The 144,179-nt window shown below is 36.5% G+C and overlaps 1 protein-coding gene across 2 annotated transcripts; it reads right to left on the bottom strand.

Annotated features, from left to right (window-relative positions):
* Positions 1 to 40,942: 40,942 nt before the first annotated feature.
* GABRG2 (gamma-aminobutyric acid type A receptor subunit gamma2) lies at positions 40,943 to 110,003 on the bottom strand. Of its 2 annotated transcripts, XM_030504404.2 has the most exons (10): positions 109,122 to 110,003; positions 85,208 to 85,356; positions 83,487 to 83,554; positions 82,287 to 82,507; positions 79,609 to 79,691; positions 78,957 to 79,094; positions 48,485 to 48,637; positions 46,242 to 46,447; positions 44,392 to 44,415; positions 40,943 to 42,942 (listed from the first exon to the last, which is right to left on the bottom strand). In XM_030504404.2, the coding sequence occupies exons 1-10, from the start codon at positions 109,226 to 109,228 to the stop codon at positions 42,667 to 42,669; spliced, it is 1,425 nt and encodes a 474-aa protein (XP_030360264.1). In that variant the 5' UTR covers positions 109,229 to 110,003; the 3' UTR covers positions 40,943 to 42,666. The 2 variants fall into 2 exon arrangements, with proteins under 2 accessions (XP_030360264.1, XP_030360266.1); XM_030504406.2 differs by lacking the exon at positions 44,392 to 44,415 and having other exon boundaries at positions 109,122 to 109,999.
* Positions 110,004 to 144,179: the final 34,176 nt, after the last annotated feature.

The following is a 144,179-nucleotide window of genomic DNA, read 5'->3' as shown; positions in this document are numbered from 1 at the left end:
AACTGTCCCCTCATCAGAACAGGCTAGTCTGCATTTTAAAAATACTGCTCAAAAAAGAAAAAAGATAAAGCAAATGCATTTATAACAGTTCATCTTTAATATGTCATCCATCTTTCAGTGGGATTTTGAGCATACTAGAAGTTTTTTCCCCATTAACAATGGACATGGATATCTGTCAGACTAAGTACATGAATAATTGTTTTAAAACCTGGTTTTCTGTTGTAATTCCCTCTTTGAGGACAAAGCAATGTACTTGAACATTTGTTGCTATTTGTGTATACAGCAGCCAGTGCTTTTTGTCAGTGGTGCATGTGTGTTTTCCTGTATTATCGTGGTCGTATGATCGAGGGTTAACAAGCCAGTCATAGAAACAGAGTACCATCTATTCTCACCTTATATCATCTCTCATCTGTTTCAGATCAGCTACACATTCTATACTATAAAAGGTAACACTCTTTGTCAAAGGCTAGAAAGGATTACGGATGGAACTTTTTCATGGGATGTCAGTAGGTGGAGCTAGAAAACAGGAACAAATGTTAAATTTTCCAAATCAAACAGGTGCTTTTCAGAGGTGGCTGCCTTTTGGAGTCCTAAGAAACATGCTTCATAAACAGTGTTCGAGAAGTTTCTTTCTAAAACTGGTGTGGTTGAAGTCACATTTAGCCCTGTAGTACTAGTGAATCTTAGTATGTGTTGAACAATTTGCAGATTCTGGGAGGATTTGTGTGTTAATCCTCAAACTCTGAAGATCAAACAGCCAGACTGCTCAGGATATCAATGTCAAAGTTTGAAGATCATTAATGATCATGAATCAACCTTAAAAGGGTTTTACAATGGGAGTTCGCATTGAACTGTGTCTTTAGTGGCTCTTTAGTTGGCAGGTATGGAAAGAACTGCAATTCTTTGGTACTTGCGATTTTGCTTGAACATGCTCTTCTGCTTGTGGGTATTATTGTTCATTCCTTACATCATCACTTCTTGTTTTAGCACAGTCAATTTGCCTTAGTTCGTAGACAGGTATTTCTCATCTTTTTTCTTCCTTTTCAACCTCCCTAATGTACTCTCTTTGCAGTTAGGCTCATGTAAACGTGATCTTTGGAAAAGAGCATGTTCATCTTCCTACAGTCTAAGCAGAACCTCCATTCAATTCTTAAGCCCTTTCTTAAGGTGACAGTTCTTTGTGTCACACTTCTTATCTGTCTATTCTGTTACTTAGCTGCCAAAGGATTTACATCATTTAAAGGAAAACAATATAAATCTCAAAGCTTCTTTGAGACTATTGTGACTGATTAATTACATTCAGTAATGGTATTCCAATTCTAAAGGCATTTCTCCTACTTGTCAGTAATTCACTGCATTTTATTAAGTAAGTTTTCCTTATCTTATTATTCCTCCGAAAACTGTTTAGTCATAAAATATTTGTAATTATAACCTTGATGCTGCAATTAAAGTCGTATTAATGCTTCTATTAATAAAACCTTAAATTGCAAATAGGTAAAGTTTATATTTAGCTGTAATTTTTCATCATGAGATAGAGATACAAAGGGGGAGGAGGGGAAAGGCCCAAGCACTAAACCATATCCCTTTTAAAAAGCTGTCTTGAAAGTTCATTGGACTTGAGTTTTCCCAGTGTTGTCCATACTCTTGCTTTCATCAGAGGAACCAGGTTAAGCTACTGCAGCTTTTCCCTTTGCAGGTATTTGTTAGCATGCACTTATTCTGATGTCTTCTTGTTATGTAACAAAGAACCTGCAATACTAAACCAACAGACCCAGATTTTTAATGCTGACATACTTAGTGCATTTCTCTCATAGAAAACAGCTTTCTGACCATACAGTGGCTACTGCAGTGAGTCTGTGAAATGCTCATTATTGTGAAACATTCTGGAGGGTACTCACATTTGATATGAGCAGTAGGAGCCCGGCTGATAGCTAGCAATTAATTAGTGAAACACCATATGTTAGCAGCCACGCAGCAGATGTGTGTGTGTACATGGCAGAACAGAGCAGAAAATTCTACAGTTGCAATTCAAGCAAGAAAAAAAGGCTAATCTAAGCCAGGATCCCAAATAACAACTTTGATTTCTTTTCAAGTAGCTTTCTGAATGCTTAAAATGTTTGTATTTTTAGTGTGGTTATTGTGGGTTAATTCTATTTGTGTGACTTCTAGTGTTATCTTGTTATATGATAACCAAGTTCTCTCTTCTGAATTTCCACTGACTGAAAGCTCACAAGCCAAAGCCTGTTGTGTCATACAGAAATTTTTCCAGGTGTGTCTGTTAAGAAAGCAAAATGGACTTTGTAACCTAGGCACTAAAATACTGCTTAGTTCTACATACTACTGTTAAAGTATTGCTAAGCTATTCCTTCAAATGAGGTTGTATTTTTCTTGGTGTAGTAAGTGGTTGTTAATAACATCCTTTAAACTTGGTGTACTTGATTCTCAAACTGCTGTTATTATTACTGTTTCATATTACCTCAAATACTGCCAAATCCAACTGGACAAGAGGCAGAGTCACTTAGTAGGAAGGCAGATCCAACACCAAGATTAAGTTTAAATAATAAAAGGCAGTATCACTATCTTCTATTTTAGAAACAGTCTTCATGAAGTGAGTTTCAAGAGATTCCATAGAAAATCTGTGGACAAAACAGCATTGTACATGGATAGATAATTACAGCCTGTGGATGGAGCTACCTGGTAGCTTTTCCACAGAACTTCCTTTTGGTTTTAAGAAAACCAGTATTCCAGTTCCCCCAAACTTTGCTCATGGAAAACTTTGTGTTTCAGGGTGAGGGACAGGTACATGGAAGATGCAGTTCTCCCAAATCTTGCAATTTTAGGTGAAAGTCAAGCAACTGGTAATCACAAGTGCAGGTTTGAAACACGGTAAAGAACAGCACCAAGAAAGGAAATGGCTCATCTAAAGCACATGAATAGTAGAACAAGGAAGACACTGTGTTCCTGAAATGTAATTCGATGCCTTTTGATAGACCAGGTGTTTTTGATACCAGTAGATGTTGTACATTTAAGTAAGCAAACAGAACAATCCCTTGAAATTCTGTAATTAGCGTTACATAGAAATGTGTTGCAAGAATTTCCTGTGCCTTTAACAAGAGAGAGGTGTCTCGATTTTGGGAAATATTATGCCTGTACATACATCCCTAGTGCCATTCTGTTATCTTCCTATTCTGCAGTGAATCACTTTTCCCTTGTCTCTAATCTAGCCATTCTACTTCTCTATCTGCCCTCTATCTCCCCGTACACCCTCAGGTTTTTTTCTTGTCAGTTAGGTTGAAAACATATCTTGCATAAAAAGCAGTTTTTAAGACTCAGTAAATAGATAGTTGATCTGGCATATAGACATTTTAAAGAAACATAATTCAGTTGTTGCCTTCTTAAAAACAGGAATCATACAGTCAATGTTGAGGTTTTTTTCTTATTTCAGATTACTTTCTAGCAAAGTCTCAGAACCTACATCTCCAATCTTTTGGCTTTTCCTCAAGGTCATGCAGGGTCTCTGTCTATTCTTTCTCTGTTGTATAAAGGAGCCTTTTTTTTTTTGTCTGTTTTATCACTGGTTTGCTTCACCACTGGTGGAAACGCCATCAAGGATTGCCTGCTCCCTAATATAGCAACGCTGTGGGTTTTCACTGGGTATGAAGCATTAGTGTTTACTCAGCCAGCGTGAGCAGAACAAGGTGAGAGATCAGGACGTAATCTGTAGTCCCTCAGAAAGCTGCTTGAAAGGCAAAATTGTAATTTTGCATTACACTGGTGTAAAAATAGTAAGGATAATGTGTATGGAAGGATTCATTTTTATGAATATGAAGTGCTTATACTAAAATTAATATACCTTAAGAGTTAGGTGAGGGACGGATAATGCAGAATTATGTTTTGCCACCTCATGAATGAAAATTTGAGTGAAATCGATGTGTGGTGTGGGGAGCCTTTAACACAAAGAATCTCAATAACAGAAGACTAATATGTTAGCATTTGCCATGTCCTGTTTCATGTCACTTGATTCAGTAAGCTAAATATGTAGTGCAGTACAAGGCTAATACCAGTAGAGGTCATGGAAGCAGGAATAAAAGCATGAAAAACACCAAGAGACTTATGAAAAAGTTATCTGTGAGGGTTAAAAAATAAGGGCTGAAAAGCAAATTGAACAGTCAGAGAAAGTGTAGAGTACCAAATGAAATTCAGTAGCTCACATGCCTGTATAATATCCTGGGCTAATTGCAAACTTACTGAAAGCATCACCATCTCAGAAAGAATCAAACTAATCGATACAAGTTAGTTTAAGATGCATCAATATGCAGTGTAAAATTATCTGCTAATAAGATGTAACTAAATCATATACTGGATTAAAGAACAATCAGGAAGATATTTCAAAAACCTAAAGCAAAGTGCCATTCATCCTGATAAAAAATGGCAGGCTTTTAATAAAGACCAAATCTGTATTCAAGGGGGAAAAACAAAATCAGTGCAGGTGAATTCTATTTCCTTATTCAATATTCAAGCTTCTCTTTCTAAAATATCAGCATTCATATATGTAAAATTTTCATGATAGTATGCAGTAAAATTATTTTCATTTGGTTATTAAATCATGACAAGTACTTCTATTGGAGTCTGGGAAAGTTAAGCTTCATGAAGAAGCTGTTAAAATGCATTTAATTGTCAGGAGGAACTTTCAGTAGTCTGATTTATGTAAAATATGTCAGTCTGTACACACAGTGCCAGGAGGGCAAATAAAGACATAGTTACAAGGAAAACCAATAAAGTCTGTATGTCGATGTAAATAGTTTGACAGCATTTTTACAAAAAGTGTTTTTGTTTGTTAAATGAATGAAGCTCTAAGTAGGAAATGGCAGTCAAAGAGGGAGAAGGTAAAGCAGTAGTACCTACATTTGTGGCCTTTTTTCCCTTACGTTAACAAAAGCTGTCAGTCACTTGGATGTAAAGGTGGGATAATTTTAAATACCAAAGGCAATACAGAGCAATTCCCTAAATGCCTTTTGTGTTTTAAATGGTACTACAGTGATTTCTTTAGAATGAAGTCTAGCACTATTAGAGACAAATCTTTAGTTTCTAATGAAACAGCTATCGATCAACCCGAAAGGATTGAGCCAAATGTTTAAAACTCATCTGTCTCTGTGTTTGCAGGTCCATGGGTTTGTATGCTTCTAGTTTGGGTCCCACTGTTTTTTGTCTTCTTTACAAATGTGCAACCATTATTATTGTAGATAACACTATCCTCCAAAATTTAGAAGTTTAAGGCTTTGGCATGTTTTAGCCAGTGTTTGTTTTGAGTTGCGGAGAAAAATAATCTCCCTTTTTTAAAGAAAGATTAATTTTAGTCAACTGAACAGTAAAAAAAAAAAAAAAAAAAAAAAAAATCTTTCCTCCCCTCCCCCCTCCCCATTTGTGGCACCAATGTTGTAAATAGGAAATCTGAGTCATTAGAAGATCTTTGATTCTTCTGTGGTGAATTAGATGTGCCTAATTGCTCTGACACCGGACAGGAAGAGAGGAGCTCGCAGTTCTCTTCCTTAGTCTTTTTTCTGTTCTACTGGACAGCCATAAATGAAAGTGTACTTGGACTGTAAAATATGATCTCTTGATAGGTATTAAAAATTCTGCCTCTGGTAAATCTGCTGTGTTGTGATAAACAGAATCATTTGTAAAAACTTTAGACAAATGACAGGTTTCACAGATCTATAAATTTTTAATTATTGCTTTTTTTGAAAGATAAAACCCAACCAACCCACCAGTACTTTTATAATGAGAGATTCAAGGTGACATATATCACAATTAGCACAACAGTAATTCTGAGAAAAAGCAACTGTATGACTAGAAAAATAATCTATAAGTTGAGCACTGATAAAATCCAAAATTAAACTCCAGCTATTACCCTGATTGAAATTGAAGCTTGTCAGCTATTTTACAGGCAAGGAGGTTGTCCATTAAAAGTGAGATAAATTTAGCAATGTTCATAGGGGTAAATCACTTACAGTGAGGGCAGCAAGTATTCAGGAGCCTGGTCAGCTGCTCATGTCTGGGATCCTTTTTACTCACTTCTCAAGTGATGCCTGTATACTTTATATCATGTATACCCATATTATCCATACTGGAGGCATTGTGAAACAACCAACTAATTCCATCTGAGTGTGAGAGAAGAGGTCTTGAAGAATGATTTTATTTGTAAATACTTTTGCTAGGTAAAACAATGAAGCATGAGAAATGCTGCCTGATAAACCTTGACATGAACAGTGGTCAAACCTGCCGTGACTGTGATTTTTCACTGTATGTGGACGCTTTGATGTGTAATCAAGAGCGTGCTCCCACTGCAGCATTAGCACAATTCAGCTTTTAAGACAGTTACTCATAAGATACAAATTATTGAAGAACAGAATTTTTCATGCCAGTGCTTATAGAACTACATACTTGCAAGTCTAAGCTGTTAATACTGTTTGATAGCAGTGACGCATTCCGACTGCCCTATTAGCATATGCCTTCTAGCTTTACCTATTTCAAGAACATGTAATAAGAAGTTCAGGCCACTGTACCTTTGTCTTTGACATTTATTTATGTTTTTGAACTGCATATTTCATTGTGTTTACAAGGAACTGTACATTCTCTTTCACTTTGTGTCCCTGTCCTCAAGCTATCTGCCCTTTTCACCATGCTCCAGCAATAGCCGATTACATTGCTATGGGTTCCACCTTTTAGGTTTTTACTGCCTGAATAATATTTAGGCAGTTGCCCCTCTGATGCCTCTGTGCCTCCACCGGAATAATGCTCGTGCTCCAACCAGAAGTGATCAATCCATGTATTAGCCAGAAGGAAAGTTTCCAGTTGTGAACAGGAGCAAATCCCACAGAGGCAGTCAGTCATACAGTGGGAGGGTAAACATCACCAGTGGGGATGTCACTATTTTTTGACACCTCTGAAGTAGGAAACTTGAGAACTTCAGAGGTCACAGAGAAATGCTAAGCTAACTAATCTGAATTAAGCTGGGAAGTAGAGGTTTGAGGAGATGCCTAGAAATATTCTATTCAACAAATCCCTTTAAAAAGTTTTGACCCAAAATACATTTCATGAACTAAATACTAAAAAACGTATTTTGACCCAAAATACATTTCATGAGAAAAGAAAAAAAATATTGCCAGAGGCATGCTGCAGAACCTAGTGAGACTTTCAAAGATGGATTTAAATCGTGTTTTGTAAAATCTTGTGGATGTAAAGTTGAGCTGACAAACAACTTATTAAAATCGGGAATGCCCCATGTCTCACTGGGAATAGCCAGAGTCAAATTAAGACTCTAAACAGAGCTCTAAATTTCTTTCCATGTGTCCATGTGAAAAAGAAAAATCATGGATTTGTACATAATAAGAGGTACACAATGATATTAGAATTGTAGTTACAATTTAAAAAATGGGTACAGAAGGCCTTCATTGGGCAGTTCTTTATGGTGCAACCGCTATTGTGTGAGGAGTTTTGCATTAAAGTTGACATAATTATTGCTCAAGTTTTTCTCCTCTGCAATGTTGAATAAACTATTCTCCATCTCTCCTGGTTAAAATCTTGCCCCCTAACTGCTCATATAGATTGTGTAATGCACTGGGTAAGCTTTTGTCACCTTTTTTGTTTGATTTTCCTTTTCATTTGGTTCATCAAAATGTTAAAAAACCCCAAACCCCAAACCCCTAACAAACAGAAAACTCAACCCCCCTTGTTTCTTAACAATTGGTTTCCAACCCCTCTTAGATAAATTCTAATCAGAGTTTTCTGATTAAAAGAAGACTGTACAGTGATACAGTGAAACAATACACTGTATCACTGAAATATGTGAAGTTTAGTATTGATATCAGTGTTCACAGAATCAGAAATTAAATGATGCTAACAGTATGTTTGCCTGAGATCCCTGAAGCTGAAGAAAATGAGAATGAATAACCTTGCGCTAGCTGTAAAAGTAATTCATACTGAAAGATACTGTAGCTGATTTGAAAAGATTTATATTACATAGATATCAACTGGGTAACAAATCAAATAAACCCAAGCTAGAAATGCTTTGTACTGAACTTAGTATTTGCATTGAAGTTTTAGTGCTCATACTGAGAAACCAATACTTATATTGCAAAGCACTTTAAAACATGAAACTTATTTCAGTAAGGGGGAACTAACTATGAATAATTTAGACCCTGAGGAGTGTATTTACACAGCAGAGGACAGGGTACTGCCAGTGATTGCAACAAATCTAAGGTAGCCAAGAAACACTGGGCCAAATTTTGTCTTACTCAGACAATGCCTTTATTGTGTTAGAGACCAGAGCAGTTGATAAGTTAGATGTTGCTGTAGGAATGAGCTGTTGGAAGGAAAAAACTTGGAGTACTTAGTGGCTTAAATTCATATCATGAAATCAGGTACAAGAAATTAAAGCAAATAAAAATGGGATGTGTAGGTTCGTGAGAATGTTTTTGGAGTTACAAACCTCCACCTAAACAATATTCACATTCAGTTAATGTTTTTAAGGAGAGTAAAAAATAGGAACCACAGAAGTACAGAATGAGTCAGTGCAAGCCAATGGGAAAAGTGGGTGATCCACCCCTAAGGGGCATGAAATTGGTCATGACTTGTGTCTGAAATGCTGAGCTTCTGTTTAAATTCTGATTTTAATAGGGAAAACAATGACGAGACGTTGAGCATTTAGGACGCAGTCGGACACCTACTGACCTTGAAGAAATCATGCTTATTAATTTGAATGCAAGCTGAATTAGCCTTATGGGAAATAAACATAAGGACCTAAAAAAAGCTACATGTACCAAATGTAGCCGATCAGCCTGGGGATATGCATATGAACAGGACAGGACCTAGTTTATCAACTCACCATACATCTTTCTCACCTCTTGACCGTTTAAATCCTTAGTTACCAGATATAATGAAGTAAATAGGACACTGTGCTTGACAAATGAATATTGTTGAGGAAATGACTCATGGATTTTAACATTTTATAAAAAGGAGGATAAAGGAGGGTGCCTGAATTCGTAAAGGTATTATGCAACTCCATGCCATGGAGCAACTTCCTGATGATAATGCTCTTAGACTTAGAGGAACACCACCACCTGCTCTTGAGAAAATTGCCCTGCTTCTAGTGGCTCCCTTACTGTGTTTTGACTACAGTTGAAACTCAAAAATTTACTCGGTTTCCAGTTTTTCAGCTTTGCACTGGAAAAATAAAAATAGAAGACTTAAAAATGATAGCTGAATTTAAAAACAAAGATGCTTTTCTCATTGCTTCAAATGTAAGTTGTGTAGGACTCCTTTCTCCAACCAGAAAATGAGAAGAAGCTCTTACACTCTTTACACAGAAGCACCTAACTCCCTTTCTGATGCAAATGTTGTAAGCAATTGAAGGCAGTTGATTTTCTTGTAGTGATTTATCACAGAGTATGTCTGTTAACCATCAGGAAATGAGGAACTGTGAGAAACTTGTTCTGAAGTAAGTGGCAGCTGTGTAGGATTTTGGATTTTTCCTTTTTCTTTTTTTCTTTAATTTTCTTTTTGTTTCCTTAATGATAATATACTGAGGGAAATGGGCTTGCTGCACTTGTGAAATCATTCCCTAGATTTTCTGACTTCAGATGTATGCTTTCAGGCTGATGTTGCTAATCAAGCTATAGTTTAACAGAAGTTAGTTCTTTAACTAAGGTTAACTGGCAAAGAGGAAGGGAAAATGCCACTATTTCTTCTCAAATCAGAATATTCCATGAAGTCTATTTACCTTAATCCATGATGATGAACTTATTCCTGTTATTGGCCAGTAACTCACACTTACAGGGAAAACCCCTGCAGGTAAGCAGTCATCCATGAAGCAGGCTATTCCTTACCTCACTCACAGTCAGACTTGACAAAAGGCTGTGCCAACTTGGCCACCTGACAAACCTCTTACTTTATCGACCATCATAAGATAAATCTCTAAAGCATATTTAGTTTGCAAATGAAACTGGTATTTCATCTCTCTTTGTGGGCATTTTAAACCCATTGTTTTTTTTTCTATGTAATAACATTTTCTATTGCTTATGACAATCATTAATGTTTTCTGAAGTGCTGCATTTATTTGTCTAAGTTATTCTAAATCTTTTCTAACCAGCCCTGAATCAGGCATGCCTGACTGCTGGGAATGCTGACAAATATCAGTGTTCATGGATGGTTAACTAAGCAATGAGCTGTTCATCATCCCAATGTAGAACATACTGTATTTTTGAAAGGCATAAAACCAAATGTATTTCTCTCTCATGTAATACAGAATGTAAATTAGGTTCGTAGCTGGCAATAGCAGAAACAGATTAATAGGTATGGCCAATACAAGCTAAACTTTGCTTAAGCTTTGGGTAGGAGCAGAGCACAATGGCTTGTTTTCTGACAGAGAACTCCTGTTCCACCTGGTAAATCAGTCAGTCAACTAAGGGTCACTCATAATGCACCAGGCTGCATAGGTGATATTGTTGTATGTATTGTACCTGCACTACAGCACCTGTGACTCAGCCTGCAAGTGGGGCAAAATGCTTTTTCAGCAGTTATATAGAATCCTACTTATGTGAAAGGATTTCTTTGCTGCTTCATTGGTCTGTTTGACTCCTTCTGCGGTACAGCTCTATTTTGCATCTTTCTGAGTAATGATGGTGACTAATAGATATTTCAATAATATCTTTATTTTCTGGATTGACAGAAATATCTAAGATTAAAAATGAGTAATGAAGTGCATAATTTAAACTGAGAATATGCTCTTTGAGATGAACACAGTTGGGAGAAGTTCATGTTTTTATATTGGTGAATTTACTGCTTAAAAGGTGGAAATCCACCTCAGAAAACTTATAGGTGAAGGTGTATTTAGAAAAAAAAAAAAAAAGAAAAAGATAAAAGAAACCAAACCAAACTCTGATGCATTGGTATGGTTGGCATATGTTTAAGCTTTGAGATCTTGGTTTCCAGCAACCACACAGTAGAGATTGGTACAGCTTATAGCAGTCTTGTCACTGTGAGTAGATCTGCCTGCAATGACCAGAGGATGTGGGAAATGGCAATGGCCTGGTCAGGTCTTAGGGCAGAAGCAGACTTACAGAAAGTAACGATGTAGTAAAGTTAAGGGGTTTGTCAGAGACATTGGCTGCTTGCTGAAGTCAGGGTTATTGACTCAGGCTCAGTATCTTGCTGAACAGAAGCATGGGACTGTGAGTACATAGCCTTTCACATACTAAATTGCCTGACCTATCCAAGTGCACACCTTTAAGCTAGCTTGCACCATGTAATTTTTAAAAAAGAAAGTTTTATTATTATTTTTGGAAGCACTGTATTGACTTTGCTGCAGGCAATAGGTGGAAGGATAATGGCACTGTGTCTCAGGAAAGGATTGTTAGCATTCAGTTAGAGTAAATGATTGCTGTTAGCATTCAGCTGGAATAAATGATTACTGCTAAGAGACAGCTACACTGCAAGCTCTTCAGCTGTTCTCTTTCAGTGGTGCTGCATATACTTGAAGAGCCTTCCAAAATCTTGCACTCAGTCTTCCAGAAGAGTTATCAGAATATCAGATGTCTGCTCTTCTGGAGGTGTGAAAGGTGAAAAATCCCTCCGTGTATTTGAATATTTGGAATAAAGAAAAAGCTATAGGAACTTCAGCAGCCTCAGAAACAATTAGTGCTCTAGGTGGTTGCTTTATAATGAAACAATCACTTATATGTTAATTAGGGGAGAAAAAGATGGTGAGAGGTTAAAGGAGAGATGTTTGCTTGTGACTTTTTAAACATGATACCAAATGCAATCGGCCACCTACAGGCAGAATTCATTAATACCAAATTTTATTTAATGTTGGAACAGCAGGAATTTACTGAAAATAATTGGGGGAAAAAAAAAGACAGACCATTTAACACCCTTCAGAGTAAATCCTTCTTCCAAAAGCAGCTATGAATTTAGGAAAAATATAGGTCTCCTAGTCATCCAAGGAAAAGGGGAGGAATGGTGGTGTAATTTTAACAAAAAATACAAGATAATGTAAAATTGTCCTGCTGTCATGAGACTAGAGAGTCACTTTGTGTTGTCTCATTTACTGGGAACAATAGCTTGTAAAGATTTCAGAGAACACAGAAAATATAATCACATGTCCCTTTCAGCTTTAATCCTGCAGGTAGAATACACGGTCCTTTGCAAACTGATTTCTTTCAAAATGTACCACTTTAGCTCAGTTTCCAGTATAAGATTTAAAAAAAGAGAGGGTTAGACCAAGGCAGTGGCTATTGGGTGGTGACCTGCCAGAGGGATGATGGCTTTTCACCTGACTTGGTCTGTGTAGAATGAACCTGACTTTTCCAGCAGTACAACCTGCCCAAAGAACCAGTGTCCAGCTCCTGCCCATGTCCTGGCGCTGCTGGAGGTGCAGGACAGGGCCAGACCCAGAGTGATGGCACAGAGCTGGAGCGTGGCTTCTCCCAGCAGCTGCCTGTGTGGCTTCAGGAGCAATGGGCACTGCTCACTGATCCTCCTGGCAGCAGCAGAAGGAGCAAGGCTCTGCTGAGAACTCTTGGTCTGGTGCTGCCAGCAGGATTTGAATAGTGAAGTCTACAGCATCACTTACGTGTATTTTCTATAGTTATGTTGCTATCTACCTGTAACCATTCTGAATCTAGGTCCTGTTTCTTCAGCTGTCTCTGTAGAAGCTGTGATCAAAACCCCCAGCTGTGTGGAGCCCTGGCATGTATGGAAAGTAGACTTTTTGGAACATAAGTATACCTGACAGAACACTTCAGGCTTGCAGGAGGAAGGATAGAAGAGAATAATTCAGGAATTCTTTAATAATGCAACATATAAAAAATTGAATATATGATTTGGTTTGACAGGAATCTGTCAAATGTAAGGATTTACCATTACCTTTAATTGGCATAATTACAAAAATGCATCTGTCAGAGCCACTTCAGTGTACATGCTCATTTCAATGTTCTTGCACAACAAAATCTTGCCTGTTCCAGCTGTTGGTTTTACTGGTACATTTCCCATATTAAGTTCCTTGGTTTTTGTCCTAAGACAAAAGTAGTTTTTTCTGTATTTTTGATTAAAATACTTTGTGTTTATAATAGAGCTGGAAAGGTTTCTGGCTAAGTTCACACAAGTATTCTTACTTCAACATCCAGCAAATTGCATTAGGAAGATAGGGAGAGCTGGCTCTTTTCTGAAGCTCTGCATGAGCTTCAGAAGGCAGAAATTTTGGCTATCATTTTGTCCTTGCTCAAACCCGGGTACAGTATCGACAAGCAAAGGTGGTGGTTCAAAAGCCTTTGTGAATGTGCACAATGTGTTACACACTGATTGACGTTTTCAAGAGAGATGGCTGCCAGTTATTCAGATTTAATTTTAGGCCATCAGAGGAAAAAAACAACACCCCCACCCCCCCACCCCCCCGCCCAAAAAAAAACCCACCAAAAAAACTCCACAAACAAACCCAAACCCTCCCTTATCTTCAGCTAATAGTTACAAAGAACCCAGGTGCAGTCTATGTGGGTGTGCTTTTCAGTAGATTTTGTGTCCAGCAATTAATACACTGAATATGTCCCAAGTTTATAGCAAGCTGTTGAGGAAATGGGGTATAGTGTAGAAATGAAGAAAGGGTTGTGGGTGAACAGTGCTTCACTGGAACACTGCCTTGCAGAGTCAACTATAGGTAGAAGTGGGTTTTTTTGCCTCCTGAAGGCAAAACATGGTGCTTCAGATCTGGGCAGTGAAACAATGTTGACACAGGCAAGGTCATACCTAGAGTGAAGACTGCGGATCCTGGTAGTTTTATTAAACTGTTCAAATCCGACAGCACCAGGCCAGATTTGTAACTGAACGGAGTTACTGTATCGGGCATGGTGCTTGCTTAAAGCTTGGATACTCGTGTGGCCTTTGAGGAGGGAGCCAGGCTTTCACATTGAACCCAGCAACTTTTTGGAGAGTTGTAACATAGTCCTTAAATTGCTCTAACAGAATGAGTGGCACTTCTTCCAATATTTATTTTGTTACCACTGCTATTCCTGTTGCTGTGTTTACCCCCTGCGGGTTCCTGCCTCCTAAGCTGGCAAATATAGCTCAGTGTCTATAAATAGCTGTTATTCATTGCAAAAATTGAGCTCCTGAAAGCAGTCACATTCTGATGAGTGTTTAAGTGCCAATCCGAGACCACATATCAGCACCTGCTGATCTGAGATTCATTCTACTTTGAAATTCACTGTCTTTAGTAATAGCATTTCAATCAACATATGTTTGAAAACATCTTACAGTCTTTCATAGAGACAAAACTTAGCACTATGAAAATTCCTTTAAATGGGTAAATGTAAATACTTGCTGGCTTTAGTAATGGTATATTCTTTTATTCAAGAATAAAAGCCTCATCATTTTCCAGAATTCTTTCCTTGCTGTAGCATTCCAGCATATTCTTTTAGCAAATGTCTATGCTCTGCGGTTTTTACTTTAGAAATACTGTAGCTTGGATTGCAAAGTTAAATCACAGGCAGCTGAGTTCATACTTCTGAGATGTGCTGAAGCAGCCATGAATCAGTATTGACTTCATTTCTCCACTGTGGCTTTGAAAAATGCGTAGTTTGATGTCTTGGGTGATTCTGGAGGGCCATAAGAATGGGCAACAGAGGAGGGATTGCTACTATGTCTAAGCCATAACTTCTTTCCTACCAGGCAAACCTTCATTCTGTATTTGTTGCTCTCCTTTTACTCTAACCTTGACCTTTTCAACTGGCTATTTAATTCAGGATATTAACAACCTCACTATGTTCACAGTTTAGGACCTTTTTGTACAGTTTGTTACACAACTGAGAGAACTGACTTAAGGCCTTCTGAATACCTTCTCTTCTGTGTAGGAGCCTACAGTTTGTTTTTCAAGGAAGCACTCTGATAGTCTGTGACAGTTCCTCTCAACTGAACAAATTTTAAACTAGACCTTTCCACTCCCTTGTCTGCTTGCTCCCGAACAAATCCAAATTTTCGGATGCAGATGGAGTGCTAGTGGCTTAACTCTACAGCTGCAGCTTGTTCTCACTGGAGGCTCTCTGAAGAGCCAACAATGCATTTTGAACTTTCATAGATTATGCAGGAAAATGGCTATAGAGTTAGGGGGTTTTACAATTATGATTTGTTTTCTGAAAACCAACTGTACTTTCTCTTTTGAAAGGTGTCCAAAAGTTACAATCTTGATTTGTTTCTGGTGCCTGTTTGCAAATATTTCTCAGCTGATTTATGATGCAGTGACTGCAAAATGGGCATTCACTGGTTCCAGTGTGCCTGAACCAAGGGTACTCATATCTGCCTGCCAATACTGACTATTTGAATAAGCTGGCAAAGGAGAATTAAGGGCATCAAAAGAAAAATAGGTGCCCAAAATTCCATCTTACAAGACAGACTGCTCTTCCCAGTTTTCAGTATATCCGCAGAATCAGTTTTCATTTCAGGAAACCTTTAGGGTGTCTTTAATTGCCTTTTTCTCCTGTCTCAGGTGATAACAATTGTTGCTTATATTGTTTTGTGTTCTTTAATTTGCTCTTTCCTGTCAGAAAAACCCCACAAAGCCACAGTTCAAGTGGGCATGAAAAACTCAGTTTAGTCTTAATTCTTGGAGAAATCATCTGCTGGAATCTGTGTGTGAGTACTAACCAAGGTGGTATTGGCACTACTGGCTGCTGTGATTAAGTAATCGATCTTGCTTCTGATACAAACCCAGAAGTATGCTAAGAGCATACTTATGATGATGAATAGCAGAGCATAACTGATGAACTAGCAGATTTATTTCACCACTGTGAAAGGCATTTTATAAAACTAGCTATTTCCTCAGGCCAGCAGTTTGCAGTGTTCTCTTCATAATGTTTTGGGGTTTGCTTTTTTTTTTTTCCCCCCAAGGAGTACTATGTATTATGATTCACTTGCCAATTTTTTGTTTTCTTTTCCTGGTCTGTATCCTGTATGGTGGCTTGTTATGTGTGGTAAACTAAGTTGCTTGACATAGAGCAGCCCAGAACTGAATGAAGTTGGCTTTGGAAGTTAATAGATAGTATATGGTTGCCAATGTTCTGTCTGTGTAAAATTAGATTTTCAATTAAGAGATTGACTGTATTTTTTAATTTTTTTTTTTTTAATTTTTTTTTTTAATATACATACTTTCTATAATTCAATGGTAAGTAAATGTTTTTCTCTGGAAGTTCTTGACAGAGAATGAGGTGAAATCTGCCTTGCAGATAAGTAGGGGTACAGGTTGAAGTGACTAATGACTCACCTAAGTAGTCAAATACATAGTTTACTTTGCAAATCTCAGTATAGATGAGAGAACACACCAGCAAGAATTGTCCTGTCCTGTTATGAATAGCATAGTCTGTGAGCAACAGTTATCTGCCTTCTGCACACATCATGAAATGACTTTAACTTGTATGAGGTCTCACAGGTGGAAGAATGCAGCCTGGTCTGTATGTGCTTTATAGATAATTGGGCTACGTATGGGCAGATAAGAAAAAAGAACGGATGCATCAAAATATTCTAAAGCATCTATCAGTTTTAAACAAATAGATTTTTTTTTTTTAATTCAAAAATTCAAAGGTGAAATGTGGCGGGCAGGAGGGCTTCAACATTTTTATAAAGCATTTCCTCTTTAGGAACCATCTTGGATGCAAGTTTACTGCAAGAATTACTCCTTTAAGCAGACAAACAACTGTAAGCACCAAAGAGATTTTTACAGTGACAAAGTGCAGTCCCATTAGTGAGAAAATGAGAACTTGGCTCTGCTATTGAATCAAAATGTGCTGACTGGAGCACTGGCCCCCAGAGTTAGTGAAATGCTTTTAAAGAAAATTAAAATAAGTTTTTAAGTAGTTTTCTTGTGTGCTAGTATGAAGTACTCCAAGCAGATTTGCCCACTTCAAGTTAGAAGATTCTGTTTTACTTCCCTTCTTAAATGAGAACGGGTTTTATTTTCTTTTATTTGATTGTGAAACTTTTGAATTTAACCTACTAATAACATGCTTGAGTCTTCCAAGTAAGACTTACAGTAAGGTTTCATAGTTTGTGATGGGCATGGACACTACATGAGGCATAGATTTAGACCGATTCCATTCCATCTGTACCATCACAGAACTAAGAATGATGGATGTATAAGGTAATATAACATAAATATAATGTTTTAAGTTGTGTTAGTATAAGGTGCTAGAAAAGTGACTGAAGCTTTTATTTGTTTACAGAGGAATTTTTTAACAAAAGCCTTTAAACTTGCAATGTCAAAAATAAAAGTGCACCACTCTGTAAGGCAGCTGAGGAAGAAAAGGTGGTAGTAGCATTTCTGCTCAGTAGTTAATTATAAGTGATATATATATACTTATGTAGACAATCTTTACTCTTTTACAAAAGAACTGTGCTTTCAACTGTATTTTATTTTGTAAGTAAGATTATCTTTTAGTTGTCTAGAGTAAAGTTCCAAAAATTATTTAAGGAAGTAATGGGCTGGGATATGTATGGCCTCAGACTGCACAGTAGAGTTTTCATGTGATAGATACATTAAAAAACAGGCACAGTCCTGACCAAACGGGATTTATGACTGTGAAGGTCAGCAAACTTTGTAATAGTTTCTCTCTAATGTGAAATTTATTGTGCTTATCTTGGTTGCTCTGGCTTCCAGATGGGTTATAAATGGCAGTGTACAGATGTTCTCACAGATTGTCATGTACGTTACCTCTTAGGTTATTCTAATGTGATTAATAGAGGTGTAAAACTATTACAAGATCAGTATCAGAGTCGATCGCAGAATTTCCTTCCTTATCAGTCCAAATACAGATTAAGAAGGTACACTTTTTACAGACAGTATGAGGAATAGGAAGGTAAAGTTGCATTGACTTGACATTTGGGTGTTTTAGAATGTGTTTGCAACTCGTAGCCTTGTTGGCAACCATATTTCTCCCAGGCAACCACAACCTCTAGTTCGGTTGCCCCAGTTTAGTTAGAGGAAAAACAACATGAACTTAATTATCTGTGACTGATGCATCTAAATGTGAATTTGCATATCATACACCTTCTAAAAGAACTTGCAAGTGGCTGTTTCTATAAGCAATGAGCACTCAGATATTCTGACTTGGGGCATCACTGATATCTGAGAGCTGCAACTAATTTGCATATTGTTAAGTCATGAGATATTTTGTATTAATGAATAAATTTCATCTAACATGTCCAGATGTTATCTGTTCATAAGCACAATGGCTTTGTCAGGGACACACAGAAGACAGCTACGGAAGTGCAGGATACTCTGCGTTGCTTCACTTCCTGAATTGCTTTCTTATGACCTGAAACTGTGTTCTTGCACCATTGTCTCTTATGGACCAGAAATCGTGTGGAAATCGTGTGGATAATTGTATCAGCTTTGGCTGGGGTAGAGTTAGTTTTCTCCCCAGTAGCTAGTATAGGGCTATGGTTTGGATTTATGCTGGAAGCAGTGTTGATCACGCAAGGATGTTTTAGTTACTGATGAGAAGTGCTTATAGAAAATCAAGGCCTTTTCTGCTCCCCACCCCAACAGTGAGGAGGCTGGGGGGGCGTGATAAAAGGAGGCACAGACAGGACCCAACTGACCCAAGGGGTATCCAAAGCCATATGATGTTTGTGCAGCTTTTGTTTTCCCTATTAAACTGTCTTTATTTCAACCCACAAGTTTTCTCACTTTTACCCTTCCTATTGTACCAGCCCATCTCACTGCGAGGGCAGAGAGGGAGTGACTGGGTGGTACTTGTTTACTGGCTGGGATTAAACCCCAACAATTATGCAGATAGCTAAATTATGCAGGTCTTTTTAGGGATCCTGAGTGGAAATAAGTGCTATTATGTTGATTTTTGCTGGCAATGAGAATCTGGTGATCACCTGGAATCTGTGGGGTTGCTGTTGCCTCAAGAGTCTTACCTCCTTTCTGGCTCCCTTTCTGTTTTTTCTACAGCCTACTTGAAGGACTTAGAATGATGTTTGTTTGTAAAAAGTGTCTTTTGGAGGGGTTGACTATTACCTCAAAAGTTGAGGAGGTTTTAGTATTAGTCAATAAATCTGTTTAGTAGCCTTATTCAGTAGATGTGTAAACTCAGAATGTTTTGACAGTATTTGAAATCAAGTAATTAGAAAATTTCTCAATCCGTCTTCACAGCAAATATCACTACTTGTAAAAATTTTATCCTATTACATATGTCTGCCTGACTTTTATTCACAAGAATATAAAGGTCTTAAAACTTTTTTAGTTTGCTGAGTGCAAACTGTATGGAAATTTACAGAGAATAGCAGAAACTGAAAAAATTGAGCTATGTGTCAGTTCTAGCAATCAGTTTTCATTAAAAACAAACATTGGCTCCTGCCCAACATAGGGTAGATGTCTCTTTACTCACACAGCTTTTTCTTGCATATTTTCTTCCTTATTTTATGAAAGAATGGCACCACAGGGATTCAACAAAGTGCTGTATTTAAGAGTTGTGATTCATAAAATGCAAGAGAATTCTGGCATCTGAATTTTACTGATCTATTTTCCAAACACACTATTTATTTGTGTGTGACAGAAGAGTTGTTTGTCTGTTCCTAGTTAATAATATGAAGAATTTGCTTCTCGCTATTACAATCTGGGATGCTGGTCTGGTTATGGAACAGACTGAACTACAGCTGTGAAGGAAACCATCATTTGTCATATGGGTAAAAACTGCAGCTCAGTAATGAAGTTGAGAAAAAAAGGGAAAAGTAGAAGAACACTTCTACTTGTAAAGTTCAACTTCTACTAGCTGTTAAAGCAGCAATAACTACATATATTTCTATGTACTTTGGAAGAACTCTTTCTTTTCCCAGTATTCACCAAATACTCTTCCTAATGTTCAGCAAAGCAGAGAAAGAGGAAGAAACTCAGATAGAAATGGTGAGCTAGCAGTGGTGGTACTGAGAAAGTATAAAGCTTGACAGACTAAGGTAATAAAAATAAAATGCAATAGCTACTTTCCTAATGTTATTTTTTAAAAAAACACAGGAAAAATACAGGATTTTGAGCAATGGGGTAGTGGCTTATTGGGTCACATGGGCTAGATCCTGGCAACACAGCTCAGAAGTAAACAGACACAAAGAATATCAAAGGAGTCTTGCTGTGGACTGAGTGTAGAATATTAAGTAGATTTGGACAAAATCTACTTACATAAAAGAAGCACTAATCCATGATAAGTATTCTACCCTTATTTCTCTTAAATAGGCGACAGTATGTGAAAACACTTAACTCTTGTGGTTTGAGCTGATCCAAGAGAAATGTCAAAACAAGTTACAGAAAAATATTTTTATATCTGAACTTCTTGCATTACATATCTTTTATCTAAAGGTTTATTGTGGTTTGGATCTTGCAGACATTATTTAGGGCACTTTTCCTAAAAGTCCTTTAATACCAGCATGAATCTATTTAACTGTAAAACAGTTCCAGAGAACATGTGTTGTATGAATACAGTAATACCTAGATATGCCAAAAAAGTTGAATGTTGTTATAAAATATTTCTTGACTGTTAATTTTATTATGTTCTTCTCCCAGGACCCTCCTGAGAGGGTAAAAGAGATTTAGAAACCTCCCGACATTGTGTTGGAGTAAATATTTGGTGCTCAATGAATAAGTTGGCTGTATTTTTTGTAATGGCTATCAGTATCAGTGGCAGACCAAGTCTAATAGTTTCCTAGCACAGCACTGAAGATTATTCTGAAGTACATAGAGACTAATCTCTTATTTTAAAGCTTAAACCTGATCCATAAACTACAAAGTATAAGGAAAAAGCAGAGTGAAGAGGATAAATAGACGGACCACAGTGATGTGCAGTAGAAATGCTGTGAGGCTGCTGGATTTTAAGTGGAAGTAGGTTTCTGACTGAGGAAAAAACACAGAAAAACCCAAACTGCATCCTGAAGAGAGTACCGTGATAGAGGGATTGGAGTCCCTTGGTAACGTACATTATATAGACAGGATAAATAAGTCATTTTGTGATTTAGAGGAAATGCCACGCTGCTTCTGCAAGCTGAGATAGAAATCAGATCCATGAACACCTATAGGCAAGAAAACAGACAAAAGTCTATCATTTCAGAGGAAGACTGTTGTGCCACTACAGTAAGAGCGTAAAAAACAGCAGCTATGAATAACAGTAGAAAGAAAGGGAATAAATAATATGATATGCTTTAATAATGCATTTCTATCTGGAATTAGGGATTATACTGATATTGCTATCTCAATTAAAAAAAAATAATTCCCAGCTGGAAAAACTACACTAGTACAATAGTTTATACCTTTCCAGGAACAGGAAGCTCTTCTTTTTGTTTTCCTTTATTAATGTTGGGTTTTTTATTTAGTCCCTTAGCTGAATACTACTACTATTTTTTTATTGTATCGAATTAAGCTTAGTTTGTAGAAAAGGCAGATGTTCTTATTAACATTTTCATATAGGTCCTTCCAAAGTAAAAGAAATTTTCTCAGATTTTCAAATACCTCGGGTAGGAAGTTTCTGAAGTCCATGATACCAGTCTCTAGAGGTATTCTTTCCCATTATAGAGTATTAACAAAAATTCAGAGATATGAAAGACTGAAAAACTCATCTTTGTCATTGGGCTGAAGGTAATGGAGCAGGGAGTGGGAAGAAAGACATGAAGACATGCAACAGCATTGCACTAAGTGAGAGTTAAAGGTGAAGAATGGGAAACAGTACATTGAAAAGACATTTATTCCAGTCGTGACTTGGCTTTTAATAAATACAAGCTATCTAATGGTGCTCTGCACTGCTAAACACAGCACCTTATTAGTACTGTTGGTACTGTTCACATTTAAACAGGAAATTCCTAGCAGGGAAGTCTCTTTAGGCAACCAATCTCTCATGTAATGGGAAAGGAGTTTACAGCGTGGCAGGCGACTGGGGGCTCAGTTTGGTTTGACTTCCCAAATATGTTGATATGCTTTCTTGTAACCAAAAACTAGTCTAGATGCGCCAGGTTTTAAACTAATATTAGCTGCTACTTCTCAGAAATATTTATGCTTTGTTGTCGAAAACTGATATCCTGACTCAAATTCTGTAATTTAGCAGCATTTTCCCCTGAAACTTGCCTGGCACATGGCATTTTCCAGAGGCAAAATAACTACTCTTTAGAATTACTTTTATCTACCTCACGAACATAAGTCAACAGTGGCAGAGATGAGTCAGTACTGCAGGCAGTGACTGAGCAGGTATTAGCAACTGGGAGTTTGCCACAATATTCCCTGTTTCTCTCTTACTTCATGTTGACAGAGGATGCCTGGAACTTTGCTCCAACATGTAACTGCAGTTCCTACAAGGAGATTCAGGGCATGGTCGTACCTGGGAGTGAGCCATCTGGCCCTCCCAGTAAGCGAACTAAACATTAAGAAACAAAACACTGGATTTGAATTTTGTGTTCCTGAATAAGGAAAACTGGGAACTTGCCTTGAAAGAAACAAAACCAGAAATGCATTCTCATATCTGTAAAGTTTGTCTATTGTTTCTTTTTTTCTGCTAACTTTTCTCTAATGTTCAAGGTAAAAAAACTAATATATGCTCATTAGATTTAAAGCCAAAAGTCCACAGAAATACATTTGCAATTGAAATGTAATTTGCAGCAAAGAGAACACTCTCACTTTAAGCAGTATTGGTTATTTATATGAATCACCTAATCAGAAATTTAAAAAATGACATTGCATTACTTAGTTTATTAACACCTCATACATATTTTGAACATGAAGCACTTGTGATAACTGCTTCAGCTGAGATTCATGAGCTTGGAATTGTTTCCTAAGGGATATGATTGAACATTTCAATTGATAGAGGAAATCACAGGCAGCTTGAGAATGAAAAGAGGAAAAAGTAACTGACCGTCTTTATAGTTCATAACAGCTCTTAAGAAAACCATTAAGAAATTACAAGCTAAATGTTGGCTATGTTCAGTAGGAAAACAGCAAACATACACGAGGCAGGGGGTTGGACCTAGGTGATCTTTAAGGTCCCTTCCAACTCTAACCATCCTATGGTTCTATGAACCATCAAATGAAAATTTGCAATAGGACTCCAAACCCCACATGAGGCTGGGGTGGCTGCTAGCAACTTCTTTCTGCCATCGTTAGGAGCTAGACACAATTATAGGAAATATTCTCCAGGAGGGAGGAGAGGGAGCCAGCCAAACCAGTGCCAGTGCTCGTGCCTTTTTCTTTGATCAGAAAGGAAACAAGCAGAAGCCACTCATTTGCTCCTGGTAGTTAGGAAAGTAGCCCTTTCTTTTTTCCTTATTTTTTTTCTTCATTCCTTTCTTCTACTAATCTTTCTCTCTTTCCTCATGCTTGAAGCTCTGCAACTGACTTGGAATTTGACCTGTGATTAGGGAATATAGAAAGAGTTGATCTTTTCTGTGTCCAGGCAGCATGTATTTTATTATATTATAATATTATAGCTAGCTGTCACTCTCTCAGTTGGATGACAAGATCCACATTTAGCTACTGTCCTTCAGGGAACACACAAAGCAGGTGCAGAGGTGTAGGAGAAGTCTTAGACCTCAGGAAAATCAAAACCTAAAACCATGACCCTTGCAACTGGGAGTGACTAAATGAAAAAGGAATTTTTTTTTAACCTAAAGGTTAACATGAAAAATTATCCAAATTCACAAGGTGTTATGAGCTTAAAATATGGAGGTGGAGTTTCAGATTTGACTAGATTTTTTTTTTTTTTTTTTTTTAAAGACCAAAAAAAAAAAAAAAAAGGCAACATAGAAATGCTTTGGATTCTCCATCACTGCCAATCTTTAAGAACAAGTTAGATAGAAATTTCTTGGAAGTATGTAGCTAGGTATAGCTGAGTCTGCTCTGGGACACTTCAAGGAATCCCTTCTTCTGTTACTTTTTTTACTATGTTATGACTCCAATGTTGATTTTATTGTCATTGTTCTGGTCAGCCCAGGTGAGGGGAAAAACATTGGGACATTTTCCTACTTTTGCTTTATTCTTTATCAAAACAATGCAATACTTTTTCTGTGTCTTAAAGGAGGCATGAGGAGGCATGTTTCTAATAAACTTTAACAGAGGTTTGGTATCTGTCAGTAGAAGTTATCTTATACCAAAGGATAACTTTATAGAAAGAGTTATGAAAACACGTATTTGTTCAAACACATAAAGTTTTCAAATGCATGCTGCTGAACAGGTTGTGTATTGTAGGAAGATGTAGGAGGTTTGAAAGGAGACAATTAGTATTCCCAAAGACCCTCTTTCTCTCAAGTGGATAGTGATATTTATGAGGCAATGGAACTAAAGATGCTTGGCTTTCTTCCTGATTTGTCTGTTTGCCCATCAGTGAGTTTTAGTGTGAACATAACTGCTCTGAAATTGGCAGCTACATCTGTCTATCCGTACCCTGTACCAGCCATGGTCATCTTGGTGCTCTGTGGGAAGATGTGTGAGTGGGCTAGCAAAATGTTATCTTTAACAATAATGAAGTGTAACAGCTTGGGAAAATGCCTTTCTGTGGAGTTGTCTAGACTGAAAACAAGCCAGGCACATCAAAGGAACTAAATCTTTGACGAGGGGTTTGAAAAATAGATCTGGGCACACTGAAGAACTAGAACCTAGCAAACATGGAAGAGAATGGAAGTCTAATGGATAATGTCAAAGATGAAAGTTTGAGAATGGACACCTCTTTCTAGAATTCAGTTACTGCTTTATAAATGCTTTCTCTTAAAGGGGTTTCAGAATCGGTATTTTCTGTCAACCTACAGAAAATTTGTTCTACACAGCTGCCAGTTTTTCTCTTTATGTCTGTTTTTAATGAATCTCTTCGAAAGCACCTTTTGAGAATTGCACTAGCCTGTAGAGTTTGTCACCTTCAAGAGAATAAGATCTTTTCATGTGTCAGGAAAGTAATAAAGGATGAAGGCTTGGAGTAGGGAAGCTGGTATCTTTTTCTTATTTGTTATTTTCACAGGAGACTAAAACCAGAGCAGGCATATGTGGGAAAGGAAACTGGTAGGAAGAGGTTGAGGGACAACAAACTACGCGTTTTGACAAGGTAGCTTTACTAAGATCATCAGAGTTTTGGTCAAGGAGTTCAATTTAATATCATTTTTGGGTCACGCCACAGTATTTTTGTCTGTGAAAGTAGAAGTAAAAAGTGGTGCTTGCATCAAAAATGCTCAAACAGTAGTGGTGCAATGAGGGAGACATCTAAATATGCCTTCCTCCTCAAAGTTAAATGTTAAAAATACGTGTACACCACAGGACTTGGTTTTAAATCTGTTTCATTTGCTTGTGTGGGAAAATAGATAAGAAGGAAACTTATTACAAAACTGACTCGCTGTGTTGCTGTAGTTCTGACTGCAGAGAAGCAAACAAGAGAACTCTGTCTTTATTAGTCCATTATATTTTGCTGAGCTTCCATTTAGACCTACAAGTCCTTCTCTTGTCAGGAATGCAAAGTCTTTAGTGTGTTTATGCTTATGTGTAAGGGCATTGTACTTGATCTGTTAAGGCAACATGGTTCAAACCCAATCTTCTGGGATTTAAAAACTTTAAATATTCCTATTGCTTCTCCTCCCCTCACCCCCATTCTTTTAATCCGTTAGTTTTCCATTCGTATCCACTCCATTATAAAAGTATTTTAGGCAACTTTCCAGAAATCTTTTAGATTTTTTTGGCAGTGCTCATCAGTGATAATTTCTCCAGCAGGTCCGTTATATCCTGCATCAGTAATAAGTTTTTAATACCTAACTGTTACTTGGCCCAAAACTACTTCTGATAGCTTTTAGTGATCTGAATTTCAAATCTGAAGGCAGTAGAAGCTGCGGGGCTCAGAAGCTATGAAAAATGAAGACAAAATTGGCTACTCAAGATAGTTGTCTTAGGCTTTCATCTGCAAGAAGAATTTCAATTTTGTGTCCAAAACACACTGCAGTGACTTGTCTTCCTGACTATGGTCCACTTTGTAGTGTGAGTTCCAGGCAAGGCACCAGCACTGTCAATACTCTCCTTCCCTTTCTAGGTCACGGGCAGCCCAGTAAGTTGTGATTTTCAGTCCCTCTCTAATGGATTTGTGCATAGTTAATTACAAAGGGCCATTCTCCTGGACTACAGCCAGAGTGTAAAGCTTTCTGAAACCCACTTTTCTATATATATCTGAACTTTTTGCTCCCAAAAGGTGAGGACTGTGAAATTTGTTGCTCATCCACAGAGCAGATGGTAGCAGTGCCAATTTCTATAGGATCAACTTACATGAACCCTGACATGGAGGATCAGTCCTTTGGAATGAAAGGTTAATTAAATGTCTTATGCTTGACTCCTACTTTTTCTAACAATAACACTGATTTACTCTCTGCAAATTAGAACAAAGCCAACTTGCCCGCAGCAACACTTACCAGGTATCTCCATTATCTTTCAGAAGTCCAAGAGTCAGCCTCTGCAGTTCAGCTAGACCTGGATTATTCTATTTTCTAGTGAAATGTAGCCTTCAAGTTTGAAATATTCATATTGCATGAGGCAACCTTGGTCTGGCAGAGGTACTATAAAGGCATGTCTTGCATCAGCAAAATGCTTTGTCTGTAGTAGGAATTAAGGAGAGAATATGATTAAATCTTTTTGAGTATATTTTTTGGCTTGAAAATGGAGAAGAAAAGCACAGTAGGTTTGTGTTCAGTTGTATTTACATAATATGATAATATAATCATCTTTTTATTTAAACATAGTGCTGGTTTACTGGGGCTTCTGCCACAAGTATAATTGATGATGAAGTTTTCAGCAATAAGCGTTTGAAAGCCCTGTAGTAGACTCTCAATGCACTTTGATGGGATTGGGAGCATGGGGACACAGCTGACCAACTGACCATTTTCCTTCTGGAAATTTTGGGAAGATTTTCCTCTGACACCAGCAGAAATGAAAACAAGTTTCTAACTCTTAAGTTTTGGTAAAACTCGTAAGCCATTATAGCCCACTTGTTTCTAGGAGGAGCTCAGTCTTATCAGAGGTGATGGTTCATCTTCTGTGGGCTGTAAGATGTTTTTGTTTTGTGCTGCATTTTCACTTACCTGTTGATTCCCATCTCCAGTGTGCTGAGGGGACTCTACTCTCTAAGAATTGTCACTGCTGGCCACCACATTTAGCGTAGCCTAAATCAGTACCTTTTCATGGTGTGATGATTCAGCAGTTACCTCATAATAGCTGAAAAGTGTCTGCAGTGGGAAAAAGACATTTTCAGACATAGGTAGAGACAGGGCCAGAGAGGAGAATTCCCCAGGATAAGCTTTTTCCCCACTGATGAGTGAAATCCTTGAATAACCTTATGATCTTGGTGTAAGTCAATACTGTGAAGCTTTGAATTACGAATTCTTAGTAATTCTTACACTTCTCTACTCTAAATCAATCCCTGATGTTTGTGTGGGGTTCTTTCCACTTAATTTGAGATTAACAGATTTTAAAAGCAAAATGGACTACAGTGGCCTCAGTGTTCAATGAGATCAGTTGCTTTTCCTAAATTGATGAATAAATTTGGGATAACAATTTCGTCAAGAAGGGGAAAAAAAATTTATGGTGTCCTGTTGTTCTGGCTGAAGGAAACTAAAAATATGTAGAAAATATGAAAAATCAAATATTTCAAAATGAAATATTGCAAACTTTTGTTCTGAAGACAATTGAAATGAACTTTTAACTTTATTTCCATATGTACTTTGAAACAGATAAAAATAGGTCTATAAAATATTAGATACTTGAACATACTGGAGGTCAAAGAACCTACTGTAAGTAATTACAGAGCATAGACAGAAACAACACTTGTCTACCTGTTACATTTGGCTGTGAATACAATTTGCATATTTTCAACCTGAATAATTGTAAGAAAAGAATTCATCTTTGGGATTTGGACACACTGCTTTGTTACAATAGTTGTGAAAGATGCCCCATTGGCTTTTAGGATTTATTATTATTATTCTTTAAAAAAAAAAAAACGTTAAAAATAAGCATGTTTTGTTTCAAGACTTTGAGTCCTACAGCCATGCCGCTTATTCTTTTCCAAATTGCCATTAAAATGGAAGGAGTAGGAAAGTTAATAACGGAGTTATCATTTGGGGATGGATAACTAATCTCTGAATTTAATAGGTATTGTATTTCTGTATTGGGAAGTGCTGTTCCTTAGATAATTTTTAGTATTTCAGAAGTTTCTAACAAAAGTATTCATTCCTTTGTAGGGTAGAGAAGGATGTAAAATACCACCTGTCTGTCTTCTGTTCTCTGGCATTATAGCTACTATCCTGAAAGAGACAGTGACCTCAGAGTAGTGAAATAATAGGGCTATATGGTGTACACTTCCCTTCTCAGAAAAAGGAAACAGAGCTTCTTGAGTACAGTTAATAGGTAGTGGGGAAAAATAATTCCTAAATATTTTGACTTTTAACTAGAATACTGTATCCACCATATTTGCTCCTCATGTCCTGCCTCTTCATAATCCTTTTTTTCATTTGTGATTTAGTTTGTGTGAATGCTGATTAAATGCAATTTCTTATACAGTACTAAGATTTGTATAATCAAAACAAAATTTTAACAAGTAGAAATAGTTTACAAAGGTCAGCTCACACAATCAGAACAGAATCAATCTGAGTTTGATGATCACAGTGCAAGGACTGAATACTTGAATAGTCCGATGCACATTTTGAGAGTTCTTCATAGGTTGAAATACACAACTTGTAATAAAATGATAAAATATAGATGGTTTGGAGAGAGAAAAGGGGTAAATCAATTAAATGAATGCTCACAATGTTTGTATATGGCTGTTCCGTTCATAATGTCAGCACAATTTGTTTAATGATGTGTATTTAAAGAAAGAGATCTTCTGGTTTTTTTTCCTTTCTTTAGTTGCCATTTTCTTATAATGTTGCCTACATCAAAATTGGAGAAACCAGAAAAGAATAAGCTGTCATGAGTTTATTGAATTAACCTACTTAAGAGTTCAAAGCAAGCAACTGATGTACGATACACACAGAATTTTAGGTCAATCAAGAAAGAGAAGGTAAATAGCAGAATATTTCCTCATAGCTGAATAAGCAACATGGGTATTTTAGTGTGAGTTTTCTGCTGGAACACCCAACAATTTCTTGTTGGTATTGAAGGTTGAAAATTAACACAAAAATTAATCAAATTATTTTATTAATTTACATTTCCAATGTCATCCGATGCTGTTTAGTTGTATCATTAATCCTGTGTAATAAAAGTATAACTCATTATAATCTGAAAAATCTGTTAATGATAGTTATAGTAATATTTTTCCTTGGGGACTTGTGTATTTCAATAACTCAGAAGTTTAGATTCTTAATGGCTACCACAGTTGGAAGCTCAAAAAGGAGAAGCAGAAAAAGAACAATCCAGTAATCCTCTAAACTGGGGAGCTAGAAAAAGGTGTGCAAAGTCTGTATTCCTAATAATAGATCAGATTGCTGTCTATGCTAAGAATTTTTCAGTTGTGTTTGATTCAACTTAGCCCATGATAAACTTAAGATGTTTTAGACTGTTAGAATGCTGTGTGCAGGATGATGATTTAGGATACTACTTCAGCCAGAGACCTTGGAGCAGAAAGACCACTCTAAATTTTAGCACTGTTAAATTATACTACAATGGAGCAATGGTTATGACCTGTTGACATTTTGTGCGAGAGGAGGCTGAAAACAAATGTGTCTGCGGTGTTAGAAACTGATGCCAAATCTCCAGGGAGTGGCCAAAGTATAAATAAAGATGTAAAACAGAAACCACAGTATGATCTTGGGGTCTTTCAAACTGTCACTGCCAAAATGATGCTTCATATTTCTGTAAAAGGAAACAGTACTTGAGACAGTGGTGGGTAGTATCAAGTTTCCTCCCAGCTGTAGAAGCTTATCACCAGAAACTACTGAATACCATAGTGTAAAAGCTTTTCCAAATCCCAGTGGAAGAAACAGAAGGAAATATTCCATTCAGTCTCAGCCAACAACTACGGTATGTTAAGAAAATAGAGCTAGGGGATCCAGAAGAATCAAAACAGATGGTTTTGCTATCTCTCAATCCCCCTAGGGTGTTTTAGCACCCATACTTTAAAGTGGAGAAGCAAGTAACAAGACCTACAGCTTGGAAACTCAATGATTAAAATAACCGTAAACAAAGGGAAAATGTTGGTTTTAGACAGCTCACCTTTTACATTGTGTGGCCACAGTAGGCAGCTGCTAATATTCTACTGCATCTTCCAAACTTCAAGGTGGTTTTTGAGTAGAAAAGAAATCAGGGATTTGCGCTGATGAACGTATGATATGACCTGATCCATTTTCTCCTATTAGCGAGACTTAATGTGTTTCCATTCTGACCTAGGGTACATATGGGGTTGAAGTATGCTATCAGTAGGTCTGGTAAGAGTGTAACTTGAAGTGGGAACTCTTGGGTTTTCAAGCATTGTGACTGACCACTCTTACGGTCTAACATACGCGGGAATACCTCATAGGTTTTCAGTGCATTAGTTAAGGTACAAGGCTCTGTATCACGTTGCCTTTAAGATACTTCCTCTTCAAATGTGCACATTGAGACATTGGATGTCCTAACACTCTTTTATCCACAATAAAGTTTTGTCTACCCCTCTTCCCCCTCCCACAGTCCTTATTAGAGCACTGTATGATTTTAAGATACTAAGAAAGGGAAATAAACTTACACTACCTAATTGATATCGATGTGAATAATTTTAGGAGTCAGACTGTGTCATTCTCTACTCTGTGAGTAGTCCCAGGGAAAACTACAAGAGCTGCAGAATTTGTTAAAAACCATTTCATTTATTGAGGAGCGTTTGCAGAAAATATTATCTGCTCCTCTGTGAGGGGTAATAGGATTTTTCACATATTTTTAATTAAACCGTAAACTTCCATGTTTGTATAATAGGCTGCTTTGCTTGCTTGCTTGGTTGCATACTCTTTTTGCTCTTTTTAATTATTTCTATTTCTTATGCAAGAATCCTCATCACACCTTCTCTTTGCTCTAAGCACTTTGTTGTTTTTCACAGCTGGATCTTCAGTGGCAGCTTTCTTTGCTGTGTTTTCGGTGCATAAAAAACAAAACATATATTTCAGTGACTTTCATTTTAGATTAGGAAACTGAAATACAAAGCGAGAACAAATCTAAAATCTTTGTAAGAGAGAAAGCAAAGAATCTGTAAGATCTGCAGTTTAAAAACCTCTGTAAAACCTTTCATGTTTAATCCTCTTATAATGCTGTCACTGGCTGACAGGCAGGTGGAAAGATTTTTCATTTTATGGCACAGAAAAGACAGATTTGTGATTAAGGCGTAGAATGGGTCTCAAAGGATTCTAGTGCAGTTTACATCTTTTGATATAAACTTTGTATGGGTGTTGGTTTAGGCTTCATGTTGCCTGTATCTTTCCTTTCCTTTTCTCTAATGATAGCATTCCTCTGCCTATTTACATGTCATAAGCTAAAAAACTGCTGTCTTTTGCACTAGAACTGTTAACTTTGCTATAATCTGAAATTTAGGCCTGATAAATTGTTATACAATAACTCCAGTTCAGGTATGCCATTGTGTGTGTGCCTAAGCCCTTTGGAATGTCATACTAAGAGCATACTCAGTGTACATCTCCATACTCTCACCTGAACTGATACCAAAGAAGGAAAACATACAGCAGTTTTCAGAGAAATGTATCAAGGGATGTGTCTATTAGCAACGTGAAATTTGTGTAATACAAGCATTAAGCAAACTTCAGTGATGTGAGAAGGATGGGGATATGTTTACATTTAAGTGTGTTGCTAACTCTAAACTATAAGCTCAAATGAATATTCATCTCTGATGCCGTGCAGACAGCAGTGGATATTTCAAGGGCAGCTTCAGTAGAATTGGAAATGCATATCAATGTTTTAAATGTTCTTACTGGAAACTATTATTTTTTATTCATGTTATTTGTCATAAAGGCAGTTTACTTTGATACTCATATTTTTTTGACTTTATATCTCATCTGACTTTTGTGCTGTTCAACTCATCATGAAAACAAGTTCTTTTTCAGCTGAAAGTAACATGCCTTATTTTATTTTAGCCTAATTTATGTGCATTGGGAAGATACATGAGCACTCACATGGTATTCTGTTTTGTAGACTTACAGGATCAGTTAAGTGAAAATTTTAGCAGCAGAAAAAGTGATCACCAATCTGTGATGGTTCAGCAAACAAAACACACTTTTTCCACCTTATGAAATTACAAGTTGGTTTCTAATTACACATTTATATTTAGGAAAGGAGAGCCATATCTCAAGCTGACTTTTCGCTTCATCCAGACTCTGTAAAACAGACCCAGGTGGAAAAGAATCAACTAAAAGAAGGGGGGGGCAGGGAGGAGAAAAGAAGGAAGAGTCTTGAACAAATGGCCATTGCATTTACTACTTCTTTCAAGAGTTGTACCATCAGTCAAGTTCTTGGTAGGAAGAATTGCTTGGCAGTATGATCCAATTTATCCACATTTTGCTTGCAGATCATGGAAAGCTGTGTGCAGGTATCCAGACATGCTGGAGGTGCTCTGTCTCCCTGATTCTTTTGTCATTTTGTTTTAGAAGGAACAGGAACTGGATTATCTTGACACTGTCCAGTGAGTTTACAATCATTTAATCTTTTAATTCTCCTTCAAAAAAGCTATTAGAAATAATTTTTCTGTTTATCGTTGCCTAAAAATATGAATTTAACTTTTAAAGTGAGCAAACTCAGGGTATGTGAATAACAATGTCCGGTTCAGCTGTAGAGTATGCATTCTTGCTTTCTATGGTAGCTAAAGGAATTTCTTAGAAAGTCGCCTGTAAAAATTAATTCAAGGTACAGTTTGTTATTAGCTGAGCGTGATTGCTTAGAGGAGGATTCTGGGTTTATCTATTGTTTCTTGAAACAGAAAAATGTTAATTTTATGTGACAGTATTAGTCAATGATTAGGGAATCATTATGGGGTCATACAGACTAAGCCCTGGGGTTTTCGTTGCCTGTGGGTGCATTGTTCTGATGTGTAAGAACATACTGGCCTGCTAGCAGCCCAAAATTAAGATCATTAATTTTATCAGAGTAATAGTAAGCTGAATGGATGTAGCTGGATGAAGGCTATAGGTTTTGTTAAGATGAGGTAACGGTGCTTTTTAGATTAAAAAGAGAAGGGATAATGCAGTGTATCATGTAAGTCATCCCTAACCTGCAAAAAAACCCCAAACCAAATCACTTGAGATGATTAGGGCTACTGCTGTCTGGAGGTGACATTCATGGTTTTTCCCTCTTTAATGGGGTTAAGCAGTTTGCTAGACAGTTGGAAAATGCAAAGCAACACTTCACGTACTCTCAGAACATATCCAGGTAGCATGATATTTCACAAGGAATATTTGAGTAATATTTATGAATCTCATAAAACAACACTTGTTTACTCCAAAATATGTATTATGGTAAAACCGCAGCTTACTGAAGAAGGTGGTATAACTAAATAGTATTTTTAATGTTAAGTGGTAGAACAAACACTTTAAAGGTACGAGTGAGGCACACAGTAATGAATATTGTTGCCTTTTTAAGTGCCTTAATATTTGGGTTTACATAAGGAAATGTGGCAAAGAGAGAATGTATCACTGAAGTGATAATTTTTATTCTGTTTATACCTGTCCAGCAATCTGAGAACTTGTAAAGAACCTTGTAACTGTCTCCTACACTTCTTCTGTTATGCTAATCTGTGTATCTTGGTTGCTATCTATATATCTCTGCCAGTTTGGGAGCAGTCAGCAAAATACCTGACAAAATGCAATAAGCCACAAGCAACAGATGGTTCTGCAGTTTTGGGGACCATTTTTGCTAACACAGGTTACAGTAGTTGTGTGCTGGTGTGGTAGATCTCAGCAGAGATTTCTTTGGTACCTCTAAGCTCATGTAAATGGGCATGTGGCATCTTAGGCTAATTGCAAAAATGGGCATGTAGGAGGAAAGTACTACATCCTTATCAGTTTAAAGGCCATTTGTTCCCCAGTTTTCCAACATATGACAATGAAATGTCAGTGTTTTCTCTATAAAAGCTCTGGAGAAAATGTGAAAATAGGAATTCTGAAGTTCACATAGATGAGTAAGTGGTAACTTACTCTAAGTTATATGGGGTTTTTTTAGTGTTCTAACTTTTCTCCTTAAGTTCTGGTTGTCTACGCATACTAAAGAACAGGAAAAAATTAGATTAATTTAAATATATATATGTCTAAGGAGAGTTTTAGAGAGAGGGTTGATGTCTCTTTATGAACAAGATAAAACCAGATTAAAATAGAGATCTACAGAGCTAAGCACAGATGCTAACTTAGCTTCTTGTGGGGATGTATACATTGATACCTGTGATATAACTCTCTAATGGTTCTGATTTTTGAACTGTAATATATTTCAAATTATGGAAAATATTTGAAAGGAAAAGAGGAATGTAAACAATTTCCAAGTGCGTCAACTCTTAAAAATGTAGCTAGTGAGTTTTCACATTTATGGGTTCTATGTTTCTGGGGATACAGTTCTTCTGCTGTATTTTTATTTTAATTTCCTATCTAATTCTTATTAAGTAAAGGACTCCTTTTGTATTTTAACTCTTTGTAAGGCATATTTTTTCTCATAACTGATGATAATTGCTGAGTATCCTTAGAAAACTGGCTGTTGCTGTACAGAATAAAATGCATTCTGTTCTACTATAGCATGAATGATTTTGATTAGCGTTTTGATTAGTATTTTGCCTGCTACCTGCAAATTAAACAGAGCTTTAAAAGTTAATCTGATTTTTGTTACTAAAATTGAAAAACTCCTACTTTCCCTTTCTGTTTCAAAATGTTCATTGAACACATTTTCTAAGCAACGTCAGAATGTCAATCTACTTACTGGAACTGTGGCAAATTATTCAGACAGGGTAGAATTATTTAATTGCACTAGTACTGAAAATGATGTAGGGATCTAGTGTATGTCTCATAGGACTGGTCATGAATGGTCTTAGTCTACTAAGATTAATTCTCTAAATTACTAGTTTCTTAAATTTCTGAGATTTTTAGTAAGACAAATAAAGAACAGGAGCTAAGCTGCCAATAATTTTCTTGCTTTACCTGCAAGAGTTGATTGCAGAGTTTAAATAAAGTTTTTCTTTTTTAAAAGTTCCCTAAATACCACTTCCCAGTTCTAGGCTTTTTTTTTTTTCCCCTTAGAAGACAGGGTAAAATAAGGACATTTTGATAGGGAGTGTCTTCTCACATTGTACTCTTCCTTTGCACTGCGTATGAATTCAAGTGTGCTGAGGGTAGCTCCTTCTGTGCCTGGGTGCCAGGGAGAGTGGGAGGAAAGGTAGGAGGAGCAATACAGAATACTTAGCATTTAGTTGGCAAAATCCTCAGGAGAATTTTTGCAATTATCTCAGATGTGCCTGAGATACGAACTTCAACCTATTTACATAATCAAAGCCCATGTGTCTGCATCTACCACTCAACATTATTGTTTGTTCCTCTTTGTAGGTAGGAAAAATAAACTCTGAAGATGAAATTATATGTTCACATGATGAGCTTATATACAACTCTTCCCCTAGGAAATTTTAGCATAGAATCTTACTTAAGGTTTGAGATGAAATTTAAGATGAATTTAAGATCAAGAGTTTATCCTTAAATTCCCTGTAAAAGACAAAATCACACAAAAAAAGTGGATCAAATGATTCTCAAATTTCGGAGATCTTGAGCAGAACTAACCACTTAAATTTTAATGGGCAGGCGTCCTGGGGTTTTGTTCACAATAGCTCTAAAATATGCTGATTCAGAGGAGATGTATGCTACCATTTATACTTTGGCAATTTTTGGCCCCAACAGGTACTGTGACTAAGAGGAGCAGCCAGAAGCAAAACATGAGTGGTGCAGAGTAATTAACAAAAACTTAAGGTTCTTAATTTTAAGTGTAGAAACCAATGTCAGTTTAGGAATAACTATTACTAGATACTAGCACTGAGTCATTAATAAGTTCTCCTGTTTATCATTAATGCTGTACCATTCTAATCATAGTACTTTTCCCACGTTATGCTTTTACATGCTGCCAGAACTTGTCACTGCATTGGTTGAGAAACACTGGACCAGCAGACATGGGTGAGAAGACACCAGTAGCACTTGAGTAGTAAATCAGTAAGGCAATTGGCAGAATATGCTAGTGGAACACACAGCTGCTCACACAAGTTGCAGCATTCTGAATGAGAATCAATTTTCCATGATCTAGATTCTTTTATGGGCAAGTGAGAAGGCTCTTGAGAGGATTTTGCAAGAAAGCTATGATCTTTGGTTAAAAGAATCTCACAATTTTTTTGAGTTTTCTGTTCAGTCCTTTTTTTAGATGTATTTGGGACTTGGGTTTGTTTCTTTGCACGCAAGTGATAGGGTATGAGGTCAACAACAGCTGGAAGGAGGAACTGCCCTACCTTTGTTTTAAAATGAATGCTCCAGAGGACAGAAAAGGCTTCCAATGCCTAAAAATGTTATTTTATTGAAATAAAGACTAATGTACTAGAACAAGATGACTCTTCAAATAGAGAAAGTTCTGATCAACTATGTCAGATCATGCAGAGCAGTTTGAAACTTATCTTTCTGCATGCATTAGGAGTTTGCAAGCTAGTTTCTTTGACAGTTTTGCTTTCTACTATACAGATTTTGGATAGATTTGTGATGTGAGCTAATGTTTCCCCATGTAGTATTCTCTCAGGGAAACCACCTGTTGTGGTGGCTTGGACCTGTCTGACCAAATGCTCCATGGGTCTTAGAGGGGAGTAGAATGCATAGGCAGTCACACTCCCTGTTGCTCACTCATGTTGGTAAGAAAAATGTAATTTAGGATGTTTCTACAGTAAATTTAAATAAATAAATTATTCTAACAAATGAGAGGTAGAGGTGTAGTTGATATTCTTTGTAGTTTAATGCAGAGCTGCTAGGTCAGCAGGAAAGCTATCAAATCTGGGTGAATGTTCAGTGAGAACAAAGGAACTGGCAAAAGGAAAATGCCTTTTTCTACCAGAAATCTCACTGTGGCAGTAAATTAAAGAGCATGGATATAAGTAGAACAAGAATGAGAAGCAGAAAAACCTGTGAAATCTAAATAGATCTGGGATACAGAGTTGCTGAAATTGTTGATCTAGTCTTTCACTTCTAGTCTTAAGGGAAACACCAAAAAGAATTGTGAGAATCTGTGAATATGAATTGCTTTGTCAATACAAACATGCAGACTTCAAGCAAAGATATGGTAAATTTACATGTCGTTTGTTTGGGTTTTTTTCTTTGATAACAAAGGCTCTTTAACAGAGTGTTTCTTTAACAACAAAGTCCCCAGTTGTGCTAAATCTTCTCGAGCAGGTCTGTCTGACTTCCAAGCACTTAATAGCCTCATCTACTATTTTTCTAAGCATCTTGTAAATGTATTAGCTGGGTAGATGTCTCTATGTGCTTGTGTCTCATTTTAGGAAAGAAATGAGAAGTCTTGGTTTGCAGGTTTTGGAGGTTTTTTCTTCCTGTGGGTAAGTTAATGTTAGGCTTCTCACAGCAAAGTGACTGAACCTGTAGTTAGGCTTATAGCATATACCTGAAAATTCTGAAGAGAATGATGTCTGTTTAAACCTCATCGGATATAGATTTCAATATGCCAGTATCAAGAAACATGTGTCTGGTGGAAAGATCGATATTTCTAATGTTTTTCATGCTGGTTGAATTAAATCTATATTAATCTTTTCTCATTTCTTATTTTCCCTTTTCTCATTCTGATAATCAGTATGAATTTTATGTGAATCCGAATGAGAAAACCTTATCATATTGTGCTTTTTTTCTTTTTCCCCCTGCGAGAAAGAGAACCTTGTTTAATATGTTTTTCTGAACTAATTCAACATTGTGGAATGAATTATTCAAATGGTTTGCTGACTTGTAAGCAAAGCCTTTAGTTTATCTGTTATTCAAGATCTTTTAAAGGTTATGAACCTTCTTTTACATATTCAAAAGATATGTTTTTCATTGTAAATCTTGACTTTAGAAAGAAAGGCATAGTAATGCATAAAAGTAATCTTTTCATCTGCGGGACCCTTCTAAATAAGGAGGTAAAGTGCATTGGCTTTTAATTTTTATAAATGGAACAATAGGTCTCTCACAGGTATAATAAACTGATTTATCTGTGAAGCTTTTCATAAGATTTAATTAAATTCTCTTTGCAGAGGAACTGAAATTTTGTTTGAAGGGCAACACTTGCTTTTTAAAACGTCACTTTTTCCCCTGGGCTGTAATTAAGTTTCATTTAGATGGCTCCTTTATATTTTTAGTTTTCTTCTTGTGGTCATACTTATTATTGGATTCTGCCTTGGATCCCTTAGCTTAAAATAACAGGCTTTATTCTTCCAGCTGCAGAAGCCCATGAACAGTCTTTACTTTCACTAAATCCTTATCTTGGACCTAGCTGTAATTTCTAAATAGCGGTAACTTTCTGCCACAGCACCACCAAAATCTGGTTCTTCATCCATGTACATGAAGCCTAAACCCTGAACGTGCTCTGTTCAGTTCAGAGAACTGCAACCTTTATGGCATTAGCAATCATTATATTTTCAATGGATCATATTGTTTCTGAATTCTTCTTAGCTTAGGCTAAGCAGCTTGGGCTGCCCTTTAGTTCATTAATGTACATAATTCTTACATAATTCAGCAAATTCTTTTTTTGCTTTTCTAATTCAGTTGCCAGCTACAGGCTGGGTAGAGCAGATCAGCTCAATATTGATTTCAACCTCTGTGTTATAGTCATGCCTTAGTTTCATTCTTCCAATACAAACCTCTCCCACGTACTCTTTCTAACTCCTGCCTTTCCTCAGGAGCATGGGAAACATCAGCAAATCTGAAAAAAATCCTCGTTTATCCTCTTTAAAATTCCAGTTTACAGCTTCTCTCTACCATAATCCTACAAAACCCAGATTTTGAGATAAGGCAGATAATCTAAAACTGTATTTTCCCAATTCTTTTTGGCTCCATGTAAAGTAATGCTATCTACTAAAATCTGTGCAGTTCAAAAAGTTTTCTTGTTCATTTTCACACGTTATTCATAGGTTCAAGTATTTTATAAGTATTCTTTTTCTACCTGTGTTTTTAGACTGAAGGGCTTTGAGAGCACAGGATGAAGGAAGTCCAATTATTTAGACCTCTAGTATTTGCCACTAATTGCTGCTATGCATATGTCATTGAAACTAATACACATAATATATTTGAGCAGTCCATTCATGTTAGATAGATTTATGCAGCGGTGGGGAAAATAAGGTAGAAATGAGTGGATTAAAAAAAACCACTTGTCTTTTTCTCCCCTGCTTTTTTTCCCTTTTTTTTTGTGTGTGTTTATATAATCTGTGCTGGGAACTGCACCCTTAGGAGCTTCAGCATTTTGTATTGTACAGAGGCTGAAATTATTCAATACTGGCTAGTTAAAATACAGCCTTTTTGTGGTTGCCTAGCATTGAAAATAGGAGAACCATTGTAAAGTCACATTATCTCTCTGGATGCCAGCTCTTTATTTACAAACTGAGGGTTGTAAATATTATAACTGTATAAAGATTTATGAATGCTTTTGAGGGCATTCTCTTTTGGTATGTATACATGAGGTGTGTTGCTGGACCTTGCTAACAAAAAAAATGACTGGTTGGAGATATGCAGGTTGGGGGCAGCCTTGGCTGAAGTGACCATGAGATGGTGGAGTTCTGGATCCTGCGTGGAGGAAGCAGGGCAATAAGTAAGATTACAACCAGGAGAGTTATAAGCTTCAAGAAAGCTAACTTTCGCCTCTTTAAGCACCTACTTGGACAAATTCCATGAGTTAGGACTCTAGAAGGTTGGCGGGGGTCCAAGGAAGTTGGTTAATATTCTAACATCACTTCCTCCAGAGGTTATGGAGTCTCTTTCTCTGGTCTTCATGACCTGCCTGGATGTGAACCTGTGCAACCTGCTTAGGCACGGGGTTGGACTAGGTGACTTGCAAAGATCCCTTCCAATGCCAACCCTTCTGTGATTATGTGAATCGTGCCACTAGTGTATATTTGACAAAACTCTTAACAACCATCTGAACATCCTCAGACATGTCCCAGAGCAGTAATAGTTATCTGCAGTGTGAGGAGCTTGAAAACATTTTAGCAAGTCTTTTGCATCAAGAGTGAGTTTCTTCCCTAGAATGCAACTGGGAGAGTTAATATGTATAATGTATACATTAATATAATATTTTATATGTGTGAGTATGTCAATATAGATAGGTTTCTGAGTAGTTTTCTGCTGAATAATATCTCATATCCAAATGCTATTTTGCTTGTTTTTTTTTTTTTACTGTGGTGGCAGTTTGGCTTTACAATATGAAGGTCATCTTTTGATTCTGTACTGAATAGCTGATATAATCTCTATTCAGAGGAACACTATGCTTTTTGGTCATTTAGCACTAGATTGTGCTAAGGTGCCACTGTCTTCCTAGGAATTATGTGTTTCTCCGTTAACTGTCCTTTTGAATCTCATCCATTTTTCCCAGGAGGAAATAACAGATCACCTAAAGAAGTGTGGCAGGAGTGGAGATGTTGGGTAATGACCGGCTAGGGTTCATTTCCACTACTTGGTGTAGTGATATATGGTGAGAAAAGTCTTGGGGTTTTTTTTTATTTTCAAGAATAAGGTAATCTTCAAAATGATTCTAAAGATTTAGTCTCCATTCTAGAAAGTTATGTGAGCCATTAAAATGAGACAATGCAGAGGGTTATGAGGATTATAATCACTTATATTTAGGCAGCTGATGAACCAAACTAGTCAAGCAGTTTAGTCCTTGACACATGCTTTTAACAAACTAACCACGAGAAAACTGGGATTGAGTGCAGCAGTTTTATTGAAAAAGTCCACAGGTGTGTGCAGTTCCTTTATTAAAATGTTTTCAAATGCATTGGACAAGGAGCAACTGATGATCAAGAGTTATTCCTTTTTTTATACATTTTTATTTCCAAAACTATACAAACAGAACATTGGAAAACTTTCCTTTTCCTCCATTTTAGCTATTAATAATTCTGTAATGATCAGTTATATATCTCCCTTTTCAACCTGCAAACCCACTTTACTGGAGGTGACATTTTACATCTTTGACAACTAAAAAAAAGGTCAGTCATATTTACATGTGCTTAAGGTTGCATAATTGAGCATCATACGGGTTCTGAAAACCAGTGGATAAATGGTTTTCAAGAGTCGCCCACATGGGTTCGAGGTTTTAAAAACACATAAACTGCATACATGTGATTTAGTAGCCAAGACACTCTCTGTTCCCTTTTATTTTCAAGGCTATCTCTAAATTGTGTGCTAGCCATGGTAAAGGTTTGTTTTAGTAAAGGTACTCACTGAGTGAAAAGCAGCACTGACAACAACTATTGCTGATCAAGGACATGAATGGGCAGAGAACTGTATGTGTATATATAATGCAAAATCTAATGTTTCAAAATTAACTTGAAGCTTTCATGTAAAAATAATATCTAGAATAAAAGCTATTTCCTGGACTGGATTAAAGAATTAAAAAAACCAAACCCACAAATAGTTGTGTAAGGAAAAAAAGTGGAGCTCAACATGGGAAAAGAGCAATAGAAGCACATGGATTAAATTCAGAAGCTGATCTTGCAATGTATAATTATTGGAAATTCAGTTGAAATATAGCAACATTATCAATGGAAAATGAAGGCTACAACTGCAGCAGACACATACAGTACACTTTATGAGCTATTATATTGGCCATACAGATTTGTCTACATGTTATTTATTTGAATCCTTAAGGCTTCTCTAATGTTTTACATGAAAGTGCTGTCTGCTTGGATCTTCCATGCATGAGGGAAAGGGGTAATTTTTCAAGGAAAAAAAAAAATTTTCCACATTTCAATTACAATAGCACATCCAGAGACACTAAATAAAAGACAAAACTTTATGGTACCTTTGTTTCATTTATTTTGGCCCCCAAAAGATGCATGCACTAGACTTTATGTACTACAAGGTATTGAAATATTTACAGCATTGTACATGTGCTCTTAAAGGGATGGCAAAGGGAAGGGTCTATTTTTATCTTGGTGGGAGTAGAAGTTAACTTTCCTAGTTTAATCATACCTATTCAGAGTGAGAGATGACTCTTCCAAAAAGAAAAGCCCACAGAGAATCAAGCTATAGCATAATTATAGCCAGTGTTAACAAACTGTACAGCACTTTACCTGGGAATTCTCCTCTCTCTCACTTCTGTCTGAAATAGGAGTACCAACTATTAAGTGATGTTGCCATGCTCTCCTTGCCCTGTCAGCTCTGTTTCTCTCTCTTCCAGCAGGTATAGCTGTGTATTACCTGTTTATATTATTTTTATTTTTAATTCTTTCAGCATATTGAATGGACATTTAATTCACAATAACCTGGTGGCAGTTTTTGGACAAATGATATGATATTTACTGGGTTATGGCACTAAAGAATTCAGACCACTATAAAGCGCATCGTAAATACTTCAAGTGGATTTAGGAAACCATCTCTCTAAGAAATTCAGTGAGTAAGGCTCATATCACTGATTTCCTTCTGCTTTTAAAGGTAAAGATATGATACCCAATACACAAGGTTAAACAAGCAGAAGGCAGTTGGGAAGAAGATGCGGGCATAGGAGTCCATTTTGGCAATGCGGATGTGTATTCTTCCATGCCTCCATGCTCCTGTTCGACAATCCTCAAAGCAGCAAAAAAAACTGGCACAGTCCTTGCCATCAAGACATTCATACCCGTATTCTTCATCCCTTTCTTGGAGGTGTGTAGCATTGTTCATTTGAATAGTAGCTGATCGAGGCCGGATGTCAATTGTAGGTGCCTAAGGTGGAGTAGCAAAAAAAGACAAAGATGGCAGGAGGGAGAGACTTTGTTATTATCACCAGACCAACAGGGAGATGGAGACTCTTAGTCAACATGTGAATGATGGCTCAGCATAGGGTACATGGGAAATTGCTGAGGAGTTCTAATGGTAGTATTACCTTAAACTCACTAAAATCGGTTGCATCATACACTTTACAGGAAAGCAGCACAAATCAATATAAAGTTAACAGCCGTGGACAACTAGCTTGAAAGCCAAACAAGGAAACATCAGAGGTTAAAGGAAACATTCAGGAATGTAATTGGTGGTATTTTTGAATTTCTTGTGGTTTATATTTTACATAGCTGCTTGATATCTGAAGGCAATTTGTGCATTGCACATAGAAAGAACTGAAATAATCAATGGAAATGCAGGATTTGAAATTAGAGCTGGTTCATGTTGAGACAGGAGAAAATATATATACGTGAAAAAAAAGCAAAAACTGGGTCTTTTAAATAAACAAGCTAGGACATTCTCTATAAGACTCTCCAATTGTTTGAATATATGCAGTTTAGCATCTACTAATGTTCACCAGCTAGAAGTTTCAACATTTTCCAGATTTTATATAGTAGCTGTACATAAATATCTATACACGCATATATATATTTGGAACAAATTGAGCAAATGAAGCATTTAAAACACATTTGAGCACTTGGCAAACACTAGGATGACAGGCACTGAAATTTCCTACTGATAGTTATTAGGGTAAAATAACAACAATTCCATTCCATAAGTATGCATATTTGGGGTTTTTTTTTTTTTGGTTGTCTTTTTTATGGAATCTCTGCATTTCTGAATGAAGATAAAGTTTGGATATGAACCATAGCTAGATAGGTTTGCTAGTGTGCTAAAAGTCTATTGATCCAGTGACGGCATTAAAAATATATATGCAACTTAAACCCTTTCAAAACTCTGACTTTTTTGCATAACAGCATTTGAGTAATTGATGATGACATTAAATTTTCTTCAGGTCAACATCAGAACACATTTAGTTTTATAATTCGGAATGAAATTACAAAGGGTAAAAAGACGGGGTCAGAGTTGAGTTCTAAAAGGATGTATTGCATGTTTCTGGTGTAGCTGCTGCTATTGGATCCCATGGCAACTTGAGAAAGATTGGAGCAGAAATGTTTTAACATTAAACTCTCAATTCATGGGATCCAATAATGCTGGTCACTCTTGAACTTAAGTTCAGAACCGTAATGAATCAGTATTTGGGCTGCTGAATCAACTCTACAAATTGTCTGGAAATATGTAACCATTCTACTGAATTAGGAAGTTACCTGGAGTAGAATGCTTAGATGTCTCATTAAAAAAAAAACAAACAACAAAACACCACTCTCATATAAGCTCTAATAGTTAAATTCAGCAGTCGCATGCAGTGAATTTCCATTCCAAAAAACATTATACCTTGAAGGAAAACATCCGAAGAAGCTTTCATTTTGTAGACAGAAAAGAGAATCAGAGGGGTTTGTTTTAAATTAAAGAAAGGAAAGAAAGAGACAAAAATAATGTAAATTAAAAATATGTTTCTAAAACATAGTAAGTCAAAAAGAACTAAATTTATAGAAAAGTTGGGATAATAGCAATGTAAGCAAGTATCTGTAATATAAAACCCCCACATTTTTGACTTGTCCCTGTCTTATAACTAAATCTGGGCCAAAGACATAAGATATCAAATTCAATTTAGATCTTTTAATATTCCCAGGGGATTCCAGTCTTTTATGTTGAACTGTTTTGAAGGAGACCATTCACAGTTTATAAAAACACTTTTATTAGAAAAAGTCCTTTTTACCTGCAGAGCGTGTCTTGAACACTCTATTTCTAAGTTTTTTAGGCTCTGTGATTAGGAACCAGGCAATCACCTATAGTTCTGTTTGTCCCCAAATGCTCGCAGATAAGTAATGTAAAGAACAAGTCATCTGCCCTTTTACGGACATCTTTAAGTGACACGACTAAGTTTGAGGTAGTTAATCTCTGCTCCTTTAATGGACTGTAAAAGACACACATGCACGCAGCCAGCCTTTTATTATGGCCTAAGACAGGACAGGACACATCACCTGCTGGCAGTGCCTCTTTCTTTTGACCAAAAGAGAGGCCTATGATGAAATTCAACCTTAACATACCTAAAGTTAGGTAAGAATTCTTCCTCTTATAGGTGTTTTTCTAGCTGTTTACCCACTATAGAAGTAGACTATTAGTCTACTTCTCAACATCTTTAAAGTGGAAATTATAGCAATAATGTGTAATAAATGTTCTTTAATCACTCTATTTACTATATTCTTTTTGTGCTGTATATTAAAACTAAAAGAGAATATCTTTAAAAGTCATTGAAGATTTTAGGAGAGAAATCCAAATGACTAGATGCCTGAAATGGATTTGAAAATGCTTTCTATTAATGTAAACCACTTGTTCTTCACATTTTTCAAAGGCATATTTGGGTTGTTTTGTAGATGATTAGGCTACTTTTCCCTCTAGGATTTTACACTAATTATTTTCACCTCAGGGATTCTGTACAACAGACCTTTCAGTTCAGGTGCAAAAGACAAGGAGAAATATGTCCTGGACAAAATAAGCAATGAACTTTTTCCCTACCTGGGCAAAAACTTAAACACCTACTGAAAGTACTTCCAGGATTTAGTTATTGTGGTTATTGAATACACTTATTTATTACTATGTAGCATACATCCATAAGTAACATTGTAAACTGCTAGCTAAATCACTCTCTAAGGGAGAGAAGTAGATAAAGGAGATAAGAAATACAAGAAAAGAAGATAAGGAAACAATGAAAAGTAAACAGATGCTTAAGGGGAAATTAGAAAAAGCACACTCTGTAGTTTGAATATAAATGTTTAACTGCAGTCTTGATAATAAGAAAAACAGTCATATCAATAATACGCACATTAGTTAATGCCAGAGAATATTGCTGAAGCTATAACAGAGAAAGTGACAGTTCTTCCATAAAGGTCACAGCAAGAGCTCTATCTATGACATAAATAATGGTTTTGGTGATAGTTGTGATTTGCAGAACACTTTGGTTAAAAGGATCCTTATTCTAAGAAATTAGTTTCTCTGGCATCCAGACAACCGTAATGTATGAGCTTTTCATTCTCAAGGTGAATGTTTGCATTCCTATTAATACAAAGGAAGAGTATATATTAGCAATGTCTGAAAAGAAAGTACAAGCATAAAGAGGGATTTAAATGCTTTCTTAGAAAACATAATTGAATGTTAGACCTTGCTGCTAAAAAGATACATACTGGGTTTTTCTTCTTTTTGTCTTTATCCTTGCTTGGCTTTCTGTTGCTGACAAAGTAGTGCAAAGTTCCATATTCCACCAGTGCAGAGAAAACAAAAATAAAGCAGACTGACACAAAAAGATCCATTGCTGTCACATAGGAGACTTTGGGAAGAGATTTACGAGCAATTGTACTTAGGGTGGTCATTGTCAGGACAGTTGTAATACCTGGTAGATAGACAGAAAACAACAGAAACATAACTTCAAGTGCAAACTGATTTTGTTGGCTCTCTCTCTCTGAGAGGTTTTGAAGTATGCCTGGAGTTCGAACATATAGCAAAGGTATTAAACAGCACATCCCAGCAGTGAATGTGGATTCAGTGAGAGCTTCAAGGATGAACACAGGGTATGAAACATTTTTGCATGGTCGCTGCAAGTGCTGCTGTGCAGAATAGTTTGGTTAGATGGATTCTGAGTCTAAGAAATTTAATTTAGTTGTTTAGTTTTGTAGTTTACTTTTAGGGGGCCTTTACTTTTGAGACATCTTATTTTTAGGCTTTGTGTGCTCAAACACGGAAACAGAGTGCAGAGAACAGAACTTGTGTCAGAGTGAGAAAATCATGGTGGAGAGTAAAAATCTCTTTACTCCATTCTTTAAAGTAAACTCAAGACCAATCTCAAACGTTTTGTGGTGTTAGGATAAGTTTTTAGTTGCAGGGTGATAGCAATGCCGCTAAGAGACACACTTGCAGCCATTTTATGAGGTAGAAATTAATTAAAATTCTTAAAGCATGTAATCCATCAGGAACTCCAGGACAAAATTTGTGTAGATTTGTATGTGTGCTCCATAAGGAAATAAAACTGTTTCCTCTCTCTTCCTTAAATGCATTCTAGTTGTGTGAACATGCTAGCCCCACACAAATCATCTGCTGCTTGTTATTTAAGTGATTTCTTGTATATAAAGCTGGAAGGGAGAGACTCTCAGGGCTTCTTATAAATGTAAAACTGTGAGATCAGGTTTCTCTCTGTACCAGAGCAGCATCATTTCTAGTCTTCATAAGTGGCTGTACTCTACAACTGTGAAGTACTGTGACATACTTCACCATGCCTTCTCCTTTCAGAACATTGCTCCCTGTACTACAATGTGAAGAACATTAAAAATGCATCAGAACAGTTTAAATCCATTACATTTTATATGGCAAATTTCATACCACTGGTTTTATGTCCTCAGTGGTACAAATAGACTAATTCTTAACAGAGGGAGAGAAACAGTTTTGTATATTGAAGTAAAATTTAAATAACAGCTGAATGCCTTTATTAATACTATACTTCTTTAAAGCAGGTGTTATAACCTCTTTTTAGAGAGGAAGTGAAAAAGGCAATAGAACACTTAAAAGTTTCAGTCATGGGAGCCAGTGGTCCTCTATTCTTGTGTTTCTTTCAAGGGAGTTATGGAATGAAAATGGTGTCCCTTATTTTGCACTCCAGTGCTCTGTGCTGTAGTTCTGTGAAGAAATGAAAATGTGGAAGGAAAAACTACAATGATTCTCACTTGTATGGATTTAATGCAGAAGTAGAAAATGTGTTTAGCTTTGTCTGGTTGAAAGTTTCTATTTTGCTAATTCTTGTAGCTCCAGCTGCTTTGCACAAGCAAGGTTAACTTAATCTCTTTTAGTTTACTTGTGGAACAGTTGTTAAATGTGTAGAAATTGCTAATTCTGATTAATTTTATGTCACATTTCTAAGGATAGGAATTTAGATACCACCAAATTCAGTTGATTTTGTGGCCTGGAGGCTAAATTTGATTGTTGGTTTCTAAAGCAGAAGTCAGGATACTACATTCTCCTCTTCTTACCACTACAGCACACAGCCAGAAAGATTGATTCCTTCTTGATGTTTACTTCATTTGTATTGCCAGTCACCATGATATAGAAGTAGAGCAAGTAAAACAAACACATCCCTGCCTCTAATCCAGCAATGCTCCCCATTCTCTTGATGTTTATAAAAAATATTACTGTCATCAGAAAAGATGCAAAGTTTTTATTGTAAGCAATCTACAATACTCCATTAGGATTTGACATAGTAAAAAGGAAGAGATGCAAATGCAGTTTAGAGTGTGTTATGCCTCGGAAATTATTACATCCCTTTAAACAAGGAGAGCTCATGAAATTGTCTCACCTCTTAAATTTATGAACTGGTGATCTGCAGGGGTGTCAGTTAAACATCAGAACACTTGAATAAGATCAGGAAGAAAAAACAACTCACCTAGTGATGTTCTGGCTGGAACTGCATCCTTATTAATCCAGAAAGAGACCCAGGATAACACAACAATAAGTGTGCAGGGAATGTAGGTCTGAATAGTGAAATAACCCATTCTCCTGCTCAGGTTGAAGTAAACAGACATGACTACATAGTCTCCTGTAAAATAAAAGGATACTGAAGTAGAATAATATGTTAAAAACCCAACATAGAATTTCTATATTAGGTAGGGTTTTTCTATTCTGTATTGGGGTATATATATTAAACTGATTCACCAGATATACTGACAGCAAATACATACAAACCTCTTCAACACTGGTATAGCTCAAGAACTGATGGATTTTCTACGCTATGAAAGAGAACAGTCTGGCAGTTTTACTTAAATAACTTGAAGATTTCAAGGGTAACCTCCCTGGCATAGCACAGCAGGCTTCCTTCTACCTACGTGATTCCTCATAACTTGCAAATGCCTCGTGCAGTCCTCTTATAACAACTGAGTGGTGGTGGTCCAGTAAACCTCCAGTCACCGTGTTGTCCCTCTCAGCGTGCCCTCAGCTCTGCTTTCAAATAATGCATGCTTTCAGATGTACTTTCTAAATTATTCATGTTTGCAACTATTATTCAGGGCTAGGCTGTGTCAATAATTAATTTTTTATTTGCCTCAGATCTTCTGTTGTATTATCTACTCTAAAAGGATTTGAACCCACATCTCCTAAGTGCCCCAAAAAAGCCATGCTGTATGTTACTCTGTGCATAACACATCATTCTCATTCAACAGTTTTGTGATTCTTTTTCCAGTTGTTTTTCCCTTTCAAACTATTAAGTAAATTCCATCTGGATTCAGGAATACAGCAAAGCTTCAGGTTTTGATATATTTTTTTCTAAACTAAAAGAACCTAGTTCTCATCCTGAGATTACAGCACTCCTGGGAAATCTTGATTGCAAAAGAACTACAGAAACCCAGACTACAAAAGACTTCATTGCAATTCAGTGAAAGGCAGTCCAGAGAAGTCTCAAACTAAAACAGAATAGGATTTACAAATTGAGAGTGAGATAGTTTTCCAGCATTATCAAAGAGACTCTGTGGTAAATGTGTATTCTGCTTAGATCAGTACCTTTAGTTAACATTAAGTTCTCTGTTTTCAGGCATAATTAAAATTTTAATTTCTCCCAGAATAATTCCTTTGATCCTGGTCACAGAAGAAACTTCAGAGATAATTTTCCAGCTGGTGCTTTGTTATATATATTTTTTTTCCTTTTTTTTTTTTTTTTTAAATTTTAATGTCCACATCCCAAGGATTAACTGGTTTTAATTTAATTACAATATGTTATAGTTAAACCAAAGACTTAACAACCAAATTATATACGTGTGGTTTACGAGGAGATATGGCTGAATACAAGCAACCAATTCAAGTAACTACAGTCTGATTATCCTCTCAATTCACAGATAAGTTTGCATTATATATGTGTGTCCTGAATGATACAACCACACACCCCCTCCAAAACCAAAAAACCCCACCACTGATCAGGAACACTGTAAAAGTGAAGCTATAAAATTACAGTATGACTCATTCTTCATCCCTCTAGATCATCTGTTAACTTCCTGAGAAGTTATTATTTTGTCAATTTTGGGAATTAACTTTTTATTTATTCACCTTCATATATGCTATTAATATCATATATGCTATCGGGGTTTTCTCCTGCTGTACAATGGTAGACATTACTTTAAGCTGCAGCTGTATTACTTCCATGCAAACAGTTTTAAGGGGAAGGCTGTTTTCATGTTCAGTGTTATTAAATTACTTGCTGAAGTAATGCTGAAGTAATATATCAGATTCTAGGCAACTATTTTATCCATATTTTTTGTCCTGTACTTGGACAGGTCTTTTTGTCCAACTTTTTGGTTAATTCTAGAACTCTTGATTTGTAGAATCTTTTATTCAAAAGAACAGAAAATATCAGAATCTAGTACACAAGCCAGCACTTTGTTACAGGTATTAGAGTAAAATTCAAAACTCAGCACCTGTGCTGAGAAAACAAGCAGATGGGTCCAGCTGACCCAGACCAAGGTATGCTGTAAAGAATTCATGCATCATCTTTGTTCAATAACAGTGTATGCACACCAAGCCAACTGGTGATGCAGATAACATAGGAATATCCCTATATATGTATATTTAGGGTGAGCAGCCTCAGTCCTTTCATTTTATAGACTGTTTCCACATACATTTTTTTTATTGTGTGTTTCTCTTGGTGGTGATCATCTGGTCTCTGTGGAGAATATTTTGATTTTTCCCTTAGTGCAAGGAGTGGTCTTTATACAGTAAGCTATTATAATAATTTTTACAATATTTTCTGCATAATTTTAAAATAAATGGTTTTTCTTCAAAATGTAATGCAGAAGAGCTTTTAAACTTTTAAGTGGCTTGTAAAGGCCTCGGTCCATTCAGCAGCAATGAGGCATTGCTTTGAATTCTCTGTCATCTCAAAGATGTACCTCAGAGGACAATCCATTTCCATAGAGCAACAGCAGTGTCCTGTCACAGAGCATTTGCTACACAAACTGGAGATGCCCCATGTAGAAGTGTTTTATATTCAGTTGAACGCAATTCTTTCTGTTTTGTATTTTTTTTTTTTTTTGTTTGTTTTAAATACCGGACTTCTTAACCAATTATGTTTCAAAATAGCATATCTCAGCTAACATGCTGCCAAAAGTAAAGTCATGCTATAATTGCTCTAGATTTTGTTCAACCCTCACAAATGTTATTGCACCTTCCTTTAAACAAATACTTTTTTTCCCTAATGAACATATGTGTAAAAAATCCAAAATACTCCAGAACTGATATCCATAGGAAGCACTGTATCAACTCCTGATATTTATAGACAAAGTCCACAGAATTATTCTGTCAGACCTTATTTCTCATGCCTTATAGAATTGAGAACATTTTACTGAAAGCTTTAAGAAATAAGAGGCCATATAAACTTTATACAGGCTTTAAGGTTTCTACTAATGGAGAAGTTAAATTAAAGGAAATAGAAACTTCAGTTTCCACTATAACTTGCCAGGCAGTGTAGAGTTGACCACTCTGAAGACTCATTGAAGGATGCATAAATTCTTTTAATACATGTTGCTTTCTAATCCGAAAGCCTGCTGGTGCTGCAGACACTGCTGCGTTTTGGAGTAAATCCCACTATTTCAGAGAATCTTACTAAGGAAAGGAATAATGTTCATAACACAGAGAGGTGTTTTGTCTATTTCTTACCTTTCTTAGTTGGAATTTTGGGAATGATGATTTATTTCAAGGTAAGAGTGAGAATAATAAATGTAATTTAGGAAATGTCAAGACAATCAAGCCACTAATTCTGTAATGTATTGAATGTCTCTTCTAGCTTGAAGTAATATGAACAGTTGTAAATAAAGCACTAAGGAAAACAGGACTAAGTGGTGGCATGCTCCAGAGAAGCATCTTGCTGTTATTACCTCGTTTATGTAAGTGATGTTGGAATGATATAACAGCAGGCCTCTGAGATTTTGAAGAAGAAAAGTACTCTGAGCATACAAATTAACATAAGACCAAAGATGTGCCATTTAGGACCTAGTATCAGTTGTCAGAACACGTACATCCTAAATGTAAAATGCATTAACTCCTCTGGGGAACATGGACTTGACAGTACTTCACTTTAATCACACCTTTCATGATGGAATCTTGCCCCAGCCCTGGTTTCAACTACATTTGTTTTTCTGACTCTATTCATGGAATTCTTTGCTCTTCAGCTGGGACCAGCTTAAATACTCTCTGTTGTTTTCAGATTATCTCTGTGCCTGAGGTGATTTTTCACTCCCAGTGTGATGCCTGCATGAAGCTGTCAAACTGAGGCATTATTTCAGTAAAAAATGGCCAGACTTGATCCTTAGCACAGTGTCATTCATTAACTCTCACTTGGCAAATTGATAATCTTTTCATTATTACTTCATCCTCTTTCTCTCAGCTCTGGCTCTTGTTTATATCCAATATTGTCTACTACAGCAAGAAAGCTTCTCAGACTGCCAGATTGCCGTTTGGAGGGCTAATATACTTTTGGATTTTTCTAGAAACGAATGATAATGCAACCTGGCAGTATCATTGTAAGACAACATACTTAAATACTTAACATTTGGCACCCTAATTAGAAGATTTTTGGATTACTTAGCCTTTCACCAGAGACATTACGGTCTTGCTGTCCTTTCTAAGGTATATACAGCTGTTACATATGTCTAGAAAATAATACCTAGATAATTTTCAATTTTTAAAGAAATACAAAATTTCCCTGGAAAAAATAATCTTATCACGTTGAGGAGCATAATAACTCATCCTAAATATATTTAGACCTCATCTCTCTCTGTTTGTGAATATACATAATTCCATTTCTCTGTGTCCATCCATGTTTCTATAGCTGAGACATAGCCATTTTCATCTGAAGGTGCAATAACCTGTTAATCAGCTTCAGTGACATCTATTTAAGCTGCAATGCAGACCCTCAGGAAAATGCTATCCAGGTCATGTTTATCCTTATGTAGAAGTACTCATGTCATGTTTTCTACCAAATTCATATTCCTGACACTTAGGTTTGGAGGATCATGAGATGCAGGGCAGGGTTCTAACTTGAACCACAGCATCTTCCTACTGCTACTCTGAATGGGAAGCTGAATATTGCTCTTGGTGTCAGTAATCCCTGTTGCACACAAAGAAAGTGCATGGGACTTACATCACTTCTAGAGTAGGAGATAGTTTTAACAGGAGATGCATACCATCAGTATCCAGTCATCATGACCTTAGTAAGCCCTTTCAGAAAGTTTTATTTTCAACAGCCCTGTGACATTCTAATTTACACAGACTCAAAGCAGTCTGTGCAAATTTTGGGAAGCTCCTCCTACCATACACTTGTGTGATACAGGAATTCGAATACCAGGATTCAGGCTCTGTTAGACAGTAAGGGAAGTGAATTCCTGATTTGAGGAACCATCTGTGAATACGCCCTGGCCTAAGTCCCAAAAGTTCAATAGAAGGAATTAGTTGTGCCAGGAAGCATAGCCAGAGGGAATGTACACTGTACTTAACTGATTTAATCAGCACAGTGGGTGTGATCCTTCATTGCTTCCTGGTTGTGGAATCATTTATACCTGTGCGAAGTGAATGGGAAATTATACCCATTAGTACTCTCTTTATGCATGTTTAAGTGACTGTGCAAAGTGTAAGGTACTGGGGAAACAAGCCTCTAATTCGTATTCCAAAGTGATTTGGAAGCTAGTACAAATGCTTGAGAAAAGAACAGCTTTGTAACATCACAGGAAATTGGTGTCTTAATTATAGTTCAGGTGGCAACTCTTACAGCTAAGATTGTCTCACATTTACTATTATAAGATACTGTTTTCAGTTGTTTAAAATTGCTAGATTTACTGCTAGATTTAAAGTATTAAAATAACTGCAGAAGAGCTTCAAAAATTATATATTGACCACCTGGTCAAGTTTATGTATGTGTCTGTGTCATTTCAATTCATTCTTATAGATAGTTTGGGAGTGGATAAAATGGTTTCATTTCTGTTAAATATGTGGAGTTTTGAAGGGCTGGCCTATTTACATGTAGGCATTTCTATGAAAATCTTTCATGGCTAAGTTAAAAGTCTTGGCAAACTACCAATGTGTGCATAGAGACGAGTCCATAGACATAAGAAATTTTTTGAGAGTTTATAAGAAGACTTTATTCTGACTAGCCATGTGTTATCTCTGTTCCGTACAAAGCCACACACCACTCTGAAGGAGACAGCAAGAACAGATGGGTGGCAGAGAGAGTGCTGTACAAAAGTTATTTGTTCCATTATACACTCTGCTACCTAAAATCTCTAGAATTTCTCTGTGTGCTGAAAGTTTACAGCACAAAAAGTCCTCACCTCCTGCTGACTCCATGGTGCCAGGGAGATGCATTGTGGAGCTCCTCCCCTAGGAACTGGATGTATTCTATCCCAGGGTCTGAAAAGGATTTTCCTTCAATATTTGGTTACCTTAAATACTTTTGTCAGTGTTTAGTAGTATGAAAATTAATATGTGTTTTATTAATTCTGATGTCTATAATCTAGTGCTTTTGATGCCTGAAATGTAAAAATCTGTGGAGAAAATAAGTTATATAGGAGAATATCGGTGATGAATCAATAACTGGCAGAAAAATGCTGCCAAATATCTCTATTATATCTTTTTTAAACCGGACATTTTCCTCTACTAGATGGATTTGTGAAACTGCTGAGAAAATTAAAGACAAATGTATGAGCCAAACTCTCCCAAATTTAAGGATCATCATTGGTTCTTTAAGGACTGATCAAATGACGAACAACTAGGATTAGAGCAGGCCACTGTTTATGTGGTACCTAATAGTCATAATTTTGTTAGTGTGCCCAATAGCAGCCGCGTGGTTCGCACAGACCCAGACACACACCAGCCCTCCAGATTTCCAATAGGTTTTTCTTTCCTAATTTTACACAGAAACCATACAGAAAAGGGCAAGAACATTTAAAAGATAGGTTTAGAGAACCACATGAAATAGATAGAAATGGAACCTAGGCTCAAAATTAACTCTCTTAAACAAGTACCTAAATAAATTACTTGTTTATCTATGGGAAACCCTATGCAGTTCATCCTTCTGGATGGAGTATATATAGGAAAACAGTAAATTTAAGAAAATCGTGCCACAGGAGGGCACTGTCATCTCAGAATAGACATCAGAAATGATTGCAAGTCTGCCAGGGGAAAACCCAATCTTAAAATTCTAATTATTCTCCCCATTGAGTGTTTATACAAACACTGAAATGGCATCAGTGACTTCTATGGCTCTGTTAATAGAGGAGCACTTGTAAGAACCAACCCAATTCTTGTATGATACAAATATTACCAAAGTATCACCTTTTGTGCTACAAGTAATGAGTATAAACTGCATAAATTGTTAATGAAGAACAACTGTGGCAGCAGAATTTATCTTCTTTTCCTCATAAATAACTAATGTAGATACATCCTTGTTCTCTCTCTTGTACTGTTAACATAGCCAGCAGTCTCATTTAGGCAGAGATCACAACTATCACTGTTGTCCAGTGTTTTGTTTTTTAGGTTGTTTGGTTTTTTTTGAAGAATAAACAGGTAAATAGTAGTTTAATGAAAATTGACCTGGTTTCAGTCATGATACATGTAACTATTATTAAAACATGTGATTTCTATAAATACCTCCTTTAAGGTAGGAGCTGTGTTGTAAATTCATTGTTCTCAGCACTTTAAGAAAACTCTCAATCTGAATTAATTGTATTAATAATAATTAAAAAACCCTACTCAGGATGAATTTGGGGGAAAAGTAGTTTAGTTGGTTTGGTTTTGGTTTTTTTTTTTAAATGTCTAAAATATTTTAACTGAACCGAAAGGCTTTAATCATTGACCAGTTTGTTTCATGATGTACCCACACATAAGCCAAGATGACAGCGGACACAAAGGATTTATTGTCAAAGTGAGCAATATTCAGATTTCTAGTTTTCTCTGTTATTTTTCTAGAGCTGGCATTATCACATCTCGCTGTGTATTAGTTCAGTGCCTTACAGTTCTGAGCTGCAGCTAAGCACACAAATGTTACTGAATCCAGAACTCCACATTCTCTCTAGCTCTTAAAATGCCAAGCTGCTGGACTAGTATTGACTATAAAAATAGTAGGAAATGGGACCAAAAGGATCCTAAATGCATCCTTCTTCTTAAAAAAGTCAGGCTTGATGCCATTTGTATACGTATTTTCTGTAATAATGAATAAGGAGTTGGTAAACCTGTGGGACATTCCCTGCAAAACAACCAGTTTCCTTCAGATTGTGTGCCCTTTTTCCACTTCTGATACACTGGAGGGCAGCAGGGTGACCCAAAACCTGCTACAAGTGGAGAAATAAAATAAAAAGCGAGTATGGACAAAGCCTTTTCTCATTCATGTCAAAACAGGTGATAGTACCAGAGCTGCTCAGCAGCAGCTGGATTACTGCCCCCAGGAAAGGCAGGAAAAGGGAGAGAATGAGACAGCAGAGTTAGATCTTCCTCTCCCAGATCAGGCCAGGGTCAGCCTATGGACTATATTGTATACTGCAGCTCTAATCTAGGATGAAAAATCATGGAAACGGTTTAAGATTGATATCTTTGTCCTGATGCATCTTTATTTGACTTTTGTACCCATATCTCTTCTTGCCTTGACAAAGTCTATATTTGGAATTTACTGCCTTGGTGAGGGTACTGAGTCAGCCTCAGAATGCAGTTCAGTGTGGTGTCTTGCACTCTTACAGTGGTATGAGGAAAACACAACATTTGCTGTAAACACACAGTTTTCTGTGAGGATTCAGATTCAACCTATTCAAATTATTGTCTTGTATAAAACCCAAAGTGACCTATTTTTAATTATTTTTTTTCTTCTTACAACAGATCAGCAAGTCCTTAAGTCTTGCCTAGGTTAGTACTAATTAAACAGTACTTCTAAAACTGGTCATTTATTGCATGAAGAGATGATATGAGCTCTTCCAGTTCAATGTGTTTTTTACGTATATCACAGGAAAATAATTTTGGCAGAAGCATTTGGTCGCTGAGCACCTGAATGAATTTTCATAAAGATAGGGCAGAAACTTGATCACAGTGCAGATCTTAAGCTGATATTTATGAGATTTATTGGTGTCCACAGCAAGAAATGAGAAGTCTGGTGAAACAGCAAAATCAGAAAGAGCTCTGTCCCCTAGATTGCTGACCATGAGAACTTCTCATTATCTCATTCTTTGCCAAATGCCTCTTTCTTTGTTTCAGTCCTTCACAGTTTTCTCTTCTTCCATTGGCTCATTTTTAGACTGCATAAGGGACAGACAGCTTCAAGAAATAATTGTCTCTTCCTTTTCAAAAATGCTCAACAATCTCTTTCCCTCTGAGGTTCAGCAGCAAAATACCACTATTGTGTCACAGGGAAGTCATGATGTGAATAAAATACAGTGAATGTTTGGCCTTTAGGGCAAAGAAAGAAAGAAAATCTGCCATGGCATTGTAGATGTTTGCTTGTAACAGACTTGAAGACTTGAAGCGGTGCCATTCTCTACCTGACGGCTGCACTTGCGCTGCCTGGGCATTACATAAAGAATGGGCCGATTCATGGTCATGGATGGTACAGTACAGCAACTGCACTGTGATTTCACCCCAGTGCTAAATACCAATTCTTAAGCAGTGATTAGAGCTTGATTATGTAATGAGGCAAAACAATATTAAGACTTTGACAGAGCTTGCACTGTAGTCCATTTATACAAGATTATCTCTGGGATTCAGATAGCTGCAAGCCTGGATTTCAATTTACATTCCAAAGGATAAATCCTGACTACATTGCACAGCAGGGTGAGGGCAGAGGATGGGAGATTTTCTCTTTTTGTTTTCTTTTCCTGTTTTTAAAGAGTAATGTGTATGTCTGTGTGAATGTGCTTGATATCAAACACCTTGATTTCCTGCAGGAACAGGGAGGAGAGAACTGGAATTAGTTTATGTTTGTGTGAAATGACAACCCCAGCTGATTAAACTCCTGCAAAATGAGATGAATCATTACTGCCATCCAAGCAAATGAAATTTCTTTATATATGACATGACTTCCTGCCCGACAGTTCTGAATTTTGTTTGGTCCTTGGCCACTCATTCCACTTGAAATGCTGTTTTCTCAGTTCATTTGACAGAATGTGTTCCATTTCTCATTAGTTTCTAATTATAGAGGAAAGAATGTAATGTCACTAGACAGTAATTAAAATCTTCTGCTGTTATTCCCACCTTCCCTTTGAATTCACAGAGACAAGATTCACCCTAAGAATTTTTCATTGCTGAAAAATGTCAGTATGTGGAAATGTAGTGAGGGATTGAAGGTAAAGTTAGGTGTGTTTGTTTCTAAGGCTCCATCAATGAATACTAGAAATTCAAAGGGAAGATGGACGTTACTGACCCTGTATATTTACATGTGATGCCTTTTTTTTCATAGTTTGGGACATAATTACAAGCAATTGATCTTTTTAGTTTGTTTTTGATGACAGCTAATCTACTATACTGGCATTAGCAAAGACAGGTTTTTTACTGTGCAGGATTAGTGTTCAAATGTGGCAGCAGCATGATGTAATAGGTTGCAACTGCTGTGAGTGAACCATTATGCTCCACTGTGTAAATAATCTGCAAATTATACAACCTTCTGCTCCCTTTCCCGCTACCCTCCCCTCTTGCTTAGGAAGCATCAGCCCAGCATGAAAGCTCAACATCTCATCTCTGAATCGTTAGGAATGGTTAGGTTTCTGAATAACCTGTTTGACTTAACTGTGATAGAAAATTGGAACAAAGATGAGAAAATGTGAGAATGACCAAAATCCCAAATAACATGAGGGAGTAGAGGCCCACAGTTTTGAGGCAACACAACCAGTTGGGATGCTGCTCTGTTAGAAATCTTGCTGTGCCTGCCACAGTCAGGTATCCTGTGTCCTTGGCCCTTTTGGATGGCTGGTTGTTATCTGAATACCTAAGAAAAAGCTGTCTGCTTCAAAATAATTATGCACCTCTAGCTAAGAGCTCCATGCATGTTTAAAGCAGTGACTTGATTACTGAATATTTGACCTATTATCACTATAATAATGAAGGCTTTCAGATATGGTGAAATCATCAATGTGAGCAAATAAGAAGCATGTTTTATGATATTTAATTCATTTCAAGGTATCCAGATGGTACAACCGCTTCCTAGCAACGCCCAACCTTGTCTGCTTTTACATATAGGGAGAATTGAAAAGAAGTGGTTTCCATACGTCAAAGCATGAAGTACTGATACTTTAGATCAAACACACTATAAGGATTATGAAATGGCATGAAATAAGAATTGTCAAAGCTATGTAAATTTCAGTGTGTTGAAATTTTCAGCAGTTTGCATCATTAAAAAGCAAATGGTGGCTGGTTTTACTTTACAGGGTTGATAAAGCACAACATGTGTACTGTATCATGGGCCTACATATTGGGACTTCCTAGATAACTGTGCAAAAGATTTGTGTGAAAAAGGAGTGTGGGCATCTCCAGGGGTAACGACATAAATGTAAGATGCAAAAATGGGAATGAAGCTAAAGGTGGCACTTTGAGGCCTAGGTTAAAAACTGCTGGCATGAAGTAGCTGAAATAAAAAAGTAGAAAGCAAATGGTCAATCAAAAGGGACAGACAACTCACAAAGGGAGTCAGATCTTAGGTGGGCCAATTCCCTTGGTGGTGTCATCTCAGCTAATCTGATAGAAAATGTCAGGCTCTGTGGTCAGTGGATGAGTCTGTGGACAGAACTGTTCCCATACTGGCTGAACAAGAAAGAGAACTGCATGCCTTCTATGTACTCTACTGCAGGCTTCATAAAATTTCAGAAGTGGCTGAGAGTTAGATACAGGCCTATTCAGAGAATGCCATAACAGAAGAAAGTATTTAATACTTTTGGCCTAAATAAAAGTAGTGTTACAGACATGTTAGAAAACTCCCTTGAAATTACTACTGTTTAATGAGCTTTGTGCATGTCCTGGTTGCTGAAATGACTGCACAGGACTAATGCAGTTCGTAAAACACCAAAGATTTGCTTTTACATCTCTATAAATTGTCTTGCATGGCAAAGGTCATTCTGAAATTCCTTTGAAAGCCTTTCATTCCGAGAGAAGAGGAATTTGAGGATACAGTACATTTAATCTTTGATCTTGATGTTTCCAGTTATTTTCAGAGCCAGGAGACAGTATTACATAACCTGAGGCTGCAATAAAACTTGATGTTTTCTTCTACTTCCTCTCCAGAGGAGAGAAAGCATGACTGCATGGAGGCAATGTTCTTCAGGGGAGCTACAGATTTCACAGATTCATTCTGTCTGAACCCCCCAGCAGAAGAAATATTTATACAAGAAAGTACCATTCAAACCAGCATCTCACTTCCACTGAATGCACGGGGAGATTACTGGAAAGACAGTACCATAAACAAAGAGCCTGAGGGATGCTGGGAGGAATACAACATGCCTGATTGCTTGACTTCCAGCACTAGTTTTGTCGGTTGGGTTTTTTTAGAACTTCAATTCAATTTATTTTTGGCTTCCTTTTAATATTTTATGAGATTTCATCAGCGAATAGTTAGCTTTAAACCCCCAGGAACCCAATCTAAGTAACCAAGAAAAGGCTGAAATTCACCCGAGTATGAGATCCTGGAAGGCAAAACATCAAGGAGCAAAAGTAGTACAGATCAAACCCAACTTTCTTCAGAGCTCAGTTCAGAAGCCAAATGTTATGGGCTTCAGAGAGCAAGGGAAGCTCAGTAATAAAAGAGTAGTTTGAGTACAAGAACCTAACAAAGATACGAAGTAAATTGTTTTATTGGAAAACAATATAGACCAAAAATATCTCAAAGGAGTGTAGATTATTGATTAGGACACTTGAAGCAGCTGGCAAGATAGCTCAGGTCTAGGCCTGGCTCTCTCACTGGACAGCTGTAGGATGGTTAATTCTCTTCTCTCAACCCATCTTTCCTCCCATGGAGGTTCTTTAGGAACATGTGCACACTCTGTGTTTCAACAACATCTGGCAGATTTTCCTCTAAACTTATGTGGAATATTTAATGGAAGTGGTTGAAAAGAAAAATAATATTTAATTATGTAATATTATGACTTACATTTATACTTATGTAATAATTGTTCTGTGTCTTCTCACACAAAAGGAAACTTGAAAGCATTTTATTATTATTCTGTTTCTGGTGATACTAAAAATTACCAATGTATGGTCATGCAAAGAAGCAAAATAAAATAAACTCACTAATATTCCTATTTAAAATCAGAGCCCGTAATCAGTGCTATACGGATTGTTTTGAAATTTTCTGCATTTTTCCAAACTTTTTTTTTTTTTTTCCTTTAAAATACAAAGAAACGAACAAACTTAACCCAATTTTGTCACATTCATGTCTTGTCATGTTCTTGGGTTGCCAGAAAAGCAGCAGGCTGTATGCTTTGAAAATTTTTTTTATGCAACACGGAAACAGGGTGACACCTATAGATGATATGAAAATTCAGAAAACAGAATTTTGGGAAAGAGTAAAAATCTCATGCATTAGGACTTGCATGTGTTGCCTTTAATATTCTTATATTTTTGTATTAGAGGTGGATTGTTTCCCTGCCATCTAAGATTGGATCTCTGCACCTCCCACTGAAAAATCTGTCCGTATTCAGAATCTGGCTAAGCACTAGATTAGATGGGTTCTTGAGTGATTATGGTAATTCTGAATTTCCTGATACTCCTGATTCTGACAGGATACCCCAATGTAGTTGAAGGTAAACAAATCATTCATTTAGTAGTTAATTAAAATGTAAGTGCATAAACCAGGTAGTGATTATGCCATTGAGAGAGACAGTCCACAATTTTCTGTTCCTTTTATCAATGACAGATACAGCTGGCAGCAATACACAAGTACATTTTAAACTTCCGTTATTTGCCTCTGTTGAATATTGACTTAAAATGAAATTACATAGCAAAAGATAATTCTGTTGCTTAAAATTCATGGTTTTATCATAAAGGCTTTCAGGGTTGAAAAGCATGCAGTATTCTGCAGGGAATACTCCCAGTCAGCTTTCCACTCTACTTGTTGACATATTAAGTTCTTCAGAAACCTGTTGTTTACCCAGATACACAAGCAGGAAGAGAGTATGTTCACACACCTTGCTAAAATGAGTTCTAAAGCTAATTTCATGTTTAAGATTTACCAGTACTCATGCAGGAATTCCAGAGCATAGCTTAGTATTCATCTGCACTCTAAGATAAACATGTAAATTGTTATACCAGGAGAAGTTGCTCTTCAAATATCTCTGTGTACGTGTAGCATAGCAGAGTAAGCCCGGTTTGGACTGGTTGGAAGAGCAATGAGAGAATGAATGGGACTCAAAATCAATCAGTTTTCTAATCTGAAATGTAGGAATCCTGAAAAATATGCTGTTACAGAGGTCTGCATTGATCAAAAAACCCATTTTTCTTGTATGGTCTATTCAAAGGCTTGGGAAGAACATCCTTCTCTGTTGCAGTGAACATGTATCTGTTGCCTACCCTCTTTCTGAGCAGTATGTGCTGTCTCGCACAAGTACATTCTCTCCCACACGAGCTGTACTTGTCTCCGTTCAAATGGCTATATTGCAGCAGGTTACTGCCGTTACATCTTTCATGTACATATATGCATTTCAGGAAGGTATTAATCTGCTTCAAGATAGTTAGTAGCTACTAGGCTTTAAAGCTTAATAAAAGATCATTTATTTATGTAATATACGTGATGCAAAGTCACATATTACACACAGTCATACATACATGACTTTTAAAAAGCTTTTAAAATATCGTAACTCCTACACACAAAAGCTTAGAATGATTTTCATTAGAAGAATCTGGATCTTTATTTGGGCTCACTTATTTGAGAATAACTTTTATTGTCAACACTTTGTAAATGTCTAAAATTTATTAGAACCAGTCTTTATAACATCTAGGCAAGCCACTTACCCCTAAAAACTATTTTTCCAATGAGAAACATGGAAGAATTTCAGAGACATTTTGTTCCATATTCTTAAGTAGATAAATCCATTATATGGCTGTAAGATATTGCCAGATTACCTAGAAGAGTGCTCCAGAGTTCACATATATGACTATTAAAAGTAAAATATCTGAATCATACTTTTTTTATAACTGCTTTTTTATAACTGCTTAAGTCAATTTTAAATAAAAATATCAAAAATGTATTTGTTTTCCAACTTGAGACATTTCTCTGGAAAAGGCTATTGAGGGACTAATGTTTGAGAGGTAACCAGTATATTCATTCTCCTGCGATTGGTCTGCCTGAGGAAAATGCCTGCTCTGTGTGCAGATTCCAAATTGCTTCTGATTTCATAAGGATTTTGTCTTGCAGAAACCAGGTGCAAACTTCCAGCAATGTGCAAATTAATCTTTCTCACAATCACAGCTAACATGTAACAGCAGAAACATCCGCTGGTAAAAGTAGGTGTTGCAAAATAGTCTAAGGTGTGATTGGAGAGGAAATGAATAGGAAAAACCCAGCTTTAATAGAACAGTTATTTATATTCTAAGAAAGGAGATGGCAAATGGTTTTGGGTGTATTTTTAACCTCTCGAGCTTTCTAGGAGGATATTATTGACATTGGGTAGAAAGTAAAATCGTTGGAGTAAAGAAAAAGAAGCTGTCAAACCCAGAATCTCTTTAGCTATTAGAAGGGGTGGGAAATTATTTTTAAAATCACAGAAAAAGAAGAAATAAAGGCACTGAAGCAGAAGGAACTAGGTTATGGTTACAATAGTAAATATAGAGGCAAAAAAGTAAATGGTATGAGAGATAGTGAAAGAGGGAGACAAACTATGAAAAATGGCAAAAAATGAGATGATGTTCTAAGACTATACTTATTGCCAAGAGCAAGACAGGCCACAGGCCTGCATGCAACAGGCCCGAAGGGAAGAATAGAGATGAAGAGGATGCTTAGTTTGAAGATCATGTCTCAGAGACAGCTATGATTCATGAATAATTTATAACCAGTATTGCCATTTGAAGTCAAATAGATCAAGCTTAGGATGTAAAAAATTCTTTAAAGACTACAGATACTATCTTGAAGTTTCCGTTACCAGCTTCACAGGAATAAAAGTAAAGCTTCTAGGTGTATGTAATCACCCTAGTCCAAATCCTACAAGGTATTTAAATGGTTTGCCCTTTTCAAGAGGAGACCTTTGAAGAACTATTTCTGAAATAGACATATTCAGGATAACATTCACAGCTACTACAAAACAGGTTCCCCTGGGAATCTCCATTCCATGTTGTAGTGTGAATACCATCACATTGTATGTTTTCAGGCCACGAAGTGCAACCTCTTAATCTTTTCTTGAAAGTGAGGTTATAACACTGTGAATCCCATGAGTTATGTCTTTTTAAGGCTTTCTTCTTTTAACATTTTAAAAAGTTATGTCCTGCAAAGCTTTTAAAAGTGAACTGGCAATTCTGCATCTGAAATACTGTGTGGCATACAGAGAAGGATGCATTTGGAGTCCCGCAGGACCGTGGTGAGGGAACTGTGGATTGAGCTTTACCACATAAGGCTGGAGTGTACCCTACACGTTGGTAATGTAATATGAAGTCATTGGAAGTTAGATCTTTGTAAGATCTCCTACGTTGTTTTTTAGAAGTTCAGGTGCTGTGTTTATAACTCCGTGGAGAGATAAGGCTGCAACTGGTACTAGGCACCAGAAAAGGTTAAGATGCTTTTTGCATTTATCTTTCTGTGGAGATTGCTACCATAAAACACTTAAGGTTTGAGATGACAGGTTGGATGCAGAAATGATGCAATGGTCATCCATATCTTGCAGGCGTAGCTTGTCATAGAGATTCCCTATGAGACAAAGTTAGTTATGATGTTAGCTCAGATGCCACAAGAGAGAAGGATACTCAAAACCCAGGAGGCAAAGCAATAAAATTGCAAGCAATAACTTCTCACACCCAACAAAACAATACTTGCTTTGAAGGGGCTCATAGTTTCCAGGAAAGGATGTGGATATGGAAATGCCATCATGTTTCCTTCAAGAAACCAACATTCCCCTCAGGAAATGCAGCACTGCTCCTCCACTGCGCAGTGCCCAGCAGCAGGCCTCCTGCCTCCTTCACGTCTGCTCACCCCATTTCCCAGCAAGTGCTTTGCCATTCATATGCAAATACTGCAGGTGGGAGAGAAAGGGTAGCCAAAGCCAAGAAAGAATTTAAAATACTTCAGTGGAGTGAAAAAGAGTAGTTGGAGGTTTGTTTTATGTCATGACTTTCAGTTTTCTCTGTGGAAATGACAGCAGTGTTCTCAAATTGCATCCCAACAGTTCCCAGCCAGATGAATTTTAAACATTTTATCATTTCTAGAAGAGAATAAGTTCAAAAGAAGATGACTGATGGTAGGTTTTGAAAAATACATGTTCTACTGATGTACTTTTCTCCCTTTTCTTGATCCTAACAACGTCAACACCTTTTTAAGTAAAGTGAATGTTTGAAAATATGAACATAGATGTAAACAAAGTTCTCCCAAACATCTCTCAACAAGAAACAATCTATCTGTTGTTTAGTTGTATTACAATGAGCACGCAACCCTGATCTAGGATTAAAATTCCTCTATCATGGAAATTCTATCTAGAAGAAAAAAAAAGTTTGCATCTCCAGAGCAAGTGAATTATAAAATTGGAGCTTTGCCATAGAAAAAAATAATATTCCTCATTGTCCTTTTCTGAAAGGCTTCTTTTTCCTTTAAATATATTTTTACATTGTATTTTAAGGTTTGTGCATGGGTAGTACCTGTGGTACTGCATTCAGACAGGCATAGTAACAATTATCATACATTTATCTTTGATTTTAACAAGTACCGGTGGAATAAAGCTCCTTCATTTAACTAGCCTAGTCTTTTTGGCTCCGTATATGAAGAACTTTAGCTTGGCCTGAATTTTCTTATTTTCAGAGGTGCTGGAGTCATATATTACATATATATACATTTACATTTATATGTAAAATGTTTGTTCTCAAGTTTGCTAGAGAATCTTCATGCAAAAGTTCAGTATATGATAGAAAATTACTTTCTCTTTAATTCCACACAACAAATCCAAATTGTTTATCTGAACTGTGCATAAAATAATTGGCATTTTTCGACCTAAATGTATTAGGCTGTGCACATCTCAGATTATTTCAGTTGTTTCCTTATTTTGGTTTAATTCCCAGTATTCTTATTGTGATATTTTGGCTGATAGAGCTTGAATCTTGAGGTTGGAATTACAATGGCATGTGAAACATAATTAAAAGTGAAACCAATGCTGAATAGCCCTTTTTTTATAAGCCTCAGAACTGGTACTGTTTAAGCTTTTGTTAAAGCTTAGAGAAGCATATTGCTTTTTATCCTCTCCCTCTAAGAGAAAGGGTTTATTATCCCAGGCCCTCCTTGCTTATAATTCTTAATATATGGATCAAGTATAACTATCAAGACAGAAGCTGCAAAGTTTCAAAAAGACAGGTAGATGGATTTGAGGGACTCTTGTATAATGCTACCCTACTCTTTTCCACAACATCCGCCACCCCTTACACTTTTACTCCCAGGAAAGGTTAAGCCATGAATTTGGTTCTCGTTAGACTCTAGAGAAATGTCTTGGAGAACACCTGTGAGGAATGCTTCAGCTGCTGAAAAAGCTTCAATTGGCATTTACATGTTCATTAGACAGTAGGGAATTCTGCCATGCATCCATGAGATGCAAAGCTATAAGAAATCAGCCCTTCTGCTCACAGAACTATTCATTTTTCTTAATTTTCCCTAAAGAAAAATCTCTTATCACACCAGGAAAAAAAAAATCCATTGTGAACTTTTAAGGATGTGGCACTAGGAATGAGGTAGGCCAGAGTGGAAGAGTTAAGAGGTAGAGACCTTTTCCTTCCCATTTCATCAACATCACTGGCACAGCAGTATGTTTAGAGGGTATGGTTAAATGTATGCTACCTAATGAAGAAGAGATGGGCACCAAAGCTGAGAAACTCAGTAGGGGAATGTCTGCTTGTTGTTGCTTTTATACTGACTCGTTTCAGAATGTAACCTGTGCTGTGGTGACTACTGCAAGTATAAAGTGATTCATCCTCCTGCACAGAATAGGCACTAGCACATATAATGACATGCCAGCTGGGTTATCCTACATTTAGCAGGCTGGTAGGAAGTTCAATATCAACAGTCCTGGTCATTGCAAAGCCCTGAAATAATGTTTTCATGACCATCGGGACTGTGTTCTAACAGCAATTGCCATACTCTCTGGGAGGATACCGTGGTCTCCCTTTCCTCTCTGGGCACTAGTAGGCTTTGCTCTTGGCACATAAAATGAACCAGTTCATGAGTTCAGAGAGATGTCATATTTCTATTTTCCTCTTTCACTTTTCTTCTCTGACTTAGATAGCCATAATGGGGTTTTAATATCTGCACTATTCACTTTAAATAAATTCTCTCAGTCAAATTCTTTGCTTTTCTTGTCAGCATAGATACAGTGTCTCTCTTAGAAGCGAAGGATATAATGGATTTACTATACACGAAAAGTATACTTGAAAGTCTACTGCCTTTTTTTTTCCTGCAGTATTGCTAAATCTAGTCATACAGTTTTTGACAATTCCTATTAAAAAAAATAATAGGAAAAAGACAAGAAATTTCTTCATATTCAATAATATTATTACAGGATGACAAGAAATGTTGAGAGTTACTTAAGAACTCTTATTTCATAGCTCAAATCCTTAGCAGTAGAGCAAACATAGCTGGAGTGACAGCATGCTGTCATGAATTGCCCTGGTTATTACTATTGCACTTGTACAACCAAAGTTAAGGAATGCGGTTCCAAGGCATTGCTGTTTCACTTTACGATTTCATAGCTGGATCAATCTAATAGCTCTGTTCCAGACCGGTAGTTTGGTACAGTGAACTACAAGGGTGGTTGGAAGTATTCCAACAGTTTTATTTTGTTTCTAGGTAAATGTTACTGGGTAAGAGCAAAAAATCATGTAAGAAATCAGTTCTTTATTGACTGTATATTTTGTATTTTGCATAACTAGAGAAAGGATATTAAGCAAGGTGAAATAGTTGTTGCTATCTGTAATTTGAATGGACAGGGTATGAACTCATTTTAGGGTTTTTGGAGGGGAGCAAGAGAAGAGAGTTGTTTGGGGGGGTTAACCTGTAGACTCACAGAACAGAAGCAACTTGTATGACTGTTACCTACATAATACGACTCTACTTCCTCTTCAAACTCACATTCTCAAGATTGAAGGAAAAGCAGTTGAGCTACAGCCAGCAAGAACACATTATTTGCAATAGTCTTTTGATATTTTTTTCAATTCATAGAATTATATACAAGAAAGAACAAATGGCAATTTGTTGACTAGTTTCATGATCATTTCTAGTCACTGGCATTGACACACACAAAGGGTGTGGTGGTATGTTGTTAAATTCTCTTATGTAGGCATGATGCAAGAAAGTATTATTACATAAATTTTATCCTGCAGCTCCTTAACCTTACTTATGCAGTTGTCTTGAGAGTAACAAAGAACTCACTTAATAGACTCTATCACTTTTTGGGGTAAGTGGCATATTTATAGCTTCTATGATATATGTGAAAATGAGGACGATTATGCCTTGATGAAAAAAGTGATGTTAAAATGCATGCTATTTACAATTAGGAATTTGTCATAACAATAAAAATGAGGGAGTTGATGTTTGTGAAACATTAAGCAATAATGACAAATATTTGAACATTACTCCCATTCTTAACATGGCGCTACTACATTCCTCTGTGAGAATGTGTTCTCAACATTATAGGATGGTTTTATGGAATTGTAGATAACACATATTTAAAAATGTAAGTAGAACGTTTTATAATTATAAGGTGCTGCAAAGAGTTTTAGAAGTTTTTACATTCTGTAGACATTTTCATTTAGCACCGTAGTCTATTTACTTTTTGTTTCTCCTGTTTTATCTGATACAAAAAAATTAAAAATCAAAGCTTACTGGTAAGATCTCTTTAAACTTAGTGATGTTAAATCGGTTGCATTTGCATTTTGCATGGGATATTTGGCTGGATTTGGGTATTATTAGCTCCCACCAATGCCGCCTGACTCAGATACTCTTGTTATGCAGACATGTATGTCTTACTTCCACTCAGCCTTTCAATTACATCTATTCAAATACAGTGACAACGTCCCCCAACAAACCAGCATCTTATCTAAGTAGGTTACTAAAAATGCTATGTAATGACATGAGATTGAGAAGCCAGAAACTACATTTGCAAACTGAAGGGATTTGACTCTGTAGGAACAGCCTTAGAGGCATATGTTTATTATTTAGTATATATATGTGCCCCAGGGAAATCCAAACTTATTTCAAAGGAATCATCCCTGCACCATACACATCCTGAACATCAAGCTATCACCTTCAAACACCCTCAATAAACTTATTTTTCTCTACTGAAAGAGCAAGAACATGGTGCATAATGTAAGACCAAGGGAAAAAACTGAAAGAAATTATCTTAAAATCATTGCACTACAAGCATAGTTTTTTGAACTCAAAAAGGGTCTAGAAATAAAATATCAGTGAGGAAATTGACCATCAGTGTTATGCTGGTCAGTGTACGGGTTACAGAGATTACCTTGTGACCTGAAAGGCTGAAGTGCTCAGGAACCCTGCAATTTTATCACAGGACTGCTTGAAGTTTAATTATTTAAACAGCACAATAAAGCATGTATTTATTTAAATTGATACTTTAAACATACTTAATCACTATGAAGAAAAATCTTTCAAAAAATGCTTAATATTCAGAGCTATTTTAATGCTAAAATTATTGTGAACATACATTATTCGTTAAGCCATTGTGTCTAATCCTTTGAACCAAAGATCTCTTGCCACAGTTCATAGTAATTAGGTCTAGCTCCAGTGGCAAAGAGTGGAATTACAGTGATTTTTCTCTTGTGATATTGCAAATTTCTGTGAAAGTCAGTCAATAGATGGAGAATCATTATTTCATTACCAAACAGGAATTAAGTAAGGGAGTTGGGATGTTAATATGCTTTGTGTCTCAAAGAGTCATCAGTACTTATGAAAATATATTCATAGGAGCATTAGGGGCACCACAAAAATTTGTATTCTTAGTTATTTGCAGAAAAAGTTTTAAGAGATAGGATCACTCTGTTAATCTGCTGATTTTTTATCCTAAAATTAAAACCATTCAAAATTATGGTTTTTCTTGATTCTTAAATAATTTATCTAAAAGACCTAATTATTTGATTGATACAAAATTAACAAATATTATTTCTTAAAGAAACTGTTGTGTTATATCCGTAAAACTATACTTACTACAAAACAAATCTTGCCTTTAACATCTGTGCTTTTGCAATTACCCTGCATTAGGTTCAGTGCAAATGCTTGTAAGATTCCACATTATCCCTTATTCTCTGGTTACTTGTATATTAATCCTTTTTATCTTTACCTGACCTTTCTAAAGCTCACTTTAAACTGTAGCGAGCTGTGCTTTCAGATGTGACAAAGCTTCAGAAAGTCAAACTCAGAAAAATAAACTTGAGCCTCAAGACTGTCTGTTCAGTTGGGAAGTCATACTTCCCAGTTCAACAGAGACTCTTGAGAGAGGGTGGATTGGAAGAGGTTTCAGGCCTCAACAACCCATTTATTCAGAGCCAGTCACGATTTCACTTTGGTGGGGTGACTCCGTTGGCATTGGGTCTAGGAAAACCTGAGAGTAAAAAAGGGCTGAATTACTATCACTGGAATTTTAAGCAAGCCTTTAGCCCCTCTCAAAGGATAAAATGTAATATTCAAAGAGCCTTTCAATTCTTTATGTGTTTAGTTAGAGGCAGGTGAATTTGAATGCCTAAACTTTAAGCTATACACATAAAAACCTGAACAGAAAACTTAGATTCTTTCAATCTGAAAGAATTTTAAACATACTGATTCCCCAGGAATAGTGTTGTTTTTAACCTGCCCATTAAACCATAACGATCTAGCCCATCATTGTGAAACAGAGAGCAAAGTTGAGGAATCTTTGTGCTCTGGATGCATTTTGCATTAACCCTAAAGCTGTGATGGCCCTTCAATCCTCAGTCACAGCTCTGTCACTACTGCCATGGCTTGGCAGTTTTCACTGCTTAAATCAAACTCTTTACAAGGACTTTTACAGCAACTAGCAACATTATGGAAGCGTATTTCACATGGGTGCATCTACACTTGCCACATAAACAGGAAAGATCCTTTTTATTGCTCATAACTGAGCATGGGGCAGAAAAACAGGTCAAAACTAGCTATTAATTATATTTATTACTTGGATCCATGGGCTTTCTTGTTGGATATGTCATTTGTGTTAAATTCCCTGCTCCTCAGCCTATACTGTTAAGGCAGCATGAATTTTCCTATTGCTCTGCTGTCACAGGAATGGGTCCATAGTGATATCAAAAACAACTATAGATCAGATGTTGAAAAGAGAGGCATTTGGATGAATAAAGGAAGCGGGAAGGCATCTGTGCAGATTTTCTCAGGTCTTTTGGGATGCTGCCAACAGCTGAAGAGGCCGGTACAGGAGAGTCCCAAATGCAGTTGGCTGAAGTCCTGCCCAGCCATTCCAGGAGAGGCCTCTGTCCCTCTTGTCTGCAATTCATCGTCCAGTTTCTCACAAAGCCTTCAGCTTGTCCCTGTCATCTTGTCTGCCTCACAGGGATGATATAAGGATAAATGGTTCTAAGGTGTTCCAATTTTGCAGTTCTGGAAAAGCATATGTACTTTTGTAGATCTTGGATGTCTGCATGGCTGGGAGGAACCAAAAGGCTGCTTACTGAATTAATTCATTTATGCAGTCATGTGAATTCATCTATAAAGACTCATTTGCCACACAATTAACCAAGTTGGATGAGAAAGTGTAGAGTATACAACAGGTATGGGAGGGAATTGTACTACATCTTTACTCTTTGAAGACATAATCATGAAATGTAGACTAATTATTTTCAGTGAACAAACTTTTCAACAGTTACAACTTTAGCAAACGTGCATTAGTTGTTATGGTTTGATGAATGACCGAGCAGATATGAATATCTGAGTTATTTGAGAAAAGATTGTTATTCATACTCCATAAACGTTTTTCATTCATTATCCTTAAAAAAAAAAAAAAAAAAAAAAAGCCCGAGTAGTTACCTTAGGCTGGTTTTATTCCCTGACAGCAATATCAAACTATTGTAAGCTACCACCATAACAAAAATCCTTCTACTGCTCACAGAATTGTCTGTAACCCTCCATAATGGTAGTATATGAAAATTAAATAACTAAACCCTCCTGTATTTTCTTTCAAATAACACTATGTTGGATACAGTAGTGTTAAACAGTGGTTTATGTGAGTTAAAATAAGGGGAAGTTTAAAGGGAGGGAAGAATAATTTATAAGCAAAATTATTCCCTGATGCTCTCTTTCTGGACAGGTGACAAGAATGTTTATGTTGGGAGTAAGATTTTAAGGTATAGCTATTAAGATATTTTAGGGTTATCTTAAGGATATTAGCTGAAAGCTGAGAATTTCCTTTGAAACAGGAAATGTAAAAATAGGCCTTTCAGTCTGTTGTGTCTGCCTACTGCTTTAAATGTTTCATTGTCCTACAGAGACAGTATTCTTTTAGCAAGTTTGTTTAAGGTAATAATTTAATATAGCTTTTCAAAAAACAAGAATATTGAGATAAGTTCTCTTGTAAACCATGAAGACAGTAATAATACACAGAACAATTTGCTGCTAGGCTGGGCTTTCCAACTTAAAGCTTATGTTACCATTTGCTCCTCTTCAAAGTGGATGCAAAGTATATGTAAATTCTGCCAAAAGCAAAATGCTGGTACTAGTAGCGTCTTGTACCTATTCACTAGCTTAAAATCTTCGGACAGGGAATGTTTTCAATTCTCAGGGGAATCTCCCTAACAATGCCATAGGCTATAATCAGCCCATGCTAGAACCTGGACCTGTATATGAGGATGTCAGGGATTTCTAGTCATGGTGACAGTCTGCCTATGGCCATTTTTTAATGTCAGACCTATTTCCCAACACAGATCCTCAAATATGTTATGCACCTGTCATATCATGCTTTGACTTAATAAAGAAGCATAGGGAGAAGACTCCTGAGGGTTTTGAGCATTATGGAACCTCTGGGGACTGCATGCCTGCCAACAGTTCAATTCATTACGATAAAACATTAATACATAGGAGTCTGCAAATACATCCTCCTCCGCAAAATAATAGCCTTGACCACATTTTCCTGGTAAACCAGAAACCAGACCCGGATCTGTTTACATCATTTAATAGATGCATAGCAAGATTTAATTGCCAATTTGACACTGTTTATCAGTTATGAGCAATACACTCTCTGCTGCACAGTTCCGATTAGCTTTGTAAAACACAGAACAGGAAGAAAATGAAAAGGAATTTACAGATATTGGCTCACCAGTCGCATGGATCCTGTGTAGCTTGTTGAATAGTTATTTATTGATTAGCTTTATAGTGCCTTTGTATCTAACTAAAAATTCAGGACAGGCTGTGTGAATAAGAAATAGACAATGTCATGTCTAAAAATGGAACTACCCAGTCAAAGAAATGAACTGGGAATACCAGAAGCTCCCTCTATCCTGAATAATTACACATTCACAAACTGGTTTGCATAGTACAGTATTTTGTACATGCAAAAACACTGGAATAGTGAGTAGAAATGCAGTCTGTGCAGTAATTTTGTGAAATTCATGGGAACTTCTTGATGGAAAGAATTTCAAGATCTAAGGTAGTCCTTTCCTCCTGGTCTGAGGTATGATCTTATAAAAAAAATCTGACTATAGGGTTGCTACAATCTCCCTAAATACTATATGTCAGAGCTGATTATTATTACAGTTTAAAGCCAGTATGTTTGTCTTGATTTTTTTGATCAACGATTATATTTTCTTCCAGACTAGTTCCATACTTCCAAATATTTCCATAGGGCATGTTTTCTAAACCCTTTACTTACTATACTCACTTGCACTCCCCTGTCTGTCTGAAAATGTTGCACTTAAAAATGAACTTTTTTAATAAACCATTTAACATTAGTTTTTCAGAGTAGGACAGTGGATTTTTCTCTCTAGTTTACACACAACACTGATTAATGCATCCCAGAAAAGGTGGGTTTGGGTTTGTCGGGGTTTTTTTGCAACAGTATCACATTCTCTGTCCTTGTGTGTTTATGGACTACTACAGTCCCCAGAATTTTTTACACAACTGCTGCTCTTTTTATGTTTGTGTACTTGCTTATTTCCTTCCTACAATATTTTCCTCTTTAAATAACTACTTATAAATTTTGGAATTTTCCCATTTTCCTGTTCCCAAAGTGCAACATGTCCTGGATAGGCATTATCCAGTTTACATTATTTTTTGCAAATCTTATACTTCTCTACCACTTGTTGCAGTGCAGTACTGATCAGAACAATTAAAGCTTATCTATCTCACTAGTTGCATCTGAGTTGAGGGCGTTATCTAGAAAAACTTCCCTTAAGTCCCACAGCTTTTTTCCCATAATGTGGTTCTAGATAAGCTCTATAATACTTTCATTTTGACATCCAAAAAGTGAAGAACAGCAGCATTCGCTGATAGGATTCACAAGGGGTGGACTTGCTGAACTATTTTCTCACCTAATTTGTTTCTTATTTTTAATCCACGGTGAATATAAAAGGTCAGAAATTAGATATAAAATAGTTTTAAAACAAAAAAGAACTGATATTATTTTGAATTAGATGTATTGTGCAATACTAAATGAGAATATGGAGGATGGAAAAATATGTCCTGTGCTAGAGCAGTCATTTTTTTGTTTTCTTCTCTTTATTATTGCTGCTTATTGTATGATACAAATCTTTTTAAGTGTCCCCTTTCAGCCACATTTGCCAGCTAATTTTTGTCCTACGTATAGACCATATGTCTAATAAATCACACACTTTTAAATAACCGAAGGTGTTGTTTTTAAGTATAACACGAACTGTGAAAATGTCAGTAAAGCAACTGGCTTTGCTATTCAGCCTCAGCATTAGGTTTCAAATAGAATTTTGTAAATCTGGTAATTTTTTTATAAGGACTACTCGTAGCAGCAGCCATCCAAATTTCAGGAGTTGGCAAAAAATCTCTAGACTTTTCCATTACTTCATCCCTCTTTTATTTGAGAACCTCACTATCATTCAGTTGGTGAGACCTTTTACTATGAGCAAAAATGTCGCACAAGAGAAATGATAGTTTCTTAATAAATGACTGATATGCGCTGTTTGAGCAGAGATTATGGACATAATAATATAATAAATCTTAAACCCTTCTCAGTTTACAAGTGTGTGAGGTCAACTGTAGTAGTTTATATAACTTAGATGTTATTATGTCTTAACATGCACTTTATTGCAAATAATCTGACCTAAACCACTGCTGTTTATACAGCATAGTTTGTAGTGAAAAAGCAAAAAATATGCATATGTAGTATGTTATTAAATATACAGACTACTTAGTCGTCTTACTGAAATGAAACATTCATAGGGCAGAAGATTGAGAGTTAACTCTTTTAAGACCCCACTATTAACCAGCTGTGGACTTCATTAGCTCAGTAATCTCTTAGTGCTTGGTCTGTGACTTTTGAAGAAAATGAGTCGTGTGAATGTTCAGTTTGGAGAGAAACAAGCTGAAAAGTCTGGATGACTCACTTCAAATAAGAAATGGACAGCATGGTTTGCAATAGTCCAGTTGCTTTTGTCTGTTGTTATTGGAATTTTCTAAATTATAAGGGACAAAATTCCCACATCTGTCCCTTTCAGTTAATCTTATTTCTGCAAGGCATGAAAAGGAAGAGCAGCAGATAAATATAGTTACTTCAGCAAGTCCCTCAGATCTTATGAAGCTTATACTCAAAGTCCTTGTTGTTCTCTGCCCATAACTCAGCCCAGATCTCAAATATCCTTTAATGTTCTTATGCTATGGCATGACAGAAAGAGTGGTAATAGAGTTTGTAATGACCAAGTCTCAGCCGTCCTTCCTGATCCTCTCCTCCAATCAAGAACTAAGCATAGACCTCAAAGACTAGAATGTGTTAGTCACTGGAAGGCACAAAGCTGGAAACGAGAGTTTGTTTTGAAATGGAGTAAATGAAGATATGGAAAGTTTACTTCAATTTCAAATGCCTTAACACTACTCCCAGGCTCTTTCTGTCTGTAGCTGTTCAATATCGTATTCTCTAATTCCCCCATCTTGTGTTCAGGTTTCTCTGTTTTTTGTTGTCATCTAAATTTACATTTGGGGAAGAGTTTTTGGAAGTATAGTCCTCTTTCCAACATCTTCCCATTGCCTCTTCTACGTACTTTGGCTCATATCCCCACCAAAGTATTGGCATTAGTCATTAGTTGGTACCTAAATCCTATTATACACAGCGCTGCAATTAGTTGCATAAAGTCGCAAGACTTATTTTAGCTATACAGGCATTCCAACATTTAACTTGTGTACTCAGGCTGCACATTGGTTGCTAATAAATCTGTAAGCTTGGAATACTTTCTCTTTTGGGGAAACTATTGAAAATGTGTGCATGTAGGAGAGTAATTATCGGTAGAGCATGAGTCTGGCTGAGAAATGGTGAACTTAATGTAGTTCCTAGCATGCTAATAAGGCACCTAAGTAGAACAATAAACACTCTTTAGGCTCTGCAAGCTTTAGCAAAATACTTGTAGGAAATAGACCAGATTCATGACAGGTCCTGTTTTGTTGTTTTTTCCCCACCTTCTAATTATTTAGATACTGCACCTAGATCAAAATCAAATCGAATTTTCTGCATATGTGTGGTCATAGAAACAAGAGGAGCAAGGAAAATCAAACATGAGAGAGCTGTAGCAAAAGAAATACATACACAGGACATTTTCCCAAGGTTGTATACTCAGCACGTCTTTGAAAGCAGCTCAGCAGGCTGAATAGCTTTCACAAGCATTTCATTTTAGGGATCTAGTGATGGCTGGAGTGACTCTTTGCTGCTTTAAAGTGCATGCTAGCTGCTAATTACTTTTTCTTAAGGCAAATTGAAAGGGCTGGTGTGTGTCGTCATATTAAAAACTAATGATGCAACATAATGGTAGTACTGCAGGTGAGCACTGCGAGCTTGAATGGCTGAAAAAATAAAAGGTTTTGTTTGAATGGGAAAATATCTTTTTACTTTCCATGTTTTACTGTTTATTTCCCATTATGTGCTTTTGGTTCACCAGTGCAAGCTGAGCTGAATCAGTGGATCTGTAGCTTGTAGCATGTTAAGGTTTTATTACTTTCTATCTCTGGCCAAAAAAAAGAAGTTTATTAGAGAATGGCTCAAGCAGAAAAGGAAAGAAAAAGAGCAAATGAAAGAAACTTGAATTAAGGCTGAAATAATTGAGCAGGTTGAGACCGTGGACCACACTTGGGTACGCTGCTGCCTTTTGTGCTTTGCCTCTTCAGGGGCAACCTGAGGTGAGATCTATTGCTGTTTATATTTCTGCTTTGAGAGCAATTCCACCATGCCATGTGTAGTGATGGTTATTACCAGCTACAGCTCGCACACACGCTGCTTGCTTCTCTTTTGCACCTTTATTTTTATTTTCCTGGGAAAATGAGAAAGGTCAAATGCTTTCTTGAACAGCTGACTAAATCTTCCTCAGCTAAAATGGCAGAAGATGCCATAAGGCAAATGTGGCTACAGCTGGGAGGCTTCATTTGATTTTTGCCCTGCTCATAAGGCTAAACATGTAATTTGTGCTTAATGTCCGGTGATTCAGGAGTTGGAACTTGAATTCATTCTCAACCTCTTTCTTTGCACCCCAGTGTAACGTACAACAGGTTCCTCTCCACTTTAGCATATCTTGCTCTCCTTTTGAATAGAACAACAAAACTGACCTTTTGGAAATAAAATGGATGGGGATATTTCTTGGTATTTTTTAAGATATTTCTTAAATCGGAATTAACAGAGATGTCTGAATTTAAATCAATATATTTGCTAGAACAGGAAAATAAGGTAAAAATTAAAAGCAACCTGAAAAGAAAACTGCTTTCATTTCACTGATCTTTTTGAAGTGGAGAAACCAAAGACAAGGGATATCATGCACATACAATATTAGTATGCATTTCCTCTTTACAATCTTTCTTTATTCACTGATTTTCTTTCCACTGAGAAGTAAAACAATATATATATCTAGAAGTATGTATTTTCCTGCTTAGTTAGTAGGGTTAAAATCACTGTTTTTATTAAATGTTGAGTACTTCCTCATTTATCACTTTAAATTCCATTACTTGTTTCCAAGGAGACAGAAATATGCAGGAAAATCATCCGAGAGTAATTTGTAAGGCTGTTCTCTTTAGTGAGAGTTGAATGTGCCCTTTTTTAAGGAACAAAATAAACTTGGAGCTGCTGTAGTAAAGAGGTTGGGACTTTGTATTTTATTTCTGTACAGACCTACTTTCTGCAACTAGAAGTTGGAAGGGGTTGTAAAATATTCAAATCAGTATCACGTTCTCATTTAGTGGCTCAACAGTGCTGTTTTCTACACTGAAACAGGATAGGAAGTTCCCTTGCCTACCCACCGCTTGCAGTAGTAGCTTTCTCCTGACAATTTTAGGTATTACTTGGGGGACAAGAATGGACAGTAAACAACCTATTTTTCTTCCTGTGTGGTGTTCTTCAGAAATACTAAAGCCTGGATGGTTCCATAGGTATTAAAAAGCCTGTAATTGTTCAGTGAAGTGTCAATGTTAACTTCTAAACAAATATCTCTTTTTTTTTTCTTTCTGGTAATAAAATCCTAAATTAATCTAAAGGTAAACAGATCAGTTGTCTTACCTGAAGTAGTCTTTACCACCTCAGTTGTATTTCTTAATCCTGTAAAGGAGAACTGGTAAAGCCTCCAGGATCTGGTGTCCCCCACCTCCACAGAGCTGCGCTTCCATTGGTAAATGATCTCTTCTCTTGGGTAGCCATCTTATTGCAATGGAAAATACAGAATGCTTTGGTTTATAGTCATCGCTAGGGTTTTAGTGTACTTTGGGGAGTAAAAACACTATTTTCCAGTTCTGGAAAAAACTGGAGAAGTTTATTGCAAGTAAATTATAGATATGTTTTTCTCAAGTTCCTTAGTAGTGCCTTTTAATGTCGTGCTTTATTTTATTTATATATAAATCAAAATAGCACTTGAGATAAGTTTTTCTACTTTTGTGGACCCAATACGATGCAATTTTGCCCATCGTTCAATTATGGCCAAAATGAATCACATGGGTCCCAGAAATTATGTAATTTTCTATATAGCATTCCTCAGCTGTGTTTGTGAACATACATGATTCATGCACTTGAAGGTAAGGTCAAAATAAAACTGAAACCATTGGACTATGTCTAGCTAAGAACATAATTCTCACTGACTCTTAGTATGTAAATATAAATTTGTAGTAACTTGTTCAGTGGGGGTCAAAAAAGGGGTATTTCTAAGCATGTTACTTACAGCTTGAAAATTCCAGGGGGCAGGAATGGGCATCCATTGGGAAGTTGTGTAACTGTAGCTGACACTCAGCATCAATTGTCAGCCTGAGGAGAAAGAGAACAGGATATGCAGAATGCACTTGAGAAGTTTGTCCTGAAAGCTACATCATGGCAAGCTAAACCACATGCAAATGTATATTTATATATATAAAGCAAAAATAAACTATTGATAGGTATATATTTGTGGATATTCCGAGCACAGGAAGACATCATGGTTACTGATAAGCAGTGTTTGTTTTTTGTTACATAGGCCCTGATCATCTAGTTTCTGGACTGTGTATTAGAATAAAGTATTAAAGTTCTGTTCCTATGCATCTCAAAAAGCAGCATTACTCATGACTAGCAAATCCATAAGTAAATATACAGGTCATCTCATGAGCAGTGACAAATCTCTGTGTCACAACATGCCATAACGCAGCAGGGAAATGTATTTTATGTGACAAAAATTCTATTTTAGAAATGATGGATAGAGTCCAAATTTAGACATCTGCATCCAAGCCCGCCATCTAGACTACACTGATAGCTAGTGGAGAGGTGCTCTGAGGATGTAATTAATTTCATTCCAAAATAAGATATTTAAATCAGAAAAAAACGTACCGAAAGGTGTTTCTCTCCACTGAATATCAGGAACGCCTCCGTAACTCAGGCGATATAGATGCTATAGATCAGGCAGAGTCATGTACTTTTAGAAATCCAAAATTAGATGAGATTGTATTGCTGATGAGCCGCCTAAAAACTCTACCATTTTTCATTAACTCCCTTAATTGTTGCTAGACTATACATAGCTCCAGCCCTGCCATGAGCTGCATGGCACTTGCACTTTGGAAAGGGTGGAGGAGGCGGGAGGAGAGAGGAAAAAAGACAAAGGAGAAAGAAAAACCCAACTTTGTTGGCTCATGGTGAATGTCCACCAGGATCCCCAGGTCAGATTTGACTCCAGGTGGACTTTGGCTTCTCTAACCATGTCCCTTAGTGCTTGGACAGCATCTCTGTTTTCTTCCTGGTTCACCTGTCCCTGCTTCCACCTCTACGTGTTCTTTTCACATTTGCTAACTGGTCAGAATGGTCAGAATGGACTGGTTTTGAGCCTGGGGGGAGGTGATTGAAAAAATCAACTCTTCCAGAGCTCTTTTCTATCCAGGACAGAATCCTAGATCTCTGGTGATACTATCAAATTTTACTTCTGGACTAATTCAGGTTGAATCCTTACTGGTGCTTGTCCCGACTCGCTAGAACTAAGTATACATTAATAACAGATAACTGTTTCCATCAGATATATCTCTTTCTAATTAGAGAAACTGAGGGGGTTGAAGAGAAAGGTAATGAAATCCAAAGAAACAGTAGTGTAGCTAAGTCCAAATTTAACATTTCAAAAATGGATGTAGGACCTTCTTTATCAGACTTTGATTTGCACTGGTTTTCAACTCCAATAGTTCTCATCTCTTCTGGATATGCAATGTGTAATGAATCTAAAATAGCTATGAAATAAAACTCCTTTTTGTAATTCAGACAGTTGCAGCATTAAAAGATTGTCTTAACCAAGACTTCAGATCTATTCATTAAAATTATGATGAGTGTACTTTTCATCAAAACTTTATTCTTGGCACCCAATACAGCAAAAATGGAAAAAACAGTTAAAAAAATGCAGTCTGAAAGTCAGATGGCCTTATGTCTCACAGCTTCAGTTCTGTACTGTGATTTTGAGTTATCAATTCTCTTGAACAAATGCTGTCCTTATCTACATTTTACATAGTTCTAAATACTGTATTACATGTCAGAAAAAGTGAAGAACTTCCTTAGGATTTTCACATTTAGGAAGTATCTTGTGGTCATTGGGAATATGATATTTGAGTTGTTATATATTGCATATGTTACACTTAAATGTAGGCATATGCATAACTTCATTATTGAAAAGATAGTTCTTAAAGGCAATCTGTCTCAAAAGAAAAGCTATACACATGACTGAGAAATCTGCACAAGAGCATATCTAGTTCAGATTCATGAAGATCTTAGTGGGACAGGGCATATCTGTAGGTTTTGGGTGAAACCTTGAATGACCAATGCTGAAATGATAATCCTTATTCGTAAGATAATTGAGGAATTAAATGCTTTTGCAGGGTGGAGCTTCATCTAGCTAAATTGTAATTAATTCAGAATAAGAGGCCTTTGATGTATATAATACCTCCTTTTATACTGTCTACTTAAGTCAAGGATGTTTTGAATTCATCAGTTTAGCCCAGTAAAAAGATAAAAGGCAATATGGATCAATCCAGTGGCAAACAATAAAACATACCTGAAAAAGAAGATGAATTGCTATAACAATGTTTATATTCATTTTAGTATAGGAGCATGACTATTGTGGAGCAAGACAGTACAATCTATAGGAAGAAATGAAACTCTTTACCACTATAAAATAAATTGCATGCCAATAATGTCTTCTAAATATTTCCCTTTTTCAGGATTGTGTGTATAATGAATATACATTAATATAATGTATAATACATATAATAATATGTATATATACATAATATAATGAAATATGAAAAAACCCCCAGGGTTAATGTCAAATGACCCAAATTCACAGGACCTTTCTCTTTGACTTTCCCTAGAGAAACTGAAATTAAAGTCAGGTATAAATACCTCAATGTGTACAGCACTCTGCCGTCGTTCCAGATCCTGAGCATCCTGTTAGGAGTTGTTATCCAATGAGCATCAGCTTTCTTGGAATTTCGGAAAAATGTATCTGGTATCCAGATCTTCCCAACCATGTTGCTGTTTAATCTGAGCACTTTTATAGTGCTGTTGAACTTCAGACGTCTGTCATACCACGTTTGGGCGAAAAATATATCAATTGTATATTCCTGTTGTGTTAACCAGAAATACTGATGAAAACGTAGCACTCAGCATCTCACATAACTCCTGATATGCTTTCCTTAAATTCTTGTCAAAAAAATATGAACTAAGATGATACTAGGACTGGTAATATTTTTCGGTAAGTTTTTGAGGGCATGGTTTACCAAAGATTATTGTTTAAAATCAAGTCATTAAAATCAATAACAATCAAGTTATTTTCCTACTGACAGGTGAAACTAAGATGTAATTGGGTAGTACATGCACCTTTCTAATTCTGTGTCCCCACACCTCAACTCACACCTGATCAGGTCAGAGACAATTGCTTATTCTCTTGGATCTAGGAAGGAAAAATCTGAGCTGGCTTGGCTGCCTTCATTGCCTGTGTCCCCCAGTTAATATCAGAAGTGGTCAAGTCTCACATTCCCTGGCACCACTGGGTAGCCAGAGCTGCATATGTAATTGTAGAATGGAAAAGAGCAGTCTTGAGATTTATTTCTATACATAAACCCTACAAGAATGAAGGAGACTTTGTGCTAAGGCTAGACCACTTTCCCTCACCTGTACAAAGGTATAATTACATTTTCTGTTGGAACTTTGGAAAAAGGAGAGGAAAGAGGATTTAGGCTTTTCTTTTCATCTCTTGGTGCTTTTTTCTTTTTATTTCGGGAGTGCTAATATCACTGGTGAATGGTTTTCCTTATTTTGTAGCAATCTGGAAGCTCAGTTTTACAGGAGTTGAACAGTCACATAAAAGTGTGAGGATGTGTTAGAACTATTATTATTACTTTTTTTTCAGTACAGAGCTTAGTTTCCTTGTCTTGTAGAGATTCATAGCTCTTATAGTCCTCACATCCATAATAATAATGAGATTTTTAAAATAATATAGGTATAGCACAACATTAAAACTAATGGAAGCTTTGTAATGTCAAAAATGATGGAGGCTTTGTAACAAAGTGAACATTGTAGGAAAACTGGCAATTTACCTACCATATTGATAGCATTCACTGGCCCAATGCTATTGACGTACATGTCAGTGTGAATTACTGTCGGTTTAACTGTAAGAGAAACAAGAATCAGTAACATGAGTAAAGGTCAAAATCAACTATATGAAAGTCAAACACAAGCAGAAATTTACTGTAGTATCTCTCTTGTATGTCAGCTCACATTTAAATGTGCATATGCCATAAATATAAATTTAGAGTGATGTCTCCAGTTTGAAATTAGTTAGAGACACTTTGAGACAAATTCTTAGATGGTTTGTTCTATTTGAACAAATTCACTTACGCTATGAGAACAAATGCTGAAACCAGAGTTGTTACTTTTGAGTGCATTGTATCTGACTGAAAGTAAGTATATTTTGTATCGGGTCACAGCAACACCACTGACAAAACACCATCAACATAAGCAAACTTGTTTTTCTTAGGATGTCATGCATCACTCATTTTAGGTTATAATGCCACATGCAACATAACTGCAGGTGCCTGCAGAGATGGCTGTAGGTAAGCAACAATTTCATGAGCCCAAAGCAAAAATAATACTTAGGACTCTAAAACAGGAAGGAAGAACAGGTGTTAGATTAATTTATTTTGAAATTACTCTATTGTAACTTTATTATTCTTATGCACCTTGACATAAACATGATTGTTTTTTCCCAGATTCTTTTATGAATGCTTAATTCCTTTCTATTTTCTAAAATGTTGGATAGGGAGAATAAGACAAGTTCTTCTGCTAATTTACACTATATGCATACATTGAAGGTTAAATATTCATGTTATCCCTCACTGTGAAAAATTCCTTAGTTAATAAGCCTCTATAAATTTGCTAGAAACTGCTTCCTTCATTGACCTTGTTGCTCTCTGATTCCCTTGCTTTCCTCTGCCTGCCTCATCCATGAATTCCTGTTGCGTTTTTGTATAATCTTATTACTGCTTTATCCTTTTCTGCAGAGGTGTTTTCTGCCTGTTCTGTGCACATATGGGGCCTTCTCAAGCTGACTTGGAACATCTCAGGGAGATTTATTACTTTGAGCTCCCTGAGCAATCAGTGGGGAGGAAGATTCCTGCAAAAGGTGATTCTGTCAAATAACACCTCCGTTAAGAGTCCGTGGTTGGGCTATATACTTATATTGGCTGTGGGGAAAATCTAGGGAGGTTGGCCTTACTTGACAGCAGTTTTCTTTTGTGAACCTCTTCCTCTGTGCCCCATTCTGCAGTCGCTTCTTGCCCTGCTGTGCAAGTGAGGGCTCATGGTGCATTAGACAGCGCAGACCTGCTGCTTTTAGAGGCTATGTCTGTGTCCACCACATCATGCAAGGATCAGGCTGTGTTATCCTCATTTCAGCCTTCCTTTCCATATATTATTTGTGATTTTCTAACACCGTCATTGGATATACAGAGAAGATAAAAACTTGCTTTTTCTTTCCCCAGAAGTTAAATTCTGAACTTCTGTGAAGGTGCATTGTTACAAGCAGCCTGATTCAGCAAATCACAACAGTCTTATTAGAGGTCTCAGGATAGATATAGTAATATTAATTTATGGCAGCTTCCAAAATCGTGACTACTTTTCATGCCACTGATGTCTTACCACATTGTAATTTGTTTTCATAACTACTGTGAATGGATTCTGCTTCCTGTGTAGCATAATATGGGGTGAAATTTCTTTCTCTTCACTGATTATTTAAAAGAGGTCTAAAAAGAAACCAAACATACCTCCTATGTCAGGTCTCAACTTGTTGTCATATCCTTCCAGCAAGCCATTTAAAATAAGAGTGACATCACTCTCATGGACCTTGGGAGTCAAAACCCATGTCTTATTTGAAGTGTAATCTTCATAATCATCATCTCCCTTTTGGGTGGAACTGTTAAAGAAATAAAAATGAAGAAATGGGAAGCCTTGAAAAGTATGAATTTGTACACAACTCTCTGTGGAGACAATATACACATGTATCAGGTTTTAATAGGACCACATAAAACACTGAAGGATTGCCTGCATTATAAAAAGAAAGAGACTCCCAGTAAAGATGTCACATAACAGCTGAGGTTACAGTTCACTTTAGCAACATTTCCTTTTAGTACAGTTCAGATCATATTCTGTCTATTTGAAGGAACATCAGTGTTTATCACCTTTTGTATGTGTATTTTTTCTCTCACTGACTCAGGTGGGACTTGTTATGAAACAAATCTAATTGTCACTTTGCTTATGCAACTCTCCAGCAAAATATGACTTAGTATGTACACAGTGCTGTTGCATTACTCCTCTTTGAGAGAACGATTTGATGCAACACATTACTGACAAGACCAATAATTAGATTCATCGCAACAAACTGTCACACAGCTTTTCTTCACTCTGATGAACTTGAGTTTATTGTGCATTTGGAAAGTTCAGCACAATTTTTTGCCAATGGTTTTCATTTTCACTGTCTACCGGATTATTTTTTTTTTTCTGCTACTGAGCAGTATGACAGCAGATCTAGTGTAATTCAACCTGCTTAGCACAGTAAAAAGAGCAAGTTAGGAATGAGAAATACGTAGACTAGCCTGAATGGACGTTTTCTTTTCTTAAAATCTGTGCCTTCAGTTTTGGAGGAGAAAATAGAAACTACTTTAGAATATGACATCATCAGATATTTTCATTTCAGAATGTCAGTGGTAATCAGCTGAATGGTGCTAGGCAACTGTAAGTTTTTTGCATAATATGCCAGTGCCCTTCTTTCCTGACCTGCTTCTGTGACAAAGTTTGAACACTGCTGGATATGAAAAGTATTAATGATACTACAAATGTCTTAAGCTGCAGGGTGGTGTTTGGGTCAAAAGAAGAAAATGTAGGTATTTTCCTGTTTCAGCCAGAATCTATATGAAATTGAGAGAGAACACAGAGAAATCGATTGTCATGGGGGCTGGAACTTGGGCTTGCCACGCAAGGTTGAAAGCAGGCACAGCTGACCATGGTCATGGGTGCAATAGTGAAGGGATAACTGGTCCCAGAGTCTCAGAGAGCCATTTTGTTCACATGGGTCTCTGCTCAGCTGAGGTCTTCCCCATCCCTCCCTACAGTGCTACCCTGCTGCATCCTGCTTGTAGCTACCTAGAGCAGATGGCCTGAAGGCTTTGCAATGGTGGGCATTTGGGAGCTGTAAGCCAACTGCACAAATACAACTTAACTATGAAAGAGGCTTTAGAATCTTTCTTCCCCATGGGCACAGCCTAACAGCACGTCTGTGCCTCTCTGTATAAGACTCAGCTTCCCTGGAGGTGCTGAAGGTACAGTGAAATTTGAAGCAGCTTGAGACTGCACATATGGCTGCAGCAATCAGGAATGCATAGTGTGCATGAGAGAGCCAGTCTTGCATGGTATTGCATGGAGTTGAGCTGGGAAGCTGCTAGTGAAGCTAGCAGCAGCTGTCTATGCTTTCATTACACATACTGAATGCTGCTGCCTGCAGCCTCCAGGCACCACCTCAGCCACCCGTGCCAGCGATATGCAGCTGGGAGCTTCAGCTTCCCAGATCAAGAGTAGGCAACCCAACCTCCTCCCTCTGGCTACACAGGCCTGAAACTGTAGTGCTTTACTGGCAATCAAAAGCAGAGTTTTAATTGGCAATGTGCTGCATAGTATTCTGCTGGTACTGACAAGCAGGCCAGAATAATTAAATTGGTAGGGAAATTTGTTTATCCAGCTGTCTGGAGTTCAAAGTTCTAATTGTAATTCAAAGGAACATAACTGAAGCAAGGTTATCCCTCCTGGAGGAAAGGAAATCCTTCTAAATGAAGTCTTTATGAACAGAAGGCACTAGATTATGTTTTCAGTCGATGCAAAATGAATGAAAAAACCTGACTTTATGTATAAAAAGCCATACTCCTGTTTTATAACCAATTAAACAGCTATTCTCCAAAAAGAATAATTTTTCTGAATGGAAAAGAACAAGTAAATCAAATACATTCTTTCACAAAGGCAATGTGTTCCTGAATATTAATGCAATGAGAAAGCTTCAAAAGCCAGACAGCTACTTAGTAGAGCCTGGTGTAATGGACAGTGCAAGATTAAAAGATGAAAAAGCATGTTTGTCTAGGACTTGTCTCAAATCTAGAAGAACCTTATTGAACAGCAGCCCACAGTCACTAAAACTTCCGTTTTCTCTTGCTAATTATTTGTAGGAAAGAAATAGCTATTTGTCTTCTCATCTGCCATTTCAAGCCATTTTCGCACTCCAAATCTCAAATGCTTTATGAGATCAGTGTGAGAGAGAGGAGAGGGAACATAGCCAATGTGATGAGGGAAAAAGGCCACTGAATTCCAGCTTTTTTCTGAATTCCAAGTGGATCATAAGTTAGCATGGGTATCCAATTGTCTAAATGTTGGTGTAAAACTGCATACCAGCCCGAACAATCAGAGGCACTTACCTATCCAGATGAGCAGGGCTTTAGCTGTGCAATGCCATTAATACTAATGAAAATTACAATGACAAAGCCCTTTTCATCTCCTTAAGACTTTCAGATCAGTTCTTCTGATTATATGGCCTAAATTTTGCAAGTGCTTTTAATGTCCAGAGCAAATCTGATAAAGCCCAGATTATACTCAAATGCATATTGAAATCTGGTTTTATTCTTATGCTGCTAGAAGTTTTCAAATCTAGTAATAGAGGTATGCATCCTATTTTCAGATTACAGTATAGTTTTTTGTAAGTTAATGTTTCAGACACTGACAGTTTGAGATATTTCCACTTCTGACATTTAATGCTATTGCAAAATGTGTGCAAGGCTGCTCTACATAAATCCAGTTTTCCTGTTTGGAAAAGAGAGGGCTTAGGAGGGTCAGAACCCACGCTTGAAACTTCAAGTTGTAGAGTATTTCAAGTTAGAAGGTGCTTTTGGAGGTCATCTGGTCCAACCCGTGCTCAGTTTGCCAGCTAAGCCTGCATGAGGTAACTATGATTGTAATTACTTATATATATAACCACGAGTGTGCCTAACGTTAAGGGGGGCTCACTGTATATGTCAGATTACTAGAAATGCATCTTCATAAAGCACATAGAGGGCAGAAATCACTACATGCTAATAAGCATTTATTAATTTAGATCAGAAAATGCATTAATTTGGACTACAGGAATATTTGTGGGGGTAGCAGCACACAAGTGAGTCATATTTTTGAATTTTTTTAATACAAATGTGCAAAGATCTATGAACTGGTGTCTCGCTCTACAGTTACATAACAACCTCATTCTGCCACTGAGGTTTTTACTATGGTTTTAACTCATGTTTCTTATCTTTCTCACTATAAAATACACACACTAATTCTGCATTAAAGAAGTTGTTACTTGATTTGTTATGTTTCTATAGCTCTTTTGAGTGCTCACTGGGGAGGTGTAACCTTAAGCGCACAACCTAAATGTTCAGGACTGGATTATCCAGCTTCTTTGCTAGTGCACATCATCTGAAAGTTCTTTGCAGTAACATCTGGGCAACATTTAATCATTCATGGAGCAAGTGTAACCTCTGCGGGCAGAGATGCCTACTGCAGATAGAACTGGCTTCATCAATCAAGGGATAAAGAACTAAGGAAATGATGCCCTATTTAGTTAGCATAGCCTCTTTTACAGACCCCTTAGCACTAAAGGCTTTATTTCTATACTGGACATATTGTGAAATAGTATAGTATAAATACTTCTCAGTCAGTCCCAGAGGATATCTCCACTGAGAAATCACTTATGCATTAGGGAAATACTTTTTTCCCATCTTCTTTTCTGAACCTTGTCCAGAAGACACAGCAAAGCCCATTAGATAAAGGTTTTGTTAATGTGTTGATACACTATTCTGTTAGCAGTCCAAACCCATGGAAGTGCAGATTACAGGCTGGGAATCCATTCCTCTTTTTAATAGATTCATTAGGATTTCTTTTTGCTTTTATTCCCATGGAAGTAAGATTGATACCTATGTAAAAATAATAATGAGTTTAGTAAAATTTAACAAAAAATTATATTAATGGTGTTTAACTGTCTTACATTAAAGGGTAGATTATCCACTTCAAAACTAGTGTGTTTTAGTTAATTGCTGACATAAAGTCAGCATTATAACTTCTGATGATCTCTGCTGTTCCATGACATCTTTATATGAGAGACACTTTAATGTAACTTCCAGAAGAATCATATATAGGATTTCTTGGAAAGACACTACCATATGTTGGTAAAGATACACTACACATTTTGAGCAATAACTCACAAAAGATATCCCTTTGAAATAAGGTAAATGTTTTCACAACTCGTTAGAAGTAGTAGAAGGGAAATTATATTCTCTGATGCAAAAACCTGCCATTACTGCTCAGTCTTTCAACATTTACATGTGAGGTCATATATTTAGCTGGCCAAAATCTCTATAATTCCAGTGACTTTAAATAAAATATGCTAACTTGCACCTGCTGTGGCTCTGCCCCTTAACTTTTCTAAATATAGTAGATCAATTTTAACTATTTCCAAGTGTTATATGAAGAAACTTCACACAAGAGTCAATTATCCCTGCTGGAATCTGCCTGCTCTTGCATTGCTTTTTACAAGCAGAATCAGAGTAGCCACGAAGTGCCTAAAGGAAAAGACCTGTAGCAGTACTGTATAGCCAACAACTAATTAGTTTAATTCTAATTAAAAACTTAAGCTTATTCGTAAAAAAAAAAAAAAAAAAAAATTCTGACCAATTTCATCTTTTATGCCTAGGAGGCTAAAGAAGCTACAGAGCATACAGCAAAGATTTAATAAACTACTCACACACAGGGTGAGTCTTCAGCTTACAGCACCAGTGTTTTCTATGTCTCAGTGAAAACCTGAAACAAGGCTCGCTATTTTACCTAACAGCACTGTTTAACTTAATGAATAGCCAAGCTAAGTTAATTCTCTGATGTGCATAAAAAATTACCCCAATCTATAGGTCATACGTTATTCATTATAATAATGTTTCCACTATGGTTACAGTGATGCTGTATGCAGATGTAATATATGAGTATGTAGCGAATAGCATATTTGCAGGAGATTACGGAGTCTGTGGAAATCTAACTGTATCTATATTCTTTCTTGCTGACTGCCAATCATATTTTAAGTAAAGCTATCTCAGTTGAAATAGAAGTGTTTTCACAAAGCTGAATGCTGTATTCTGTCCCTCTGTTCACGTTTCTATTTTGTCCATTCGCACTGTTTAAATCCTAAGGTTGTGCCCAGGACCATGCTTCTATATTTACCACAAAAAATGGTACCTATTTTCTCCTTTACTACTAAATGTCCACCACAATACTTGGGCGGAAAAGAGGAGATCAGTCACTTATGTAAAGTTCTGTAAAAGGAAATGGAGATTGTGCTGAGAAATTTGGGCACAAAGAAAGTGTCTTGTTGTCTTGCTTCCTCCACCTGGAGCTCTGGTGCTATTGAGACTGCCGTTCTGGTACCTGGATGGAGCTTTGTTGCAGAAAAGCCTCAAGTTCTGGATTCACAGTGTTCCCAGAAAAGCTTATCCAGACTCGGCCACCAGGAAGTATTAGCTGTGTTTTGGCCACTTGGCATAGTCACCTAGCGAGGGAGGCTGAAGAAGTTCACAAGGGGCAATAAAATAGTTGTTACTTCTATTTAATGCTTTGGGTAGATTGGATTTTAGGTAGGTCACTTGTAGAAGAGAAGTTCATTTCCTAGGCAACTCCCTGGGTTGCCCAGGGAGGTTGTGGATGCTCCATCCCTGGTGGTGTTCAAGGCCAGGTTGGACAGAGCCTTGAACCACGTGGTTTAGGGCAAGGTGTCCCTGCCCATGGCAGGGGGCTTGGAACTAGATGATCTTAAGGTCCTTTCCAACCCTTACGATTCTATGATTCTATGATTCTATGATTAACTGCTACAGCTATCATTCCATGAACTATTCAAATAGTGTAAAGTACTTAAAATCTTGTCACGAACTGATCACTGCTTAAAATCAAAACAAAGCTGAGTTTTTCTGTCATTCCTAAGTCACAAAGGCACTGAAGTGTACAAGAAAAGCATAATACTACAATTCTCAAAAATAAATCTCTACAGCTGAAACACTAGGGTGAAGTAGGGACTGAACACACAAGTCTCAAAATGGGTATTCAAGACCCAGAAATCACTAGAGTAGCATAGATGAGTACACAGATGACTTTTGTCATCTTTACAGTACATGAAGTCCCCAGATTGCCAGCAATCAAGCAGTCATTTCTGAAAACTATGTCTACATTGAGATTTAAAGGCCAGCCAGATTCCTGTGAACATTTACAATGTTTTCCAATGAATGAGATGATACCTGGCAACGCAGCACCTAAATATCATGCTGTGGATTTTACAAGCTGCCTTCTAGTCATTCAGCAACTCACAGTATCCTCACTGGGGCTTATCAGACATTTTGAGTGAAGCAGTCCAATTCTTAAACCTCTTCCCCAGACCTCTAAAATATTACATAGCATATTACATAGCAATGATGGTTTTGTATTAGTTGCTATAAAACTGTCAATCATAGCTGGCTGGTTTATTTTACAGTCATTTAATGTCTTCCCTAAGACATACACTCACATTAGCTACCACACCTTATCGCATCATAAATTTCAGCCCTTTGAAGTTACAGTTAAAATCTCTGGTTTTGTGAATGTGGCTACAGCAAGTATTTACCCAGAAAGGTTAAAAATGAAAAATTTAACTTGGTTTAAGTTTTGTTTCCTTCCTGTTTGTTGTTTCTAAAAAAAAAAAAATTAAAAATAGCCCTTTGAAATGCATTTATTGAAGGCTACCACTAAAACCTCTGGTTTGTAGTATCTACTGTCTTTTCTAGTTCGCTGTGCTGAATAATTGTGGTATAATTTTTGCATTGCACAACTGATTGGATTCAGGACATGAGTAAGCACGAGGATTATTGTTCCTTTCAAAATATTTCTAGTACCAACAATATGGGCTTATGGCCAGTTGTCACCAAAATTATCAGAAACCAGTACTAGCAGTCCTGGCAAACAACCAAAATCTGAAATGTAGTACCCAGACTAGAATCAGTTTCTCCAGCAGGAAGTTAAGGCACATTGGTTAAATTAGTTGGTAAAGGATTTCCGTCTTCAGGTCTATCAGAACAGAGCAATGTAATTCACCAAAACTGAATTACACCACAACATACAACTTGTGGGTAGGGAGACGAAACATATGCTACCCCCAGGGAGGATAAGAAAATGTAGAGGACTGAACCAAACTTGTATAGTCAGTAAGGAACGAGAGAGATAATTATAGAAACAAGCACACATCATTCATTTTGAACAACCTGAGCTTCAAGTGCAGCATTTATACCTATGAGGACTCTGGAGCAGTCTAAGATGTTACCAGATGATTCAGATAACCCTCCATAACTTAAGATTATTATAGCAATTTTTTTTGAGCTGGAATTTTGTACAAATATATTTTCTTACATTTTGTTTATTGGAGGTAATATAATCAACTCACGCATCTCTTTCTGCTGTGGTTAGAGCTACTTATTTTATAGTGACAAAGCGAAGGAAAGCATTAGATAGAAATACACAAAAAAGGCAGAAGAGGTTCAGATATTCTTCTGCATTATAGAGTTACCTTGAGTTCATCTACTTTATTTGAAATTGTCGAGCTATATCTAGTTGTAAAAGGTATAACCTTGGAATTATGTGAACCTCAGGTGGTTTATTTTTTGATTTACCTTCCTTTCCATTTCATTCCCCTCCTACCCCCTTCTCTCCTCATTTTTCATTTTGTTGTTTAGAACTGTTCTGTGCACCTCTGCATGTGAAATCTAAGGCACCTGGGGCATGTTTTTTGCCTATTGCTATTACTCAGCTCCTGCAGATTTCTGCTAGAGCTGGGAGAGCTCAAGAGAAGGAGTTAAGTTAATGACCATTGCTGAAATGTGATCCAACTAGGTCTTTTTTAATGTGAGCTCTCTTCATTTTTTTCTGGCTGTGTTTTATTGTATGTAATTTTCATCTGTTACTATCATATGTAATTTCTCTTCCCCAATAAGATGCATTGCTTTTAGAAAAGATTGCTCTAAAATTTTGCTATAAATTAACAAGAGAAGTAAAAAGCTTAATTCCGTTCTCAGTGAGTAAGATTAGGAAAATGTGGATGCCCTCCAGCCATCTATTTAAACAACATTAGCTCAAAACCCCCAATCCTATTGCTCAATTAGATTTGAAAAATGAAAGAATCAAGATTCTTGTTCTGCAATACCCTATGAGGTACTCATATTCATGGCTTTTCAGAATACTTGTACAACATTTTTCTATATTTTGTCAGCAAGGTAATTTCACCCAGAAGGAAATAACTTCTGGAATCAAATCATTCATGATGTAGCCATCTTCTCATAAGTATCTGTCAATGTTTAAAAACAAACACATGAGGTGCTAGAAATGTCTCCAGTTTTGCTTATTGAGTAACCCTCCGGAGCATTTTTTTGAGATTTTAGAATACCCTTTTTTGTCTACAGATGTGAGCTTTAAAAATTCAAGTTAAACTGACTATAAATCCTCATTAGAATTAAATCTGTCTGGAAAAGTTTTAATTCTCCTCTTCTGTGTTTCAGTACACAGCAAAGCACTATAATGTAGTGTTCCCGGTGCTGGGCTGGGAGTAAGGAATCTGGAATGCTTACCCCAGTTAAAGGACCAGTGTCCTCCTACTTGCTATGATAAGCTAAATTATATCATCTCTGCACATAAGTGCAAACCAATTTTACCATATAAATAAGCACATAAATGTACTGGATTATTTGTGTTTGGTGAAGACTAGGTATGATGGTAAACCATTTCATTATGGAGGAAGAAACAGTTGCTCACCATGCCTTAGGAAATGACACTGAAGTGCTGGGAATCGCGCTTGCATCACACTTATCAGCAATGTTATAGCCCATCTCTTTGGTAAACCAAGTGGGATAGATAAACCTCAACTGGTTAGGGAGCCAATTAAAAATAAATTTAAAACCAGTGTAGGTTTATTCTGAGTATATCTTAATTCTTGCTTCTTGCAGATCATGGAAGTATCATTACTAAAATGTTTATTAGATAGAAATGTGTCTTGAAGAAAGAAATGTGTCTTGAAGAAAGAGCTGAATGAACAGAAAATAGTTGCTCAATACACATGTCTTTAATTAACTCATCGTGAAGCTAATTCATTCACAAAATGAGTGTAAGCAAATGGTGAAATTAAACTGGGGTTTTTGTTGTTGGGGTTTTTTTTAAAACAATGCTTCTCATTTAACTTAGTTTTTAATGCATGGTAACCAATAGTAACCCATGTGTTCCCACATAAACCAACTTATATCATGCAAGACACTGTTTGCACTCATGCTCACAAAACAGACTGTGCAGGGGTGGCTGTGGAATTTAGTTCTGATAACAGGGTAGATATGTCTTACATTAAGAATGTAAGCGGCAAGCTAATGTCTCTGTGTCAGCTGAGTAGGAAAATTGTCAACAAGTGTGCCTTAATTTCACCTATGAAATTTATTTTGATGAAATAGCCTATGTTGATTTTGTTGTGGAATTCTGACGGACTTTTCTTGGTAGTTGGTACTACAGGGATAGCTTCATGTCAGAGACTCCTTAATTTTGTGGGGCATAGAAACATCCTAGTTTCTGGGTAAGGACTGCCAGCACCTCTGCTGTAATATGCACCCAGACATGGTTATTCAATGGCAGTGTCACCCCATGCCTCTACCCCTCTGTGCTGCATCCTGTGTCCACTTTTCAAGGGCTCTGCTGTCAAACTAGGCGTGTATTTCTTTGCACTTCATAATTATGTAATAATTTACTCTTCATAGAGTCACTGCTTGCTACTATTGTTTATATAAAACTATGATTGTACCATACAAAAGGACAAACAAATTAGCCACAGACGCATGCTCAATTAGAGAAATTGCTGTGGCAGCTAAACCAAGGAAACCAAAGCTGTGGCTGGGTCAGGAAAAGTTCAGAGCCTTGTAAGCTCAATGCAGAGGTTATGGCCTGTCACAAGCAATGGCAGTGCTGTGTTGTGGGGCTGTGTGCTGCGTTTCACAAGCATGCCTTCCAAGGTAAATATTGATGCACAGCTGCTACATCTCCGTTTCCTATTTATACCCCACTAGGACAAACATTTTGGAACACAATTTCAAAATTAAAAATGGGGTACAGAAGAAGCTGTCTTTTGATATCTCTTCCACAGAAAGAAAATCTCACTATGAAGTATATTCAGCTTTTTATGAAAGAACTTCAAAATGTTTTTCTGAAATATGGTGAATTGTTTCAATGGTTTTTAACTAATCGATAATATGGTGATTCTGCAACTTTATTTTAATGAGAAGAAACTGCATATGGGTTCACTCAGTGTCTTATTTCTCTCTTTTTGGTATTTCTACCAGTCTCCACTAAATAAAATATAAGGCACATAACGTGCAAATTCTACCTAGTTCTGAAATTTTTGACATTTGAGTGGGCTAGGCATAATGATCACTGCAAAGCCTATCTTTCCATCCCTTCTATTTAAATGTGACTATTAAGGCTAGTCAAAACACCAGGAAAATAGGAGCAATTTCTGTTTCACACATATACAAACATATATCTCCCAGACTTCTCTTTTTCCTCCAGAAATATTTCCGCATACCTTTTTTGTCTCTCTCTCTCATCAATATAGTAGAATTTTATTTTGTAAGTTGTCGTTGTTCTGATTATGATCAGAGAAGTTTGTTTTTTGTAAAAGGAAAGAAAGTTCTGAAGAGAAAGCTACTAGAAATGATATTCAGGAATAGAGAAAGATGAATGTCTTGTAACTCAAAAAGAGGGCAAGAGTCAGAACGATAACCAGGTAGAAGTAGAAGCTAAGAGTGGGTTTGATTAATGTATGAAACTGGCTACAAGGGTCAGAAATAGGAATAGATGTAGTCATAAACTTATTCTGAAAACATTATTTTGAAAAACTGCATTGGGAATCATGTTTCTAAAGTACACCTATTGCCAATTTATTTCTGGAATTCCTGGAGGGGCGAAACCACATTAAGGTCTAGGAGATGTAGACTCATATAACTAGAGATTCAAAATATGCTTAGCAATGGAATAATACAGAGTGCAGGAGATACTACAGAGAATGAGACAAAGTACAGAAGACATACAGAGGTGAAACTGTTTCCTTCAGTTCAAAAGATTATATAAGAGGATTTTTTTTTCTCCTCATCTTCACTGCAGCTCTATACTGTGGCAAAATCAAAGGATCCACTAAATGTGCTGCAGAGACTGTTTCAGATGTAAACCAAAATGTCCAGATATTCAGGCCAGATCCCCAGCAGGTTTTCTTGGTCCTTTCTCAGAGCCCTATGGAGCATCCACCATGGCATGACAGCAATAAGCTTTAAAGGTGAGTTGATACAAGGCCAAGCCGTGAGAAGCAGCTGCTACCACCTGACATTACTGGGTCATCTTGAATTAGTCCATTCCTAGCTGTGGGAGCTCTTTTTAAGAGATATAAGCACCAGCTACATGTGGTGTCACTTATGGAGATTGCACTGGTGGTGAGCACTGAGGCAAGATCTGTAAGTTATTTAGGGTAGCTGCTCAAAGCATCATGGTAACTAAGAATGCGTGAATTGGAAAAATGCAGGTGGTTTCAGACCTCATTTTCTGTGGGTACAGAGAAGGAACCATGATGCTTCAGAGATTTTGTTGGTCCTTTGAGGATCTTATCCAAACTGCATAATCAGAACTTCTTAAAAACAGAAAGAGTCTTTTCGTGACTCGAGCAGATGCCAAATGGGACCAATCAGGTGAAGATGGAGACCTGAAAACCTGGGAAAAGTGCAAACCCTTAAAACTAATGGAGCATGAGCAGAAGCTAAAGAAGAATAAAGATGTTTTACTAATCATAGCGTATCTCACACATGGATAAATCAGTCTTCAGCTTCCCTTGCTGTGGTTCCAGCAGCTTTTTATGAGCTACAGACTTGAGCAGAATAACTGGCAGGGTATTGATGTGAAGAAATTCCACTGGAAGCCAGTGAAGCAAAACTTCTACATGTGCTTTATCCTCCTGAACCCCTTGGGAATTTGGCAAACATACCTCAAAATTTGTTAAATAAAAACAGATGCTGTTCCAAGCCCTATAGTATTCCAGGAGACATTACCAGTGAAATAATTTAGATGAGAAGACATAGCTGGAATACACTTGCTGGCAATGTTGGCATTTTTTGCTTGTATCTGTCAGATTTTCCAGGATTATGCTTTTCATCCTGCCAGCTGCTCAGTATTCTCATCCTGGTGTTGGTAAACATTTAAACACAAGTGAAAGTGCTTTCCTGGAGGAAGGCTTGAATTCTTCAAACCTTGCAGAATTGAACCCCAGTTTAGCTGCCTCAGCCAGTTTCCCAAGATGTCATTGTAGACATGATGTCTCTGTTAAACAAATACGTGCTGTTTGGAATTCTTGCAGATAAACTGAGAAGTCCTATTTAAAATACATACTACTTATTATTGGACATTATTTGGAGATTAAGCTTCTGATTTTTTGCATTAAATCCTTTCATTACTGTTTTATTGAGGAGCTCAGAACATTGCGTACGCAGCTGACAAGTGCAGGTAATAAATGTTTCTCATTTTTTAATCTGAATATATATTGCGTTGAATTTAATCACCTCTACTGCTTATCTACTATAGAGAGATTAAGAGATAGTGCTTTGGGGACCATAACAGAAGAAATGATTTTACAGATATAGTATGTTACTCTGCCCCTCCCCGCCACTTAACATATTATAAAATTAAAGCTGGAAACAATTTTATCTTCTAATACTCTCCAAAAGCCTTCACATGCTCAGAACTTTTCCAAAGTTACCATTTGAGCTAAAATTCTTGGTTTCTGGCCAAAGATTAATTTTATTTCAAAGCTTAAAATAAAATCCACTTTTTGAAATCTGTAAGGCTAAAATTGTTCCTATTTGCGTTTAAAATTAAATCTGTATAGGTTTGTTTTCACACATCTAATTGCTCGGTGACTGAATAGTAAATTCTGGAACTCATTAGAGAAATAATCCATGTAAAGAAGTATACCCAGATATAAAAGTGATTGGCTATTAAGGGGTTAAAGTGTATTAAGTGGGTGTAAAAGTGGTTGGATATTAATAGCAAATAATTTGGAATTGATTAATTTCTGAGAAATGAACTCTCTCTAGATGCAGTGGTGGCCTGTAGTGAGAGGAAAGAAACACTGTCCTCACCTTTGTGAACTAGAGGTGTCTTAGTTTTACAACCTTTGACATCAAGGAGGCAGACTTGTAGATCAGTACCACAATAACCAGTGGCAGAGAAAAATGTTTTCATGTTGTTCGCCATTGTCTCTTAAATATGGTGTTAAGAGGCTCATTAGTTATACTGGGCATGGAAGTTAAGAATTTGGCCCGAAAGATTTGTGGTGACTCTAATCTCATGTGCTGCCTTAGAGCTTTATTAAGGTTTTAAGTCATTTTAAGTGCATGCTTTAAGTCTTTAAAGCAGCTTAAAGCATGCTTTAAGTCTTTAAAACAGTTTTCTAGCATTTCCTTTAGAAACTAGGGAAATAAAATTAAAAAAAGCCATTATTAATGTAATGTTGATTGTCCTTGTCGCAAAGAGCTTACAAATATCCAATATGTTTATTCAATGCAGTGTAGTCTTTGATACCTAGTTAATTGTTTTGGTCCAATAAAAAACAGCAATATTTGTGATTATATTCTAAGGTCCTCCAGGTATTTTACCAAGTGTTATATTAACCTTCCCGTCTTCCAAACCCTTCCGAGAAAATAGTGATTTCTTGACTATGTTACAAAACAAAATTGTAATACTAAAACATATTTGGGTTCAAGCCCTCACAGGCTGTGCGAGCAACATGCATTATTTCAGTTATGTATACAGAAGCCAGAAGGTGTCTTTGAGGTCTTCAAGTTCAGCTACTGAGAAAGTACTTGGCAGCGTAGATATTATTACATGGATCACAAGCCTCAGCTTCTTCCAAGACATCTTACAGCATGACCAGTCAGTAGCAAGGGAGTTATTTTCTCTGCTTCTCCCGCCTTTTACTACATGACTAACAGCCACTACCAGCTTTCTCACCTGTGTTCTTATATCAATGTGACATGTCCCTGGCCTTTAGCTTCCAAAACATATACACTATCATCACTTCAGGTAAAAGGTTGCCTCGCATTTGTCATCTTTGTTAATTTGATCATAACTCATCTTTCTGAATCCCTGGTTTTCTATTCGAAGTAATAGCAGACTACTTGTCACTACATTAAAAATGCTGTATGAGTCCAGCCTTCATAATTCATTTCCACATCTCCTTCAGTTCTGCCTCCTTCTCACAGTAACTGTACAGCCTTTCTGGACTCCTAGCTAAAGTTCTTATTCTCTGTACTAAGTAACTCTGTAAGAGCTAATAGAGCTATTCATCTGTATAAGGTGACTGTACAAGCTGACTGTAGTTTTAATTATATGTCAATTATTTAGTGACATTCTTCATTCACTGACATTTGTGTGCTATTTGCGTTTGGTGTGGTATCTATTTGGGCAATGGTTTCACAACTGTTTTGAAAATATTGGCCATGACCACAAATTAGCATGAGCTAATGACCTGCACATAGAATTAGATTATTGAATGGTTTTTAAGCAGGTGGTTACTTCTCTGCACACAGAGGCAATTTGGATGCCTAAACTTTGGAAGAATGGCTTTTAGGTCTATAAAAGTAGAAACTAGAGATGTTGTTCAGGATATCAGAAGGGGAAAGATGTTTGCAGACTCTTCGATGAACTGTTCTCCCTTGCTGCATCAGAATGTGCTGTACACCTATTTGAAGCCTTCTTAGTGTGAATCTACAGTGTGATGTCTTTTGTGTCTTCGTCAGTTTTTTGGAGAGGAAAAGCAGAGTACATCCTATACCACCCTTTCATAGTGTGTGCATGAAATGACCAAGAGATGACTGATCACTTTATCTGACCATTCCGAGTGTAACTCATTCTGTTTTGATGACACTCTTTCTCCAGCTTTGTCAAACATATGCATGGATCAGTAGGTCCCAGAAGTGCATTATCGCTTAATAATACATTGAATAATGCATTGATTATTGATTTATTAGTTTAGTAGGGCTTTCTAGCATTATCTCATTAATATTAACTTTTCTTAATTGTTCTCTTTCTCATTCTTCCTCTTGCTATCTCTTTTTCTCTGTCTTGAAAAGTAATCTATGGGTATTAGATGAAAGTGGAATTCACTGGATAATCCTCAATCTGTTGCAGCAGGCAGATTTCTATTTAGCTCTAAAGGTATCTTACTACAGATTAACAAAAGCTTCAAATGACCAGAACATGCTATTTGTGTTACACAATATAACATTGAATCACTATTGAAGGAAAACATTCACTTTATCATATCACCCACTGTTTTTCAGGGAATTGTGTCAGAATGTTTTTTTGAGTTTGCATGAGATCCCCTTTAAGATGCATTTCTTAACACTGTATAGAATGATAGGTGTTTTTCTGTAGAACGTGGAGCATTCACAAGCTTAAGTTAATAAATAGCTCAGAAAAAAGCTAGCCTTTTATCTCAAGGGTTCACACCAAAGTTCAAGATGACATTGAGTAAAAAAATAATTCCAAACATAATTACCTGCATCATTTAGAAAGAGCTAATGCAAGCATAAAAAATAGATATCTTCTCATTTCGTTCTTTCCAAATGCCCATTATTATCCTTCATTTTGTTTAAATTGTTTATTTTTTGTGTATTGATGTTTTATTTCTGGTAATAATCTATATATATTTGCTTAGGTTTTGTAAAGATGTTTTTTCTTTAATGTTTTGCTGGCTGTCTAAGAACAGATGAAAGTTCTATCTTGTAAGAGTAATATTTAGTCTCATATACAATGGCCAGATTTCACAGCTAGGCCTACGCATTGTGTTGTACTTTACCGAGAATGTGTGAAAATGTCCTTCTACTAAATCTGAAAAAATAGAATGGATCCTGTAGGTAAGAAAATCTGACTTACACATTAGTGATTTTCTTTTTTAAAGATACTAATTTGTTACATTGAGATTCTTATATAAATTACTGAAGTTCTATTACCTGCTGCCACTTTGCAGTAATCTTAATCTAACGATTACTCTGGGTTGCATCAGCTATGTATTGTGCCATGTATATTGAATCTGGCAGGTGCCAGTAGCAGAAGCTAAGAGCAAAAGATCAGGGTAAGAATATAATGATGCTTCCCTGGTAACATCTCTTCGGTAACATCTCAAAAACATGCAGCTAGAGATTTCCTGTAAGGAAATGTTACCACTGAGTTTAACGGACTTTGAAGTATTTTTCTTCTTTTTGAATCCAAATGAATCTTTGGGCTCTGCATTACCTCACTGATTAGAAAGAAAACCTTTTTTGTAAGTTTTCAGGCAGCTAATGATGATTTCACTGACTATACCCTTTATGTAAGAGAAAACAAGTAATGCTGCTGTAGTCAACTTTTTCTGTGTTGCTTAGGACATCACATGAAAAAACATTATGCAGCTGAGGTAGTCATTCACATGGGAAGGTGTTTGCTACATTTCTCTTCTGCTTATGTAGTCACTGATGGTTTTCAGCAGCATTAAAGCCTCCTTTTTTTTCTTTTTTTGACAGTACTTGTGTTAAAAATATTACTCAGTTATATAAATAAGAGGATATCACTGTGTGTCAGACTGAATACTGGGTATTCAGTCTGACAAGACTCACATATTAGCTTCCTGTCAGAACTATACAAATACCCCAGAATCCCACTACATGTAATCCTCAGTGTTCTTTCAATAGCTTTCTTCAACCTACCACCTTCTCCCCTCTTTTACCTCACTTCGTCTAAGTCAGTTGGCAGGTGCTGGGACTTGTAAAAATGTATATCCACTATCTCCCTCTTCCTACTCTTTTTTCATATGGATGAAAAAAGGAAAAAAGAGATTTTTTAAAGTTTTTTGTAAATTTCGCACATTGAAGGAGATGGTTACACATTCTGATATAAATGAATTTCTAACCACTTCATATGACAAGTTTAAAAGCATGTAATATTAATTTCTTTTTTCCAAAGATAAAACTAAATGCTGTTTCCTCCACCTTCTGGCTTAGTGCAAAGCTGAATTTCTTCATAATTGGAAGAATCAAACAAACAGGTTACTTCTGGACATCACAAATAAAAAACTGGACCCAATTCAAACAACAGCAAAGCTCCAACATGCTGAACTCAAGTTCTTCTGAGCTGGGAGCTCACCTAAATAAAATATCTGAGCGAAAACACACCTCTATAGGTGTACACACTAGGTGAATTCAGACTCTCATAGTAAAAGATCAGTGCGTTTAGAATAGACTCTTTCTGCTGTTCCTTTCTCATCTTTCCTTCAACTAAAATAGCACTTCAACATTTTTTGTGCTTTAGATATATCCACTAGGGGCAATTGTAGTCCCTAATTTCATTAGTTCTCAACAAGTTTGGTTTAAGTCTTGTTCTATGAAGTAGACTCTTCCTTACACGGTAATAATTATAGTTATCTTTCTCTGGTGATGGCCTCTTTTTTTTTCACCAATTTGTGGTCCTTTCCTGGGATATTCTGCCATCTTTTTATTCATCATATAATAAATGTACCTTGTTCTAACTAAACAGCCTCACCTTTAAGCCCAGAAGTATACCTCCACTTCCAGTGAAGTTACCTGGACATCTATTTCTATCTTCAGTTGTCATATCTTTTCTTAAATGAGATAAATAACATGTCTCTTAGTGGCACAAAGCCTCCCTAGTTCATGTTCAGAACTTCCATTCACAGAAAATGCGCTCTGTTCTTGAATGGAGAAATTCGTTTATGTCCAGAGGGCCAGGACAAGACCTGTGTGCCAGTTAAGATCAATTTACATTACAGTCTGTGGGATGAAGTGGAGTGTAAAGTTTAAGCTGATCTTCTACGCAGAATAAAAGAGAAGGAATGAAGGTAAAAAGGTGTTCAGAGGTATTGTAAATCAGTTAGCTGGAATGTAGGTTGAGAGCTTTCTGCAAGAAAAGAAAGCATTATGCAGTGTATGAAACATTTCTTGAAGTTTCTTACTAGTTATAATGTAACTTTGGGTTATTTCCCAGTTCTGATTTATGAAAGCATAGCTACCTGTAAGAATTTATACTGTGTAAGTCCTGGCTTTTCCCTCAGCAACAGACTGCAGTGGGTCAGGCATTACTGAGAGGATAAAACTAGGCCTGACATGAGGAGATTTCTAAAACTGCAGAGATTTTCAGTGTTAGGTGTAGGATAGGGTGTTGATTTCTTAGTAGACATAACAGGGAAAATGGCAATCAAATCTTACTGTTAGTGTTAAAGGGAATTTGTATTGCAATATATGTTCATTAGAAAAGTGCAACACTTGATAGGCTATGAAGCATGAACATTTAAAAAACTCACTTCAGTTCTAACATCCCTATGTCAATTATTTTTTAATGTGTATATTTTCTAAGCCCAAATTCATATTAAGCAAGCCCCCAGTTACCATTGTATTCTTCACTGCCACTCTCACATAATCTGTGTCTTTTTCTGTGTAAGACTGTGAGTGGGGCTGCAGTAAAATAGTTTGTAAAGCAGCAGTTCAGACTGTACCAATGAAGCAGAGAACCACAATACTCTCTAGTTATTCTACTGAATGTTTATAAAAAGAAATAAGCAGATGACCACCCTAATAGAATCTTTGTGTCTAGGAATATATCAAACCTGTATTGCTAGAGTGACTGAACATAACAAGGGAGAGGCTGCAGGGTACTGAGTGAGCTTCAAATGAGCTGGTGCATCTCCACGTTGCAGGACAGTGTCTGTCAGAGATATTAATCTCAAGACTGCTTTGGAGCTTACTTGAACGTATCTCTACAAGGGACTGTGCTCATCAGTACAGATATACTCTGAGCAGGCATCAGAGGCAGAATAGGAGAAAAACATCAACTTTCCGATAAGCATGTGCATGTTATTGCTCACCTGTGTCTAATGCTTTATCTAAGCCTTTAATAATTCATGGTTTTAATTTACAGATCAGTTCTTTGTTGCAGAAGGTGCTGGTCATTACTTAAGTACATGAGAATTTAATTGTACCGAGTCTGAGACTTGGTGTAAGTTTCCTTTGACCAGGTATTTGCTTCTTTTCCCTTCATCTGTTCACTCCTGTCAGACTTCTTCCCTTTAAAATTTTTTTGCAACTGCTACTGAATTTCTTGACGTGTGCCAACAGAGCAAATGTAGCATAAAGATGGAACAATGTGACCACAATACAAGTCAACAAGACATTTTTTTCCAGATCAGCACTAAGTCATGAACAGTTTAAGCTTAAGACCCCAAAGCATGATTTGTATGGCCATGAATAAGACACGTAATATGAATCATATGGGAAATATTACATTAAAAGAGTAAATTAATTTCCTAAACTGTTTTACTGTAGTTAGATTATAAAAGTTTATCAGCAAGTTTCACTTCTTGGATTTTCAAGGATTTAAACTTTCTGAAAGATTTTCCAGCATCACTTTGTGCATTCTATTAGAGTATTTTGGAATAGCTGAGTTTTGGCATGTGTTAGGGTTAGGTGGTTTAGTCACCAAAGCAGAAGCTACTTAAAGAGCTTAAACCACATCTCCAAATCATTATGTAATTGCAAGTAGGGAAACAGTGTCTGTAATCTTTCCTACCCTATCAAGTTATTGATAAAGAGATAGGGAGAATTTTACTGAATTGTTCAAATCTACTTAAGATCAGTGGGTTTGGTAGTCTTTTTATTACAATGCTATTTATTCCAAGTTTCTATCCCACCATTACAGCTGATAGCAGTCCGAATGCAGCGTGGCTTTGAAAAATTTAAAGGCAGTCTCACCCTCCTTGCTACCCCTGAAATGTTCAAGTCAAATGCAGCCTCATACAGCCTCATACAGGCTATATATCCATACAGCCTCAGCTCTGCTGAAACAAACACTGTGGTATATAGGCCAGTCAGCACTAAATATTCGATTTCATAGTATTGTAGGCAAGGATAAAGTCATAATGTAACAGCACCTAGATTCACATCTTCTGTCATGACACTTCTCTAAAATGGACTATTCCTTCTGAGTAGAGAAATTGTCTCTTGCTGAGCAACATCTTATTCCAATAATGCTCCAAGTGACCTCTGACTTAATATTAGTGCTAGACAGTGCATGAAAGTATTGGAAGCTAGTGTAGGAATAACTACAGCTGCAGGATTAATAGCAAACTGATGTTAGCAAGCTTTACAGTAATTCTAAATGACTGTTCAGCTTAGGGATATTCATGCCCCTTTTAATCTTTGTTAGTATATTGCTTATCATGCCCCTTTTAATCATTGTTATTATATCACTTATCACACAGTGCAAGAACCCAACTGACACTGCTAAGTGCTTCACAAGAGCAAAACAATTTTATTTACTCCCAAGTTCAGTAATTTACTGCTAAAAATACGTATATTCACATAGGAACCAAACTATTTCAGTGCTGAAATGATTGCTTTATTTCTGCCTTTTTTCTGATCAGTCTGGAGAGTTTTCAGGTTTAGGCATCTAGTTGCAGCATAGGAACATTGTCATGGCACTACTTGGGCACTAACAAGTGAAAAAAGGAAAACTAGCTAGTGTCCAGGATTTCACATGTGGACATGGCTTTGTGCTGTGTTCCTGTGATTTTTGCTGACAACTCCTTAAAGCTAAGCATTACGCAAAACTGCCTAAAAAAATCTGTATGTAAATAATGTGCAGAATATAAATCTATTTGAAACTTTGCTGGTACGTGAGCTCTATTACATGTAACATGTTAATTACTGATTATATGTGAAATAAGTGTAATCAAATAATTATTTCCAATTAAACCCTTTATTGAGGTGTGCAAATATCGAACTATTTTATTTACCTTTTAAAAGTGTTTCTCAACCCCAAGATTGCACAGTTTTCAGACGTTTGGAGTTTGGTTTGACTCGTTTTCACTGAACCACAGCTTCAGCCAATATGCTGGACTGCAATGCTACTGCACTAGTCTGAGTGGTAAGGTGATGGGGGAACTTTATGCAGTAAGTTTGCAGTACGGTTATGAATGGCAAGAAACAAATTGGAAAAAAGCACTTCCTGAAACTTTAGTGTGCACAATTGTAAGGGTGCACTCTGTGCATGTGATTAAAACTAATACATACAAATATTGTGAAGGTAAAATACTGCAGATCTTTAATATGACATTTTTTCTGAACTCACTCAGATCATGGTTTGCTGAAGTCAATGCCAGAATTTTAGCTACTTCCATTAATGCCTGAATGATGCCTTAACTTCTCTCGTCTTTCTTCAACCTTTTAAATATCAACAATTGCACAACAATTAATTTTTCTACATAGTATTTTTTTGTATTAATAGGGAAAAAACTTCTGCACAATATTGGTAATCAGTTTTTATGCATTCAATTACTTTGATCAGATTCTGCAAATACTTAAACTTTTGTGTGTTTTCTGATTGATGTCACCACATTTATTCAGCTGCATAACATGGAGCATGTATGTTAGTGTTCAGTTGCATTGGCCTTTCAGAATTTCTGTGTCCAAGACAAGCAACACATAATATAGAGATATACCCCTCCTTATGAAGTGTTAGATGAGTTTTTAACAAAGAAAAACTTTCATCCAGCATATAAATAAATGGTATCTAAGTTCAACTTCTGTAACTCTGTTTTGGTCCATGAGTTTCCAAGACTAATCATAAAGTTTCTTTTACAACAGTAGGAGAAAAGTGTCCTGATTATTAGCATTAAAATCACGTTGACTCATTTAAAATATTTTCGTAAAGCACTAAGGATAATTTTCCCCTTTACTTGTAACTTTTTAAATTTGTTTCTTTATCTATTATTTATTCTTTAAAATTATGAGGTCAGGAAACTGTCAGAGGGAACCATCTTGGCTATCAGATGGCTTTGAACAGAAAACAGAACATTTTGCTGAGATAAAACTTTAATTTGCATTATGAAGTTTCTTATAAAGCTTATGAAATAGTTTTGGCAAAATTCCTCTCAGGCTATGTTATTCTGAAAGATGAGTGAAAAGAAGGAAGTGTGTTAACATAAATATCTGGGATTATTTTAGTGGAAGCTTTATGTCAAAATAATCTGAGACTCTGTTCATGAGATCCTGTCAAAGCTCGTTTTTCATTGCTGTATTCACATGGTAATCATAAACAATTCTGTAAGGATCAGAGACACCTTGCACCTATCTTACTCCCAATAACAAATTATCCCTCAAAAGAATCCCTCAGAAGTATCCCTCAGGGTAGGCTCACCAAGTTTTCTTTCACTTTCTACTCTATTTTCAACTATTTTAAGTTCCTTTTCACAGGAATTCTTCACAAAGTTCTTTTTGCATGAAGAAAGTTACTCTAAAACCCAACAACTTTTAATTCCCTGGCCAATAATTTTGGCCTATTTATTTTGCTTAGAAACAAAATCCTATGACTGCAGCTGCAAAGTCTGCTATTTCTCAAACAAATAAACAAACAAAAAAGCAAACACAAAGAACTCACTTTTTAGTGTGGTAGTGTCCAGGTAAAAGGAGAGGAGAAGGGAGAGGTAAATTTGAATGAGGAGCGAGCCTGTGTGAATACAGCATTAGTAGAAAAGAGAGTGGGCACTAACTTCTCTGGTGTATCAATGGCAACATGGCTTACACAGCTGTGAGGATATGGCACTTGAAAGGCCAGGTGCTTTGTGATGCAGTGCTACTTTCTCATCTAACCTGCTAAATGCACAGTCCACAGATTTTTGCAGGAATGTCTGGTTCAGCGTAGTGCTTGGCACTGCAGCAACACTCACTCCCCCTTCCACTTTCTACTCATCCACATGTAAACTCCTTCTTCCTCTGCTGTTAAGATTTTTACCTCTTTACATCTATCTATACATACACATATGCAGCATGCACAAGTTGTCTTCAACCAGTACATGTGTCAGTGGGGGGGTGAGTGCTATTGTAAACATTTGTCTCATACGATCATTGAACAGTATTACATCCCATTGCTTGTTCCATCAGCATTAAAAGCATTTCAGTAACAGGGAAATGCAGGCAGCCGCTCTGCCTGTCTTGGAGGCTTGTGCAGGGATCCGCATCTCTGTCCTTGGCCCTGGATCCCTGCACTGGCTCCTTCCCGAGGGAGTGAGCGGCACCTCAGAACCCGCAGCCGGGCACAGCCATGATGTGGCTGCTTAGGTGCAAACAAGCAAGAATGCACTGACATTCTACCCTCAGAACACAGCTGTATTATAACTCCATGCACGGTAGCAAACAGTAAATCAGAGATAAAAGGCTTCGGTAATATGGCATCAAATTCTATGAGGCACCCGGCATGTACCACCATCATACACATCCACTGCTTACCCTCCCTGTCCATTTCAGAGCGACAACAATTGTAAGAGAAATAAAACATTGTAAGATCTCAGCTGCTAGGAGATAGATGAATGTAATGCCATGATCCAAACCTCCGGCATTCTCACACAGCTCTGCAAATTTGCAAACAGATTCTTCACCCCCCAGCCCTCCCTCTCCCCCCCCACCCCTCCCAACAGAATCAGAAAGCACATCTTACCACTGGATGAGAGAGAGGAACAGAAGTGCCCACACCATCATTTTGAGCGAAAATGCAGGATTCAAGAATGCAGTGCTCCCCAGGCTTGTTGGATTTGAAGGAATCATCTCTTTTTCTCTCCCTCCCCCCCCCACCAAGTTTTTTTCCCCTTTCCTCTTGGTTGCAGATGGATCCGTCCCCTTCTTTAATTTTTTTTTTTGGTAGTGGTTCTGCCCCCCTCCCTACCAGGTCCCGTCAGTGGGATGATACATTGCGCCCAGCTGCGGGAATTAATATGCAGGGAGACAGAAATTAGATCTGCACAAGCCCTTTGCAGATATAATCAGAAAACGTCAGCTCAGGCATCAGGCAGCAGCTTCCAAGACTAGGGGAATAATATAATTGGGAAAAAAGGGAAAAAAAAACCCACAACAACCAAACAGCAAAATCACAGACACTCACAGAATAAAAGCAGTCCAGGAAAGAAGAAACACATACACATGCAGACATTTACAGAACCACTCAAACGCATGCAACGAAATCCGATCAAGCAATAGAAAGAGTAAATGAGAGGAGGAAAAAAAAAAAAAAGAGAGAATAAAGCAATGGAGCTTCTGCCTGAATGCAGATTAACTCTGAGGTCAAAGTGGAAATGATGCACTCTGCTGCAGCACAGATTAACACATGCGTGGTGTCAGCCGGGGTGCTTTTTAACCTTTGATTACACATATGCAGGCAGCCTGGATTTTCATTTTGGAGGCGAGAAGGATTTGGCAGGCATAAAAAGGGAAGTTGAAAGGAAAAGCTTGCCCTATGCTGCTGAGCATCCTCATTTTTCTAAACAGCCTGGAAATCGTGGTTGCAAAGGGGGAAAAAAAATGAAAGGATGGATGGGGGAGTGGAAAAGGGAGGGATGGTTGTTGCTAAGTAACTCAGGAAATGGTAAAAGCAGCATTGGTGGAGTCAATATGAATGAGGTGATTTAGTGTGTGATAGGATTAGGGGGAATATGCAAGGCTTTTATCTCCCCTCCCCCTAATAAAACCAGGCTACAGAGACACAGGAAATGCTTCCTTGCCAAAGGGGAAACACTAGATGACTATATGAGCTGGACGTTGCCAAATTTTGGAACCAGAATTGCAAGTTCCATTGTCCAAAAGTACAATTTAGCAGCTACTAGTGAAGTAAAAAATTCAGGGAATTTCATGATTTTCCAAAGTAAGACCACCTCAGTCTAAAATAGTTACATGACCTACAATAACTAATTTTTTATTTCTCAATTTTTTTTTATGACAAAACCCAAAGCAAATATAGACAGCATCAAGCCTCGCATCAAGCCTCTCCAGTGCTGTTTTATGAACCACGAGACTGAAGTGCAAACATAATCATCAGGACTTGGGAGATGTGACATGACATTGTTTCAGTTCAAAGCCCATCTTTCTAAAACTCAATGGAGAAATAAGAAATAATTTTTCTAAAGAACGCTTAAATGGAGAGAAACTGAAATGTCCCTAATAGAATAAAAGCATCAAAATTTCTCTCTGGACTGAGTGTAGTCTGAACCAAATTTGACACACAGATCCTGCTCAAACCTGCCAATACCCAAATGAATTTGGTAATTCCCAGTGTCCAAATGCAGAATGAAATTTATCCATCAAAAATAAATAGTAGCAGTAGTTGATGTCCCAAATAGTCAAAAAAGATAGATCCAGCCCTCAGCCATCAAGATATTTTTTTCTTTTATTTCCAAACACAATACATTTTAGTACAGCAATAAGCAATAGATCAATATTCTCAGTTCAGTGAAATACATCTTGGCCCTTGGATAGTTCTGCGATTATTTGTGTCCATATCTAATGCTGTCACTGTATTTTTATCAGTGTTTCCAAACAAATAACAAGTTATGAACCTGGTTCTTAATATTTCCAATCAATGGTCCTATTCTTAATTAAGTCACTTCAACAGCTTGTGTTTCAGTACAGCCACTTCAGAGATAAAAAGGTGTAAAATATTCCAAATGCTCTCCCTGTATCTCTCTCAGTATATGTATCTGTATGTATGCATATTCAAACATCAACATTTGCTCGTGGTTCACTCCATTACCTCTTAACGTGAAACTTTTGTGATTTTATTGCTGTAATCTCTCTCATCACCTATCAAAACATTCCTTTGAAGGTTAAAAATGCTGTGTACATTTTGATAAAGGAATCAAAATTGTTGATAGCTAAGAATTTGAACTGTGCGAATAGTTATTGTATTAGCTATGTATTAGCAACTGTGTCTGCTGTAATTTAGCAGCTTTACACTGCACTTTATTTACTGAAATTTGTCCTGTAGCAAAATGTTTCACATCCGTCTTGTCTGAAAATAGTTGCTGGACTTCCTACAAAATTGTTATGCACTTTGACTCCAGAGGTTCAGCTCGTTATCCTTGTTGAGAGGCAAGGGAGCTGTAAATGGAATTTGCTAGTGTCAAATCTAAAGAGTTTCTTTCAAGTTTTCCCGTCACATAAAGGGTATGTCAAAATGAGTTAGATTCTGTAATACTAACCTTTCTTAGAATTCACTGAGATGTACAGAGACATGGGTCATTGATAATGTTATTCCTGTAGGTATTTTAATAGCTGTGCCTTCTATTCACATTCTTAATTGGACATCAGTAAGTTTTGATGGGCAAGCATAAACTGAAGCTTATTGTGTAGACTGTTCTGCATATTAAAGCTTGCATCACCATTTTATGATCATTTTTTCATGCATCTACCTGAATTTTATTTTCAGATGTGTGCAACTGACAGCTTAGGTAGTGGGAACTAGGGTCTTCAGCCTCTGATACAGTCAATGAACCACACAAAGGGCAAGGCAGGTTTTTTTAGTGCTCCTAGGTAGTAGATATCAGAGGTAAGATCATTTAGTATCAGAATACTTGACCAAAATACATAAAATGTGTCCACCAATAATCAAGCAATAACAATGTTGGCTGTAAGTAATTTCAAATGTAAAACTGGCCTTGCAGTTCTTTGCAACCTTGGCCTGAAGGAAGAGAAAACAAAACCAGGTTCTATGCTTAAGGTATTTCAATATTTTAATTTCTGGTTATGATTATAACCTTTGCTGGGAGGAAAAAAAATGTTTATCTGTAACAGATACAAGTGCTACAGAAAACAGAAATCCAATAGGCTGCTTTCTGTTTAAACACATATTGTCTTTGAAGCTCAGATCAGACAGCGATGTTTTAAAATTCCATCATAATAAATTATCACAAAGGACCAAGTTTACATGAGGACACTGCCTCATGCGAAATGTTTTCCTGGCACGTTTAGTGTGATAAACCAATCCCACATAGTAATTTGCCCCTGAACACATAAGTGGTATCTTCACAACAAATTACTTAAAGTTTTTTATGGAAAAAATGTACTATGAATAATAATTAAACAAAGAGATAATTGTTCCAAAACCATGCAGTCTATATCTAACCAGAATAATATTCACAAGCGTATTTTAATATACTTTGGTTGACAGCTTGTGCATTTACAAGTTGGTTCTCAGCTCCAGCTGATTTCCCTACGTGTATCTTTAAGCCCAAAGAAAACATGGCTGTTCCTTACTCTAAAATTATATTTTCTTTCAGATCAAATATTACATCATACTTTAACAAAAAAGACAAAAAGATATATTTGAAAAAAGCAAATGTGAATAAAAAAGTATTGTAAAAGATAGAGTAAAAAAAAAAAGGACACTGACAATGTCAACATAGATTCAAGTTACCCACAAAAAAGAACACTTTGTTTTTCTTTTATCACATGTTCGTATCTGGCAGTTCTGTTTCAGCTTGTAATTCCTTGTGTTGCTTTAGACAAAAAAAAACTTAAACAAAATAAAACAAACCAAAAATCCAACCAAAAATAAAATGCTAATTTCACTCTCTCTTGAGTGGCGTAAGATTTGGGTAAGAGGTAACTCGGTTTTATGGGTCATGTTAGGGATGGTTTCTTAAAGATACAAGAAGGAAAGATCTATGTAGCTAAATTATCTAGTGATGTTTTAGGAGGCTGTTCATTACATATCAAGTATTTTTTTGATGCTTAGAATATACATTAAATGTTTCAAATTATTTTTACCCAGAAATAAAATACCCTAGCTATAAAAAAACGCTTATGAGCTACATGAATCGACAGATCTTAAAAAATAGCTTGTTTAAAGCTATATATAAATACAGATTTTGTAGTACTAATGTTAACATTGATAACATTTTGGTTTCCTCCAAAATTCTCCCAGCATATTCTAGCCTTGGTGAAATATATTAATACTGAATTCCTGAGGAAGAGAGCATTCAGTATAAAACATTTCTTAGATGGAATTCTAGGACTTGATACAATCTCTCACCTTCCCTGTAGCCTGTCTTCTAACATAATTTCTGCTCATCAGTAGAGGTATTAATGTATATTAAAAAATGGAAACAATTAAAAATGAATCTTGCAAAACTCCTAGAAGAAAGCTAGCTCATGTTTTTATACATTTATTGATGTAGATATATGTTTGTGGCTGTGTATGGGAGGACGTGTGTGTTTCCCTATTAGTTTATTATCTCACTGATAAAGAAAATTCTGTACTAGAGCAGGAGCTGCCAGGTCTGAGTACTTACTGCCAGCTCAGTGGTCTGTGAGTGGACTTCTCATTTAGAAGACCTAGATGTCTAGTTCTCTTTTAATTCATGTTCACAAAATACAAATATTTTGTGAAGGAGTGGTATGGTGGTGAACCGAATAGAAAGTACACTCCTTAGTGCTAGACTAAGATCATAGTTTAGAGGTGATTATTGACTTCATGGGCATGGTATCTGGGCCTTTCAAAGAGGTTATTTTTAATCAAGTCTAACCACATTATTGCAACTGCATGGATTTATACATTCCTATCAGTACTGAGTAGATGAACTCAAAACTACAGTGCATCACGTATCCAAATACAGACCTGTCTATTTTGGCAGATGTAACTTAAATCTAATTATTTTTTTGTTATATAACTGAAAATAGTCATTTCTTAATATTGAATCTCACTGCTACTTTTCCCTGTTAAATGTTGGATGAAGGTGTCAGGCAAATTGCATAATGTTGTATAGAATATGGATATTCTAGATTGGCAAAGTAGGATTCCAGATGCATTTTATTATTTAACTGAAAAAGTATCATTGAAGTATTGTTTCAGTGCTATTTATTAGAATTGAGGCAATTTGCTTGAGCTGTCAGAATAAAAGAAAAAATAAGGCTAAAAGGGCAAAACCAATAATTCTTTCAAGAAAGCCATCAAGCTGAAGCCAACTTCTTAGAGGATTCAACCTACTACATGTTTTAAAAAGCCACAATCTCGTGCTGCTTAGTAAATTATTTTTTAAAGAATTATTTTAAAGCTTAGCAATTAAAAAAAAAATTGAATTCTTTCCTAAAATGTATATGGAGTGATATTTCAGGCGTTTATGCAAAGTGAATATTTGTCAGAAATATTTTTATTCAAACTGTTTCATCAGGTTTCTATTCCAGGCAATCACTTTCTGAGTATTTAACTTACAAAAAAAAAATATACTGGTAGCCGAAATACAACCACAACACAAACCCAAAATACTTGTGTTTGTTTATATGCTTTGTTCTTGTGCTAAAACAGTACAGAAAACAAGTTTTTGGCTAAGAGCTCTCTCACTGTACTTAGATTTACAAGTTCCTGCCAGCAACAGACTTAACAAATGCCATTTTGTGCTATAAACATCTAAGATTGTCTTGTCATAAAACTCTTCCAGCAGATTGCATTCCCCATCTCCCTGGCGCTGACCTGAGAAAGCTTTCTTACCCTGTAATATAACCCAGAGGACTCAGTTCCATTAGGCTAAATTCTTATAAGAAGAAATCGCCACACTAAGATTCTTCCAAGGAACACAATAATGGTTTTCTGAACAGTTTTATTAATGCCCAAGAGAAGTTTCTGCTCCACAAGACTTTCATAAATCTTTATTTTCAGGAGCCATATATCGATATATATTCATACTAGTCTTTAGCAGGGTTTCTTCTCACATGTGTTTATACTACATAAAGAGCTTAGGTCAAAAACCTGTGTTCAAACTATAGCTTCCTCACTATACTTTGTGCTAAATCTCTAAGTTTAAGGCCAGTGGCATTTGAAACCATCTCAGGAAGGCAGTCACTGCCTCCCATAGTCACACACCAAACTGAAGGGGAAAGGAGAAGATTTAAGTTGTCCTCCTCTCACTACTGAGACTGAAGAGTGAGCGAGAGCAGGCAGCAATGCTGCTGTCACTCCTGAGATGGTGCCAGAATCTTTACATGGGGGAATGAGGAAATCTGACTCACATAGTGTGTAGTTTAAGTAGGATGAGTTTAGTACTATTGTTTCAAGTATGACTATGATCAGTGGTCATTCAGCCTACTTACACACTTCTTTTGGAAGTTACCTTTCAGGACCTGCATGACATGAGTAAACTTGTAACTGCATGTATTATTTATTTAGTAATGGGAAAGGAAGAAATACGATGTGTATGGAAGCAGCACTGAATATCAAAGGGAAAAACACATTAGAATACTGAGGAAATAATTATGAGGGGGTACTTTTCAATAACTATGTTCTGGTACTTGAATATATGTGGATTGGAATGAAACCAAACTGGTATTTTTGAAATCATTTAAGAAACAGCACATTTGATGGACCAGTATGCTTGCAAATTCATTTTCATCTGTGTATATTCACAAAGAACAGGATTAATGTGTCCTGCAAATGATTTTTTTAATGTTCCAAAGCACTGTATATATAACAGAGGTCTCTCACCACTCAGTTATTTCATACTGCTAATGGCCAGTGTGCCATTTTATTAAAAGCAGTCACTATCACTCTATTTTGTAATAAGGTATAGGTGAGTGATAAGGTGAGTGATAAAAATGCATAGACTTCTGCATTTTTTCTTTAGTCGTTCAATTCAGTATTTTAATTTTCTTTATAAAAAGTGATTTTTTTTTATGCTTTTGGAAAATTAAAGATTTTTGTACTTAGCCTCACAAGCAACAACAAAAAGCATTCTTGAGGGTGCTAAATCTGTTCATTTAAACTGCAGACATCTACAATATTGCCTTTTATTACCAGATGAAAAGGTGGTTCATTCATTTATTGGTTTTCCCCAATCTATAATGTAACACCAGATACTTGGTTTCCACAAAAAAAAAAAAGACCTCAGCTATCTTAAGAGCGAATACTTCTTTCAGAATGAAGTATTTTATCGCTTTTGCCACAATTATACGTATTCTTCAGAAGATTCAAGTCTGCAAATTCCTGACAAGAGACCACAGGAAGCAGCTTGAAATGCTAAGAATAAAGCCTAAGCTCAAGTCTCACTAACTTTGATAAGAATGAAGAGCATGTTTAACTGCTGTCTGTAACATCACGATTATGTAAGTCCAGGCCTTAATTTTCACAAAGAGTTGCAGTCTTTTTTTTATCATTAACTCAAGAAAAGACCACTACTCGACAGAGAACAGTTTAACCTCAGAATGTGAGTTTTCACAATTGTAGTCACTATTTTCTCAGTAAAGATATTTTGGCTGTTTCTGATCTTCTCTCATATCAGAAAAGCGAGATCTAAAAGTGAAAAGGTGAGATTCAACCCTGACTTTGTTCATCAGTGAGTATTTTAAGACATTGGTCTCCAACGTCTGCATTATATTTAGAGCATTTCTATCAGACCCAGCCTCATTCACTTTTAGTGTAATTGTTATCCCTTTTGTATAGAAAATCTGATTTGACATACCATGTAGGTTTGACATTTTACTTACTGTTCGCTAACACAGAGTAAAAAGCTCTGTATTTCTATGCCAGATTCAGTATTTCCTTTAGACAGCTTACAGAATCTTAAGATCTGTTTTGATGTATCATTATTTCCCATGACTGCAATATTCAAAGTCTATTTCCATCAGCAAGGCAAGATCTCCTCCCCAAGTAAATGTGAGGAAAAACTTCCTGCCATTTGCATAAGATCACATTTGGGCACAGGTTTGCTGGCAGGACTTATGACTTACTGTTTTGCTCATGACTGTAACTGGTGACTGATCTCTCCCCATACTTATCTCGACCCATTAGCCTTTTGTTACATCTCTCTCCTGCCCAACTGAGGAGGGGAGTGATGGAGCAGTTGGTGTTCAGCCAGGGCCAACCCACCACAGCAGCCTATGCAGTGAAAGTCTTTTAGGCAGCCTTGCCAGAAGAATGTAATATCCATTCTGTATACCATTACAAATGGGTTTTGATATCTCCCTCCAAAACATTAATGGAAGTACTAGGTCATATAGAATGTTTTTTCCTGCAGAAAGGAAGCACTCTGTTCTCTCCTTTGAAGAAAGAGGAAAAACCAAAAAAAAAATCTGTGCTAAAGTGTTATATTAATTATGCAAGAGTAAGGATACACGACAGTATAAATAGTTATCCATACCGTATTCAACATCTGTTTTTCATGTCTACGTTTGAGTTACAAGGTTGGTTTAGTTTTTGTTCATGTTTTTACCTTTCTATAAAGAAGTCTCACAGTACGACCATGTTTTCTGTTCAGGGTGAGCTCTTTTGATCTCTATAAACAAACTTCCAGCATTTTGAAGGATCACATTCCATACAGTGGATGCAAATACACATTAGAAATGATACCAGATAACAGTCCGTGTGAGCTAGCAAGCAAGAAGCAAGCATTTTTACTCTGGACTTTTGCTATTGTGTATGATATTCTCATGAGCAAACTAAGGATAAATGTCTAGTTCTAGAAATTAGTTCTCAGTTATTTTCAGTAGTTTGCTTTTAAACTGGGAATGGGTACTGACTAGGATTCATCAGGTGCTTATTCCCTACTGTTTATTACTAAATATATTAATTAACGATCTGGATAATAGCATGAATAATAATCTTACTATATTCAGTAAGGATGCCAAGCCAGAGGCAGAAGAGGGTTGGGCATGGTAGGGGATAAGGTTAGGCATTAAAAAGATAGAAGTGGATCTGAAAAAAAATAGGATGAATTTCAGAATATTTGGAAAGAATGGCCAAGAGTCCTGAAAAATGTTTTCAAAGAAAAAGTGTAAAAAGAGTAAATGCATTTCAGTCTGAGAGGAATTATGCCAAGTTTTCAAATATATACTGGTGGAACGAGGAAGGGAATAGCTGGTATTTCTGTTTTGGAGGATGATAGAGATTTATCACAGCTTTTTAAATTAATTATATTTGGATAACTCAGGAAAAATTTCTTATGATAGGAATTCCAGAGCACTGAAACAGCTTGCTGAGGTCAAATCTATCTATGAGGTCCCTTCAATGTTGCTTTCTGTGACTGATAGATAAGTGCTATGTGTAAGTTAAATAATGGCCTGAGATTAAACAAACAGAATTGTTCAGTTAAACTTTTAAACACAAAAGTAAAAGGGTGGTCTCCTACGTATCTTTTTATCTGTGAGAACTGGTAGAAATTCATTCATTTAATAGGTTAAACGGCAGTGAAAACATTTGATGCCACAAAAAGAAAAGCATGCATTTTTCATGATTTAGATGAGAGAAAAAAAAAACCCTCACATATTAATGGTAATAGGAAATGAAGAGTTAAAAAGCAAATGCAGAAAAAGTAATAGGAAATTAGTAGTATTGCTTACCAATCAAAAGAAAACATACGGGGAAAAAAGTAATTTCCAAGGATGTTATAGAGAGTTTATAGCCTCTTCTCACTTCTTTCTCTCAAGTTCTATTTTCTGATATGAAAGTCCATGGCTAAGTAGTGACTTTCAGGAATATGTTCCTAAGAACAACTTGAATCTCATTAATGTTCATGTTATTTGGTCTTGTATTACTTACAACATGCTCGGAACTGTAAGTACATTGAATATTTCTTCAAACTGCTGGGACTGAGAGAGACCTTTAAGGTTCTTATTCCCCTTTCCTGTTTGTCTGCTTGCCTTGTTTGTGTGTTTTGCAAACATTAAGTAGTAGCATCATTCCCGTGTCGTATCCTCTTTTGCACCTATAAATGATATGGACCATGTAATAACAAGAAAACGAGATCTGAATCATCCCTTCTCCACTGCAATGTGTGATGATCTCAGCTGCAGGCTAGATCCTAGCTTTTACTTATGTTAACAGATTTCTCTTTCAGTGTTTCTCTGTGGTTTTAGGTTTTCAAGAATCGTAATGCCCAAAAATATAATCTTCCTAATATATTTTAAACAGTGACTCATCATAGGAAAATGAAGTGATGTAGTTCTATATCATCCATATACACCACTTAGTAAGTCAAGCGTATACTGGAAAACTCAAACATTTCCCGTACTGTGAAGGCTTATACTCACATCCTTGTCCTTAACTGGCTACCACACTTTATTTTCTCAGATGAAATGAGGCTTCAGGAGCTGTTTTGAGGCCATACAGTGACAGCAAGTACTGAGATTGTAGGAATTTAGTATTTGACTCTTTTCAGCACTATAAGGCTCTCAGAACTGGGACTGAGAACATGAAATGTCTCTAAAAACCTGTCACAGAAAAATGTGACTTATTGTCAGGCTGAAACCTGAGGCTTCAATGCTGGGATGTACAGGCAGGAGGGGACTGCATGAGGCCTCATCTAGCCTCCTACTCAAAAACAGTGACAGGACTGGCTGAATTTAAACCTGACTTTGCCTGGCCAGGTCTGGAAAAGCTCCATGGATAGAGATTTCACAGGCTTTCTGGGCAGTTCATTCTAATCCTTAATTTTGCTCATGGTGAATTAGTTTTTACCCTGCTTTGATTAATTACCCTTTTCCCTGGCAGTGCCTTCTGAGCCACCTCCCCAGCGGTCCTGAGGAGCTGCAGCCCCTTTCATGGCCCTCTGAGGATTCACTCGTATTTATCAATAACTTTCTTGTATTGGGGCCCCCAAAAAGGATGCAGAGCTCTCAATGCTGTCTGATGAGGGCCAGGCAAAGATGATTGATGACCTCCTTACTGTTTGCCTTCAGCACTGCCAGGACACAGTACTGCCATTTCTTCCTGCTTCCCTGCTGGTCAGTCCCCAGCCCTTGCCTTGGTGGCACATTAGTCCATCCCACAGACAGTACTTTGTAGCTGTTCTTGCTGAATTTCGTGGTATTCCTCTTGGCCCATTGCTTCAGCCTCTGGAAGCCTTTCTGAATGGCAGCCCTGCCTTCGAGCACATTGCCAACATGCCCCAGTTCAGTGCCATCCGCAAACTTGGTGGTGGTGTCTTCAGTCTCCTTTAGTATAGAATTTTATTAACAACAGAATGTAAAATGTAAAACTGCTAGCTAAACTAGACTGAGAATAACTAAAATTAATATTTATTTTAAATGAAAAAAATTTAAAATAATAAAATTAATTGTAAAACACTGTCACTGACAGCTTTCCAGGGGTATATTTTATATTTTGGATTTATTTATGTCTACTTTGCATGCGAGGTACTTTGTGCACCTTGCCATTGGGGAAAAAAATCTATAAACTGCCTTTATTTTCAAAGGGAAGTAGTTTAGTTTACAAGTTCTTTTACAGTAAAGGCTTTATTATCAGGCGGGCTGTTAAAACTAATGAGTTCATGTTTCAACACAATCCCATTAGAACTTCAGTAAATTGAGCTGCATTTTCAAGCAAAAATAATTGAAAAAGATATGTAAGTTCAAATAAATTTAAGCATACAAAACATTATAATGTCTAGTCAGGTTAGGGTACTGATTATTATTATTATTATTAGCAATGACAATTATTAAATAGAGGTGCTATTATTAAAATTGTTCATGTGATAATTATGATCAGGCAGCGTTGCCTAGTTTGAAATCTGAAGGCCTTGAGATGTGCGTGCTGCTATTGCAGGGGCTTGAACTGAAATGAATATTAATGTATATGTTAATAGAAAATAAAGCAAAGAAAAAAAGAATTAAACCAACTACTGTGAGAAAGCTTCATTTTAATATCCCTCTTCTGTCACTGTCAGATGCATAGAACCAGGGAGAAATTAAAACGGGAGTACAAAAGTTTATCCACTTGCAAATGAAGTGTACCTCTGACACAGTAGTGAATCCACTAGTGAATCAATACTGCAAGAAACCATTGGGAGGAGGCTTTCAAGTACTTTTTAATTACTGGTTAAATGTTACACACTCATCTTCCTTTAGAGTACAGTCACAAAAGCCATAGACCAAGATCTGTTTTCCAGAAACTTTTGATCTTTTTCATTCAGCAACAATTGATTTATTTTTCATACTTTTCCCAAAGAACAAGCCAAGAAACTAATGGACTGTACACTCTAATCTTTGTCAGATGATGTCAACAACAGTGATGTCAGAGTGAATCCAGGACTAAAGGCTAACCTGCTGCTTTTATATCTGGACGTTTAGCAGCAGGCACCGGCACCTTTATTTAAACTAGAATTCAAAAGGAAATAAAATGGTTGGGTTTTTTCAGACATGCTTCTTAACTGAGATTTGTATAATTTCAGAGCAATAGTGAGGAATATCAGAAGCAAAATTTTATACCTCTGAAGTAGTATGTTTGCATAACCACCAGCAGAACATTTACTTATTTATGTATTATTCATCAGAGTCCATGAAACAGATTCTAGGAAAAAGAGAGGTGTGGCAAAGGCCACAAGTTTAGATTCAAATCTGAAATTCCATGGACCTCAGTGGAGATATGGGGGGGGAGGGAAATCAGGAATTTTAACTTGTTTCAAAGCTGATTATCCTACTGGCCCTCAAATAGACTCTTACCTGTGAAATTTCTTTCCTTCCACTCTTGAAATAGATCAGATCACCCTACTGCCTGGAGTTTGGCTGTGAAGTGTCCAGGCAGGAGAATGTGTAGCTGCACCAGCACTTCTTGGACAATTTCTCCCTGCAGGGAGGGATGGAGCACTGCTGTGCGCTGAGGCTGCCGGTCCTCACTCTTCTCCACCAAGGCTTTACCACAGAGGAGAACAAAAAGGGGCACTTCTTGCAGGCAGAGTGCATTGTTGAGATATGAAGGGATTTAAGCCACAAGTTACAGTGCATTAATAGATGCACTTTTTGGTTTTATGAGTGGAATTTTCTATCTGAAAGTAAGACTGTTCTTACTTTCAGGTAAAGAAACGTTGCTTGAGACTGCTCCACTCAATTGCATTTCCTAAGGTGTTCATGCCAGGCTGCTGCTGCGCAGTGGTAATGGAATATGTGGAGAGGTTTTGGAGGGAGGAAAAATATTACTAAACGCTGTTTAAAAGAGACAACAGATGGGGAGACTATTTCTCAAAATAATGCTCCCTAATGGACATTGCAATCACAATCCTGTAGAAAGAAAAAGGGGAAAAAAATCTCTTTGAAGCATCTGTGAAAGGAATTCCTGGGAAAGCAAATAAATTAGGTTATTTGAAACAGACTAATGACTGCACAAGGACTCAGAGTAATTTATACATAACAACATGTTTGCCTAGTTGCTTCCTTCAGTTTGTTTATGGATGGTTTAACTGAATTTTCAGATGTGTTCTGTCAGATCACATTCCCAACCCTGCTTGTTCTACAGTGCTTCAAAATACAGAAATTTGCGTAAGCAGCTAGGGAATTCTTGGCATCAGGATCCCAAAGGTAATGCCAGCCAAGCTTAGGCCAGCTTTTTTGCCGCTTGTTCTTGTCCTTCTCACCAACATAGTAAGCAAAATGTTGAAATAGAAAATTCTCCCTTTTCTTACTTGAAATGCCATCCATATATGCAAATGTTTCTCATCACTTCTGTTCTCCTTTTGGCAGTGAATAAACTATTAATCTATAAAACTCTACAGAGTTCTAGTTCTGTCCCCATCTATTTTTTAGTGTAATTAAATAATATTTTCTTTATTCTATTTGTTGATCTGGGCAGTCTCTCGTATATTCCTTTGTGGTGTCTAGAGGCTAATTATAATACTTGTTTTGCATCGTAACATTCATTACAGCTGCTCTCTAACGTTTCAGTTCTGTATTTATAAGTTGACAGTTTGGGGTTTTTTTCACAGCTCTCTTCTTCAAAAGTCTTGCTATTTCCAGAATTTGCATATTCATTGTTTGATTGGGTCGATTAAATTGTATGGAAATAAACATGGATTTTCCCTGTAGCAGAATGTCACAGAATGAGCTCCAGTACTGCTAAAATGAGTTAAACTAGGGGAATGAAACAGAAAAAAAAAAAGTCTGCTGGAAATAGGAATAAGAACAGATGGCCTAAGTTAGCATTTTTAGATATTATATTACATAAAGTAGTAGGAGGGGAACTAAAAAGGTAAATAGCAACCTTTTTAATAGTAGAAATGTTCTGTTGATACTCTCTTTTCCAAGCTCGTCTGCAGTAATGAAGTAAATAGATAGCCTTAATAAATGGGAGTTATTCTCTCTGCCTTGAATGATAAGGTGCCTTGCAACCCAAACCAGTCTATGATTCTATGAGTCTATGATATGAAAAGTGAAAATCAAACTGATAAATAGTACCAATTTCGACATTAAACTGGTTAAGTAGTTAAATTGGAAATGCAATCTGATCTTTATGGCTTTTAAGACTTTTGCATTTATTTGAAAGAAAATATTTATTATTTTACATTATGAGATCTGCAGTATTCATTTGCAAATTAAGTGCACAGTAATATCCGTCAGAGACACTGCCACAATGTGTCTTCAAAGGAGAGAGTGTCTCTAGTTTCTGGCTTGAAGCTGTCTACCACACTTCATTCTTGATTTCTCCAGTATCTCACTCTTAGGAGCTCAGTTGCTATCCAAAATTTTGTAACATTGCCAAGAAACTTCCAGTTGAATTCAGGCAGCACTTCCTATTTTATTGTGTGAAAAGTAAAAAACAAACCTGCTTATATATTCTGGGCAGTGAAAGGTTATTCAACATAGTGGCTGGGACTAGACAAAAGCTTTTTTGTGTGTGTCATTATGTAGATTAGAAATTGGACAGATCCTCAGATGATTGTTAAATCATCACTGGCATCATAATAAAACACAGTTATACATATAAGAATAAAGAATATAGGTTATGCTTAAAATGTGAGGAGTAATACCAGAGATGCGATGATTCTGTAAATGGTCTGGGATAGTGGTTAATCATTATATCATGCCTGAGAAAGTTGAAATCCAAAACATTGAAGTATTTTGAGGTTTTTAGGCAACTGGTTAGGAGGTAACATACCTTTGGAGGTATGCAATGGAGATTTAAATTTATTTAGACAGAAGATGGCCTTGAATCTGTAACAGAAATTAATGAAATGACTGTTTTAATGCTGGGGTCTTTTAATGAAAAATGCAGGCCTGCCTGGTTTAAAGGAGAAATCAGCCATATCTGAAATCTGTGAGAACACTCTTCATTACATATGCTCCAAAAATATTTACCAGTCTGATTAGCTAGGATAAGACTGGGAGCAGGACATGAAGTGTACTACTTCTGATGATGTTTAGGAAGACTGGGTACAGATCTGATCAGCATGGTCAAAACAGTAACTGGAGGTAAAAGCAGCATCAGGAGCATGAGGAATCTCTTGCTGGCAGCATCTGGGCCACATCAAGGTGACACAGAAGCTGAATGACTGGTGTCACAAATCACACATCAAAATGTAGGTGCCTACAGCTAAAACAAAAGTTCCTGTTGGGTCCCTGAATCCTTTTCTGAGTCTGGACAAATACACTGAAGATATAAAAAAAAAAGAGAGGATGAAGAAAGGGTGAAATGAAAAAGAATTTCTAAAATATGCATTTACCTACCAGAGACTGAGCATTTTAGTGACTCCATTAAAGCCCAAAACATCTTTAGATGGTAAAATCTAGTATTGAAGTCAGATGTTCTACACTAATTTATTAGCTGAGAAACTTTTCTTACTTATTCATTGAAGACATCCTACCACTCTATTCCTGTCTAACGCAATTTTTAATACAAGTATTAAACACATTTCACTGAACCATTTAGTTTGGCTACAATGCATCTTTCCCATTAGATAAGACCTCAGCAGCTGTTCAGAATGTAGCCATAAACCTTTTTATGACTGTGCCTATTTCATATGGAAAATCAGATAGTTTCATAATATTAATGGCTTTGAACAAAGTAATTCTCCTCTACGTTATAAATAGCCATTTTCCTTTACCTTTTGATGTCTTTACCATTCAAAGAATCTGTCATTTGCTAGTCAAAATGTCACGGGAATTAAAGTTCTTTGAGCAACCATGGTGGGTCATGTTCATCTCTGCAGTGAGAATAAATGCAGACATAAATAAATGATTTATTTATGTCATTTTATATTTTGTGTTTGTAATTATGTTTAATATCATGTTCTTATTGTGTACCTGCAAAGAAGTATTTTAAAATAGATAATAGATAATTAAATTACATAATTTCTTAAGATAACTCTTTAAAGAGTGCTGTGAGTGAAGCTCATCATTAATGAATTCAGCTGCCTGCAAATTTAGCTGCCTGCCTCTACTTTTAACAGCTTTGTCTATACCAGGAAAAAAAAATCAGAAATAATTTCCTCTAGATTTGCTTCCATTTATGCCAGCAATATTTACTTAAAAGCATAGGCAAACATTGATGAGAGCATGATACAGGCAAAACATAGACAAAGGGGTTTATCTAGATGAAGTATAGTTCATTGGTTCATTTAACAGATACATTAGGGACTAAAATAAAGTACATTATAAAACAGAGCTGTGTTATACTCAGATCAGAAGACCAGACTGCAGTCAGATCCTCACTTCAGCTGAACCTCCAGTATTCATAACACAGTAATGGCAGGCTTGTTCAGATTTCCAAGCAGTTTTTAGACGTCTTTCACAGTCTCCGTAATCTTCCTTGTAGGCATGTCGTTGGCCTGCTTGCCTGCTCACTGACCAAGTACTGCTGGTAAATTCAATTTAAAAGCTATACTTCCACATGCACTCAATAGCTTTTCTAGCCTTACTGGATTATATTCCTGGAATAAATGCTTAAATATGTTCCTAAATCTTGGTGTGAATATTCTGTTGCTTAAAGACCAGGCAAGAATCTGAAAAAAAGCACCCACCCTCATAAAATCAAGCAAACCTATTAATTTGGTTGGCATTTATGTTGCATCAGGGGCATATTAGGAAGAAAGACCTCAGGAAATGAACCTTTTAAAGTCCACAACTTACTGCCTAGACTCCATCAAAGGTTTTTTTTCTCTCTGGAGCTTTTTGGAAAGTTTTCTTTCTATACTCATCCTCACTTTCTTGGACAATACTGTACTCTTTAGCATTGAAATATCTCTTCTTTATCAGTGATGTCTCCGAGTAGATTAAAGGAAGTAACGTTGGTTTTCCATGTGATTATTAAGTTGTCTTAGCTTACCTGAAAAATGCTTCTATCAATTCCAAAACCATGCATACAAAACAAGTGATCAAATTTAATAAAATTCCAGATGAATCTATAAATCAATCTATCCATAATTTAATAGTATAGGGCTTAAATGTATATTCATATCTGACATGATTTATTAGTCTTTGTGTCATATTTATTTTATTAAATTTTGTTCTTGATATAGTTTCATAACAATGGAAGGAGAAATATAATAAAGACATATATATACTCACCTATTCTTTTATGTACATATGCTTGCCTCCTAGAAGGCCACAATAATGTGAATTACTCATTTCCAAGAAAAACTATTTTATTTTGTCGCAAAATAATTCATATTTAGGGAAGTGGTAGAGAGGAAAAACTGAAGTCAAGAGTCAATAATTTTTCTATAGCCATTGAACCACCTGTAGATAACACTATCTTTTAAATATAACTGGTTTTGATAGAAATGGTCCCATAAACTTTTTTCAGGCTCTGCTGAAGCAGCAGTGCATGTGAATTTTATTAGAGGGAGAGAAACTCTTATGGAAATACACTAAACAAGCTTCAAAGCAAGGTGTAATCTAACATTATATTGGTGAACCTATAAGTGGGTCTGAATGGAAAGAGGGCTTTACATGGTCAGTTTTCATCCATAGAGTAAGTGTGTAAATTGTGTTAGCTATTGTGGTTGTATCTTGCTTATTGGAAGAGCTTCATTGTAATAGGCCAGACCTATCATGATACAAAAATAGTATTCAATGATCTTTTATAAACTGTCTTATACATTAGGAACCATGCACTCTTTTCTTCAATTTTCATTAAGTTTATTCACCTTGATTGAGCAGACATGACAAGAAAACTGGAGAAATAAAACTAGGGAAAAAGCATGCCATGAAGGTTTTCTGTTCTGATTATTTTCAGTTCCTGTGTTTCTGGAAACTTTTCAGACTTTTTGCTGTGTGCATGCACATCAAGTACCTGCTAGAGTCAGCAATAACTTTGTTTTTTTTCTTTTCCTGTAGGCTTGCAGTGACTCAAAGTAAATCAAACATCTGTAAATATATTTATCATGGGTTAAAGAGTTTGTAAACACAATGACAGTAAATATGCATAGCTCTGTATGTATTAGTTGATGATTAGGCTGTCTACTATCAGCAGCAGAAGTAAGAGTAATATACTGAGTCTTTGCAAATTCCTGGATATTGATAGCATAACACTGGTAACATTTTACTTCTTTAGTTGCTTTTGAATTCCTACCTGCCTTTTTAGCTTTATTTTCACTCTCGTCTTTCTTATTTTCCATTGGTATTAACTCAGTTTCACTAGAAATAAGTTCTTTTCCACTATTTTGAAAATAAGATTTAATAATGAGAACAAGGAAAACATGGATTAACTACAAGGGTGTTTCATCCTGGGCTATTATAATGGTGTTTAGCAATAAGGTGATTTTTTTCCCCCATGATTACTTACCTTTCTCACATGAGCTCCATTAGAAGTTATGTTGCAAATGGCTGATATTATGCAGCAGGGTAAAAATAGAAAGTTTTAAAACTTTTTAAGGTACCTTAGATGAATAAAATTAAAAAAATTTAGTAACATAAACTTGTGGTGTATGTGCTTTGGGAATAGAAACTGGGTACAGAAACCTTCATGACAAGTCATATGCTTCAAGGAAAAAAAACAAACTATTGGTTTGGCATCAGAATATTTTATGAGCTACCTTTAGATCAATATTAACATGAAACTTTCACAATGAATGCAAAGGAACATGTGAGTTGATATGAAACACTCATCTATTAAACAATTCACAAAGCTTTTTTCCTGATCATCTATCCTACTTTCAGACTATGCTTATATTCTTTTTAAACTTGTTCACTTTTTTCAGCAATGAATGGAGAACTCCTTGGTATACAGGTTTTATTATTAAAAGTGTATAAATAAGTGGTGGTTTCACTTCAGCTCTTAAACAAACAACAAAAAAAAATTTAGTCCAAATAAAATCTTCATGTAACCCAAATGTTTCCTTTTTTTTTTTTTTCCCAATTATCCAACACGTGAAAGTGCAAAAGCAACGGATTCAGAAACTGCCAAAAGCACAGGGAAGACCTTTCCTCTCTCTCCAGGGAAAAAGGGGGAAAAAAAAAGGATGTTTAAACCTGTGATTTATCCACCATTGCATAACACCTAGGTTCAAGTCCTTCTTCTGTAAGGGGTTCTCAACCTACTGCACCTACAAAAGCCTTTTAAACAGTATGTTTTGTAAGGTGACACAGAGTAAGGTTGTCCCTTACCATTTCCCCTGTGTGATGTTATTAATTGCTGTATATTCATTTAAACAATTACTAAATTGAGAAAGAACAATCTGTAGCATTGTCATCAATCTCTGTTTCTAACCTGCAGCCTGAATCAGATAAAACTAGAATAATTAACAAAAATTGATTCATCTACTTTTTGTGAAAGTATCTGGTAAAAACCAGTTTGTTATATTAATCAGTAGGAACAAAGATGTTCTAGGCTTGATCCAAGACTAGCAGATGAAGGAGATAATATAAAAGTAGGTACCTGGTAACTCGGGTGCTACCTTTTGTGCCACAGACCTTGTGCATCTCATGTCCGTGTCTGTACACAGTCAAAAAGCATGGGTTTTTTGTTTTGTTTATTTGTTTTAAGTATATTGTAACATCTCTGAAGAAATGACCAGTTCTTGATGAATACATGAACTACATGTGCCAGTTCTGTTCTTGGGAACAGAACGCTCGGGTGTGAGCGCTACTGTAATACAGATAAATTAACTAGCAAGGATTTAGATAAGATTAGGCTTTTAAGAGCTAAAGAAATCTTAGACAACCATTTGTGTTCTCACAGTGGCACTCTGTCTAGCTCAAAATCAAGCTGGATCCTCTTAATGAAACTATGACATCATGACAGGAGTTACCGTATGCAGATTTGCCACTTATAATCAAATCACCATTTCCTCTATCAGTTTGGTAGCGTTATTAAGTGACACTTAGAAGTAATCTTGATGATTAAATGAGCTGTTCTTCACAACAAGCACGTAATTTTCTGTTTTCCATGAAGAATACATATCAAGACGTAATAACAGAAGTTCTGTACTTGGCACATCTATGCCAGGTGTGAGAAAATTGGCTTGGAGTTTTGCTTCCTTCTTTTCCTGCTTCTTAAATATTTCCATCACTTGTAGTATTTCAATTGCAGTAAGTTTGTTTTTCTGTTGCATACTCACCCTTTCTTACTTTTTCCTTAAAGACAGTTTTGTTTTATTTTTAATAATGTATTTCAATGCAAGCTTTTGGAAAACTCCAAAAATGATGGAAGGAATTTCCAAAATGACAAGTGCTGTCATACTCATCAAAGAAAATTTCTATCAATTCTAAGTGCTTTATTAAGTCTATGTCTTCAGAACTGACTAGTCAGCATCTAAAGTCATCAGTTCTTTTAAAAATTAGAGAAATTTATACATATTAAAATTCCATTCTGTTGGCTGGGAACATAGTATTATTGTTCAAATGTCTACAGCAGAATGTTACTCTGTTCTTTTTGTAGCTCAAATTCAATTTTAGATTATGTTTAAAATTATCTGCTGTATTCTTGGTATCAACTGCCAAGCACATGATATTCTGGAAAGCTTAAACTGCTAGATCTCTTATGCAGATTTTTTTCTAAATGTTATCCCTAATTTTAGCACTGTTAACATTGTCATCTTGCAATTATATAGGGGCATATACAGCATGACCTGCAAATAATGTATCAGCAAAGGGTTTTCCCTCCTACAGGCTTCTATTTCAAATGCTTTATGAAATCAGAAGGTATGTAAAAGTTATTCTGAGCTACTAGCCCACCTAAAACATGTCACTGTGGATTTCTGATAAGTACCATTAAAAAAATGAATTTAAGAAGTTGAAGAGGATAGGGGTCATTATTACATTTGTTTTGACGGAATTTGTAAGATGCTGAGTTTTCTGTGTCAGTTGAAAGCAGAAGAGAGAATGTAATGTTTCAATCCACAGCTTTACCAAAGTAGTTTCGTGAGTTATTATGTTGCCAAGTGCCAGATGGTCAGTGACTTATCTTAGGGCTGAGATAATATATTGAAGATCACACTCATTTGTTTCTATCAAATTTCTATTTCTGAACAATTTGAGGTCTTTCTGTCTTACCATCTTTCTTCCTATGCAGTGAGTGTATGAAGAGATTTTACATGTCCTTGTTGCTTTGCCCTGTCCTTGAGCAGGAGGTCATTGGGATATTTTGAGCTTCTGGTAGATGGCAAGATAGGATATGTTGAATGTACAATGATTTGCCATTTCCTCTAGCTGAGGAAAAGAGTAGAGCTGGGCCCAGCTGGTGCAAATTCAGTAGTGTATCATTTAGCAGACATTGACAAGATCAGAAGTTTGCAGTTCAATAGGGAAAACATGCTTCTGTGCAAGAACAGTTACAGTATCCCAAACAATGGTTCAGGTGACCATGTGAAGGCCGGAAAGAACAAAGAGGCTCTATCTGATAACTGACCTTATTTTTGCCTCTCTTCAGCTTCCCCCTTTTTTTTTTTTTAATTTCTCAACTCTTGTTCTTGAAAATGTTATTTCTAAGAAGTATGGGCCCGGCACTATTAATTGTCAAAGACATGAGAGGTCTGATACAGTGGTGTAATAAAAAGTGGCAGTTTGGAAATTTTATGTAGCTGAAAATGGAAGTGCTGGACTAGGGATAAACTTCTAAGAATTGAGCACAGGTACGGAAGGAACTGGCAAAACTCATGAACTTTGATTGCTTCAGAGTGAGTTTCTTAAAAATTCCACTCTATAATAATGAACATTAGTGAGGTTTTCTAGCTGAGATTTTCTTTAACTAGGGGTTTTGAAACAGAAATAGAAATTATTTTCACAATGCTCTGAAACAAGTGCAGCCCACAGAAAGTGTAATTTCATCATATCCTATACAGCTGTTCTGTCTCGGTGGTGTCCTTCTTGCCTGAATACTTGCCCAGCTGTACTGCACTCATCATATTCAGTCTTGCTTGAATTTGGGAGGTGATGTATAAAGAAGGCAAATGTAGAGTTATATAATTAATTACTCTGTTCTTTAAAATGCAGGTAATTTCCCTTAACTGTTCTTTGATATCACTAGGTAAATGGTATTTCTTTTTCTCATTAAAATGAAGAAAAGGGGGAAGAAAGTAAAAGACTAAAATGATATCATCAGGATAAAACAAAGAAAAATATCAACTAACAATATAAGAAGAGAGGATGAATAGCAAAGTGATAAGGCACATTAATGAAGGTGAGCCTGAGTGATTTAGACCCAGTCAGTATTCAGGGCTGGGGAGGAAGGGAATTTAGAAATAGACCCTATTTTTATTTCACTGCATAATAACCTCAATGAACAAAGCGATGCACTGGAAGTTACTTAGGAAATCTAAGAACTTGAGGCACTTAAAACTCTTAAAGCTTAGTAAAAGCGTTTCAGGGCATGATATCTTCCTGTTAAGGCAGAATCTGTCTTTTATTATGCTCTTTCACTGCCTTGGATTTGGGATTAGGGTTTTACTTTAGGTCCCAGGTACTAACATAATGTAACATAGGAAAAATAAAAAACTGGGAAAGTAGCTACCTGTAACATTCACTGGGGCTTCAATACTGTAATAAATTTTAGGTGCAAATGGGATGTACTGTCTGTCACATGAAAACCAGGATATTTTTAAGCTTAGCTTGATATTCACAGTGGTATTAATATCTAATAGTCTGTTCATGTGGTGAAATCAATAGGAGCTAGACAGCAGACTAATGCTGGATATTTGGGGCCAATGTCTTGCCTTCAGTCACCAGGATGTCAACAGCAGAGAAGGTAATTGAAGCCAGGATCCTCAAGGCATAAACTAATAACCTCACTGCTGAAGTCTAAACAACAAAACTGGAGTAAAGCAGTTTACTTTCTCTCTTAGCATGAGAGCATCTTTCTCTCTTAGCATGTAAAAAGATGCTACATTTTACTAGTGGCAGCAAACGCACCCTCTAAATCTCTGTCGTATTCACGTCTGGTGGTTTTATTTGTGTTAGAGCATGTTGCTTAGTTCAGCATAGTTGGGATTCCCTAGTAGTGTTGTTGGGCTTGCACATATGGCAGTAAGTGCAATAAACCTGCTTATGCTCTAGAAAATTCGATCCTGCACCTATCACAATATGGTACTGAATGAAAAGTGGAATAGTTGAATTATATGAACTCCATTGAATGTCTCATATCTTAGCAAAAAAATACAAGTAACTAGAAGAAGAATCCTGCAACCTTGACTCTAATAAAAAGAGATAAGAGGAAAAAAATGTTCTGGCTCTAAAATTAATTTTCCCAAGGGCAGGGGCATAACTGGAAACTGCATGGTGTTCCATATCACACCCACATGACAGCATTGTGCCCAAGGGTAACAGGGACATACCATTCATTAGATATGTGATTAATGGGAAACACTGATATTGCTGAGGAATTTATCATATCAAAGGAAAAAAATTGCAATAGAGTTATCCAGATTGAGAGAAAAATGAGTAAAAAATTTTTGTTCAAAATGATGTATTAAGCTACCATTCTGTTGATTTTGTATTCTAGTACTGGTCTTAGTAAAGCACTGTGTGCCAGTTTGGGATATTCAGTGTGATATTTAATTTAGAGCTCTGATTGACTTCTGGAAAATCTAACAAGCATTTAGTTTCGTTTATTAACATCTAAAGATGCAGTATTCATCATCAGTGATTTTAATTAATGTTCTCCTTCAGCAATGATATACAACAGTTAGGTGACCTTGACGAGAGAACATTCCACACTATTAAATAACAGACCTCTGAAAGATTATTTTGATTTCTGTGTCTGCCTGATTCATTCATTCTTTTGGCAAAACTTGTTCTTGGTAGATTAAAGCCATGCATGCAATGAGATAATTCTTCGAGTTTTAATCCATTTTTCTTTAACTTTCAAATTGAAGTTTAGCTTCCTTTGGAGGGGATTATCACTAGATATTAAAGGTCACTTCCTGATGAATTGTTTTTGTCCAGTGACTGCTTGTGCTTTGGATTTTTTCTTATCTTTTCCAGATAATTCTTATAATACATAGACTGAAAGTTACAAGTATGTGTAACTGAATATTAAATATTTATAAGATAACTTGTCTAAGTGCTCCTCTAGGATACTTTGGATAAAATTATTCACTGAACTTAATCAAAAGACTTGGGAGAAAAAACACTTTTATCTGCCACTTATCAAGGAAATGATCCAAAGGTTGAAAAAAATATAAGGCTGAGAAGCATTTGAGAAATGTGTTTGTATGGTTAAGGATTTGATTTAAGAGATAATGCTTATTAATAAAGAAATTCAAGGAGGGGTAAATGATTAAGTATTGCAGTAAGAAAATATTTTGTCTTGAAAATTTATTCTTTAAAGTCTTCAATTACAATTGATGGTCAGCTTTAGTCGTGAACAGCAGAGGACAAATACATTGTTTAACGATTATTTCCGTACTAGTCACGTGGAAGAGAGAAACCTTGTTCTGGACACAAATACGTTGGGCATAGATTTCTTCTCAGAGTGTGTCTCTTCTGCATCTAAGTTCATTGAAAGGCTGGAAGGCTGCTATGAGGTCTCCACGCAGCCTTCTCTTCTCCAGGCTGAACAGCCCCAACTTTTTCAGCCTGTCTTCGTATGGGAGGTGCTCCAGCCCCCTTATCATCCTCGTGGCCCTCCTCTGGATAAGAGGGCTAGAGCAGCTCCCGTATGAAGACAGGCTGAGAAAGTTGGGGCTGTTCAGCCTGGAGAAGAGAAGGCTGTGTGGAGACCTCATAGCAGCTTCCAGTATCTGAAGGGGACCTATAAGGATGCTGGGGAGGGACTCTTCATTAGGGACTGTAGTGGTAGGACAAGGGGTAATGGGTTCAGACTCAAGCAGGGGAAGTTTAGATTAGATATAAGGAAGAAGTTCTTTACAGTGAAGGTGGTAAGGCACTGGAATGGGTTGCCCAAGGAAGTTGTGAATGCTCCATCCCTGGTGGTGTTCAAGGCCAGGTTGGACAGAGCCTTGGACCACATGGTTTAGTGCAAGGTGTCCCTGCCCATGGCAGGGGGGTTAGAACGAGATGATCTTAAGGTCCTTTCCAACCCTGACTATTCTATGATTCTATGAAAGGCTTGTAATAGAAATACCACAAGTGAGGAGGCACGACACTGGATCTGTTGTGCTGAGAATAAATTTTCAAGCCTTCCACTTTTGATTTGCCCTCACTTGCCAAAATAAAATGAGATTCTATGAGATTATGAGATTCTATGCCAAAGCAAGTTGGAATATTTGCTCTTAGTTATACCAGGATTTGCCCTTACCACATTTCCCAGGAAGTCACTTGTTAATTCACTTCAGAAGTACATAGGTTTTAGTCTATTTACAGTTCCTATTTATGGATTTATTTGGTGCTAATGTGTAAACAGTAAAGAAACATCAGTGGTGGTATTCAGTTAATACCAGAACAAACTCTGTCCTCAGATTGCTGCTTATGTTCTCTCAACTATGCAAAGCTTAACTTGTTAGATTAGCTCTGAAAGTTTACAACCATGTGCCATAAGGCTGCTGATGTTAATAGCAGCCATCTCATCTTATTCTCTCTTCAAAGAGAGACAACTGAGATTTTGAGTTTGGCAGTGGGTAATAAGGCCTTTCTTCATGTGTGTTTTACCCTGAAAAGCTACTGTGAGACAAATGCTGAAGTGCTAAAAGCAAAGCAAACTGGTGAAATCAGTAGAGTTCTTTTTTCTACATTTAAGGCTGTCCTGAATTTGAACAACTGAAATTCTTTTTAATCATTAGGGGGGATAGGCATGTTCAGATTCAAACATGGAGAAGAGGAATAGAATTCACTAAAAGGAAAAGTGGAGAAATTGTCACCTTTTCACCTATACTGTAACTGCTGCTTTACTTTCATTGTCTCTTGAATTTTATTTGGTCAGGTCATAGAGTATCAGCTCATTCTTCTTGAATTATAAGGTCACTATGAAATAAATATGAGCGTTTTTTTTCCTAGGGTCTTGAAAAGGATCTTTCATTAGTATTAATTGTTTGCACTTGGCTGCACATCAGTCCTTGATTTTGCTGATGACTTAGTTGATAATGCAGCAGGTGGCAGGAAGTACTTTGGAAAGTGTACTAAATATGTATGTATGTTCAGACTCCAAAATACCTTTGAAATCCAGCCTCTGGTCATTTGCAATGCAACTAATTTCTGTAGAGTTCTGGTTTGGAAAGATAATTGTGGAAATGCAGAGTCTAAGTAGCAGTCTCTAATCAGGAGATCATGTCTGCAGCTGGTTGACTGTATCCTCAGTGAAAAACAGAGTGTGCTCAGGTGTGGGCACTTTGGTAAACTATCAGAGTCCATAAAAGACTGGTACCAGAACAAACTGGTTAGTAAATGAGCATCAGGGTTGTGCTGCAAAGAGGAGAGAGAGGTAAGTGCTATGGATGCATGTGAGAGTTTGGGAAACTTGTCTAGAGGCTGTTAAAAGGAGGCAAGTGTTCAAATTTCAGTAGTCATTCTATATTTGTTGGTGGCAGTGTAATGGAAAAACTATGGTAGCCTATAGTAGAAAGTTTTTTGTTCATATGTTGTACTTATATTTTGTTAATCTTTAGGTAGCATACAGGTCTGTTCCCTCCCTTCATGCAGAGTGCAGCTAATAGTTCTGATCTTGATTGGCTTATTTAGAAAGTGATGTATTAATCTTCACTTGTTTCTCAAAAGTTTGTCTTTAATTTTCTTTCTAAAGATAATCACCTAGTTTACTGTGAATTCTTTATGAAAGGAGGTTCAGTAGTAGCATATCTCTCACAAAACAGGCAGCAGAATTACTGTTCCTTTGGCGTTAGTTTGTAAAGTATGGTATTGGTAGCTTTTCAAACTAGTATTTTGAGAAACTGGCACAGTGTGAGCGAGTAACATTATTTCTATGGACCTGAGGCTACCCAGGGCTACTTGTGTGAACAGTAGCCTGACTGTTGAGCAGAAAAAAGCAGTCGTTATCAGATAGCAATAGATTTGCATGTTAAAAAGCACACGTGTTCAAAAGACCTATGGACATTTTAGTTCAGGTATTATTTGAAAAGCCTAATACAGGTGGTTTAAACCAATCAGTTCTATGCTATATGAGAGGTTTGACTGCACCTCTTAAAACTGGTCTCGTGAGTGCTTTGTTTCTCTGTGATTTGTGGAAAAGGGGCATTTTTTTGGAAAATTTATGTAGTCTGCAGAAAGTAGTTAATACTGGCTATTTTGAACAGTAAAAGTGTACAATCAGTGTTGAATTATGGCAAAATTATTGACGTTATTACAGGGAAAAAACCCTCATTAAATAGAAGTCATAAGTGCATTCTTACATGTTAAAAAATAATTATGTGTTTTCAGTGGTAATTCTGTGCTTGTTACCTTGGTTTGTTTTGTGTGTTTTTATGGTGAAACTTAATCAGATATGAAAGCTAACACAGCTTTGCTTCATCTACTGAAGATACGTGAAAAATTTCCTAAATATTCTCTTTCTAATATCTCTAATCTCTTTTAGTTTTCTCTACTGTCTCTAATATACTATGAATTCTTTTGCTCCTCAGGTATGATATGCAGGTAGAGCATATCAGAACACAGTGTTCCTTGTTTTTGCGAAATAAAGGCCAAATGAGGGCTAGTCCTTTGATCCACAGCGAGCAAGTGGCATTATTTAGACATTCTAAAAAATCTCACTCTTTATTGTTTGTTAAACTTACAGTAATAGTTAAAGCATTCCTTGTTGTGACCAGTAGTTTACACTCACTGAGAGAATTTAAAAAGAGCAAATAAAAATGATGCAGTGACCGAACAGCCCATCTTGTGGCCGTGTTAGGGTGTCTGTATTGCTTCAATGATTTAGCTGCACAATTTAATAAAAACAAGGGAAATTTTACTTTTGAGTTTTATGATTCATTTACCATGGTTTGTTTGAAATATATTACGACCATAGAATAGTGATTTGTAGTTCTACCAACCTTTCCAGACTCTTATAAAATGTATTATAGCATAAATCCATTTTCTTCTACTTAAAAAAAATAATTACAGAAAAAAAAACCCAGGTCTGCTGTTGCTTTAGGAATCACTTGAACTCTGATGTCTCTATACAAACTGTCTAGCGTCTAGCACAAGCACTGTTTCTGATATACTGACTACCCTGAAGCTGTCCAAATGTACGAATGTTGATGTTGCTCAGTAATTTTGCTGTCACTCTTTATGTAAACACCATGATGAAACTTTATTTAAATTAACACCCTTCCTGCTCCCATTCCTATTTTTGCAGTCACTTTCAAGTATTACTTGAGAGTAGGTATCTCACCAAGATATGTTTAAAGGTCTAACCTTTTCATTGCACAAGCTCTTAAGTAGGATGCGTGAAAGAAATTTGTGTGATTGTAATCAAATATATGAAACAGCACTACAAGAAATGTTGAACTGCATTACTGCTATATATTTCTTGGAAGGGTGGTTGGCAGTGGAGGTGTGGGATTAAGATTACCAAAGTCAGGTTTATCTTCAACTTAAACTCATTGGTTACCTTTAATAAAACAATGAACTAGTTCAGCTTTAGTTTAATCATCTGTAAAGTGGTCATGATAGTATCCATCTTATCAGGGTTTTCTGAGGCTTCATGAAAAAGAATATTTACATCTTTAAAACTGTTATAAGGCTGTACAGCAGCAGCATTACCCAGCAATGTTACAAGAATTAAGTATGTTCAATGTGAAGAAAATTCTGTATCCAAGTGGCTTGCCAAGTCACGTATTAAATTGGCCATCCATTTAAAGAAAAATTGAGAAAAAAAAAAAAAGAAAACTTAGAAGATCTACCTTTTGATGAACAGATATTCTTTTCTGAAATTTGTAAATTATGTCCCTATACGCAGGCTTGGAAAAAAATTAATATTGCATACTTTGATCCCATATATGTTTTGATCATGATTGTCTTCAATGTGTAAAGCTGTGCCTATTTTCCTTTAATTTATGCCTGTGATTGTTCCTTCCTTTGTACTTTCTTTCTCTGGATGCATATGGTCATTACTGTGCTCTGAAGTAAGATTTCTCTGAAGTAAGAGACCAACCCATTTTCTATCATGCTGATTTAAATGTAGTGTATGCACAAGCTAGCCAGTATCATCGAACTACACTTTCTAAAACTTTACATGTTGCCACCAGGGTCACATACTGATCTATCACTTGTGCTTAGGGATCATAGTGACCATTGAAAAAGCAACTTATCAGCTGAATCCAATCTGATCCCATTTATCTCCTTTAGATTTATGAAGGAGTACATCTAGGCGCTAGAGCAGTTAACACTGTATTTACAGAAAAATCTTCATTTCTGAAGAAGTCTACATTCATTTTCAAGAAAGAGTTCAGCTCTAAGATTATAACAAATGGGACTTCTAAGAGATTCTATGTTTTCATATGGTCTTAGATATTTATATCTAAGCCTTTCCAGATTTTTGCTATAATGGGATTCAATCATTCATAAACTGTTCTTGGAGTGTTACTGGTTTCTCTTTTATTTTAACAAAATATTGTTCAAGGGATCAAATGTTCAAACAGACATTCATGAAACACAGTTCTTCAGTTCTCATTTAATTTCACTAATCATCTCTTTCCATTAATGTCGTTTTGGCCTTCTGGAATCACCCACTGAATTAATGAACGAAATTTAATCTGGGATATTTTGGGCTTCCAGCACTAACAGTGTTTTGGAAAGGTTTCTACCAAATGCTAAGGTAGTAATATGGGATGGTTTTGCTGGTTTTTTTAGGAATGCAAAATCCCAAAATATGGGTATATCTTAATAACCTCTGTAAATATCCATTTGGGTGAAGAGATTTGGTTTTATTCTTGAAAGCCTGGCATACCACTGCAAACCCTTACCATTTCATTTGCAACGAAATGTCCTTTTGGCAATGTCCCTTCTCTTGCACTTAGACAAACACTTGATGGAATAATCAGGCAGATATTTCTTGTAAATTTTTAGGGTTAATGAAATGTTTTGAAATAATAAATTTAAAGTTTTCTGTGTATTTATCAAGAGCAAGTCTGCTCACCTTGTTTAGATATAGTAGCTCATACATACATTACCAGAATAGATTCTGATACTGCTAATATTCACACAGGAATTTATGATACATTTTACATCGCTGTTTACTATAAAACGTAGCATGTTTGCTATCACAAAAGAACTTCAAGGCAAAGCCTTTAATTAGGTTTTTGCAGAAATTGGATGATCTGGTTGGGAATTAATATTATTCAGTAACAATTAAAAAGAGCGTGAAAAAAATTAAGCCAGTTGATAGGAAGCCACTGCTCTTGGAGTCAGCATAAGTAAACATGCTCGTAGATTAGTATAGGAATGTGACAGAGCAAAGCATTTCTTTCAGTTACTTCTGTGTTTCCTTGTAATAAGAATCTATCATGCTATTTGTCACTGTCATCTTCTCTTGACTTTTAATCTGCTGTCACTCGTTTACTTAGCGCCTTTTTTATATTTCCGCAGACTTCTGCTATTTTGTTTTTCTAGCTTCATGCCATATTTCTGGAGGTTCTTATTTGCAAGCACAAATGTTTCAACCCACCTCTAGAATGACAGTGTGACATGATTCCACCTGCTCAATGTAAAATCATGACATGTTTTTCTGACTTGTCCTCACAGATGACTCGTTCTCTGATTTAAGCAGAAACATACCTGTTTTCGCTTTTGTTCTCTCCTTTCTCAAAGACTACAGCTCTTTCATTTGGTTCCTGTGCTTCACTTCTTTGCTCAGACTTTATCAAGGCCTTCATATCTAGGTTATTACAATGATTATTGTCAGCAAAGATCTGTAAGATAGGCTTTTCTTATCTATGCAATCAGTAAGGCTCTTCACTCTCTTCCTCTGCTACCTGGTTGCTGTAATCTACTTTTTCTTTGGCCTAAAACACTTGGTTGAGTTATCCAGAACATCACTGTAAAGTCATTTGCCTCACAAATTGGTTTCGTTACTTTGTCCCTTTCTTGATCTGCTTTTGCTTCCCTGATTCACCAAACACAAGCTACTTGTCTCAATTTTCACTTCACAGTCACCTTTTTCATAATCTGCCAGTGAGAACCAAGAGCTCAGTCATCACAACCTGCATCGTGATGTCAACCTCTAATCTACATGTTTGAACAAACAAATGCTTGATTATACACTACCGTTGTCCTTGGGGAGAATCTTTCAGCGATAAATACCATGATTTGAATACAAAACAAACACTTTTCCACTGCCACCTTCCTGGTATTTTGTTGGGTGTGATTTTATTTGCACAATTACTTCTTCTGGCAGACCGTTTTGGGGATGTCACATCTCTGTCTAAACTCGCATTTTCATATTTGCATGATTTTTCAAATTCTTTCACACTTGGAGACAGATTTATCTGTCAAATGTTCATTTTTAAATTTCACCAAATCAAGTCTGAGGTATGAAAACTATTGTAGAGAAAAATGTTGTGGCTAAATATCCTTTATTTACCTCACAAAATGGTGAGCAAGAACACAAAGGTTGTTTCCTAAAACGCTATGACTACTGATGAACTTGCAGGGTAATATTATCCCACTGTTAGTTTGTCTTCAAGTGTCTCTGATTCAGACCCTATGAAATATGAAGCACTGTTATATGAACTTATTTTGAATTAAGTTTTAAAAGATCATCTGTAACTGTCTTCACCTTTGCTTCCGGTAAGTTGCTAAACTGTTTTATTCTAAGCCTCTCTGGAGGTTCTATTACACTTCATCATTCTCTGTCAAAAGCTTTGAATTATCAAAAAGCAGCAGTGTATCACTGTCCTCTTCATTTTGGAGGGGTTTTGATAAATCAAAACATTATAATTACTCTAATGATCCTATGACTAGACTTTTTACTTCTGTAGTACTTGATGTTTGACAATGGCACTATACATACTGTATATAAATCTAATCAGAGAAGAACCCTGATTACAGAATTGACTGGGCTATTCTTTTAACTTGCCTCACAAGATACAATCTCTCATTAGACTTGTCTTTGTGGAACATTTATTTAATTAATGAAAATGGTGGCTCTGAAAAATATTATCAAGCATAAAATTACCCTGGATTTTCAAAGGAATAGTACTGAGTCGAGAAAAATAGCACCTAGGCAGTTCCCATTCTTCATAACTTGTCATGCAAGAAATGTTCAGATTATTGAATTACATGCATAATTTATGTCTAGCCAATGTATTTGGAGTTTTTAAAATGAATGGGACATCAGAAAGTGATTACCTTGTTGTTATTTATATATACTAGACAACAAAAACTTATGCTAAAATTTCAATAGAAATTTGCTATGAACCAACAAGAGTAAATGAATTCAGTAGAAGGGCTAGAATTTAATTATTTGTCCTTGCTAGCTAATAGCTGACACTCTTTAAAAAGGATTTAGTTTTATGGTTTTTAAAACATTTCATATGTATTCTGCAGGATTGTTTATAGGTATTTCTAAGACAAAATATGAATATTCTTCCCTTTGAAATTAGACCTTCAGTGTTGCAGACTTTGTTTTTTAGAATTTCCTTGCTGTGAATGTCACTTCCTCTTCAGTCTGTAGAAGAGGAAGAAATGTGTTCAAAATGTTTTTTTAAAAAGTATGTATAGTTAAAAAAAATCCACAACTTATTTACCATATGTCCATACATTGGTCAGGAAAAAACAAAAACCGTAATCAGAGATCAGGAAAAGGTGTTGACATGAATTTTGCCCTCCATCACATTCCTTTTCTGATTAAATCAATGAAATCTGTGAAATCTCTGCAGGTTTAGTAAAATACAGCAGATGGCAGAAGCTAAAGAGGGTGAAAAGCGCTGAGAGATACTTGATCTAATTTTCCCTTCTCCATCTTGGCCTGTAGATGTTTCCCAGGAGCAGTGTGAGGCATCGTTTGAGGTGGCGTGGAAGGGCTGTTGGCAAGGACAACAGACAGTAGACCTTGCAGTATTGCACTCCAAGAAGGATTTCAGTGTTCCAAGATGGTATTGCACAATGTGTAAACCAATCATTTCTAGGAAGAAAATACCTAGACCATGTAGCCTATTAGATATTTGTCCATTCATAACCTTTCAATTCTTCCTTTATGAAATTATACCTTTTTAACTTTTCCTTGATTTTGTAATTCTATACAATTAATAAAAAAAGTTAGGTTGTGCAAATGAATCAGATTATTACTTATGAAAAGCACACACATTGGGGGTACTGAACTGCTAAATCAAATTTCATCATTTCAGTTTTCTCCACGTGTTTTACATTCTGCTAATCTAGTTCAGGTCTATGTTTCAGTATTCATGATGTGGAAGGAGAACCCTGATCCTGAGACTGAAACTAGACTATCTATTGCCTTGAAAATTTTCTACAGACTTGGATGCAGTATCAGCTTTTTTAAAAAGAAAAAGTAAGAAAAAAACCTCAGGAAGTTAAATTTATATAACAGCTTCCACTGCTAAAACATGTTTTTTCACACTCTTCTTCCTTACTATTGATCCTTATTCTGACAAACCTAAAATGTAAGCTTCTTCAAGTGAGAAACTTTGAAAACTCAAGCACTAGCTGAAATATCACCTTCTTAGGCATTTTCATCAGACTGGACAGATTTATGAGATGCTGTATCCTATTTTTCTCCAAACAGTACAGTAAATATTATTTTACTGAAAAGCTAACGGTGCATGGCTATCAAGTGGAGTTTACATAAAAAGAACCACCATGGAAAAAAGTATGTCACTGAACATAACCACTGCCAAGGCTGAAATATTTATGAAAAGTATTTTAAAAACATTAAATCAAATTTATCTTTAAGTAACTCTTGCAGCATCTAGAAATTTTGTAGTCTGGACTCAAAAGGAGGTTCATGCTTCCTTCCTTAGGTAATTTAAGTCCTTTCTTAGCACTAAAGTATGTGCTTTGACATTTACATGTCTCTCAGTTGACTGTTAAAAGGAACTTGGGCTTCCAGCTTTTGTCTTTTGATTTACACACGGTTGTGAATCTGAAACAACTTGCAGTAAGTACTTAGAAACTTAATATTTTTTGCTGGGGAGTGGGAGTTCCTGGAGTTTTGCTGGGGTTCCTTCTTGATGAAGTGTCAGGTTTTGTGTCAGACAAATAAGTAGAAGATACGCTGGGTAACAGTACGCATTAATAATTTTAGCCTATTGAAGTCAGTAGTACTGAAACTATCTGTTGTGGTACCAAATGTTTTCTCATCACTACATCCATTGCATAGCGACTCCGTGTGCTATGGTTAGTGTGTGCAGGAATTAGTCTTTGCACATAGGTTCCTGTGCTTTCTTTGGTAAGAGTTGGATGAATTCTGTAAGGATATGGCTTGTGAGTGACCCTGCCTATATTTCATAATTTTGCATTTTTATATGTTCCCAGCATAAGTATATGATACTTCTTTAAGGCATTCTTCAAGTTGTGGAAATGTCTGAAGTTGTGCATATGCCCTGAAATGCAAAAATATTAGCAGTACTATTTATTATAGTGGGTTTTTCTTTTTACTGGTCAAACTATTGTCTGTGGCCAATATTACTGAAAGCTGTATGGTTGGAGTCACACTTCTTGAAACGTGTTCACTTTGACTTTTAAAGCTGAG

Source organism: Strigops habroptila, chromosome 12, assembly GCF_004027225.2.
Source record: "Strigops habroptila isolate Jane chromosome 12, bStrHab1.2.pri, whole genome shotgun sequence".
NCBI lineage: Eukaryota > Metazoa > Chordata > Aves > Psittaciformes > Psittacidae > Strigops > Strigops habroptila.
The sequence above is the reverse complement of the archived record's forward strand: the minus strand, read 5'-3'. Positions and strand labels throughout refer to the sequence as shown.

Excerpts from the sequence above, each read along its gene's own strand:
- GABRG2 (XM_030504404.2), bottom strand. The coding sequence starts at position 109,228 with ATGATTCCTTCAAATCCAACAAGCCTGGGGAGCACTGCATTCTTGAAT. Across the intron at positions 83,555-85,207 it reads GTTGAGACCTGACATAGGAG|TTAAACCGACAGTAATTCAC; the intron begins GTATGTTTGGTT and ends TTTCTCTTACAG. Across the intron at positions 42,943-44,391 it reads TTCGGATGTTTTCCTTCAAG|GCACCTACAATTGACATCCG; the intron begins GTATAATGTTTT and ends ACTCCACCTTAG.